The sequence below is a fragment of the Haliotis cracherodii genome, unplaced genomic scaffold (assembly GCF_022045235.1).
Source record: "Haliotis cracherodii isolate W230 unplaced genomic scaffold, xgHalCrac1.p SCAF_10, whole genome shotgun sequence".
Classification (NCBI taxonomy): domain Eukaryota; kingdom Metazoa; phylum Mollusca; class Gastropoda; order Lepetellida; family Haliotidae; genus Haliotis; species Haliotis cracherodii.
Window position 1 is genome coordinate 27969456 of NW_027266265.1, and position 114423 is coordinate 28083878.

The following is a 114423-nucleotide window of genomic DNA, read 5'->3' on the forward strand; positions in this document are numbered from 1 at the left end:
ATGTATGTATGTATGTATGTGCCCCTCAAATATCATCTTCCCGAGGCAAGCGTGTCCACTAGCCTTTATCAGTCAACAGCCATAGCTCACATAATGCGTTGTGTTAGTACATAAGAATTCAAGTATTGCTCACAACTATGTCCCTATAAATAATCAATACACACAGTCCACCTATATCATTTACTGGTATGGCTACAACACAATGATAATATATTAAATTAGAACAGTACCAACATCCACATTTTGTATGCATATACGACAAGGATACAAGCATTAGTGGTCAATTACTTCTATTGTCTTTCCATCCAATCTTTCCGTAACATTAACCTTAAACATATATATATATATATATATATGCCCCCAATTTCCACGCTTCAACCTCACTGTTACACATAAAGAGCCCTATGAAGGCCTAGTTCTACGAAACTAGGTTTTATATATCATGATATATAGGCCAATGGACTCTTGCCCCGTAAGATGCTAAAATATGCTCCCTGTGACTATGTTCACGTTATTCGCAACATCACTTAACACCCATGCAAAAAAATCGAAACAATATTTCTTTGGTTGACAAATGATTTTAATGTCATTCCTCATTCGTACTGTCTGATGTCTGCCTATCGGCATGTCTGACACATGGGAGGGGAGCGATGGTAGTGTTAGAGTCCGTTCCATATATCGACGGGTACACATCTACACAAGGAACTCCGACGATAGTTGTTAATAACTTTACAAGACTGTGTGCTTTATATTGAGGAATACGTCATCAATTGTGACGTCACAGATGACATACACACACACGTCACGTAGCTAAATGAGTTCTTACTTAGAAACCCGCGCGACAATCACCGGTGTTGAAGTCGCCCGGCGCCGAAGTGCCGCTGTCCCGGGTAGTTGACGGCGCGATGGCGGTGCCGGAGAAGGCTAGATATCTGCATCAGGATGCTTTCAAGCGTTTCAGTTCTGGGAATAGGTATGGTAGATATTTTGAATCATCATTTATAAACCTTCGAGTAACTAACTGTTCAATGTAGACCCTTATTATGTGAGTACCTTTAAAGCTAGTAGTAGCTCTATGCAAAACAGCTACGAAAATTGTAGCTATATACTGAACCGCTTAAATTACTGTCCGACAGCCACTGATCGCAAACACATAAATAATGGAAACCAGTGAATGCCGAAAAGTTAAAGCGGAGCCATACATGGCTAGGATCTTCGCAGCTGGTTCCAAAATGTGTGGTATTTGAAAGGTACACTAAACAGTAAGTCTACGACAATATCGTTATCAAAATTAGAGACGTTGTTACAATCGATATTCTATATTATATATATGCATTCATGGCTGTTTGAAGCCATTTGCTAAATATTCTATAACGGTACACAGTTGAGCCGTCTTTAACAGGAGACATAACGGTAAGCTGAGTACGGTTACATATGATTTACAGGGATCCGAGCATACCATTTGTGTGCAAACTAATCCCTTCATCGGGGTAATAACATGTCACGTGCTTTGAGCCTCTGTCCTGTGCGCTGGAGTATTGCGTGATGGAGGCGGCCTATTAAAGACATATTCACAGCGGATATGAGTCTGTGTTCATGAGCTATGATGTAAATGTGCACTTTGTCATGTCATACCAATTGCGTGGATTGATGCTCATCATCATGGTCTCTGGATTGTCTGGACCAGACTCGATTATTTACAGACCGCCCTCGCATAGCTGGAATATCTTTAAGTGCGGCGTTAAACAACATACACACAAAACAAACAACTACTACTACTACTGAAACTACTACCGATGCAACTACTTCTACGGCTGCAACTACTACTACTACTACTACTACTACTACTACTACTACTACTACCACAGCAACGTCTACTACTACTTGGGCGGTGGGGTAGCCTAGTGGTTAAAGCGTTCGTTCGTCAAGCCTAAGGCTCGGGTTCGATTTCCCACAAGAACACATTGTGAGAAGCCCATTTCTGGTGTCCCCCGTCGTGATATTGCTGGAATATTGCTAAAAGCGGCGTAAAACCACTCATTCAACTACTACTACTACAACTACTATTAATACGAGACCGCCCCCGTAGTCTAGTGGTAGAGCGTCTGCCCAGAGCGGAAGGTCCGGGGCTCGAGCCCAGGCCGCGTCATACCAAAATACCAAATCAGTATACTGTGTCGAAGTGGGGTATTCCTGTTAAACTGCGGCATGGTATCTCCGTGGGCCAGCACTATAAAATCGGCATATGTCCGGACTGGTGAGAGCTGCCACTCACGTCGCTATATGAGTGCAATAATCTTGGACGCGACGTTAAACCCCATTTCACCTCATCTCACCTACTACAACGACTGCAATTTCTTCTACTGCTGCAATTACTACTACTACTACTGTAATTACTACTACTACTCCACTACTACTACCGCAACTACTTCTACCACTACTACTGCAGCAACTATTTTTAGATCACTCAATCCAGTGATTGACATCATGAACATCAATCAATGCAATTGGGACACGATGACCAGCAATCAACCAAGTCAACGAGCCTGACCACCCGATCCATTTAGTTGCCTCCCACAACAATACATCGATTGCTGGGGATTATTTTACCCCGGGAGTCCATGATTCAAGCTGGTTATTTCGTTTAGTACTCATTATCTCGCTCTCAAAAAAGAAGAAAATTAAATTTGATTTTATGGGTAATATCGCACTTGTTGCACCAGTTTCTTCCCCAAACAATTTTCAGCTGAATTGAGTGTAAAAATATGGCAGAAAGAAATACGGCTAACATCGCAGCCTGTAGTACAGTTGAGACAAGTGTCGCTTGTTGACAGCTTCCTTTTCCATTCACTGCGTATTATTCTTACCCGGAATCACCAACTGCTGCTGCAGCGTGCTCGCTCCTCACGCCACACCCCAACAGTCAATTCCCAAAATGGTAACAATTTGCGATGGGCGTGATTGCGCAGCGCTATATACGACTCCGCCGACACTTTGTCTTGTTTCATGGCTATTGCTCTAATATTCTCGTGCTTACGCCGAAGGTCTCTGAAGTGCCTGTCGGAGTACATGGAGGAACGAGCTCGGGTTGAGATGAACTACTCCGTGGCTCTAGAACAACTGGCAGCCAGGTGGAACAGGAAACTCGCCGATACATTAGGTCGGTTTATGAAAGTGACAGCACAGCAGTAAATGATCACCTGATCGTAGGATTCTTGTCAAGGGATTATACCATCCATATTAACACAATTGAAACCTATGTAATTACTTTCAAATTTTAACCCTTGGCAAAAGGTCTGCTTATTTATATGAAGCAATTGTGTAGTTAGAACAAAATGGAAATTGGAAGTTGGAAGGCAAAAATACAAGTGCAGTCAGTTCCTTTGTCTCACGCTAACTACAGCAACGTACATGAATAAATGGTCACAAACGACGCACCTTGGAATCATATTCCTTGGAAATAATTCGATAAAATTACGAAAAAAGCCTCATGCTGCATTGCTATTTATATTTTTAAATCTTAAATCTGATATAAATAACCAAATTCAAGCTATTCACTATACTATATCGTATGTATAACATTTAATATTTACGACTATTAACCACATGCATAGTTTAAGTTGCTTGTTACATGCTGTTCATTTCTGTTAATAAGCATGTTTCAAAATTCGTAACGAGATTTAGGCCATTTTGAAGTGTGTCGCTTGCCTAATCCTTTGTCAAAACATGGCGGCAGCTACTGCTCTTATGTACTGTATTGTAAAAATAACGTCATACGACAGACTTTACTACTCAGAGAGAGGGCACTGACTACACACCTATAAAGTCTACCTGTTTAGAGGTGTCTTCTTTAAGCCTTTATCAGTAATGGAATAATGATAGCTGTATTATTCCATGGGGCTTATTCACAGACTTCGAGTACCACGAGTTCCGCAACGTGTTAAGAGAGACATTCAATGAACCGACTGACAAGGCGCCTCTACACAACAAAGTTGCCAACAGGATATTGAACGAGGCGACCATGCTGAAAAAGTGAGCAAGCCAGACTCGTGACTGAGTTTGTTTGCAGTTTGAATACCACGAGACAGACATTGCTATACATGTAGCTATTATAGCGTATGTAGTTGTATGTGAGTGAGTTGGGGTTAACGCCGCTATGAACAGTATTTCAGTTATATCACGGCGTGTCAGCTTGATGTGGGAAGAAACTGATGCAGGTCTTTTGCACACGTTTACCACCTCAGTGAAACCCAAGAGCACGAAACAATCAGGGCGAAACGGGATTCTAACCCACGATCACAGGATTCTGGCACGCCTAAGGGACGCAACTCTGCACAGCGAATTGCGATGCCATAGACGACTGGGCCGCCCGTGCTCACGTGTATGTAAGTACATATATGCTGATGCTTGTCTCGGTGAAAAATGTCCGTATCTGAATGTTTTTTTTATTGATGCGAAGAATGTCTATCGCCACCATAGAGATAGCCATCGAGCGCTCATTCCAAGCGATGCGTCATCCCACAACCTTGCCTAATCCTCCTAAGTTTTCTACTTCGAAGACTTCTATAGCTTCCTTTAAGTTTATATCCTTGATTATATTTTCATAAACCTTTACACTACGTTTTTTATTGTCCAGTAAGAAACATATTCAGATGACTTGATGTTTGATTTGGACCAATTTGCCCTTACTACAACAAATTTAAGTAAGTTTACTTTTTGTTCAAACCAGTTTTATTATAACTACACTCGTCTGCATGTCTAAGACGAGATATAAGATATGGAAGTTACCCGAGTTCAGTTACTGGTTTTGTGTGTATTCACCTCTGGATCTATGAGACGGTTCTTACTTAATGTAGTTGAATGTCTTGCATGAGGTAATAATTCTACCGATGGTAAAAACGAGTGTGTTCATACGTCTTTAGGCATTACAAAGACACCTTTAAGCGCGAGGCTCAATCCGCTACAATGGCGAAGTATGCCGAGGCGACGGAGAAACAGATGAAGTTAGAGGAGAGAGTTCGGAAAGCTAAGAAGGTAAGGATAGCCTGTTCATATCTAGTGAGTAAGTGAGTATGGTTTTACGCCGCTTTTAGCAATATTCCAGCAATATAACGACAAGGCCGCCTGGTTCTTCTTTTGTACCCAAATGAGCATAATGACAAAGCCGCCTGGTTCTTCTTTTGTACCCAAATGAGCATAATGACAAGGCCGCCTGGTTCTTCTTTTGTACCCAAATGAGCATAATGACAAGGCCGCCTGGTTCTTCTTTTGTACCCAAATGAGCATAATGACAAGGCCGCCTGGTTCTTCTTTTGTACCCAAATGAGCATAATGACAAGGTCGCCTGGTTCTTCTTTTGTACCCAAATGTGCATAACGACAAGGCCGCCTGGTTCTTCTTTTGTACCCAAATGTGCATAACGACAAGGCCGCCTGGTTCTTCTTTTGTACCCAAATGATCATAATGACAAGGTCGCCTGGTTCTTCTTTTGTACCCAAATGTGCATAACGACAAGGCCGCCTGGTTCTTCTTTTGTACCCAAATGAGCATAATGACAAGGCCGCCTGGTTCTTCTTTTGTACCCAAATGAGCATAATGACAAGGTCGCCTGGTTCTTCTTTTGTACCCAAATGTGCATAACGACAAGGCCGCCTGGTTCTTCTTTTGTACCCAAATGTGCATAACGACAAGGCCGCCTGGTTCTTCTTTTGTACCCAAATGTGCATAACGACAAGGCCGCCTGGTTCTTCTTTTGTACCCAAATGACAAAGGTACATTAGACAAACTACAGTATCTTCACGTTAACGCACACACATTATGTACGGGTAAACGAGTATTGAGTGAACGGCACATTTGACTTCCTGTGTAGAATCCTCTACCCTTATGAAGCAGATAGTACCATGGTTGGTAACGATGAAGATGATTCTGTACGGGGACCCTCTTTTTCAGGAGAACTTATTTAATATGGAATAGGGTTTACACAATAAATTATCTACAAATATTTTGCATTTTTGCGAATACCAGCAACCCAAACACATCACATGAGCCTGATATGAGTAAGCGAGTTTAGTTTAACTCCGCTTTGAACAGTATTTCAGTTAAATCACATTATGTCAGGAAAACTCCAAGTGATGTGCTCGTCAATAAAATGTCAAAACAATAACTCGAGATATATTTGTGAAGAGCTTGTATAGTTTGTTCGTACCTTCGGTTAATGTTATTCATGACACTCTTCGTTGCTATATAACGACAGCTTTAGTGCGTGTTTAAACAGTTTTACATACAAAAACACACTGGGAATATATGTGGTCACAACGAAGAATGCACCATATTCATTTAGAATCTTATTGATACGATCCATCACAATATCGTTTCGGGACAAGTATCCGCGTGATAGCTAACCTCAACTTGATAATGGGGGAGCACTCTACTTACAATCTTGACAAGTTCCTCCGTGCAGCGCCCTCTCATGATTCTCATTCCTCAGCTCCACCACAGAGCCGTCAAGTAGAGCTCGCATCTCACTAGGGACTGTTGCCAGACGGCATTGCAAATAAATTAGCCTCACAACGCCACGAACACCATTGTAATACTATGGTACATGGGCTGTGCAAGGTTGCGTCCCTTAGCCGTACCAGGGTCCGATGATCATGGGTTCGAATCCCACATTCGCCTGGATTGTTTTGTTATTGTGTGGAAGCCAGTATTGTAACATATGTTATATTTGGGATAACACTTTCTTAGTAAAGTACAGATTCTCGTACTTTTTGGGGTTGAGTCCCGTCCGTCCCTTCCCAGAGTGAGGCACCTTATCGCCGGCACACAAAGTCAGCGATCTAACCCACTCAGCCATCGAGGCTTCCACAAAAATGAAAGTCCGACAACTGGTAGTCTAGATCACGTACTTTGAGTACCCCTCTGACAAGTGTCGAATCCCGGACGTCACTCAACCCAAAAAAGTACGAGAATCTATACTTTACTAAGAAAGTGTTATCCCAAATATAACATATGTTACATTTGACCACTTTCTAAATGGCATTGTGTATTCATAGCCAGTATTGGCCAATAAATCAGACTATATTGTGATATATACTCATGCTAAAAGTGACACGTTCATGGGCATGGCTTTGTAACTTACGATAACTTTTAATTAAGCAGCAAAGGTGAACATAAAATTCTGACACATCTTGCATTCGATTTAAAAAAAAACCTGGCCAACCCTGGTGAACCAATGTTGACCAAGGTAAACCCCAAGCTAAACCGGATTATGTATGGTTTCGGGTTAACACTGGTCACTGGTCATCTCAGGTTGAATCTACTCAAACCTGGTTGCCAGAAAAGTGGTAACATCGGTTGACTCAGGTCACTCAAATTGTAATAATCGAACGCACGTGCTCAGAAATACCACCGGAAGAAACAGGCCCTGGAGCACGTGCAGAAGGCCATAGCAGAGTTCCCGTTCCGGAGTGAATCCTCTTCAAAATACCAGGACTTGGAGGAAAAGCGTGAGGAGCTGTCCCGCCAGGCCACCGACACCTACCTCCGGTACGAGAGTCGTCTCAGAGTAGACACCATGAACAGACAGGAGTTCATTCGCGTGAGTTGAAGGAACTTAAAACAAGGATGAACGATTTGTATATGTTAGGCAAATTCGAATTAATATTTTGCTCTTCATATGTATTTGGATGGAGGGATGAAACGAGATGAGACGGAGATTAATAGATAATATACTTTTTAAAAAATGTCAGATATTGATGTAGACGTATATTATTTCATATTTCGTGCCGTTTTCCTTATATGGATCCACATCAGACACGCACTTCAGGTAAAGCCGTTGAATGTAGGGGGCACAGTTGTCTGCAGTGCCGCAATTACATCATCTTCCCGAGGCAAGGGAGTGAACAGACTGTAAATGTCCAGTATCCACCCTTGCCGAACTTGGCTGTAATGTCGTGGCTCGATCGAAGCACCACCAGTTGCGATTACGAGTTGTGTCACCTTTAACGTCCTCCTATTGACCATCAGATTTCACCTCTCATATCACTTGCGTTTGCTTCAAACAAAATGGCGGCGCCCAGTCACAACGATAATCTAATCGATAATTAAGATCTTCTTTGTGATAAAATGGGTTTTACCTCGCGAAGTACATCCAATCACTTGAGCACCTTGATTAAAAGCAAGAACAGATTTGAAAAAAAGAATCTGTCGACGCCCAGTTGACGGTACACATGCTCTGCAAATCTGAACGGCAGTCGCCATGTTGTTTACAAACCGAATGATTTCGTTACGAGATTTTGATTGGACTATGCATAGACTCGTTAGTTCAGCCAAAGTATAACTCCATAATTGCAGCCCAGTTCGGCAACGGTGGAAACTGGACTTTTATAGTCAGCTCGGAACGATGCAATTACATATGCGGAGTTATGTCCCCTAGCTGTCAGTATGCGCTGCGTGTTCGAATTCCACATTCGACCCGATTATGATCCATACCCATATAACCATGATCTTCCAATTCCTCTCAGATCTGATTCGACAGAATCCGTGGTCTAGTGGTAGAGCGTATGCAAAGTGATGGTACAAGATGGTACTTGTTCTTACCGTGCCTGGCGCTCGGCATTAAGGGGCTAAAATAAAGACTGGCCGGCTCGGAGTCCGTATACTGTCTCTAAGTAGGGTATTCACGTGGGTAACAGCGGCATGGTATCTCAGGGGCTAGCACTATAAATCGTCATCAGTCCAGACTAGTACAAGCACGGCCACACAAACACGTGCATGCACGTCGCGATAAAAGTGCAATAATCTTGGACGCGACGTTAAACCCCATTCCACCTCAGCTCACCTGATCTGATCGAAATACCTTCACTTCACGCTGGTTCCCCTGTAGGACATGAGAGAGTGCGAGGGGGCCTACAACGACCACGAGCTACAGCGTCTGCTCGCTGTGTGTGACAGGATCAGAGACATGCTCAAGGATCTGGCAATGTTGGATGGAAGCGAGAGGTAAACCTGTCGTCAATGTGTACTGAATCAAAGAACACGTTTGTAGAGGAGTCTGGTGATAACATGTATTTTCGAACAGTGTCTTGTTTGACAACAAATGATAAAGTTACCGACAAGATAGACGACACTAGACCTACTGTTAGCTGCCGTAACCATATACTAGTATCTTTGCTGCTCCCAATAAACGATTTTATATTGTCTTGTCGCTACACACTGTATCAAAAGTGTTTATGGGAGCTGCACAGAGGTAAGGTTAACGCATCCAGATCTACCGTAAGACGGACTGCACTCGATCTACTGTAGAAACTTTTCCAAGACTCGAATTCGTCAAAACGATACATAATCGTTTATAAATGTTTCACTGACGATGGAATTAGATTGTTTATTACCACGAAGCTCTGAGTATAACTGTGTTTCCCACAACCTTCACTGCCAGAGACCCGAGCAAGGAGAGACTCGCCAAGCTGCAGAGCATGGTGCAGGGGTTTTCAGTGACGGACGCTGTGAACAAGTACACTGATCTGTTCGTGAAGGAACACACGTTCCCTAAGTTCGAGGTACGTCAGCAACGCTATTACCGACTTCGTTATATCCGTAGTTTGCTGTATTGTTAACCAGGATGGACACATAATCAGTTCTGTAACAAGGACGCAGAAATAAACATTCCAATTGCATGAAAATTGTTTACCGGGTCATCAACCACCATTCATTCCTTTTCTTCATGTACTGACAGAATGTATTGTGAACTCCGCGGCGGCCTGTACACGATGTGTTCAGAGAATAAACTATTAACCACGAGGAATTTCTTGTACGGGAACAGAGACCATATGCATATAATTATATCATATGTTTTCTGACGGGAATTTATTTTGTAAACTTCACACTACCCCACGAAGGACAGAAAAACACTAATTCCGAGTTTCGAGTATGTTATTCTTTATAATACCCACAGTCTTTTTGTCTGAGAAGTAGAAATATGTGGGTTTCCTGATCTCAAGCAGAAATTGTATTTCATTAGTCTGTTGTTGGAAATAGACAACCAGTCTCGGAAACAGATTCAATTGGACAAAATAGCGTGAAAATTAAATGAATGGATCATTCACTGAAAGGCAAGCGCGCCACGAATAAGCAATTTAATCGCTCACCCCCGGGTCTCGAACAGCTCGATGCGCTTGCGCACTTTTCCAAAACGGCGGCGCAACTACCGCTTGGTTGCCTTGTCCTAACGAAGACATGTCCATTTCCCAGTTGATCCAGTCAAGAATTTCTTCTTCTGCTGTCGAACTCAGCTGCCATTTTGGTTTGAGAACGAGAAAGCGACTTCAGCCAGCGATTGGTGCGATTGCAAGCGGCTAAAAGTTAGCGTTGCAAAATTTCGCAAAACGGCAATCGCTAAAAGCAATGTGCAGCGATTCGCCTTACGTAGCGTTGCGCTAACTTTCAGCCGCTTGCAATCGCACCACTTCGTTCTCATACCAAAATGGCGGCTGATCGAAATTTGAATTTGACAGAGGAACAAGAAATGGGCAAATGCAGCTAAAGTCCCGGCATCCCCAATCTGCTCCACATCGTCAAAGTACCCAACAACAGTCACAAATTCATCGGCTTGTCATCGAACTTCTTCTATTACGTTCTTTATTTGGGCAAGGCAAACAGGCGGTAGTCGCGGCGCCATTTTGGAAGAGTGCGCAAGCGCTTCGAGCTGTTGCAGGTGATGAGCGATTATTTGCTTACTCTAAGCGATACGTGGCTTGCAACGCGCTTTAGGTGTTCCACGTGACATAAAATCATCTGTGACCAGATGAACAATGTATGACATGATCTACAACTTATAATTTATTTGCAACAATGCGTTCATATGACGCCACGTTGCTATGGCCTCTTCGTAAACAATGAAAACAAGGGGAAATTGGCACTAGCCAATCAACATTTAGCAAACATTATAATGCGCAATGACAATATGTAAGTGCCTCTATGGGTAATATTGTCCACTGTGCTTTGAAGGACTACCGGTCACACGGCGAGGTGGACAACAAGGCCAGTCAGGCCACAGTGGACGACACCAGTGATGTTGACCTGGCTGCACCAGACAGCAGGGAGTTGTGAGTGGCGTGTAGACAGAGAATTAGTGAGGGAGTGAGGTTTTACGTGTTTTCGCAATCTTCCAGCAATAATACGGCGGAGAACACCAGAAATGGGCTATGTATGTGTTTTGTTTTCGAATTTTTGTCCAACTGGCTTTGATGAGTTGGTTGTTTTGCGCCAATGTCAGCATATTTGCAGGTGTATCACGACTGGCACCTGGGATAGGCGAACGTGTGGTTGATAATATGAGTAACTATCGGTGTGAGTGGGTACTCCCCTTTGAACAGTATTTCAGTTGTATCAGCTTGATGTGGGAGCAAAGCCCGAGATGAAGCAGGTTGTTTTACACTTTAGTGAAACCAGTGAGTACGTATGATGGGGACAAACCTAGAAGCGATATCAGCGCGATTTTAACCCAAAATTAAGGGTAACTCGGGTACCCGAGTCGGGTGGGCACTGAGTAGGACCCGGGTACCTACAAGACTACCCAGACCCGTGGTTAGTCATGTGATATATAGTTTAATGACAAAAATTATTTGGAACTCTTACACTACAAGTCACTAATGTTCGCATTTCTTTCTGACTATGCACCCATTCCTTCTGACTTTTCATATGGTTGAATAAAGATATAACTTAAGTCAACTTCGTCACGATATAGCTGAAATATTGCCGATGTGATCGTTTAATACATGTATCTAAATACGTTTTGCAAGTGCTGTGGTAAAATAAATTCCCAATCGGACATTTTGTATCTTTTGAGACCTACCGTGGGTACCCGGGTAGGGTCGGGTAATAGGGGGATGGGTACCCGGGTAGTAAATTTGGACTCGTCCCAGCCTTACCCAAAATCGTAGGCTTCAGGGACGCCATGCGGCGTAACAGGGTACTGCTAATTGCGGGGCCTCGGATGACTGGGCCCTCCGCGCGTTAGGGATAAGATGACACTCAAGATCCGCTAGGTCCATCTTGTAATCATTTGAGTCCACGTGTGCAAATTCTTCCCCGGAATTGGCATGGTTGTTGTGCAGTCCAAATAGTGACCGTGTTTGTAGTTTGTTTGTTTGTTGTTTAACGTCGCACTCCGCAATATTCCAACTATATGACGGCGGTCTGTAAATATTGAGTCTGGACCAGATATACCAGTGACATCATGAGCATCGATCCACGCAATTGGGATATGGTGACATGTATCAAACAAAGTCAGCTAGCCTGGCCACCCGATCCCGTTAGTCACCTCTTACGGCAAGTATAGTCACCTCTTACGGCAAGCATAGTCGCCTGTTACGGCAAGCATGGGTTGCTGAAGACCTATTCGAACCCTGGGATCTTCATGGTTTGTGACCATCATTTGGTGCCACTGGGTACAATTAATACTTTGCATCGCCATAACGAACAGACATTTAATGCTTGAGGTCCCTTGTACATGTTTGGTCGCTATGTTCTTTTCACCCTGCTTTTGAGGGATAAATCTAGCACCACCCAGAACAATGTTTCATTAAGAGACAATACAAGTATTATTTTCTATTTCAGAGTCTTGTCAACTGCTCGGACTCAGAGAGGTAGGTTTCAATTTGTACAAAATCCAACTGTTCCGAGAAATCTTTGAGAAATTAACTGTATCAAAGCCATTTTATCTTTACTTATAACCTATCAAATAATTTCCCTTGGTCTATCGGCGCACCACGCCGGTGCTGGTGAGTTTCAGTAAACTGGTTTCACGGCCTACGACCGGTACCGTGTTTTTCTGTTCTCCCATAATAAGCGGACACGCCGTGACATTAATGAAGTATGTTCAAAGTGGCGTAAACCAAACTCATTCACTGTGTCTATGAACAAAAAAAGTCATGGTTAGTATATGAATGAACCATTCGTAAAAACATGGAGGCGACTATGCTTGTCGTAAGAGGCGACCATAACGGGATCGGGTGGCCTGTGTTGCTGACTTGGTTGATGCATGTCATCGTATCCCAATTGCGTGGATCGATGCTCATGATGGCTCGATTATTTACAGACCGCCGTCATATAGCTGGAATATTGCTGAGTGCGGCATTAAACAACAAACAAATAAACATGCATGGATGTCACCTAAGGCCACAACATAGCAGATGCTCTTATGCTTTTATATGCTACTCAAAAGTTAAGGACCACCAGATTCTTTCATATTTCTATAGTTAATCGGTCATGTCATGACATTAACTAAAGTAATATGAAAGTATCGGGTGGTCCTTAACTTCTTTTGAGTATATTATTTATCATCCAAAACTGGCTCCCACAGGAGATATCGCTTGGATAATTTTTTGATTTGAAGTTTACACGATACATGTATACGGCTTTTCCATTGGACGAGAGGTCGGTCACATGACCGCGAAATTGACGTTCATAAGTGTATGAACGACACAATTTGACGTTCATACGTTTTCACGAGACCGTGTTCTTGAAATAACGTAACACTGACGGACTACTTCCACATTCCTGGGGAAACCCTTGGGAATTCCCTACCACGAAAACATACATAAGCGTTCTTTCTGATCATTTAGAACCTTTATTCTTGGTCTCAGCGTTTCAGTATACGTTGAGAAATGTCAGAGAGCGTGACTGCATGATTGTTCACGAATATCCTCGCTACGGTCTATCCTAATGAACAAACGAAGAAATGCACATCTAAACTATCGTAGTATCGACTCGATCCGTGTCTAGGCTGACATTGACCGTCTCAAGCAATCTATGAATTTACCTTAGTGTCTGTTTGACGCATCTTTATTCACCTTTCAATGATCGGCCAGTTGATCAATGATGACTAACACATGTAACCGCCACAGGTTCATTAACAACTTCGGAAATCTCTCCCGTCACGTTTATCGTGTCGGCCATTTTGACGTCTTGTACTTGATGTAAATGTATTACGACGCGCTGTCATTGTGACTGACTTACTGAGGTAGTTCTTTACAGACCTTTCTCATCTAATGAGGATATGATTTGAATACATGTGCTGCGTAAGATGTTTCTGAAGAGCATGTTGTACATCCATACTCCCATGTCACCTCTCTTTTTGAGGAACTATTTTACTCCGCGATGTAGCTGGTTGTTGTATGGCTGTCAGTGTAAACATGACGTCACACGCACTAAATAAAATTGTGTTTAGATCTTGGCCTACATCCTTTGGGGTAAGAAATTGTGATAAAAAATTATAAGAATTGACCTTCACTTTGTGTGAGTTCATTGGAGTATGAACCTTCATAGAGTGAGGGCCAAACATTGAATGAACGTCGTCGCAAGCTCCGACGTTCATACAGTTTGGCCCTCACTCTATGAAGGTTCATACTCCAATGGACTCACAAAGTGAAGGTCAATGTCTTAAATGAGATCAAGCGATATCTACACTGTATATATCGCTACAATGAAATTGCATCAGAATGCTTTGCAGACCATTGTGACGTCACTGGTTACCATGAAGTCACAATCAAATGACATCACTAATGGCTCTGCTACTAAGCTGTTAGCAGTACGTTTTTACACTGAAAAGACACTGCTAATCACTGTCTACAAACTGAAAAAGTTTGAAGAATGATGTTTGATGATAAATAAAATCTCACACTCGATAAAAGTGGCAAAAATCCTCGGCAAACCTCGGAATTTCTCCACTTTTATCAACTCGTGTTGATATATTTGATATCAAAAGACACTCAGGTGAGATTCTCTATATCTACATTGTGAATACACTGGAATCTTTGTGGGGTCAGGCGAGGTGTCCTTTCTAACAGTCTGTGTCTGTGATATTCTAATTGCTTTACTGTCCATTGTCGACAGGTTCATATACAGGTTTAAATACAGTTTAAACTATAAATGTATTTATTATTAATGAATAACTTGTTCTAGTCACTGTATGGCTGAAACATCGCCGACGTGACTTTAAATTTTCACTCGCTCACTCACTCTTTGGGGTCATACATGTATCATCTTCGTTAGATTCGGATACCCACCTGCAACGTCCCACGACTTCCCCGACCCCCGTTATGGCCTGGGAGCCCCCGGGGTCGGACGAAGGGTCAGAGGAGGAGGACAGAGGACTCCTGCGTCACGGGGACACTGACAGGGAGGTGCTGACGACGAGTACAGTCGACGTCACCAGGCTCAGTGACGTCAGAGTTGTAGCCATCCGCGCTCACTGGTCGCGGCAGTTAACTGAACTGTCGTATGAAATTGGTGAGCTGATGATTCTTTGTGGGGAATTATTTCATGCTTGTGATCTTTATGAACGTTTTATATATCCATAAGAATATTTTCCATAAATCCATTTAAGGCTCTGTAGGTCGTATTTTTGCAACAGACCGCCACCGTGGCCTAGTGGTAGAGCGTCCGCTCGCGTCATACCAAAGTACGTTAAGAGATGGCACTTGTTGTTACCCTGCCAGGCGCACAGCATAAAGGACCGGTCGGCTCGGAGTCAGTATAATCATCAGTCTGTCTGAGTCGGGTGTTCATGTTAAACTGGGGCATGGTATCTCAGTGGGCTAGCAATAACCTTGAGCGCAAAGTTAAACTTCATTTCACCTCACCTATTGTAGCAACAATATCAATCAAATACTAATTAATTTGAATTTTGAAAAACTTAAACAGGTGAGGTGAAAGGGTGTTTATGGTCGCCTTAAAGATATATAGCATTATGCAATGTCTACTAGATCACAGCGCGATTAATAAACAAACAAAAAAACAAGTTGACATTAAACACAACTCTTCCATGCTTAAATCATCCTTGATAATCCAGTGTTACGTGTATCGTATATTTATGACAAATATCCTGGAGCTAATTGCTACCATAGCTACAGAAGTGATATCATTATCAGCAACTTCACAAAAAATCTCTCTTGATCCCTAATTTGTTTTCTTCGGTATATATGTTGGCTTTGACTTCTCCCTGCCATCGCCAGGCAAATGAAGATGCACCAATTATTGTAGTGCCGTGGTCCTGCAGGTATCTCTTCTAAACACTGGGGTGTTAAGGAAATGGAGGGGTTACAGCTTGTAGCATTACTGAAAGTCCAATTCAAACATTGGTAAAAACCAGACTTCCATTCTTGGTCTTTCCCATGCTGTAGTAGGGCTAAATGTTGTGCACCATCAAACACTCACTCACCTTGGGACATGCATTAACTATGCAGGATGGATTATTTCAGCGTATCAATCTCTAATTTGTATGTTTAACAAATCCTTGATGATTTACCCTCTTGCTGGTCACCCTTTAATGTCAGCGTTTTGAAACAATTCGAACATTCCAGGTCAGGTCATCAAGCAGAAGCTTCCAGCTAACGAGGAGGGCATGGCCTATGGTTGGATCCGACCCAACAACTACAGCAAGCGTCGCTATGGATCCTATCCCGCCAACTCGGTCCGACTCATGGCCAAGAAACAGAAGAAGCAGCAGTAACTTGTCTTACAGTCTACCTTGGCCATAAACCAAGACGACCCATAGAGTTGCAGGGGACAATTCAACTTTTCAGGGTTGGAATCAACAGATATGCTTTTCAATATCACATCTAAAAGCAGCTGGCGGTACTGATTTACATATTGTTTGTTGCATCCGTATCTTGTTATTGATGTGAACATTCTGTGTAACAGGGTAGCAGCTATTTGGTTTATAGAGATGTACAAGTCTTTACAGGAATCACTATGTACAACCTGTTGTCTTCATTGCCTGTTGTATGATTTGCATACCCTCTATCATTGTCCTGATATTGCTAGGAATTTGTTTCCAGATCAATAAACATGTTAACCATAAAAACATAATTATTTCCATTTAGTTACATATCCTACAATTCCTTATCAGTACTCTCGTGTGGGGATCCCAGCAACCAATGCTGGATGATAGGAGTCATCATATCAATCACAGTATTGTCTGGTTCAGACTCCATTATTTACGGTCCATTGACATGGTTGGGACATGTTGGGGGGGGGGGGGGGGGGGGGGTGCAGCATCAAACAACACACAGGCAAGCAGGCACGCACACGTACACTATCACTTCTAAGATAGAATTATCAAACAATATTTTTTAATATGTGAGACAAGGTTGAGCCATATAAAAATATATCACCAAAAAACATTTGAATGTTGGAGAACAAGACGAAAACTATTTGGAAAACAAACTTTTATTGTCAACAGACATAAATATATAGACACAGTATGTACAGGCATTTGAAAATAAATACGTATACAAGTTTGTAAACAGGGCATGGAGATGATCAGTTTGTAGGGTAGCACCAGGTCGTAAGATCTAACAAACTGGACCTTTGTTCTCTAAAGACTGTCACCCAGTCTCTTACACAGACCAGACACCACCTGACAAAACCAGTCATAAAGCTAAACAGTTCAAATTATATTTTGAGATGTACATGATGTATCCTATGATTATTTTCATAGGAATAGTTACCAGTAACAGATGTGGTTGACAGTAGTTCTTAGCAACCACAAACCAACTTCCTGCAAATCCTGTCATCATTGTATTCTCATGTTAGGTCGTGAATTGGCCAACACAAATAGTTTCACATTGTAATCTATTTACAGTTGAGCAGACTGATTCTCCATTAACTGCTTGTTGTCTGTATAGGTAAATAACAGCATACAAGGCCCTCAGCTAAACACTTCCAACAAACCTGTAAACTACCACGCATGCAATGAAATAATACCATCACTCTTTCACACTCTATATCACTAGTCACGAAAGATGCTCTGCCAAAACATACTATCATACTTTCTGTATTGTGCATGTGATCCAAAGGAAACGAGCGCATGTTTCCCATAATGCATCTCTTTCCAAGAAATCATTTATACATGGGACTGTATATAACAGTTAAACACAACGACACATTGCTATCAGGTAAGAAGAGTTACCTCCCTTGATCAATATTAATGGTTTCCAAATGTACAGCATGTACCTTCAAGTATGCAAAATTGCAAACCAGATGAAAAGAAACAGAAAAGAGGCCAGATTGACATCATGCTGCCCAGACTTAAAGCAAAGTTGTCTTGGAATGTTCAGAGCTTAACAAAACAGAAATTCTGAAAATATTAAAAACCTTCAACCATACACACAAGATCATGCTGATAACCACACTATGAGAAATGATATCATGGAAGCACAAGATGACACATTCAGAACATGAACTGTCCAGGATATACAAATAAAAGGCGATGTTAAAGGTAATAAATAATACATCATATACACAAACAAACCTGGTTGGTAAAGACCCTACTCCAGACTAGGGAAATGTTGTTCAACAGTGAGTGAGTTAAACAGTACTCCAGATATTTCACAGCCATGGCATCCAGGTCTTAGATTTTACCACTTTGGTAAAACCCACAAGCATAAGTATAGTGCTGACAAATGAAGGAGCATAATTTGGGCAAATCTGAATATTTAATATTCAAATCACAGGTCACAGGATCCAGACAGACAAAAGGGACATAACTCTGCACAGATAATTGCAGCACCATAGACCATGGATTATTGTAGTGTCATTCCTCTGGTCTGGGTGTATGTGTATGTGTATATTCTCATACAGGTCTATCTGGAATAGAAAGAGCATGGGTGGCCACAGGTGCTACCATTCCCATGTCATGGCAGCAGCACCTGGTCATGGGGCTTCAAAACACAAATTCACGCCAACACTCATCCTTGTTTCTTGTTAAACAACTATGATAAGTGGAAAACAACACTTGGTGATATCACTGAAGTACTGCCCAAGTCAGCATTAAACCCAACACACTCCTCTTGAAGCAAATTGTCGTGTATGGCACAGCCAGACGTACACAGCCATGCTTCCAGTTCCCAGAGGCTATCATTATGCAGAAAGGCAAGACTAATACAGATCAAGTTAACACATATCACATCTCTCAACCTTAAGGCCTTCTGATACTAAACCAACACTGCGACAGCGCCATGCAGCTCATCGCGTCGGTGCGTAATTATTTAACCCATATTTGGACAGATCTTCAATGCAGTAAACATTGTCATTTACCAAATAAAGATGAAATTTGAATAGACATAATCTTTCAGATCTTAAATGTGCAAAGGGATTTGATTTCAATTAATTAAACTGACAAACTTTGCTGATGGCTGTCCAAGAATTATTTGCAATTTCGACATCTTTTGTAATGGGATACAGACACAGATGTTTCCTTTCTTCAAGAATCAATAATGCGATGATTTATTTGTGATTTTGTGATTTTGGCATTGTTATTTCTTCAAGAAAGACTTATTTGTCAAACCATGTGTTTCATTATCACCTGGAAATGACATCATAAAAAGGGGACTTCCCAAAGCGTCAGGGCCGCAAGCAGCAAAAATTGCTTTTTTTGCAATTTAAAAAATATACCACTGTCGCTGCGCTGCATTAAAGGGCAAGTTCACACGGAAATGAACCTTTTTTTCTTGTACTTTTTCCATATTAAAAGTGTTAACATAGAAGTGTCATAGACAAAAATATAAAAACATCATATTTAATTAACATATTTTTTGCACTAAAACGATTTATATTTTTCACATTTACCAAGTGTTCTATTTCCATAACAAAAACACCATGGCTTATGTCCCTTGCAATATGACGTCATTGGTGCCAATTGATAAACATTATGACGTCATCATGCTTTGTTAGAGCCGCTTCACGTGGTGTAGGTACAGTTTTGTGATTCTAGCATCTCAGATGCCAGCCAGAATTGTGTTATGCTGAGTCACCACTACGCCGGAGTGTGTCGTAGACCATGTTGTTTTACCGCAAACTGGTCCTTGATATCTTTTGCGTTGAGAATAGACAGGGACCCAGTTGAATTGGCACCAATTACGTCATAATCTAAGGGGGATAACTCAGGCCTATTTCGCTCGTAAAACGAAGGCCTCATAACGGCATATCACTTTCACACTATTGTGAGCTTCCTACTTTCACTGTGAAAAAAAATGAGTGTATATTTTCAAACACAGATACTAACTAATTCTAAAATTGCGTTTTGTTTAGAAAAAGAAAGAAAGTGATTTTTGCGTGTACACTTCCCCTTTAATGTAGGTTGCTTATCTTAAAACGAGTGCGTTATGTTTTGCTATTGACACGCTGCGCTGCCAACAAATGGGTTTAGTGTGGGACACGTAAGTGTCGGCATCAAGGAATATCACACGGGGAACTGCCAAATTAGAGAAGTATACAAAGTACCAATTACAAATGAGTGACAAACAAAATCTCTTACTAGATGTTAAAAAGAAAAACAGGCAAAGCTAATTGTGAAATAAGTGAAGCATATTGCACTGTCAGTTTGTATCAAGACTTAGAATAAAATCTTAGAACATGATCAAAAACATTTTTGCTTTACAAAGTACATATATATCAGCAACAATACTAACAAAGTTTACAATAAACCCTATCTACATGAATGTAGACAGGTCTACCTGATTCTCACTAAACCTGCTGGCAACCAAGGTACTACCTGGAATATCACAGAAAAACACCAAGCACTAGGTGACAATGCCCAGAAAACCAAGTGCATCACACCATATTGTTTCCTTGACAACTTTATTTCCTCAGAATGGACCCAGCTTCCCCATGTCTCGAAATAAAATAATAATACAGAAATAATAAACTGTGAATGTATACATAAATTTAAAAACTTAATTGATTTTGTTATGAATAAATCCTGACAATACATGGCATCTATGAAAGCTGTACCCAATCTCATCAAAATAGGATGTTATACTCCTATGTGATACCTCTCTGCTCTTGAGCCAATGAGGTGTCAGCTTTCGATAAAGAATTAGCTTCATTTCTTCACCTCAATTCGGAAAGTTTAATTTTACCAAAAGAGTGAGTGAGTGAGTGAGTGAGTGAGTTGGGTTTAACGCTGCTTTTAACAGTATTCCAGTTATATCGCGGCGGGTCAGCTTAATGTGGGAGGAAAGCCCAAAGTGATGCAGGTCTCAGACGTTTACCACTTCGGTGAAACCCACGAGCACGGGTATGGTGCTGACAAACCTAGAAACATAATCGGGGCAAAAAGGGATTCGAACCCACAATCATAGGTTTCTGGCGTGCCCAAGGGACGCAACTCTGCACAGCGAATCACGGCGCCTTAGACGACTGAGCCACCCGTGCCCCCCTTACCAAAAGAGAAATACCACAGAACACAAATATACCCTCAATAGTACACACTTCTGGGTGTAGATGGCATGACGCGCAGAATAGACAGAAACACAAAATATCCACCACATAATGCTGCTTTTATGTTTATGCATTTTGAACTCACTGATGATATTCATTTTCGAGATACAGAAATAAGACACGCTTGTCTGAATACTTCGCTCACTCATACCAAGAATATAGAAGCCTGGACACTTATTGGCTGATTAAGCAGTTGACCTGGCAACAAACGTCTTTACACAGAGGGATATAGTATCAGAGTAAAACATCTCACTTTAATGAAACCGAGCTACAGCCAGTGTGTACCTAAGTTCCCCTGTCCCTTGCACCCGTTAACACAAGGATCTAATTATAAAATGGCAAGGTGTTACATGTGCAGTGTTTTCTTCCAAACTTATGAGCTAACATATTTGAAGGCAAAGATCACACTTTTCAAGGCAAAAAGTAAGACCAAAGAGTTCTTCCAATTATGATTTTCCAAACATGATTGAGGACAATTGTACTTCATTGTCAGATTACTCATCCAATTACACTGTAAAATATTCAAGACCATCAAGTCACACACTCAACTTTTGTGACACATTTACATTAGAAGACAGTAGCGATAACCGCTGTCACTACATGTGAGGCATGTCGAGGCATTTTATTGACTTTAAAGGCAGCGTTAGAAATTGGCACTAGTCCTGTAGTCGTTACCAAACTGCCCAATAGTAAAGGTATCCTAAGGACTAGTAGAAATTGGCCCATTTTAAGGGTTTTGCTATATGTTATCATTATAAGGACTAGTGAACAAAAACTGTTAGTTTCTAAGCCTGAAAGGCCTGCTTCAAGCCTGTGAGAACCTAGGTAAGTTACTGGGATTGGTATGTGGATTGGAAGGAAACTTCAGTTCTTCTTAAAACAGAATTTGAGGAACACTGTCCAAGACCTGTGTTTTGATCAGATAGATCAGATAGACCATGTGTTTTGATCAGATAGATCAGATAGACAATGTGTTTTGATCGTTTTAGATACACCTTACAATCCCCATAATTAACTACATGTATATCCATAGCTATGGCTGACTAGTGATACTAATAGGTGTTGTAAAGGTGTTGCTAAAGTGGGGCAACTAAAAAGGTTTTGCTAAAGTTTGGCAACTAAGTTAGTGGACAGTTCTGTAAGGAGAAGTCTACCAATCCTCTATCAAGGTGCAGATTTCAGGGCAAAGAAATAGTTCTTATTACTACCAGACATATACTGGTCATATTCTATTACAGTTAATGCATGGACTTGGTCAAATCATGCCCCGAAGATGTCCAGTAGATTGAGTAAGTGTCACGTCAGCTGAGTGTGGTTGGAAGTCTAACAACCACTTCACATGGCATCAAAGTGAAACTTGTGGGCTTCCTGAAGTTTCTCTTTCTTATCTTCAGCCTGAAAACACAACAGTGAATGAGTGAGTGAGTTGGGCTTAACACCACTTTTAACAGTATTGCAGTTATATCGCAGCGTGTCAGCGTAATGTGGGGGGAAAGCCCGAAGTGATGCAGGTCCCAGAAGTTTACCACTTCGGTGAAACCCACGAGCACGGGTATGGTGCTGACAAAGCATAATCATAATCAAGAAACATAATCGGGGTGAACCAGGATTCGAACCCATAATCATAGGATTCTGGCATGCCCAAGGGACACAACTCTGCACAGCGAATCGCAGCGCCTTAGACGACTGGGCCACCTGTGCCCCAAGAAACACAGTGAGTGAAGGAATCTTGCACTGCTGTCAGAAACAGTTGAATGATTCAACAAGCCTGCCTGTGTAATTTGAGACAAACCAGCGGTTGATGTCTCAAATAATGTCTCCACACCAGGATTACAGAAATCTCACTAAAACCATAACTTAGTTCCCACAACCGCTAAACAAAGACCTGAGGACATCCCATTACGGGTCATGTCAGAACGACCTTTCCTCCAACCAATAAGAGCCTTACTTACAAGAATGGGAAAGTGACAGTCGGAATGTGATTTTCGAATCATGTAACCTTTGGAAAGGTTAACACTGGGTATTCCAAACGACAGTTCCAGGCTGTATGACTGATTCCATGCTGCTTCAGTTAGATAAACATTTAAAACGGAAGACACTTTCCATAGCCCATGGGAAGTACAGCCACACAATCTCGACCATCTATTAGACATTCAAGAATTTTCTTTTGTTCAGTTTTCAAATTTGCAAATTGAGAACTTTGTCAAAAAAGATTTCTTTTGAAGCGTAATCACCAGTTTAAACATAGTTAATTTCTGATTGGCTATTGGCCTCTTCTAAATTGTCATTTCATTGGTCGGTCAAAGTTTGTGAAAGGTCGTTCTGACATGACCTGAAATAGGGTGTCCTCAGATCTTTGTTTAGCTAAGAACTAAGATCGGACTTTAATGAGATTGGGATTACCGGGCAGCTATGTCCCCAGTACACCAAGCCTGCTGCATGTGCTATGTGCTATGTGCAGTGAGGGCCACGTGGCCGCAATGTGAGCCCTGGCCAAGTGTGGATGGCATTGGTTTATGTTATTGATCACTATTTTGCCAGGACCAGATTCAGTGTTTTAACATAGCTGGAATACTGCTGACTTCTGAGAGGTTGAATGAAAGTAATCTCTTATCACAAGGCCATGGTTCATAGTTGCTTTGTCCAGGGCGTAATCTATACATAACTGCATTTGCTGACTGACATGTTTCATAAGCATGAGTAGTATGCACCCTCAAATGTACGTAAGGTACAAATGGCTTGAACTTAACGTTCGTACTTACCTTTCAGAGGAGGGATGCAGGAGGTGCACACACACACATATCCTTTTTTCAGACACTTAATATGCCAGCCTATCAATCATGTCATTTGTTCACTTCAAGACTAGGGTATAGCATACACACAAATGAATGACAAATAAATCAAAAAGAGAGCACAAGTCCAATACCAAGACTGGCTCAGGAATTTCCCAAAAGCTCTCTGCAAATATATTATCATCATTTGACAAACTATTTTCTCAGCAAGACTTACCCTTTCTCTCCAGTGTAAAATACCCACAATTCCTGCTATAAAGCCACAGGTTCCCAACAGGGCTGCCCCTGTCAGCAGCACCAGGCGACTTGGGGTCATGAACAGGATGTTCACCCACCTGCAGAAACACAAGGGTCAACTGTTAATTACCAAACATTATGTATTACAGCAAACACTGTATTATGAAGTCTTTTAATCAAAATTAAGGAAATTAGTACACTTTTATTATGTACCAGTCTATCAAATATTAAATCTTAAAATGTTCATGTCATTTTTAATATCTCAGAAAGAAAGAAATTCTGTGCTCCACATGCTAAGTTTGTTTGTTGTTTTACGCCGCACTCAGCCATATTCCAGCTATATGATGCCTGTCTGTAAATAATCGAGTCTGAGTATATAATACAGCAACTGACATCATGAGCACTTATCAAGGCAATTGGGATATGATGACATGCATCAACCAAGTCAGCGAGCATGACCACCTGATTGCCTTTGTTGTCTCTTATGGCAAGCACGATCGCCTCTTATGACAAGAATGGGTTGCTGAAGACCCATTTTACCCCTCATCTTCAAGGGTGATAAGAAAGATTGAGATGATGACGTTACTTCTGAAACGAAGCTTTTATGACAAATAGGTCTAGGGTATGCATCATAATAGAATGGAGACATAATACAGGGACTAATCCTTGTGTCTGCGAGAGCTACTTACGATGACGGGTCATCTGGTGGATGAGGAATTATAACCAGCTGTGAGTTGGGAATGAGCTGGGTCCACTCCTTGTGACGCGGAGGCTGGAAACATGTGGTCATACATCAGATGTGTCATTGCATGGGAGATACAGTTTGGCATCAGTGTAAACGCACTATGCAGCTCAACTGTACTGACAATTACTGGTGCTCACTGCATTTCATGAATTCGAAAATAGAACTAGTTAGCAATGTACACTATATACGTCACCATCAAAATAACTAACCTTTCCCTCTAATTTAGTTTATCTAAAGATTAACCCCACTAAAGATGACGATTAATTTAAGATAAAGGTTACATAAATAAAGTTCAAAACTATTTCTGGTGTCTCTACACAATTCACACTAAGACCTTTTGAAGACAGTAAGTATTTGTACCTTGTTCTTGGGATGTTGTATACCCACTTCCAACTTATCAACAAAGTTCGGCATCTGTCCAAGACCAAAATGTATGAACGGAAGCTGGAGGGAAAAGTAGGCGGTCTGGGTGAGCTGGGAGGCTGTGGAAGATAAGGGGAGATAACTCATGATAAGGACACAAGCTCTAGGTTCCACTACACCAAATCAAGATCAGTCATTCAACCAGCAATTTTTTAAGAGAGCCTTCAGTGCAGACTGAATCATCTAGCAGCTGTGACTGGATGATTTTGTGTATGATTTGTATGTCTTTTAGATGTACATGTACATCCATCTAGTAATTAAACCTGACCATGTTTTTCTATATTTAGTGCTGTATTTTTTAACATGATGACTTGTGACCACAGATATTTTCAAGCAAGTGACATTTTGTACTGAGCTTGGTTGGTATGTGTTCAGCTTCCTGTACTCAAAAAAAGGAACTGGCTAAGATAGTCAATTTGTTTGTTTTTATAGCTGCTTTAAGGCCAGACTTTGCACACACATATACATGAAATAGCTGTTGAATGCTCAGTTATTTTAAAAATAAATATAACATTACTATAGAAGTGTATGGGAAAACATTTGGTTGAGTGTAACCTATAAGCCTTATTATTTAGTCTACAAGGCCATAGATGTCTTACTGCTATCAACTTTGAAGTTGACCCCTCTGACTTTGTCATAATATAATCAATATCATAGGTTCTGCATTGTGTGGCAACAGTGAGTAACTGTTATTTTAAAGCCAGCAAAATCCAGTGATAATCTGACCCATACAAGACCCGGTTTGGATTGGTCTTCAGCAACCCATGCTGGTCGTAAGAGGAGAATAGCGGGATCGGGTGGTCAGGCTCGCTTGGTTGATGCATGTTATCCTATCCCAATTGCATTTATGATGTCAAAGACTGGACTGTCTGGACCAGACTTGATTATTTAGAGACCACCGTCATATAGCTGGAATATTGCTGAGTGCGTCATTAAACAACAAACAAAGAACACCAATAATCCACGGTGTCGTGTAAATAATTGCGGCTGTGCCAGGAAAAACAGTAGTTAATAGCATGAGCAAAAACAATCCATGCTGTCTGGGTCAGTGACACAAAATCATCAGAGGTCACACACTGTCACCCCCTTGTCCTCAGTCAGTGACAACAAGGAAGACATATTAAGTTTCATTTTATAAGAAATACAATTTCTGGTAAGAAGAACCCTAAGGACTATATAATTTTACATAATTTTGAGTGTACTTGCATGATTTTTATGAAATGTATAACCGCTAACACTGAACATGCCCCTTTAATGAATGAGTGTGACTGCTTGCTCGGCACAAACACAGAACAAGACATGAACTGATGCCTCACCCACTCCAATCTGTGTGTCCCCATCAGCTCTTGTGGTGGTGAATCGGACGACTGGCCCCACTTGATTCACGCCATAGGGCTGCACACAACAAACACAGGTTTACTCCCAGTGCAACACTGGACACATACAGCTAGCAGTAACTCCATCGGTACACCTACAACACTGGACACATACAGCTAGCAGTAACTCCATCGGTACACCTACAACACTGGACACATACGGCTAGTAGTAACTCCATCGGTACACCTACAACACTGGACACATACAGCTAGCAGTAACTCCATCGGTACACCTACAACACTGGACACATACGGCTAGCAGTAACTCCATCGGTACACCTACAACACTGGATTTCTATCATAAACACAATCACTTTTGAATAACAGTAGTCAAAAACTAAATGACCAATTTTAATAGAAAAACTGAGCAGGTTTATATAGCTACAAGTTTGCAGCCAACTTTCATCTATCTCCTACCATGACCTCCCTCATGGTGGCGACTCTGTGAGTTCTGCTACAGTGACTAGCTAATGGACAATACCAGGAGCATGGTCAGGGGTTACAAAACATTTCATACATTAGCTGAACCAAAGTAATCTGACTTTTCAGTTGCCCAATGTTTACATTCTCTTGCCCAAAGTTCATGATATAAACATTTCTTCAACAACCATACTGACACATATTGAAAGCACATAATCAGGTTTTCAAACTAAAGACATGATGTGTTTCTGTGCTCAAGTCCATCTCAAACCTGAATGACGACATTGTTGTGTTTGACTACCTTACCTCATGTCTAAGAACACAGGAAGACTTAGCATGATTATTACTACAGTAAGTAACTTTATTTAATTATTTCATATTATATAAGCACTATTTTTTTTCATCCTTACAAAACGACAGGATTTGAATTATGACTTTTCATTACATGACTTCATTGAATGGACACTGGTGATTATCTAACCTACCTTGTGGCCACCGGGACATTCCTCATTGCAAAGTCCACTGACAACTGAAACATAACACAGGCATATAGGTGGCTTCACTCTCCAGTTGCCAGATGCCTCCATCATTCCTAACAGACTCAGCAGACAGCTCTCATCAATACTGAAGAGCAATTGCAGCTCTGATCACTTAGGTGGAGGATAGCACAAAGCTATCTTTTGTTTAGAACCGAGAGAAAGAAAGAAAAACGTTTAACTTTATGGATAACAACTTCTGGTTTATTGCATGTAACGACATTTCAAAGTAGATTCTTACACTGTTATCAAGCTATTAAGTTGTATATTTGTCTTACTTATTTACCAACTTCTGGAATGCCAATCTAACAGTTACTGGCCAAAGAATTACAGCTAACAAAAGGATTAAGCCGGTACCATTATTTATTCCGATCGATGTTTTCCTTATTCTGTCCCAGTGTTCTATTTACTGTTGTTACCTAAATGGCATTACACATTTACTGATGACCACAACTGTGAACTAAGTGGAGGATGGTAACCTGCTCACCTGCTAAATCCTTTGGGCAGTTGGCCAATGTTTGACAGTGATTAACTAAAGTGTATGACCTCAGTGATAGTGAATATCACTCTCCTTATGATCTTGAGACGACCCACCTGGTATTACAACTCAGAAACATATGTCCTACTCACCCATCACCTTCAGGAAACAAGCATCTTCAGAGAAAGTCTGTCTGAGAGCCGTGATGTGTGCATCCTTGGAACTGATGGTGTTAATCAAGATGTCCAACACTCCCTGGAAACCAGGACAAAATATCCATGTGACAGATATAAATCATACTCCAGTCATACGTAATCCTAGTATTTAACCATGATAAACTGCACTGTGGCAATTTGTAGCTACTACCTCATCTTCCTGAGGCAAGGGATTTAACTGACTGTTAAAGTCCAGCTTCCACCCTTACCGAACTAGGCTGGAATTTCTGGGCTCAATTGTAGTGCCACCAGAGGCTATTACTAGTTATGTCTCTTCTATGTCCCTCCTATTGTCCAATTGGATTCCACCTCTCATATCACTTGCATTTGCTTCAAACAAAATGGCGTCACCGTGAAGACAATCTGATCGATAATCTATATTGTAACGAAACGGGTCTCACTTCGCGAAGAGTCTCAAATTACGTGACCACCTAGATTAAAAACACAAAAAGATTTGGAAAATATCTGTTGACGCTAAGTTGTCGGTACACATGCCCAGCAAATCCTACAATCAACCGAAACCTGCACGGCAGTTAGCGAACCGGATGTCGATTTTGTTACACGATTTTGATTGGAATGTGCATAGATTCGTTAGTCCAGCAGAACTCCATAAATCCAGTCTAGTTTGGCAAGGGTGGAAACTGGACGTATGTAGTCAGTTAACTCCCTTGCCTGGGGAAGATGCTACCTGCTTGACCTTCATTCATCTTTTACTGAGAAGTATCCACACTTAAATTCAATCTGTCTGACCTGGATAGGCCAGCTGCCCGGAGAGTGGAAGTTTGGTGGTTTCATCCCCCAAAAGACATTACAGTGGTACTTGCTATTACCCTCAGCACTAAGGCCCTCGTCTGCCTGTGTCTGAGTTGGGCATCCATGTTCAACTGTGGCATGGTATCTCAGTGGTTTATAACTATAATTAGGCAAAAGTCCTGACTAGTGCAAGCAGCCACATACACAAGTGCATGTGTGTCGCTATATGAGTGAAATAAACTTGAAAAGTTGAATGCCACATTAAACCCATTTCACATCATATCACATCACATTACTTTCTCCACTGGGCTCCCCATCCACACGCCAGTCTAAGGGAAGTAACTCTAACCTCCACAGGATTAAACAGCAGTCATTTCATGCTATATAGTACATCCATGGAAGTATGTGTACTGTACGATCTGACAACTGCGACGTGTAGTGCAGAGTGCTGCGTACTCACGTCATCCTGCAGGTCGAAGAAGGACACCTGCTGCATGTCAGGCCCCAAGGCTTGTAGTGGAGCATTGAAGGCAACACGGTAGGTCTGGGAGAAGTCATCACACGCAGAGGAACACGCAACGTTCTCCAGGAAAAATGCTCCATATGTCTTGTTACTGGAACAAAAATGAACATCAAATGCACATTCTGAGCTGTTGGTGTCTGTTCTACTAAAGCTGGACATTACAAGTCCTAGATGGAGACAATAATGGTACTTTGTTACACGTCTCTGTGACACCTAGGACTGCCAGGACACATCATGCTACTACACCGTGACAGAACCATGGCACTTTGTTACACTTCTCTGTGTCACCTAGGACTGCCAGGACACATCATGCTACTACCATGGCACTTTGTTACACGTCTCTGTGACACCTAGGACTGCCAGGACACATCATGCTACTACCATGGCACTTTGTTACAGTTCTCTGTGTCACCTAGGACTGCCAGGACACATCATGCTACTACCATGGCACTTTGTTACAGTTCTCTGTGTCACCTAGGACTGCCAGGACACATCATGCTACTACACCGTGACAGAACCATGGCACTTTGTTACAGTTCTCTGTGACACCTAGGACTGCCAGGACACATCATGCTACTACACCGTGACAGAACCATGGCACTTTGTTACAGTTCTCTGTGACACCTGGGACTGCCAGGACACATCATGCTACTACACCATGACAGAACCATGGCACTTTGTTACACTTCTCTGTGACACCTAGGACTGCCAGGACACATCATGCTACTACACCGTGACAGAACCATGGCACTTTGTTACACGTCTCTGTGACACCTAGGACTGCCAGGGCACATCATGCTACTGCACCGTGACAGAACCATGGCACTTTGTTACACTTCTCTGTGTCACCTAGGACTGCCAGGACACATCATGCTACTACACCATGACAGAACCATGGCACTTTGTTACACGTCTCTGTGACACCTAGGACTGCCAGGACACATCATGCTACTACACCGTGACAGAACCATGGCACTTTGTTACACGTCTCTGTGACACCTAGGACTGCCAGGGCACATCATGCTACTACACCATGACAGAACCATGGCACTTTGTTACACTTCTCTGTGTCACCTAGGACTGCCAGGACACATCATGCTACTACACCATGACAGAACCATGGCACTTTGTTACACGTCTCTGTGACACCTAGGACTGCCAGGACACATCATGCTACTACACCATGACAGAACCATGGCATTGAGATACACTGTGTAACATCCGATACATCATCAGATCATCCTCCTTGATCACCGAGTGTATCACATCCCAATTCTATTATGATATAGCCCCATTTGCCACCATAGCTTTATTTTGAGTCTGATGCAAATCTAAAAACAGCCTGATCCAACTGGGCCTTCCCCCCCGTCTTAATATTCAATCTTCTGGTTCAATAAAAATATCGAGGGCTTGGATGTAAGATGAATTTCTAGCTATGTTGGACTCACGGTTCCCTCTTGGTTGCTGATTTCAAGCTTAAGAGAGACACAAATTGTGTGCATAGTTGTGATAAGAGACCTGGAGATGTTGACATTCCTTCCTTAATGAAGCTATGGTGGTGAATATCATCATATAAAGGCAAGACAATACGGTGGATAATGGAGGATGTCAGATCGATTCCGGAAACATAAATTGTTCTTTAACTCACCCATTAGAGTTTGTTGCAAGGACAGTGACAGCATCGGGGTAGGAGTTGAGATTAAAGTCCCCTGCGCGTAGCATCGGGGGAATACGCACTTGAGGAGGTTGATTTGCCATGGGCACAAAGTTCCATGTTCTGCCATTTGATTCTTTGAAGTTAACGCCCATTTTGTGCCACTGGATAAACAGAGATACATCTGTGAGACACTGACAATGAAATTAAATTAAAGATTTAAGTCAGATGACATTAAGAAAACAAAATTTTATGATTCAGAAAAACCTAAAATGGTACATGGCACCTGCACAGCTACTACATAATGAGCTATTTATATCAAGAATAATGCTGAAATAACAGCTACATTCAATAAAAATAATTCTTAGAGGTCTTTCATCATTGAACAGTGGAGTTGTCTACCTTGTGCCGAGACCAAACAAAGATCATACTGGAAGAACATGTGGCGTCCGTGCATGCTGGTAGCACAATGTTTATGCGGTGATCACTATCTGCAACAATTATAGAATATCAAACACATCAAACTTCAACAATTTCTGCAATATGTATTCATAATTTCTTTTTAATATCGAAGTGAAAATTCATTTTATTTCTGTTACTTGTTAATCATGCTAATCACTGTTGCAGAACAAATGTAAGTACGGTTGCAGTTGGATTTGTTAAAAATCATTAAAAGGGATACATCTTCTGGATATTTCACAACCTCTGCTGAGGTGAAATTGGGTTTAACATCGCGTCCAGATTATTGCACTTAAATAGTGACGTTTCACCACCTCTGAACATGTTAAGTACTACATACTTTGGCCCAAATAGGAGTGAATGAGGTCTTTGTTAAACAATGGTTGCAGTATTTCAGATAACAAGTTATATTCAACATGCCATCTTGATATAAGAGGAAAGGGCTGCAGGTCTTTTACCTCATTGCTCATAAACCTAGAAACATAATCACAGTGACTTGAACCCACAATCAGAGGTTTCTGGGCCTAAGGAACACAACTCTCAAATATATGAAGAAGGCCTTGCAGGATGCTATGAATCAGCAACAAGGTACTTACTCATGTCAACAAATGTTGGATGTCCCGTTTCTATGGCTTCCTCAGGGAGAGGAATTGTTTGGTTCCAAATGAACTCTCCATTCTGAAGACACAAAATTCTTTCATCAGGTACCAATGGATTTATAGTTTATTATTAGACATGGAATGTTGCAATCATGTTAACTTTGCTTGTTCTTTGCTTGTTTGCTAACACTGCACTCAGTCACAATATTCCAGCTAAATAACGGCGGTCTGCAAATAATCGAGTCTTGACCAGACAATCCAGTGATTGATCTACGCAATTGGGATACAATGACATGCATCAGCCAAGACACCTGGCCTGACACCGGTCCCGTTAGTTGCCTCTTACTCATGTTTTTTTAAAAACAGACATTGAACATTTCACAACTTGATACTTTTGATTGAGTGTCATGTATGACAGAGATATCCAATCACAAAGCGCAGGGCAAACTCACTGTATTATTCCAGATCTCAAACTGTTTCTTCATCTGGGAGTCAACAGACATCACGATCAAATCTGAACAGAGAAAAGGCCTGAATTAGTCTAGAAACACAATCCTGTCATTGAAGCTTCCTCATCCAGCTGAGTTGGCGGCCTCGGAACCAGCTTCTATGATGGGTGTTTCCAAGAGGGACCAGGAATCAGTAGGGCACCCACTATAAGGTACCCGCTGTAGGGCACCTGCTATAAGATACTCGTTGTAGGGCACCTGCTGTAGGGCACCCGCTATAAGATACTCGTTGTAGGGCACCTGCTGTAGGGCACCTGCTATAAGATACTCGTTGTAGGGCACCTGCTGTAGGGCACCCGCTATAAGATACTCGTTGTAGGGCACCCGCTGTAGGGCACCTGCTATAAGATACTCGTTGTAGGGCACCCGCTGTAGGGCACCTGCTATAAGATACTCGTTGTAGGGCACCTGCTGTAGGGCACCCGCTATAAGATACTCGTTGTAGGGCACCTGCTGTAGGGCACCCGCTATAAGATACTCGTTGTAGGGCACCTGCTATAAGATACTCGTTGTAGGGCACCTGCTGTAGGGCACCCGCTATAAGATACTCGTTGTAGGGCACCCGCTGTAGGGCACCTGCTATAAGATACTCGTTGTAGGGCACCTGATGTAGGGCACCCGCTATAAGATACTCGTTGTAGGGCACCCGCTGTAGGGCACCTGCTATAAGATACTCGTTGTAGGGCACCCGCTATAAGATACTCGTTGTAGGGCACCCGCTGTAGGGCACCTGCTATAAGATACTCGTTGTAGGGCACCTGCTGTAGGGCACCCGCTATAAGATACTCGTTGTAGGGCACCTGCTGTAGGGCACCTGCTATAAGATACTCGTTGTAGGGCACCTGCTGTAAGGCACCCGCTGTAGGTGTCAAGAGTTGAGTACAGAATCTCTGATTGGGAATTGTTTAACCCCTGCCCTGGCAAAAACTATTTAGATACATGTATCAAATGATCTGATCACGTATACACTGAAGTTGTCAGACGCTTTATCCTTACTCAAACATATAAACGTCAGAATGAATGCTTGCATAGTCATAAAGAAATGTGAACATTTGCTATTCTTGTAGTGTAACCATGGAGTTTTACTGTTAATGTCATTCTGGGTAGAGCAATGGGTACCGAGGTCCTGCTCAGGACCCACCTGACCACCTGACCCACCTGACCCACCTGACCAACCTGACCCACCTGACCCACCTGACCCCAGTACCCGAGTTACCTGTTCCAGCCATACGAATAGTATTGTGCTCAAGGGGGTGGAGTCTGCAAACCCTCAGAATTAGGATACATTATTGTCAAAGGCAAACAAACATAATAAATGATGTATTTTCCAATAGATATTTATACAGTATCTATGTTATTAGGCCATTCACAAAGGACGGTATGGAGAATTACTACTCTTATTTACATCAAAACAACATTTCAATGCAAGGAACAGCATTTTGAAAAAGGGTAGATGGTAACCTTGTAGCTCATGCAACACACCAATATTAACAAGAGTTTGCCACTAAAATGGCTATATCCCCCACTCCTGTTGCAGAATTTATGATATAATTAAATCTAAACAAACCATAACCTTTTTTAACCGAGGTGGAACTTGTTGTTATGGAAATTTTAAAAAAAAGAAGATTTTGCCACTAACGTTGCCAAGTCTCCTGCCAAGCAAATGAAGTGTATATTATGTCAACAATAGTGAAATTTGATCACACAAACACATACATTTGAAAATATTCAAAATTTTGTAAGGAAGGGAGCATCTACTTGATGTAAATGCAAAATATCCTGGAGAAACAAAATTTAATGGTGCAAAACACAACTATGAAGAAAAAAATGAAACCTTCTCCACAAAAACATGATGGAAGTACAAACTGACAAAACCAGTTACTACATTTACTGCTGAATTCATTAGGGTGGGAGAAAGAAAAAACATTACAGGTTACATTTTGACTCGTAATAATATCTACATGGAATATTTGTTAAGAAACATAAATAGTATTAGTCTGTGATATGTGATTATGGTCATTACCATTTCAAACCCAAGATGTTGCTTTGGACATAGTAGATTAAATGAAAAGTATTAAGATTTGAAAAGTTCAGTTCATTACCACATTGATTAACATACAAAGAAATAATAATGATCGTCACTTGTACCTGACAGACCTGCAAAGTTTTAACGGTTTATGATTTATGCTCCGGAAACGAACCCTAGCCTCACAGAACCTAAGTCTATCTTGTTGCCATGGAAACGTAAAAAATAAAAATTTCCATAATTTCTAAATAGCAAAAGGCACCAGTTCAGCATGTACCTGACAGACATGCAAAGTTTCATGAAAAAATATTTAACGGTTTCTGAGTTATGCTCTGGAAATGAAATGTGACAGACGGACGGACGGACGGCTGGACGGACCGACGTACGGACTTCGTTGGGCGGGGGATAAAAAAACCAGAATAACCGTTCTTTACTCATTATATAAATTTGTCTAACTATTTGGTAAGAAAAACGTTGACTTGTCAAACAGTGCTTAAGTTTACCCACCACAGAATGTATCTCTGTCTCCTCAAGAAACAAAGATGTGGATGATAGCATGAACAATCCCCATTTTTGGTGAGTATTACGAATTTGGCAGACTTACTCTGCCTGACATAGAACAGGGAGACGTGAGAAAATGGTTGCTGCTGCTACCTGGTGTCATGTCGTGGTTGATGTCAAGGAATCCCGATGCCTGTGGGATGTACAGGTCCGGCAGTTGGGTAGAGGTGTCGTTGTGAACGTACTTGACTGTGTAGTTCTTGTGCTCACTGCAACACAGGACAGAATGGGTCATACAGGAGAGTGGGTCATACAGGAGAGTGGGTCATACAGGACAGAGTGGGTCATACAGGAGAGTGGGTCATACAGGAGAGTGGGTCATACTGGACAGAGTGGGTCATACAGGACAGAGTGGGTCATACAGGAGAGTGGGTCATACAGGACAGAGTGGGTCATACAGGACAGAGTGGGTCATACAGGAGAGTGGGTCATACAGGATAGTGGGTCATACAGGACAGAGTGGGTCATACTGGACAGAGTGGGTCATACAGGACAGAGTTGGTCATACAGGAGAGTGGGTCATACAGGAGAGTGGGTCATACTGGACAGAGTGGGTCATACAGGACAGACTGGGTCATACAGGAGAGTGGGTCATACAGGAGAGTGGGTCATACAGGACAGAGTGGGTCATACAGGACAGAGTAGGTCATACAGGAGAGTGGGTCATACAGGACAGAGTGGGTCATACAGGACAGAGTGGGTCATACAGGACAGAGTAGGTCATACAGGAGAGTGGGTCATACAGGACAGAGTGGGTCATACAGGAGAGTGGGTCATACAGGACAGAGTGGGTCATACAGGACAGAGTGGGTCATACAGGACAGAGTGGGTCATACAGGAGAGTGGGTCATACTGGACAGAGTGGGTCATACAGGAGAGTGGGTCATACAGGACAGAGTGGGTCATACAGGACAGAGTAGGTCATACAGGAGAGTGGGTCATACTGGACAGAGTGGGTCATACAGGAGAGTGGGTCATACAGGAGAGTGGGTCATACTGGACAGAGTGGGTCATACAGGACAGAGTAGGTCATACAGGAGAGTGGGCCATACAGGAGAGTGGGTCATACTGGACAGAGTGGGTCATACTGGACAGAGTGGGTCATACAGGAGAGTGGGTCATACTGGACAGAGTGGGTCATACAGGACAGACTGGGTCATACAGGAGAGTGGGTCATACAGGAGAGTGGGTCATACAGGACAGAGTGGGTCATACAGGACAGAGTAGGTCATACAGGAGAGTGGGTCATACAGGACAGAGTGGGTCATACAGGAGAGTGGGTCATACAGGACAGAGTGGGTCATACAGGAGAGTGGGTCATACAGGACAGAGTGGGTCATACAGGAGAGTGGGTCATACATGAGAGTGGGTCATACAGGACAGAGTGGGTCATACAGGAGAGTGGGTCATACAGGACAGAGTGGGTCATACAGGACAGAGTTGGTCATACAGGAGAGTGGGTCATACAGGAGAGTGGGTCATACAGGATAGAGTGGGTCATACAGGACAGAGTGGGTCATACAGGAGAGTGGGTCATACAGGACAGAGTGGGTCATACAGGACAGAGTGGGTCATACAGGACAGTGTGGGTCATACAGGACATAGTGGGTCATACAGGAGAGTGGGTCATACAGGACAGAGTGGGTCATACAGGAGAGTGGGTCATACAGGACAGAGTGGGTCATACAGGAGAGTGGGTCATACAGGACAGAGTAGGTCATACAGGACAGAGTTGGTCATACAGGATAGAGTGGGTCATACAGGATAGAGTGGGTCATACAGGAGAGTGGGTCATACAGGACAGAGTAGGTCATACAGGACAGAGTAGGTCATACAGGACAGAGTTGGTCATACAGGAGAGTGGGTCATACAGGATAGAGTGGGTCATACAGGACAGAGTTGGTCATACAGGAGAGTGGGTCATACAGGATAGAGTGGGTCATACAGGACAGAGTGGGTCATACAGGAGAGTGGGTCATACAGGACAGAGTGGGTCATACAGGACAGAGTGGGTCATACAGGACAGTGTGGGTCATACAGGACAGAGTGGGTCATACAGGACAGAGTAGGTCATACAGGAGAGTGGGTCATACAGGACAGAGTGGGTCATACAGGAGAGTGGGTCATACAGGACAGAGTGGGTCATACAGGAGAGTGGGTCATACAGGACAGAGTAGGTCATACAGGACAGTGTTGGTCATACAGGACAGAGTGGGTCATACAGGAGAGTGGGTCATACAGGACAGAGTAGGTCATACAGGACAGTTGGTCATACAGGAGAGTGGGTCATACAGGACAGAGTAGGTCATACAGGACAGAGTAGGTCATACAGGACAGAGTTGGTCATACAGGAGAGTGGGTCATACAGGACAGAGTAGGTCATACAGGACAGTTGGTCATACAGGACAGAGTTGGTCAAACAGGACAGAGTGGGTCATACAGGACAGAGTGGGTCATACAGGAGAGAGTTGGTCATACAGGAGAGTGGGTCATACAGGACAGAGTAGGTCATATAGGACAGAGTTGGTCATACAGGACAGAGTGGGTCATACAGGAGAGTGGGTCATACAGGACAGAGTGGGTCATACAGGACAGAGTTGGTCATACAGGAGAGTGGGTCATACGAGACAGAGTAGGTCATACAGGACAGAGTAGGTCATACAGTACAGAGTGGGTCATACAGGAGAGTGGGTCATACAGGACAGAGTGGGTCATACAGGAGAGTGGGTCATACAGGACAGAGTGGGTCATACAGGACAGAGTGGGTCATACAGGAGAGTGGGTCATACAGGACAGTGGGTCATACAGGACAGAATGGGTCATACAGGAGAGTGGGTCATACAGGACAGTGGGTCATACAGGAGAGTGGGTCATACAGGAGAGTGGGTCATACAGGAGAGTGGGTCATACAGGACAGAGTGGGTCATACAGGAGAGTGGGTCATACAGGACAGTGGGTCATACAGGAGAGTGGGTCATACAGGACAGAGTGGGTCATACAGGACAGTGGGTCATACAGGACAGACTGGGTCATACAGGAGAGTGGGTCAGACAGGATAGAGTGAGTCATACAGGACAGTGGGTCATACAGGACAGTGGGTCATGCAGGAGAGTGGGTCAGACAGGACAGAGTGAGTCATACAGGACAGTGGGTCATACAGGACAGAGTGGGTCATACAGGACAGTGGGTCATACAGGAGAGTGGGTCATACAGGACAGTGGGTCATACAGGAGAGTGGGTCATACAGGACAGTGGGTCATACAGGACAGAGTTGGTCATACAGGACAGAGTGGGTCATACAGGACAGAGTTGGTCATACAGGAGAGTGGGTCATACAGGAGAGTGGGTCATACAGGACAGAGTTGGTCATACAGGACAGAGTGGGTCATACAGGACAGAGTTGGTCATACAGGAGAGTGGGTCATACAGGACAGTGGGTCATACAGGAGAGTGGGTCATACAGGACAGAGTGGGTCATACAGGAGAGTGGGTCATACAGGACAGTGGGTCATACAGGAGAGTGGGTCATACAGGACAGAGTGGGTCATACAGGACAGTGGGTCATACAGGACAGACTGGGTCATACAGGAGAGTGGGTCAGACAGGACAGAGTGAGTCATACAGGACAGTGGGTCATACAGGACAGTGGGTCATGCAGGAGAGTGGGTCAGACAGGACAGAGTGAGTCATACAGGACAGTAGGTCATACAGGACAGAGTGGGTCATACAGGACAGTGGGTCATACAGGAGAGTGGGTCATACAGGACAGTGGGTCATACAGGAGAGTGGGTCATACAGGACAGAGTGGGTCATACAGGACAGAGTGGGTCATACAGGACAGAGTTGGTCATACAGGACAGAGTTGGTCATACAGGACAGACTGGGTCATACAGGAGAGTGGGTCATACAGGACAGTGGGTCATACAGGACAGAGTGGGTCATACAGGACAGAGTGGGTCATACAGGACAGAGTAGGTCATACAGGACAGAGTGAGTCATACAGGACAGAGTGGGTCATACAGGAGAGTAGGTCATACAGGACAGTGGGTCATACAGAAGAGTGGGTCATACAGGACAGACTGGGTCATACAGGACAGAGTAGGTCATACAGGACAGAGTGAGTCATACAGGACAGAGTGGGTCATACAGGAGAGTGGGTCATACAGGACAGTGTGGGTCATACAGGAGAGTAGGTCATACAGGAGACAGGAGGCAAGGGATGATGGCTCCAGCTGTCATGGATTGAGGCTTAACGACAAAATGTAAGTCAATCTATCGCCGAAGTGGAGTGGTGATACCTTGGATCAAATACAAGAAAAGATAATCTACTAGGTCTAGCAGTTCTCCATGATTGACATTTACAATCAGCATTAGGGACTGGGGTTCTTTTTTGACAAAGTTCCCATAATAAAGTTTACCTGAATATCCAAAAAGCCCGAGACTTGTTTGTGAACTCCGCAAGCAAATCAGGGATCATGTCACCATTAGCACTGGAAAGTCAAGATACACACTCTCAGTCAAGTTAATATTTGAAATTTTCTGGAACATGATATCAGATCAGAAAGAACTTACAAGGTAAAGAAAAATAAGTAAAGAAATAGCAGAAGTTTCTAAGCAACTGACATCCTCACAGCCTACTGATTAAACTATACATTAATGCATTCATAACTGGCTATATAGGAAGCCAAACTTACATTATGATTCCCAAGGTCTTATCGGCAGCCACCATGGCAGATGAAGGTAAAATGAGTATGGTCAAAACGCAAAGGCAATTCTTCTTATAATATTTGCAAAAACTGCAACTTACATGTACTCAGTTATTGCATTTTTAAAAAAATAAAAAACTAGCCATGTATTGGTTTTTCAATATGGAAGCTGTGGCAGCCATATTGAAAACCTGTTGAACAGATTCAGGGGTATTCATTGGTCCACTAGAGGTGAGCTAAAACGTCATGAAGCTTACTCAAGAACTGTTGGTTGATCCCTTAATGTGTCTTCCAGGTTCAGAGGGGATGCTGAAATACAACATATTAATTAATCTTAGATAACACACAAAATACACAAGTTTTGAGATTATAAATTTATAAAACATATATTTTAAACCAATGAGCTTTGTTAGCTAGGTGAAAATGAAAATAACTGTGTGTATATATCACTTGGTTGTTTGGTCCGGTTGGTATAGTGGGGAAAAACAAATGCTCATTCTACTGAAGTGGAGCAGGTGCTATTATTTCCGCAACATGTATACATGGTATATATACACTTAGTTTGGTACAAGAAGAATTTGTTCATTTAATATTCTTGTCTGCACTGGCCAGAGACTACATACAATGCATTTGACCAATTATTACCTTAAAGAGTCAGTTACTTCTTAGGTACTTTTGTAGTATTATCTTTCTATTTTTCAAATCCATCGAAGAGCAAACTGACATAAAAAATGAATGCATCTACTGCTTGTTCTTGACAGTGAGAAAGAGCTGTGTGAAGTCTTGCTGAAGAAGTTGTTTCAACTAGCTGTGAGGCCAACCCTGTCACACAGCTCCCAGGTGACAACGGAAGTGATGACGTCATGGATTAGCACATAACTGCTCAAAACCAGAACATCTGAAGGTATCGTGGTGAGGCAGCTCTGCAACGGATGGGTCCATTTAGACGCAGTAAGGCTGGATAAGAATACAAATATTAAAAACCTCTAGGATTTTTTAACTTATCCTGCATTACTCCTTAATGCATCTGAATCTGACGGATCTGGCCACCACTAAAGGGCTAAAGCTGTGCATGCCTTGCACATTTTCTAAGGCGACATCTCACAGATAGTGACTGGCAAACACGGTGTCGGAACACCTGAAACAACCTTCCATATATTCGCGTGTGTGGAGCAGTTGCTGTGAAGCTCCATGGTGGAGGCAACCGCCCGGATCTAGTGCGGGTTGCTGACTGTTAGAGGATCCAGACCCGCCGACTCGTAGGCCTGGATAATGATGGCCCAAAGTTAGAGGGCGATGGTGTTGTGGCCGAGTACCGCCTGCGATGTTGCTGACACCGGAATGAAGAGACGACAGTGTTGTTTACGGCGATCCTTGGATCGGAGGATGAAACATGGTAGCTCTCTCGCCGGACACAGTAGGAGTTCTTGTTTGTCCTCCGCTCCCACTATCGATGATAGAAGTGGGGTGAGGACTACGTTCAGATCCCAAGCTGGAGGTCTAAACTCACCCAATCTGAAAAGAGCGAGGCAAGGCTTGGAGTGATGGAAACTTTATCATTTTCCGATTTTCTGGAACGTACCTGATGGGCCACAAGATACGTCGGGATGGTGCTTCCCTTCAGATGATGCTTGTGGCGCAGGAAAAAAAGGAACTCGGTCAGGAATTGAGGAGACAAAGAGGTGGGATTCTAATGTTTTTCCTTGCAAAAACTTTCAAAGGAGAGCCACTTGATGTTATACAGACTTCTGGTAGACGGTCGATGTGCCAATGTAATGGCCTTCGCCGCTCTGGCTGAGTAACTCCTGGCACTTAGGGCTCTTTGAAGATGGACCAAACGTGTAGTTGTAACCTGTCTGGTGTGGTCATTTACTGTGTGGATGAATCAGAAGATTCAGCCAGTCTGGAAGTTGGAGAGGGTCAGTGGTGGCTATCTCTCTGAGATCAACGATCCTACCCCTCGCTGGCCACCAGGGCGTGATCAAAGTCAGATCGAGGCTCTGTGTTGACCTGATCTTCAAATGACCCTGGGAAGAGTACAGGTGTTGGACATGGAATCGGAGCCCAATTTGATAGACCAGATTGAAGATCCAGGACATTTGCTGAAGGAGCGATTGGGAGTTGGTGATGTTGTCCATCGAGATGGTTCGAGGTTGTTGATATGCCATTGCTGTTGAGCGGCAGACTTCAGCCCTGAGGCGACTTGCCCTTCCTGGTGTGCTCCCCATCCATGAAGAGAGGAGTTGACGAATAGGTGTAAGCTGTCAAAGAGATGTTGTCTAAGACGTTTGATTCCACCGTTCACCATAGGAGATGAGGCCTGAGATGGTCCTGGAGGACGATGGACCCCGACAGGTCTTGGTGCCTGTATGGGGCCAGGAATGTATCAGTGCAGTTGGAGCCTTCCTCTGGAGGTCAGATCCTGTGCTGATGTTAGGAGATCTAAGAGCGCTTGCCAGTGGCGTAGAGTGTGTTATTGATGGATTGTCGGGAGCAAGTGGAGTTTGATTCGGTCCCACCTGTCTTGGTCGGTTTGAAAGAAGCCCCTGATGAATTGAAGATGGAATGAAGGCGTGAGCGCTGACTTCCATAGATTGATCATCCATTCCAGATGAAGGAGGAGATTGCGTCAAGTCCCTGTTACGAGTGTGGCCGTATCCTGGTGGTTCAGGAGGCAATTGTCTATATATGCCTCGAATTGGACATTCCTCATGTGAAGGAAGGAGGCTATTCGGAATTGGTCAGCATAGTCTCCTACAGGAGTCTCGACACATTGAACGACTGGGGGTAGAGATGCCTGCGAAGACGCCAGGAGGGCAGCTGTAATGGCGCTTGTAGAGATGCTGTAGAGGCGCTTGTAGGGACACCGGTAGGGACGGCTGTGAAGACGTCAGGGGAGGCGGCTGTAGGAGCAGGGGTAGCCGAGACTATGGCGGAAGCCTAGGGACGCCGGGAACTGAGGCAGTAGCTGTAACTAGTGGAGCCACAGAGAGTCCATATACGGTGTCTTTACCAGACACTTGAAAACATTTGCCAAAAGCTGTGGGGGAACGCAGGAGGCAGTCTTTACATTTTGGAGACTGCGAGCATGGAGATGTACAATTTAGGCACTGAGGGATCCCACGCCGATTTATTACGTCGGCACTTGTTACAAGATGGCATGTTATCTGAAGCAGACAGTAATCACAATTTGTTCCGGTCTGATTATGTATGCCATAATCTTTTTTCCCAGCCATGTGAGTTTATGAAAAACAAGTTTACATGAACACATAAAACAACACCACTTTAATAAACAATATAATTGCAAGAATATTTCAATAAATAAGTACCTGGTGAAAAACGCACCACCAGGTGTCCAATTATTATGCTATGGCATGAATCATATGAAATATATGAAAATACAAACCAGGGGCACAATATAGTCACAAGATAAATCACTAAAGATATCAAACATACGGGTATTGCATCAGTTTTCAAAACACAGGTCTTGCTTCTGTGAGTGACAGCAGTAATGTGCTCATCTGTGACGTCATCACTTCAGTGGTCACGTGGGAGCTGTGTGATGGGCTAAACCACACAACTAGTTGGAACAACTTCTTCAGCAATACTTCACACACCTATTTCTCACTGTCAAGAACAAGCAGGAGATGCATTATATGCAGGATAAGTTAAAAAAATCATATTTTCTGAATACGTGTTTTCTTCAGGTCAGTCAATAAACTGAAAATTAAAAGAGTGTCATCTGAGGTCCAAGGTCTGATACTGGCTTAATTACAAATCCAAACTAGTCAGACGAACTGATGTCTTCAGACAGAGACATTTTCTTGTCTATGTTTTCCACCTTACCTCTATCAACGTTTAGTCCATTTCCCCAGTAAATCCGGACACTCAAGGATTTGCTGGTCTGGCCTTTATCCTGAAGTGTTAACATGACATCCATCATGGAGTCCCCGTTGAAGTCTGCTGGCACCACGCTGGTGATAGACAGAGGGGCTATATCGGTGCTGTCGAGAATAGTGCGATTCAGGAAAGGAATGTCTGTCACAGTTGGTGTCAGGTCAGCATGACCCAGAAGCAAACACAGATTTTTTCCTAGAAAAGCAAATCAGAAAATTTGATTAACTGAGTATCATCTAGCAGAATCTGTAAAAACAATGAGACAACTTTTGGCCTTGAACAAGCTGGCCGGATTTTATCTCTTTGTAGAGTAGCTAAAGAGTGAGTGAGTTGGATTTTATGCTGCTTTTAGCAATATTCTAGCAATATCATAGTGGGGGGCACCAGAAATTGACTCCTCACATTGTACCCATGAGGGGAATTGAACCCAGGCCGTTGGCATCACAAGTGACTGCTTTGACCACACGCCTGCCCCTCCACTCTGAACAGCTAAAGAGGCCTAAATGGGGTTGAGTCCACTAGGCTGCCCCACCAACCTGAACAGCTAATGAGGCCTAAGTGGGGTTGAGTCCACTAGGCTGCCCCACCATCCTGAACAGCTAATGAGGCCAAAATGGGGTTGAGTCCACTAGGCTGCCCCACCACCCCGAACAGCTAAAGAGGCCTAAATGGGGTTGAGTCCACTAGGCTGCCCCACCACCCCGAACAGCTAATGAGGCCAAAATGGGGTTGAGTCCACTAGGCTGCCCCACCACCCCGAACAGCTAAAGAGGCCTAAGTGGGGTTGAGTCCAGGACTTTCAGGCATTGGTAAAACAATGAAGGGATTGTAAAATTCCAATCATGTTTTGTGAATAGAAAGTATTCCTTTAACATGTTTAGGAATAAATACCGACATTTAATCACAAACAAAACAATAGTACTCTGCATACATGTTTAACATAACTCGTGAGAACAAGTGGGAAATGTCCGGAATCTCTAATCAAGTCTGGCTTCTTTAATCATGTTAATGATTCAATAGCCATTGCTGACAAAACCAAAAAGGGTACCCCATACACATTATTCATAGCGAGAAGATTCCTAAAGCTGCACATGTGCAGTAATTAACTTCCCTGGATACTGAGGAACCTACCACTGGAAACCACATAAAGATTGGAGTTTTCGATGCTAAGTTCTGACATATATAAGTAAGTCAAATACTGACCTGGATTTCAAAGGAAAATAATGGACTGCTAGTTAAAACAACATATTTGATATCAATACATTAAATTTGTCTCAGGATAAACTTGATTTTGTATTTTGAGCATTGGACTAATAATGGGCTGGTTGATATCATGGATTTCTGGGTCAGGATCACTTTCGTTGGAATGTCTCTAAAACTAATACAACTTCCAGTGTAAAGATCATGTTCTATGGTTAGTCTCTATGTTTTCAGTCAAGCTACCGGGTATATATAAAAATAATGCAAGTTATTTCAGATCCAGCAAAATGATTTTATATTACATGATGTTGAGGGTTTGCACACCTGATTACATACATATGTATATTTGAATGATTTATAAATAATTTATAGTCGTTGCATTGCCTATAAAAATAAAACGTAATTTACTGAGTTTTTTATTTCGAGTCTTATGCATGCCTGTGCGTGTGTGTACATGTGTGTGCGTGTGTATGCGTGTGAGTGAGGAAAGTAACCACTGTTCCATGCAGGGTTGTTCAGGTTGCCAGTTTTGCTTGGAGTTAGTTCAGAGTCAATCTATAGCTGATTTCCAAAGTCATACAAACTTAGATTTCTCTCTGCGTCCCCAAAGTAACACTAGACGGCTAGACCACCAGACCAGCATTTATGCAGCTTTTCTGGTCCTTAAAGGACAAATATAGTCAACATAGCATTAGCAACTTTCATCTTCAGGGTGGCAAATGGGACTTTTATAGTCAGTTAACTCCCTTGCCTCGGGAAGATGGGCAACTTTGCAGATTTTAATACCTTAGGGCATACTCAATCACAAATGCCTGACCACAATTATATTTGAAAACCAGAAAAAGCGTAAAACAGACAATTAAAAAAAGTGACAGGCAAATCATCACCACAACGAACCATTCCTCAACAGCATGGAATCCCCCTACTGGAGGTTCAAATGTGTTCCTGGTGTTTGATGCGCTGCACAAATTCAACACTCATGATAATTGGGCCAACGCCTGCTTCTGCCTCGGGTTTTGCAATACACATGTCCTATAACTGTCTGCCTATCTATTTGATTAGTGTGTCCACAACTTATGTCACCTTAGTAACAACACCAAAGATGCCTTCAACTGTTTACTCAGGGGATAAATCCCTGACAAGCAGTTATTGAGGGGATTAGGGCTGAGGACAGCTGTTTTTTTGTTACCCAAACAGGATGATAGTAATTCAACTCTAGTTACCGATTATTAATTGTTATCTTAATTGTTCACAATGTCAAGATCAAGGGTCATTACACACATTTAACAATTTATACATGCAATGTTGATAATATTTACAGGATTAACAGAAATAGCAGAAACAGTATATGTATATCGGCTGAGAATCATAAGATAGATAAACGTGGCAAACGTAACGGCCAGTGAAAACAATTTTAACTGTAGCTTTTGGCCATCCCCCTAAATAGGTTGGTTTTGGAAGCCTGATTATGGAGCGTGTGATTGCAGCATTTTCACTAAGACATTCAAATACCTTCTACAAATATTAATAATTTTTCTCTTTCTGAAATTGACTTAACATTTCTCAAAAAATTTATATTCACAAAAAGATTGCAATCATTTTTTTCACTTAAATTGCACTTTAACAGTAGAGGACGTAACGTGTGAGAGGGGTCACTCGTATGCGTGACGGCCTGTCAGTGGACCATGGATTTCTGCATGTTGCACAAAAATGTCTCTACAAGCGTTATTTGTGAAAATAATAAAACAAAATTAAGTACAGTTATTGATCATTCTACTAGTTATCGAATGACATGAAAAAAATGTCATAAGAAAAATAATAAACGGTCAAATTTGGAGAAAAATGTGCAAAAATCGAGCAAAAAGGTTCTGTTTTTTACAGCGATTTTCGCCTATGTACATACTATTCAGAAACTAACACGTAGTATTTTCTAAACGCTTGTTTAAGAAAATATACACACCTGTGGACCAGTGTTAGTGTCAAACACTGGCTGTGCGTGTGTCTATGCGTGTCTACCCTGTTTACCATGTGTTTGTGTGTAAGTGCCTGCTGTGTGTGTTCACCATGATTCTAAAGACATTACTTCTTTCTTTTTCTATCTCTTGAGCTCCATTTGACATATACATGTACAATCAGTACACGTTTTGACCAGCAGACCAACACTGTATAGTACGTAACACTGAATCCCTGGAACAGAGGTATGGCAGAAATTTATGGGCGGCCATGAATGTTTCAGTTGACTGACAGACCACACAGACCTTCAAGGGCTGCTTAGCATACACAAGAAAGGTCCATGTAACACTACTATCATAGTCATTGTATTAAGCGTCTAGCTCTAATAAGTGGTCCCTTACAAATTTGTTTTCTTATAAATTGTGGACTTCAAAGGCATATTCTGTATGTTGTCATTGCAATTTATTTAATTTAAACATAAGGGTTACAACAACTTGTTATATCTAGCAATGTGATCACTCCTGTCCTGATGCATACACTTGCTATGAGAATGTTTACAAGACATTGGATATAAACATTCCTCGAAGGGACATCAGCATCAGCTTTTATTTTTATCATTGCAGAAAATTGCTAAATTTTAATGATAAACATTATTTGATTATGCTGGAGACAAATGACATTGGGATATTTTAATATTTTATCAACTTTAGAGAAACCTAATAAACAAGTTTTAACATTTTGAATGACAATCAGTCAGTGTCTGAGAAAACGAAACGATATGAAACCGTGTCTCATATCTGGAATCGTTAATCTAAATCTTAATCCGTCTTAGAACACATAACATCAAGATATGAGTCAGAGTCAGGTAGTCAAATCATGCTTGTATATTACCATCATTTGACACGACAAACATATCCGTTGATTTATCAGCATCAAAGTCGCCAAAGGCAGCAACAATCCCCCTTGAAGAATCGCCAAACACCAGAGATGTCACATCGGACAATGACGCCATACATTGAAGTGAAAGACATTCTAAAATAATCAAAACTAATGTCAATTTGAGAAACATATTCGCATCTTCAGAGTCAGCACCAACTCAAATGTCGTAAATGTCGCAAACCATACCGTTTCCGCTTATAACATAGTATTATCCTAAACACGAATATCGTAATAGCGCATTCTCCGGATTTGTCGTGGACGTAGACAACATTGATCAGCAAGTATTTTATATGATTACCACAAGTCATATAGCCAATACAGTAGGCATTTCTCACGAGTTAAGAACATTTACACTGACATTTAGGCCCACGAATAAAGTTATATTATTTAGTCAAAGTGTAAAATGGCTGAATTTTTCAAAAAGGCAATTTATAAAATGCCCAAATGTCAATGTACAATTATTTTTGTCAGATTGTCTAAAAGTTATTAAGAAGTTCAAAAGGGTTAAAAAAAACCCATCACAATAGACTAGTTGTGGTAGGATTAGAAGCCAAAATTGTTACTTTCGCTTAATTCTTTTAATCCTATCATTCTCACTCAGTCACTGGGTGATGAAATAGAGCATACAAAATTATGAGAATTCTTCATCATAAAATAAATGTAAAAATAATTGTCAAATGACTGAAATATATTGGTGTTTGGGGGGTAAATTGCCCTGGTGTAAAATTCATTCTTACATATCTACAAAAAAAATGGAGCCCAGGACAATATTTAGTCATGAGACAATCTATACTTGCCAAATCATTCTAGACTTGAGTTGGCCTCCTTTTTTAATTTATTCTCTTGGGTCTGTGCAGAGACGTACCTGGTATGGGAGACACACTAGAGAAAATTCTGAGGACTGAATTTGGCATGACAAAGGTTTCACATTGGCTTCCAGGGCCTGACATCTGATTGCTGACCACAAACGCTCCAGGTTCGTCTTTTCTCGTGAGAATATACGTCGTTTTGAAAAACATCCGCTGAACAACTATGGTTGGGTCTTGGGTTCACCGTTAGTGGAAACACCTGACGCCACCTCTCCGAAGAAGACAAAGACTGTTCCATCAGCTGGCAAGGTGATGGCTTCGGTTTTCTGGAGCCCCAAAGGAATTCTACTGCTTGACTACCTCCTGAAAAGTCAGACCATAAATGACCAATATATTATGCAAATACTCTTTGGCAACTGCGTGAGAATATCAAGGGTTAATGTCAAGGGGAAAAGCGTACTCTTCCACCAGGACAATGCACATTTGCATAAGTCTTGTATATATGTTTGAAGTTGAAAGCGGCATTTACTTTGTCAAGACATAAATTGTTTATAAACACGTCAGAGTTGGAGATATTTTTCGCCTCGTGGTAGAAGCGACGCGAATATTTCCCTACCTTCTAGTTATCTAGATTATACATTTATACAGTTTATACATGGGAGACCCGTGTTTCCCATTTGACATTAATAACTGTTATTTTCAAAAGAAAATGCCAATTCAATAAGCAGATAGGCCAGAGTTTCTCCAAATTACCTGGGGCCATTTTTTGACGTGACCGTTTTCTCTATAACCCTTGACTTGTACCATATATGTTCCCGTGTTTTATTCTGCTTAACAAATGGCACCAGTGGGACAGGGTACGCTCACCTTTTCGCAAACACCTGGTATCATCACTATTTGATACTGATGCATAAACATATGCTCATGATATAGTCAGAATGAGAGAATGGACTCTGCTTTTAGCAGAGATGTGTGATTGTGGAAAGGATTTTGTCGCTTTATTTCAAAAGATGATCTGATCATTTAGAACGCGTGTGTGGATAGGTAATGTTATTAAATAGGTGAACTTCACGACAATATATCAATCCTATTATTGAATAAAACATTTAACGATGCAGGCGATATTTTATAATTATTTCTGTTGCTCTATATGTAAGTTTATTATTTGTACTTATTGTTATTGGTTAATAAGTTGGAGTGGACATATTACTATCGAATATAAGGTATATCCACAATTATTCCTCTTCTGTAAAGGTGTACGTGACGATATTGAATTATGAGAGTAATACTATCCTGAAAATGGCTGAAGTCGAACATCAAAGTCAAAAGTCAAAATTAGTTTATTTGTGTGTATGTGTTTGGCCCATATACAAGAAATGCAGTGCCAAAAATACAATGTGAAGCACATTACATAGATTTTACGATTTCATGTCTTTGTTTATACGCATAATATACATAATATTGCAGATGTTTTAATAACTCATCCTGAGTTGTACACAATAATCTTTTGAATTTATATATAGTTGGAAACTTCCAATACAATTCTGGCAAATAAACTTTACGCAGCTCAGTATAGTGTTTACAGATCAATACGAAATGATATTCATCTTCAACAGACATATTGCAAACAGGACACATATGTAAACATGATTCAATAGATTGTCATCTACCCTCGTTCTGCCGTAAAGGAAAAACGTTACATCTTAATTTAATAAAAACACTGCGTACATGTTTGCCATTGTAAATGCTCAAATATCTTTCAGGTTCAAACAGTGTTTTATATTCTTTATACATCATATATCGGGTACTACTGTTGAGTGTTGACATCCAGTTTTGACGATATTGTTATGCTAAAATATGTTTGATATGTTTCTCTTCGTTATGGAAGAAATAACAACTTACCCACTCTGAAGTCGAAAATTATGACACACAGAGACTAATATAGACAAACATCTATAGCCTCAGAAATGAACAGTTACAAAAACAGCCAACTGTTAAATGATAGTTATAAAATATAATAAAAAGGATCCCAGATACTTTTTTCATTTTCAGACCTGATACTGTAGTAATCATTATTGGATATATATAAAAGTGATTTCATCAGGTGTATAAGGTTTATACATATATATAATGTTTCAGGGTCTGTGTGTCAGACGAGGGCCAATACTGACACGTGTGCCTGTCCGTTTCATGCCGTCAGAAGTCCGTGCACGTGTCAATGTCACCTTCTGATTGACAGCTGCATGAGGCTACCACTGTGACAACCGTTTATGTTTAGTCTTTATAATATCGATATCCCCCAGCCTGAATTTTCAAAGTTATCCAGCGATGTTAATGATTTATTTCTTAGAAATATTAGAGATGCACAACAGTTTGAAAACGAATAAAAACGTCATAGAGCACGATCTCATTCAAATAAGATCTTAGTTCTAAATACATGCCACTTTGTGGATAACAATTTTGTTATTTTATGTACCACGTTTTCAGGGCCACTTCTTGCCCCTTATCATTAAAAATAAATAATACCACATAATCGTTTTTATCTTTATTATAAATATGAGGTGCCGTAGCCAGTAGCCAAAATCGGTGACGTTTTGCTGAGTTGCCATTTTAGCCTGCCACCCGATGAATCCTACCCTGTGTGGACATATCAGCACTTATATATATATATATTGCCTCAGGACGCTTACTCGGAATACGCCCGAGGAAGGGACACCAAGTGGCCCTGAAACGAAAAATGTTGTCAGTAAAAATGCTATTTGTAGTTGTATGTTTGCTGTTAACGCCGCACTCAGCAATATTCCAGGTGTATGGCGGTGATCTCTAAATAATATGAACCGGTCCCAATCCTTCTGGGCTATATATATAACTGGGTGCTAACCCTTATGGGTTATATATAAACCAGTGCCAATGTTTGCATCTTCCATGTATTTTAGTGATTACGCGCATCATATGAACATCGATCTACGAAAAATTGGGATGCGATGACATGCATCAACCAAGTCAGGGAGCCTGACCACCCGATCCCGTTAGTCGCCTCTTACGACAGCATAGTCGCATTTTTCGGCAAGCATGCAACGCTATTTTATGTGGAGTCAGCCTTTGCTTATTCACGAATTCAGTAGAAGCGCGCACACGAACTCCTCTTGTGAATAAGTTGTAAGGAAAGTCATTTTACGACTGAAATTCAATCGCTTGTCATATTTACGACAATAATTCATGTCAAATTTGTGATTATGTCACCTTGACTTAGCTTGTGTGAGGACACAGTGGCCGTTTGCAACCATCCAAGCGACGCAAAAATGCGCGACCTACAGCTATAACAATTTAACTTTTGACCCCTCAACTTGTTTACCTCATTATAATATTCATAAGGACTGGACCTATCAGCAGACATGAACAACGTGCGCTTGAACCTAAGGTTAGACAACCGCCTTGACATTAAGAGGGTCGCAATGGAGGAAGCGGAGAGTAATCACGACCAAATGGTCAAAAAACTGGATGACTATTACACAATGAGTAAGTCTTATTGACATTAAAACACAGCCTTCTCACATACACCTTTTGCTAATTAAAATGCTACATTATTTGGAGAATATTATTAAGGACATCGATATGACCATGACGTACGTCCATGACCTTGTTTTGACAGATCATCTGGTGTGTATGACACACGTGCAAATCGTGTCGCTCTTGTGGGATTAGGAAATGAGGACACTTTCACGTTTTACACGTTTGGAGAATATAAAGTCGAAACATAAAAATGTAATTTGTTAAAACTTGTTGTTAAACTGACAGAGAATGGCAATTGACAATCAGCTGATAGTGCTGTTTCTGTGATTAAAACTAAGAGAAATTAAGTTTTGGATACATGGAAATTGGAGGTCACAGCAATGTTTATTCAAGTATTGAAGATGAACCTCTTTGCATTTCTTCTATGTTTTGTAAATTGTATCGATCTAAGGTTATATACTTTCATTACATAGTGACAATGTCTCATGTTCACACATTTGCTACACATTACTGTGTCAAGGCCAATTAGAACTGAGAACAGACCAAGGAGCATAGTCTGTCTTGAAAATAATGGTTGAAATCATTTAGATCTAGCATGACTAGTGGTATGATGTTGGGCACAATTTATGGATAACAACTTCTTTGTTGTAAGGGCGATGTTTCGATATAGATCCTTATGCCGTTGTCAAGCAATACAACATTAATCATCCATGTTTAAACGCATCATCCCATGCAGCGTTAAAAACTAACAGATTTAGTCCACTAGTCCTTATGATGAACACATGTAGTAAAGCCCCCCAAAAGGTCAAATTTCTCCTAGTCCTTATGATACCTTAACTATTGGGTAGTTTGGCAAGGAATACAGGACTACTGCCATTTTCTAATGCTGCCATGGACTGTACTGAGGCCGCCTGACTATCAGTTTGATAAGCATTTAGCATGAACTGCAACTTGACCCCATGCTCTGGGAGGCTACCTCCCTGGGTTTGCAAGACGTTGATATGTCCACTGTTTGTGTTGTTTCAGTGAAGCGTCAGATTCTGCAGTATCAGAGTTGTCCCCTCGGTCTGTTCCCAACCATTGGATCCAAGGATAACCAGTCTCGTGCCGCCAACGTCCGAGACAGCATCTACTGCGCTGTCGCTGCATGGTCACTATCACAGGCTTACAGGTTGGGAGAAACTACCTATTGCTACTTACTGTTGATTTCAATTCCAAGAAATTGTTAGGAGGAGTATTTTCATTAACACTGTTTATGCTGACTTAACTACGGGTCATATGGACTTGCAGTAATTAAGAATACCAGTCCTGGCTAATTTGCACCAGTTTTCAGAACATGATATGCTGAGGCAGTTATATTTTCTTTGTTGGATCACGGATCTGCAACCCTATTTTCTTCACAAACTGAGTAAAAAATTATCAAATTTACACTATTTTTTTTTATTATTCTTTTTAAAGAAAATAATAAATCTAGTTATTATCCTTGTCACACTGGATTTGCCAATAAAATAATCCCCTTTATCTTCCAAGATAAAGCTACAAAAGACAAATCTTCCAGCTGACAATGGTCCTACACAAAATGAATTTGACCTAAGCATCGGTGACTGACCCAGTTAACATGGCATGATTTAAAAAAAAAGGTTACCTCTTCTGACTTCAGATTTTGATCCCCAAAATCTGTGATTCAACAAATAAAAAAACAATGGCCTGAATAGAAAACATTTAACACATGCCTTTTTATATCCCCAGCATATGATAATTAAGGAAGGGCTGAAGCGGTGCCTTTTGCTATTTAGGAATTTTTCAAAAAGTTTCCCTTTTTCCATGGAAACAAGTTAGACTTTGACTCTGTTCTTAGTGGTGTGTACATGACATAGAAATACAAAGTTCCGAATCCCGATTCCATGGTATCGTTTTTATAGCTCAATAACTACAGACAGATTAGATAGAAATTTTCTCATCAAGTTGGACTTAAGGTAACAGTCAGATTTGTTCCTTTGAAATTGTAGGGGCCAGGGGGATTTGTCATCTTCTGATGACTCTTGTTTATTATGATTGCCACTTGCAAATTTCTCCCCTGTTGTGACAAAAGGAAGAGTGACATCTGCATGGATATCCTCAATATTATTTACATATGTGCAATGTTTTGTTCTGAAACAAGTTTGTCTTTCAACTAAATTGCTTCAAGAGTATATTTGCTAGTAACAAAAACCTTTGCATTTCAGTGTGGGACGAGTAAGTTATAAATCGATACAGGAAGTACCTCTCATGGTTTGTAAGGAAAACAAAAAGAAACGTGAAATTTATGCTTTTGACATAGTTTTCTCCCAGCATAATTTGATGAGAATGCTCAGTTACTTGTAATCCTGATTAGAGCTCAACAATAATTTTTCGGTCCCAATGAAGTTCCTGATGCAAGTAAAATTTTACTGGTCAAAAACTGGTATTTGCTGGCCTAGTTGTCTCCTCCTTGATTATCCTGTGTTGTATATCTCCATTTTTCTATGATAAATATGCTAGACCTATTCACCTTCAAAGCTTCGTTCGAGATATAGTACTCGAGGATGATACTTTCACTCCTGTTGATGTTGTGTTGTTTTAGACGCATTGATGACGACAAGGGCAAGACACATGAACTCGGCCAGATTGCTGTCAAGTGTATGCGAGGCATTCTCTTCTGCTGGATACGACAGGCAGACAAGGTACGTGAATCAGATTGAGACTCAAAGTAGCAGCTATTTGGAAACCAATATTTCCCCTGAAATCACCAAATGGCTACCACACGTAAATACGTAGTGGCAGAGACAATGAATTAATGATATGCCCTGGGCCACGCAGGATTCTATGATCCTGGGTTTGAATCTCATATTCACAGCAAATATGATCCTACATACACTTTCTCATGCTGTAAAGTTGCTGTTGTGGCTTTCCTCCCACCTTCTGTGAGATACTGTTCAAACCTGTGTTAAACCAAACTCACTCACTCACGACTCTTCCATAACAACTTGTTTGTTTGGTGTTTACTGCCGCACTCAGCAATATTCCAGCTATATGACGGTGGTCGACTGGAGATCGACATCATGAGCATCGATCCACGCAGTTTGGATACAATCAAATGCCTCAACCAAATCAGCAAGCCTGACCACCTGATCGCGATAGTCACCTCTGCTACTGCTACTACTACTGAAACTACTACTGAAACTACTACTACTGCTGCTGCTACTACTACTGATGTTGCTACTGCTGCTGCTTCTACTTCTACTGCTGCTGCTACTACTACTGCTGTTGCTACTGCTGCTGCTTCTACTTCTACTGCTGCTACTACTTCTACTTCTGCTACTACTGCTGCTACTACTAATACTATTACTGCTACTACTGCTGCTGCTGCTACTACTTATGCACTACTACTACTACTGCTGCTGCTGCTGCTGCTGCTGCTGCTGCTGCTGCTGCTACTACTACTACCATTACTGCGCAACTACTACTACTACTACTACTAAAACTACTACTAGAAGTACTCCAGTACTACTTCACCTGCTATGATACTCTCACTGTTACTACAATGTAACTGCTACTCCTGCTGTTTCTACACTGCCACAACAACTGCCACTGCTACTATATTCTCGTGTTTTTTTTCCACAGGTAGAGAAGTTCAAATCTAACCAGAACCCAGTCTTTGCCCTACATTCCATATTTGACATCATCACAGGCGATCCAATCTACCCTGATGATGATTATGAACATCTACAGGTAAGTTTACATATTGAACCTACATGAGAACATTGTATGTGCACAGTCATATCTGCAACTGGAGTGGGAATTATCAAACTGTTGCACAAGTAAAACATAACCAGTACTATACCAAAGTGCTACCCGAATGATTATTTTCAGGGCTTGATTTAAGGAACCTTAAATCATACACTGAATACAATCTGAGAGCTGATAATTTTCGATTCACCATGAGTGGACTGTTACACCCCTACTTGCCACAAACTTCCAAGCTAGAACTTCTCTTATTGGGAATGATGATCCGCACTGCTCAGGAACCTATCGGCTCAGTTAGTTTGATAGTCCAACAGTGATGCCGGTTATGTTACTAGACTCTGGCTTTGGGCTGGTGGGTAGGACAAGACCACTAGCATCGTACACCCACAGTACTATTTCATTTCAAAATCAGGGATGGTGACATGACAGCTTCTGGGTGATGGTCATTAGAAGATACAAATCTGGAGAGAGTTTTTAAAATAATAGACTGTATTTATGATATTTAACTCAGCATAACAATTATGCATTGGTTATCATGATTATATCAAGTTGTATCCCACTGATAATGTGTACGGGGACATAGCTTATTAGTTGTGTTGCAGTACATGATGAAATGTATGATGAAAGATTGCATTGTTTTTAGATAGATGCCGTGGCTCTGTATCTCATCTTCCTGATTCAGATGGTCTCGTCAGGCTGCCAGGTAGGTGATACTGATACTACAGGGTACTGTATGATACTGCAGGGTACTGTGTGATACTGATACTACAGGATACTGTATGATACTGCAGGGTACTGTGTGATACTGATACTACAGGCTACTGTGATATTGCAGGGTACTGTGTGATAATGATATTGCAGGGTACTGTGTGATACTACAGTATACTGTGATACTACAGGGTTCTGTGTGATACTGAAGGGTTCTGTGTGATACTGTAGGGTACTGTTTGATACTACAGGATTCTGTGTGATACTGTAGGGTACTGTAGGGTACTGTGTGATACTACAGGGCACTGTGATACTGAAGGATACTGTTTGATACTACAGGATTCTGTGTGATACTGTAGGGTACCGTGTGATACTGAAGGGTTCTGTGTGATACTGAAGGGTACTGTTTGATACTACAGGGTTCTGTGTGATACTGTAGGGTACTGTGTGATACTACAGGGTTCTGTGTGATACTGTAGGGTTCTGTGTGATACTGTAGGGTACTGTGTGATACTACAGGGTTTTGTGTGATACTGTAGGGTACTGTGTGATACTACTGGGTTCTGTGTGATACTGAAGGGTACTGTGTGATACCACAGGGTTCTGTGTGATACTGTAGGTTACTGTGTGATACTACAGGGTTCTGTGTGATACTGTAGGGTTCTCTGTGATACTGTATGGTACTGTGTGATACTACAGGGTTTTGTGTGATACTGAAGGGTACTGTTTGATACTACAGGGTTCTGTGTGATACTGTAGGGTACTGTGTGATACTACAGGGTTCTGTGTGATACTGTAGGTTACTGTGTGATACTACAGGGTTCTGTGTGATACTGTAGGGTTCTCTGTGATACTGTATGGTACTGTGTGATACTACAGGGTTTTGTGTGATACTGAAGGGTACTGTTTGATACTACAGGGTTCTGTGTGATACTGTAGGGTACTGTGTGATACTGTAGGGTTCTGTGTGATACTGTAGGGTACTGTTTGATACTACAGGGTTCTGTGTGATACTGTAGGATACTGTGTGATACTACAGGGTTCTGTGTGATACTGAAGGGTACTGTTTGATACTACAGGGTTCTGTGTGATACTGTAGGGTACTGTGTGATACTACAGGGCATTGTGTGATACTGAAGGGTACTGTTTGATACTACAGGGTTCTGTGTGATACTGTAGGTTACTGTGTGATACTGTAGGGTACTGTGTAATACTACAGGGCATTGTGTGATACTGAAGGGTACTGTGTGATACTACAGGGTTCTGTGTGATACTACAGGGCATTGTGTGATACTGAAGGGTACTGTGTGATACTACAGGGCACTGTGTGATACTGAAGGGTACAGTGTGATACTACAGGGCACTGTGTCATACTGAAGGGTACTGTGTGATACTGATACTGTAGGAAATAATAGACTGTTTCTGTTTCATAACTCCACAAATTGTCATCTTGTTTTAGCTAATATTCACAACGGACGAGGTGAACTTTGTACAGAACCTGGTGTTCTACGTAGAGAGAGCGTACAGGACCCCGGACTACGGCATGTGGGAGAGAGGCAGCAAATACAACAACGGCTCCACGGAAATACATGCAAGGTAAATACAACAACGGCTCCACAGAAATACATGCAAGGTAAATACAACAATGGCTCCAGCAAATACATGCAAGGTAAATACAACAATGGCTCCAGCAAATACATGCAAGGTAAATACAACAATGGCTCCAGCAAATACATGCAAGGTAAATACAACAACGGCTCCACGGAAATACATGCAAGGTAAATACAACAGTGGCCCCAGCAAATACATGCAAGGTAAATACAACAGTGGCCCCAGCAAATACATGTAAGGTAAATACAACAATGACTCTGTGGAAGTACGTGCAAGATCAACGCAATGGCCCCAGGGAAGTACACGGTAACTTGAAGACTTAATGTTGATACCATGACTCTCCAGCCATCCCATGTCTCATTGCTCCCCTTCCAGCTCAATTGGCATGGCGAAGGCAGCACTTGAAGCTGTGAATGGAAACAATGTGTATGGGGAACAGGGTGCAGCGTGGTCCGTCATCTATGTGGACATCGACGCCCACAACAGAAACAGGACAATCTTTGAGACTATTCTTCCACGAGAATCTAACTCGAAGGTAAGAAACGGGATGTTTCTCAATGATTATGATGAGAATACCACAAATGACCAACACAAAGGTTACTTCCCTTGTTGACTCTTTTTGAAGCAAAATTGGCCACCTGCAATGATAATTGCTATGAAAAGAGGCTTTTGAGCTAGGTATAGTTGCTTCTTTGTTTATTGCCACACTCAGTAATATTCCAACTAAATGATGAAAGTATGTAAATAATCAACAATCCTGTGATGGACATCATGAGCATCGATCTACACAATTAGGATACGATGACATGCATCATCCCAATTTTAACTCAGATTCACAGTGTTCAGATAGGTATAACCAACCGTTATGATGATGCTGGTCATTAAACACAGGACTGTCTACTGATTCATCATAAGATTTATTTTGTGTGACGCAGAGCAGTTCAATTACGAGATGATAAGGAAAGAGGATATCTTCATTCTAGTCCTTAGTTTTGTTGCATCACTACTCCATACTTGATGCAAACTGAGTTAATCTGGACGAAATTTAAACATTTTGGGGCAGGCATGGGTGGCCCATTGTCTAAGCTGCTGTAATTCGCTGTGGAGTTCCATCCCTTTTGTTTGACAGGATCCTATGATTGTCTCTCATCCCAGATCTGTCTTGACTACGATCCGTTCCGGTCTTGGTTTTTCATCAGTGGTAAACAGTGAATACATCACGTTGGGCTTTCCTCCCACATTGAAAGGACCCTTTGTGAGATAACTGAATTACTGTTGGCACTTTATCAAACATCTGAACCAAAACCTGCTTTGAAAAAATAAAAAAGTGTAATCCTTAAGTCAACCTTGTTTTCATTTTGAGCCCCTGTAATAAGTTATTTCTCTGTTTATTCAGAACACTGATGCCTCCCTCCTGCCTACCATTTGTTGGCCGGCGTTCGCCATACATGAGGAACCCGTGAAGCGCCAGGCCGTCAACAAGGTGATCCGCAAACTGAAGGGCAATTACGGCATCAAGCGTTTCTTCCGGGACGGATACATGACAGAGTTGGAGGACAAGAACAGGAAGTACTACAGGCCGGCCGAAATAAAAGTGAGTCACCAGTGTTGAATATCAGTTAAAATACCTATCTGCTCTTTGTGGTGGAGGTAAATCTCAAGTTTGTTTCAGCTCTCAGGAATACCCTGCGTTACATTGTTTGGCTGTAGAACATCTTGGACTACTGTATCCAAGCAAAGGAGGGGGGAGACATGTTTTTATTTGTAAAAAGTTCAAACTGTTTTACTTTGTGTTCTTCAACCTTCCCCATGTTCACATACCTCCATCTTCCTCCTCTGAAATGTTTGGGTTTATGAAGCTGAAATTATGTTCATGATCCGGACAATTGTCTTTCAAAACTGCTAAAAGAATTCTGATAAAATTCTATTCATTGCAGCTACATTGAAAGTTCAGTGAATGTCCATTTCTCAAAAGTTATATCATCACATGTATGTTGTTGTTTTTTCCCTTTTTTCCCCCGTGACCTTGCTATTCACGCTGTTGTGTAGTTACTGCAGTCATTTGTGCACCTGATAGCAGAAAGTTATATGAGAGCTGTCTAAGCACAGTCAATATTTAGAGGAATGAGAAACAGTGTATGTATGTTATATTTTCTTGTTTACTCTTTTTTATGACCTTTGAAACTAACGTTCAGAATAAATCAGGTGAGATACAGAGCCGTGTGTCTTTCATTGGTGCCTTGTTAAATGTATTCACTAACTGTTTATTGACACATGACAAAAACAAGACTGAAATATCTAAACTATTATATTTATTTCACAGAATTTTGATGGCATTGAGAGTGAATGGCCAATCTTTTACCTGTTCATCATGATTGACTGTAAGTATATAGTATGTTCATGAGGCAGTAGAAGTATGTGCAACTATAGCCAACCTTTGTCTCGGTAGTGATTCAGATAGATGCTGTATCGGCGTACTGTACGGATAAAAATTTGTCAAATACGGACGGATTGCAAATTACAACTTATTAAATACGCTGGCAAACATGATTAATTGTTACTGAACAGTGTTTAACTTCTGTTCACCATATCTGACATTACCTTCTGCTTTCAACAAAATACGTCATTTCATGTCAGCAGCAAATGTATCTCCTCCTAATCCTGCTTTGTCATTGGCTAATAGTATTGAGGCTGGCACTCAAATTCCCTTGTCTCAGTTTTGGCACCAAAATCCGAATGTACAACACAAGGTCTTTGAATGATCCTGGCACAATACCATAACAGTCCTTTTTACATTCTGGAAACGAGCAGTACATTACTCATTGGTTTAAAATATATCTCTGGAACCTGTCCGTTCTGATAATGACCAGTACTGTACTCCTGTGGTTGATAAATTATGTGGAGAACTGTCTAGGGACATGTTCATGTCATCAGCTATTTAATGATGCCTTCATTGCTTGAAGGGCTGTTCATGCCATCAGCTATTTAATAATGCCTTCATTGCTTGAAGGGCTGTTCTTGCCATCAGGTATTTAATAATGCCTTCATTGCTTGAAGGGCTGTTCATGCCATCAGGTATTTAATAATGCCTTCATTGCTTGAAGGGCTGTTCATGCCATCAGGTATTTAATAATGCCTTCATTGCTTGAAGGGCTGTCACAGAGTGGATGACAATCATGACATTATTATTGTTGTTATGGGAGGAGAGAATGAACCACATTGTGTGTTGGAGGAATTTGTTACACTTCTGCCTGAATTTGGGAATTATTGTAGTGTTTGCAAATCCTACTGGAGGTGTTTCCATGACGTGTGTGATGCTTCCCAGGTATCTTCCACGGAGACAAGGAGGGGGCGGAGAAGTACCAGAAGCTGCTGAAGCCGCTGCTAGTGGAGAGTCCTGATGGTGAGAGCAGCCACTGCTGTTGTTGCTATGTGATACGTTCATGGGGGGACCTCTTTAGTTTCCTGGGGTGAATCTTAAGATAATCAGTAATTAGTTACGAATACTACTCCATTATGTCCATAGACAAGTGACTACCACTCAAACATGCATTTTGCGTGAATGTACGGGGAAGATGTGAAAAAACACTAGCTTTCTGATCATTTGCCATTAAATGGTTGGAAAATTTCTACTTTGCAAGGATACCTTTTGCAAAGATGCCAGCCATTACAATTGTGGCATAATAGTTACAATCATGAGACTAAAATTAAGCTTGTCCTTCCCCTCAAAACGAGGTTGTTAATTTTTTTTACGAATTAATTTCATGCATTAAACATCATAGAGAGCAAATTGTAATGTATTGGTGACATTAAGCATTCCACAGGGAAACAATCCTGACCAATGAGAGCCATGCTTTCAACTGACATTGTGTTAAGATATCTGTTACTCAGTCATATTAGGTCTCTGATTGGTTGTTTTGTTGAGACACGCTTGAGTCATTTTATTGCTCGATCTTTGTGGGTGAAGACAAGGTACTAATTGCATGTAAACAGATAGTATTTCAGAACTCGAAACACCACATTGTAATTCTGAAAAACAGTTAATTTTTTGTTGCATGATGAATTTTATGAAGGTGTGGAGCTTTGACCATGTGTCTCACTTACAAAAATGTCAAGGTGAAATCCTGCATAACATTACTCTTGTCCTTATGAAATTATGCCCCAACCCCCCACGTGACATGCGTCTGTAGTACAACACACACACACCCAGGGTAATAAGCTACTGTTGGGACCCTCCCAGGGTAATACGCTACTGTTGTGACCCTCCCAGGGTAATACGCTACTGTTGTAACCCTCCCAGGGTAATAAGCTACTGTTGTGACCCTCCCAGGGTAATAAGCTACTGTTGTGACCCTCCCAGGGTAATTTGCTACTGTTGTAACCCTCCCAGGGTAATAAGCTGCTGTTGTGACCCTCCCAGTGTAATAAGCTACTGTAGTAACCCTCCCAGGGATATAAGTTAATGTTGTAACCCTCCCAGGGTAATACGCTACTGTTGTGACGCTCCCAGTGTAATAAGCTACTGTTGTAACCCTCCCAGGGTAATATGCTACTGTTGTAACCCTCCCTGGGTAATAAGCTACTGTAGTAACCCTCCCAGGGTAATAAGCTGCTGTTGTGACCCTCGCAGGGTAATAAGCTACTGTTGTGACGCTCCCAGGGGTAATTTGCTACTGTTGTGACCCTCCCAGGGTAATAAGCTACTGTAGTAACCATCCCAGGGTAATTTGCTACTGTTGTAACCCTCCCAGGGTAATAAGCTACTGTTGTAACCCTCCCAGGGTAATTTGCTAATGTTGTAACCCTCCCAGTGTAATAAGCTACTGTTGTAACCCTCTCAGGGCTGCTGATCCCACAGTACTACTACGTCCCGGCAGACAAGATTGACCTTGAGAAGAGCAAACCCGGAAGTCAGAAGAGGTTGGCCAGCCCGGTGGGGTCAACTGACGGCATCTTTATGTGGGGACAGGCTGTCTACCTCATCTCACAGCTACTCAGTAGGTTCTGCAGATGTACCTACCTGTCAGTAGGATGTAAACCAATGAGAAACTGTCACTGGTCCATGTGTAAAATCTAGGCTAAGGGCTTGTAAGCAAGTAGTGTCAAATGTGATGAAACTATATAATTCCTTTCAAATACCCTACGTCTGTTAGCCATAAATTCCTGTTTAGGCTGTCGATCACACTATTAAAGGTCGATAGATAGGATTTGGTGAGATAGGCTGAGCATGTGACGGGTGACGCCTCTGGGGCTGCCTCTACCCCTACCTCTGCGATGTTGTGAGAAAGGCTGCTCATTCTCAGAGAAAGGCCTTGGGACGTGAAGATCTATCCTTCCAGGATTGGGAAGGAAAATAATCACGCCCTGACGTCAAATGTCTTCTCTTGGGAGGATCTCGCTGACACTGGAAATGTGCCAGACACTTCTGAATTCTGAATTTTTGACACCATGTCGATGGTAGATGGAACCTCTAGTTGGTTTCTATGGTGACCTCCACCTTGATCTTATTTAGTCTGCCGTTGAAGACCTGTGGGGCTGTAATAGGCTACAACAACATGCTTTTCTTTGGCTCCATGAGAATACAACCTGCTGTACCTGCTGTAGAAGATGGTACTGTTGAACGAGCAAGAGTTGTGGCGACACCTGCGCTGACTGGAATGAGGCACACATCTGGAAGGAGACGTGCAGGTGCTCTTCTTACATGACCTGCATCTAGGGTGTGCATCACTGGCGACTTGATTGTTGCTGCTCCCAGAAAACACCAGTCATCCACAATACATTTTACTAACTACCTGCTTACTTGTCTGTCTTGTCTATCAGATGATATCAGTGAAGTTTACAGTGTGAAACAGCCAACCAAACGTGTCTAGATGTGATCAACAAATTTTGACACACAGGAAAGAAGTGGTTGTTTCCCACCCCTGCATATGCAGTTGCAATTCCTTAGCAGGATAAAGTTTTCCTCGCAACTATTAGATATGTTGGCAGTGAAGAGGACATCTATTACAAATAGTGTGTGATTGACAACCTAAACAGGAATTTAGATTATGATGTAATAGAGGTATTCTTACAATTATACACAATAACGATTGTTTGATTTTTAAGTTCTACTATTTTTAATTTTAAAATGGATTTTATTGACAGAAAATAGAGTTGTAACTTATTATTTATAAGTTTTATTGACCACTTTTCTTTTATATAACTTGGCCTCATATGTTCATTTCAGGTGATGGCCTGTTGAATGTCAATGAGTTGGATCCAGTCAGGAGATACCTGCCAGCTCTAGAAAGGCCGAAGTTTAGTGCAAGGTACTCCAAATTTCAGGTGAGATAGTTGAAATTTATGTCACTTGTGAAGTTGTGGAAATGACATGGAAAGATGTTATCTATAATTATCCAAGCAAACTGGGCCCTGTTAAACAAATAACTTACTGTTAGTTTTTTTATGTGGTTGCCTTCTAGGGGACGCCACCAGACTTGATTATCCAGATTGTTCTGATCGCGGAGAGCACCCGGCTGCAGCAGTTGCTGGCCACGTACGGCATCCAGACGCAGACGCCGCATCAGATAGAGCCCATCCAAATCTGGTCCCCAAAAGAACTGACCAAAGCCTACGAGTACCTGGGCGTCAATAAGAAGCTGGGCCTGACAGGCAGGCCATCGCGGCCGTTCGGTGTTCTCAGCACATCCAAGGTATGAAGCCCTGTGGCATGGTGCACTCACTAGCTTCTGTCTTGAATTTGTTTTAAATTGGTCACAGCACTACACAATTCTCTGTGCAGTGTTCACGACAGACATGCGCTGATCCAGCTGATATACTGTTCTAATTACTGTTAAACCCTACTTAGTCACTCACTTGAATCCTCATCATAAGGGTTCATGAGGAAGGTGTGATGTTTGTGGACGACAACTTGGTCATTATGTCTCCACAAAGATTTTCCTGATGTCTGAAACACCTAAATAGCTTCATCCATCAAGTTTGTCTGGATTCCTCCAACCTCAATAGGTGTATTAAGCCAGATGTAGAATAGTGTAATAGTTGAAAAGGGACAAAGAAAAAACAATTCAATTTGTAAGAGAATGGTTCTTGAATTGTTTCTGTAACTCTTTCAAAGCGTAAAATGATTGGTATTATTCAACCAAATTTTGTTAGTAATTTGTGACAAAAAAATGAACATTTTGTCAGAACTTATGCAAGTGTTGTTTGTTATGATGAATGTATTCCAGATTTACCGAGCTTGTAGCAAGACCATCCTCTGCTACCCACTCCTGTTCGAGCTGTCCGACTTCTACCTGGCTCAAGACATCTCCCTGGTCATGGATGACTGCAAGGTAGGTTCACCAAGGCTGGCAACAAGGGGAGTAACTCTCACCTGATACCCAGATTCATGTGTCCCCAGTACCTTAATGCTGGATGCATGAGCCAACTAAAGTGTGTGGTGACAATGTGTGACTTCACTGATTGTTTACTTTATGCTATCAACCACTGGATTACCTGGCCAAGACGCTGTTATGTACAGGCCCAAGTAATATAGTTGGAATATTGCTGTCTGTGGTAAAAACACTTTATGAAACACTCACTTCACTCTGAAATGTCTGGGTTTAACGACTGAATCCATACAATCTAGACCATCTATTATCCATTCCAGAATGTTCTTTTGTTCAGATTTAAAATTTGTAATCGAGAATTTGTCAAAATATGTTTTGAAGTGTAGTCGCCAATTTGAAATTAGTTCCGTTAAGCATGAGAAAGCTGTCTCCTGATTGGTCATTCCATTGGTCGGTCAAAGTTCGCGCAAGGTTGGTCTGACGTGACCCGTAATGGGATGTCCTCAGATCTTCGTTTAGTTGTAGCGAGAACTAAGATCTGATTTTAATGAGATTGACACATCAGTCAATAAAATTTCCTGGCAAACAAGATGAGCATAACTCATAAACCTTTCAATAGTCCTTCATGTTATTATATAATAACAACCTTGTATAATTATGTCCTTATATACCCACATCATATACTCCAGTTTATTATGTTGTTTATTGATATATTGTACTCTGGCCATGAGGGCGTCAATACTGATTTGTCTTTTGTATTTGTATCTTGTAGTGTTTTAACTAGACTTTAAGAGCCAATTAATGAAATGGAAGAAATGTCATGGCTTTCTTTCCGTCCACAGAATGATCTAGCATTCTTGTCGAAGCGGTGGAAGTTGTCGGGCCGACCCACATGGTGTATGGTCATCAGGGAGAACTCAATCAGGTAAGACTTCATACTCAGCACCATAGTGGATGTTTCTTCAGCCAGGAGCAGGAGGTCACTTTATCATTTTCCACAGTAAAATAGCATTAAGGTAACTCCTCCTCCACAACATGTGTAACTCTCCAGTACTCTGCTCAGATCAAGGAGCTACAATGTCTCGATATGTCAAGTTAAATTTATGTTACAATGTCTTGATATGTCAAGTTACATGTATGTTACAGCATTTTTGTGTGATTTTATTCTCCATTCTTTTCTGAATTATTCTCCCACTCAAAGATAAGAAAAAATGTTTCCTGTGTCTAGCTATTTGCCTGTTTGAATACATATCATCTCGCCCTGGACAAATTATAGTAACAAATGTTCTGTGTCATGTAAAAGAAACATGATGGATAATCGAAGAAGGGAAGTAACTCTGACTATTGATTTGTTTTGGTAGCACAATAACAAATTGTGACCTATTTTTATTCCCAACTTTAATAACATAATTACATGACTCTGGATATGGATAACAACTTGACTCTTCAACATGTAAACAAGTAACCCTGATAGGTTGTTCCACAGAAAAAGGAGGTGGTTTCCATAATATATATTTACTCTAGCCTGAGCAGGGAGATGTGAGACACCCAATGTTAGTGCTGTCCTCACAGGGATTGGAGTTAAGAAGGTTTCACTGTATGTGTAAAACATCCTCACAGAGCATTTCAGTACCAATCTCATTAAAGTCAAGACCCATGAAGATCCAGGGTGGAATAGGTCTTCAGCAATCCATGTTTGCCGCAAAAGGCGACTATGCTTGTCGTAAAAGGCGACTAATGGGATCGGGTGGTCTGACTCGCTGACTTGGTTGATGCATGTCATCGATCCCAAATGCATGGATCGATGCTCATGATATCAATCACTGGATTGTCTGGTCCAGACTTGATTATTTACAGACCACTGTCATATAGCTGGAATATTGCTGAGTACGACGTTAAACAACAAACCAACCATTAAAGTCAGATCTTAGTCCTTGCTGCTGCTAAATTAAGATCTGAGGACGTCCTATTATATTATGGTCATGTAAGAATGACCTTTCAATCGACCAATCAGAGTGTCAGGAAAGTGACTATTAGAATGTTTTTCCTATTTATGCAACCTTGAAAGGTTAACAGAGATATTCCGAAGAACAGTTACAGGTACGACTGAATCCATCAAAATCATTGTCTCTCTCTTGCGTCTCTGGGATAAATATTTGAATGGAAGAGACTTGGCATGGACTGTGGGACGTACTGCCATACAATCTCAGCCATCAATTAAACTTTCTAGAATTGTCTTTGTGCAGTTTTCAAATTTTGAATCATAGACCTTGTCCGAAAAGTTTTCAAAGTGTAGTCTGGGATGGAAGTAACCAGTTTGAACTAGTGCCGTGTACTTTGAGAAAACTGCTTTCTGGTTAGCTAATGTTGACTTCTTGTTAGTCATTTCATTGGTCGATCAAAGTTCTAAAAATGTCTTTGTTTTGCGGGAGTGAGAATTAAGATCTGATTTTGATAACATCGTTTCAGTACTTCCAGTGTACAAAAGTATATTGTATGTATCATTAAGACATCTTAAAGTCACAAAGTGAATTATGTAGAATCATAGTTTTTCCTTCACAGAATACAAACTTGTCCATCAAAGCTGTAATATATATATCCTGCCGATAGTGTATCTATATTCTAACTATGATGTTCTCTTTGTTAGTAAGCTGCAAAGGTTGGTAATATCCTTCACAGCTTGACTTGCTTCCAGTAGCTTTGTGTCTTCTCCCCCTAACTTGTATAGGGTCCTATGACATGCTTGCATGGATAGTCTCACCTGACTGCATCGGCTGTCCCAGTGTATCGCCACTTACTCATGTAACACTGTCAGGACATCAGCTTGTGTAAGGTTGAGAATGAATAAGGATGAGTCCAAATGTACTACCCGGTACTCATTTATTACCTGACCCCACCTGGGTAACCGCTGTTGGTGTCAAGAGGTACAAAATGTCCGATTGGGAATAGTTTGACCTTATATCCCCTTAGGTCCAGCTATAGGGTGGAATACAGTGGTTATGTCACAGTGTTGAATGTACCTGATACCTTATATCCCCTGAGGTCCAGCTATAGGGTGGAATACAGTGGCTATGTCACAGTGTTGAATGTACCTGATACCTTATATCCCATGAGGTCCAGCTATAGGGTGGAATACAGTGGTTATGTCACAGTGTTGAATGTACCTGATACCTTATATCCCCTGAGGTCCAGCTATAGGGTGGAATACAGTGGTTATGTCACAGTGTTGAATGTACCTGATACCTTATATCCCATGAGGTCCAGCTATAGGGTGGAATACAGTGGTTATGTCACAGTGTTGAATGTACCTGATACCTTATATCCCCTGAGGTCCAGCTATACTGTGGAATACAGTGGTTATGTCACAGTGTTGAATGTACCTGATACCTTATATCCCCTGAGGTCCAGCTATACTGTGGAATACAGTGGTTATGTCACAGTGTTGAATGTACCTGATACCTTGTATCCCCTTATGTCCAGCTAAAGGGTGGAATACAGTGGTTATGTCACAGTGTTGAATGTACCTGATACCTTATATCCCATGAGGTCCAGCTATAGGGTGGAATACAGTGGCTATGGCACAGTGTTGAATGTACCTGATACCTTATATCCCCTGAGGTCCAGCTATACTGTGGAATACAGTGGTTATGTCACAGTGTTGAATGTACCTGATACCTTATATCCCCTGAGGTCCAGCTATAGGGTGGAATACAGTGGTTATGTCACAGTGTTGAATGTACCTGATACCTTATATCCCATGAGGTCTAGCTATAGGATGGAATACAGTGGTTATGTCACAGTGTTGAATGTACCTGATACCTTATATCCCCTGAGGTCCAGCTATAGGGTGGAATACAGTGGTTATGTCACAGTGTTGAATGTACCTGATACCTTATATCACCTGAGGTCCAGCTATAGGGTGGAATACAGTGGTTATGTCACAGTGTTGAATGTACCTGATACCTTATATCCCATGAGGTCCAGCTATAGGGTGGAATACAGTGGTTATGTCAGTGTTGAATGTACCTGATACCTTATATCCCCTGAGGTCCAGCTATACTGTGGAATACAGTGGTTATGTCACAGTGTTGATTGTCCCTGATACCTTATATCCCCTGAGGTCCAGCTATAGGGTGGAATACAGTGGTTATGTCACAGTGTTGAATGTACCTGATACCTTATATCCCCTGAGGTCAAGCTATACTGTGGAATACAGTGGTTATGTCACAGTGTTGAATGTACCTGATACCTTATATCCCCTGAGGTCCAGCTATACTGTGGAATACAGTGGTTATGTCACAGTGTTGAATGTACCTGATACCTTATATCCCCTGAGGTCCAGCTATAGGGTGGAATACAGTGGTTATGTCACAGTGTTGAATGTACCTGATACCTTATATCCCCTGAGGTCCAGCTATACTGTGGAATACAGTGGTTATGTCACAGTGTTGAATGTACCTGATACCTTATATCCCCTGAGGTCCAGCTATAGGGTGGAATACAGTGGTTATGTCACAGTGTTGAATGTACCTGATACCTTATATCCCATGAGGTCCAGCTATAGGGTGGAATACAGTGGTTATGTCACAGTGTTGAATGTACCTGATACCTTATATCCCCTGAGGTCCAGCTATACTGTGGAATACAGTGGTTATGTCACAGTGTTGAATGTACCTGATACCTTATATTCCCTGAGGTCCAGCTGTTTCTGTTTGGTTCATGTTCTCGTTCCATTGATGCCTTCTATGTTATACAAATGCCCTAGAGCTGACATCTTTTCTTTGAGAACACATATCTCAAGCATCTGTCATATTTCGTTGCCTGAGTATATCTATATCTCTTGCTTACTTTTTAAGCTTTTTTTTCTTCCCAATCATTAAGCATGTTATATGCTGATTCCTTACTAAGCTTGGGATCACAGAGCATCAAGTGAGACAGACCTTTTATCAACATAACCAATCTTAGTGTTTTGCTCTTTCTTTCTACATGTGTATATATCAACTTCCTCCAAGGGAACATAGACGATCCTCTTGACAATGCCTTGAACATAGACGATCCTCTTGACAATGCCTTGAACATAGAGGATCCTCTTGACAATGCCTTGAACATAGACGATCCTCTTGACAATGCCTTGAACACAGAAGATCCTCTTGACAATCCCTTGAACACAGAGGATCATCTTGACAATGCCTTGAACACAGAGGATCCTCTTTACAATGCCTTGAACATAGAGGATCATATTGACAATGCCTTGAACATAAAGGATCCTCTTGACAATGCCTTAAACTTTGAGGATCATCTTGACAAGGCCTTGAACTTCGAAGATCATCTGGACAATGCCTTGAACATAAAGGATCCTCTTGACAATGCCTTGAACATAGAGGATCCTCTTGACAATGCCTTAAACTTTGAGGATCATCTTGACAATGCCTTGAACTTCGAAGATCATCTGGACAATGCCTTGAACTAAATTGTTCACCTTGACAATGCCTTTAAGTTGAAAATGTATCTTGAGGTTGATCTTGACAATTACTTGAGTTGGGAGGTTCATCTTGACAATATATTAACACAGAAGTTCATTTTGAAAAAATTCTTGTACATAGAGGTTGACATTTCCTTGAACCTATACATCAATTCCTTGAAGTAGACAGGTTAGATGGAGGTTCATTTTGACTGTCCTTGGAACTTAGAGATTCATCTTAGTTCCTTCAGCTCATGTATACCAGTTAAGCACAGATTCACAAAGATTTGTTTGCCAGAATGTGGACTTCATAATACTGTCCTAAGAAGCCTTGACAGAGGTCATATAGGTTTGTTTGCCAAAGACTACATGGACCCTGTTTAAATTAGGAATTGGACCATTTGATAGTGGCATGCTTGTGCCAATCCATATTGATGTGTAAGTATGGCACTATCTCACCACAAACACACTGTATCTGATCATGGTAACAGCACAGGTTTGTTCTGCCAGTATCAATCCATACTAACTCATCTTGTGAAAGGATTAGCGATGTGTCTATGCACAATGTAAAGCTAATGTTCAGTGACGGGCACATTACATTGTTTACATTGTCTGCCTGCATAGTGCAGGAAACGAGATATTCAGTAGAACTGTGTCGATAAGAGAAGTATTTATACCTGAAATGTGGTCCTTAGTAGACTTATTTTGCTGCTTTAGTTTGTGTTTAGTCATTGTGTAGTGAGGAGTGTTATGACTCACCTTTTCCTTGTCCAGGAAATATTTTCGAAATCTGTATCATGAGTTGATCTGCAGCTAAGGCCAATAGCATTGGTATAGAATTTCCAGTCTTGGTAATGATATATCAGATGTAATACATTTTTCACCAAATTAGTAGTAAAGACTTGTATCCCTGTCAATGTGTGAATACCTTTTGCCAAAGTTCAAGGTCAAGGTCACATGTAAAGTCACTTTACAAAACTAATTTGACCTTTCCAGGTTGGGCCTGGAAGTAATTACTCTAAGGATTTCTTTTAGGATATTGTCTAACTTTTATTGTTGGCAGTGTGGCTGTTAGTAGATGAGTGGGTAGTGCTTAAAATAGACTTATTTCGCTTCAGTGGCTTACACATGTACCAGCTCTTTATGTTAGGGTCTATAGTTTCTCCTCGCTTTCTTCAAAATTTTGATAGTCCTGCAATGGAAAATATCCAAGATAAATACTTTGTAATACCTATACTACTGTTCCATACGACATGTTTCTTGATCTCTTGGCCCAACACCATTTAATTGAAAGCCATTAGATAGGATATGGTGGGTCATCTATTGAATACTAACCAACCCATGTACCACGTGGCACAAAAAGCATATGCTTACATTTTAAAATTGTTACAAAAATAAATAAAATGTAAGAATTAAAAAACAACAACTTTAGTGTGTTCTTCTTTCAGTCGTTTGTTATAGTTACATGATCTTTTGTTAATTTACAGGTTGACCCGCCCACCTGTGTCACAATTGTTGTTGATGAGCTGTTCGATGTTGTTGTTGTTTGCTTGTTACACCTGGTGTCATCACTCATTTCAGTGGTCCATTCAAATAATTTTCACAGCTATTTTGACCTTTACGCCAATTGGAATCTGTTTTGATGGATAATCTAGAGTGGTTATTCTCTTGCATTTACAATATTTTATTTGGATACCTGGGTTTGATCACAATAATCAAACTGTTTTATACTTAAAATGAAATTTTGTATCTAAAAAATGGCGACAGGGCTGTGAATTTGTTTACGTTTTTATTTTGAGGTGAATCAGATTTGAAGAAAAGTAAAAGAAACTAAACAGCTAGCACAAAACAGTGACAATTATCCACTAGTGAAAGAACTTGTAGGACAACATTCTCGCAAGCACTGATTTAAAGTTTCTGGTAGATATACAAGACTGGTCACCAGATGTTAGGATGTATTCTATCATATTGTAAGCATATGATATTTTCAATCTCATTAAAATCAGATCCTTTACTCTGATGTGATACCTCTCTACGTGAAGATCTAAGAATGGCAGGTTGCGTCAGGTGAACCAGGAGTGACCTTTGACCTCCCAGTCAAAATGAGGGACATGTGAGTTCATGAGCCAATCAAATGACAGCTTCCTAAATGATTCGACTGTGTGTCTTCACTGCCATGGTTCGGAATTTTTTATTTGAGCTAAAATAAACCCTCCAAAGTACACCTTTCTGGGTGAAAATGCCATGACACTCAAAACAACAGCGTTTGTCAAATAAAGTATTGTTTTGCACTCTGGAAACATCGATCATCTTTGTTTTCAAGATACAGAATACAGACATGTTTGTCTGAATGCTTCGCTCACTTGTGTCGAGAATATGGAAGCTTCGATACTGATTGGCTGATTAGAAAGATCACCTGACACAACCTTCTATAGGGGTAGCATCAGATCTTTGTACAGAAAGATGAGGGAGTAAAAGATCTGATTTTAATGAGATGGTTGATCTTTTTAGAACAAATTAGCACCATGTAACCCCCATAATGATAACCTGTATCTATTTGTTTTGTAAATATAATTCATGATGTTAACTAACCAGCCAATGTTTGTCTGGGAGTATTATGTTTATTTATTTGTGCATATTCCTGTGGCAAGTCCTTTGCCACAATGACACCAATTACTAGGGAAAAAACAGATACAAGTAAGTCTAGATAATTTGAAGAAAGTATGCTTCAAAAGATTATTATTCTTTGTATTTCAAAATATTGATGTCAGAAAAGATAGTTTATATGGAGGCTGCCATGTTTTGAAAACTTTGAATGACATTATCTTATCTTATTTGATTGGTCAAAAGGTTATCCTTGCTGAGTCCTTCCTTATTTCATTGGCTGGTTATTTAGAGACATGAGTATCATCTCCAAACAAATGTGACCAATAAGATCCGGCTTAGAGTTTATCTTCAGCAACCCATGCTTGTCATAAGAGGCGACTAATGGGATCGGGTGGTCAACTCGCTGACTAGATTGATTCATGTCATCGCATCCCAAATGCATAGATTGATGCTCATGATATCAATCACTGGTTTGTCTGGTCCATGTACAGACCACCATACATGGAGGATCCAAACATTGGCACTGGTTTATATATAACCCATAAGAGATAGCACCTGTTTATATATACAGCCCAGATGGATTAGGACTAGTTTACTTATATATGTCCATCCATCCTTCTATCTGTCCGTATGTCAACCATCCATTTTCAGATTCCCGAGCTGAACTCCTAAACCATTGCTATATAAGTCAGTCTAGTGGTGAACTTGTGCCTTTTGATGATTTGGGATCTTCAGTTTATTTTTTTTAGTGCTCGTTTCTGGAGCAGATTCCAATACCATTGAATATTTCCAGATGAAACTTGCTATGCATATCAGTCTACTCGAGAACTGGTGCCTTTTGATGAGTTGTTTTTTATTGTTATTATTATTTAATCCCCTGGCATGTAATATGGAGGGATATAGACGACCTCTCATCTGTCCGTCTGTCCGTAACCTTTTCATTCCCGGAGGACAACTCAAAAACCAATCAATAGTTTTAACAAAATTGGACTTAGTCTCAAAAGTTATCTTGTCATTTGTTAGCTGGAAATGTCATTATCTCTAGGATTCATTTATTTGCTTTTTTTTCTTTAGTCCACTCCTTATAAAATGCTTCGTTATATTTTAGAAATGGTGCAGCCACATACATTTTTTATATTAATGAATGTAATAAGCTATTTACAACCTCATAATGTGTGATTTTTAGAGATGAGCTTATTCTTGTCAGACACTAGTGTAATATATACTATGTGCCTTGAGCTTGTTATACCAAAGAGATTCATGTAGTTAAACTATCTGAGGAAAGAACCACTTGTGGAACAGCACATGGCAGATTGGTAGGATGCTTGGCCTCAAATTGTGGTTTGTGTATTCCAGAGGCCATAACTTTGGAGAGTTTCTAGACCTGCTGTCTCAGTTCAAGAAGGGAAGTGTGGACGGCATCCGCGTCAGTCTTGGCCGACTGCAGGTGCGTACACCAGGCCAGACGTATTTCACATGAAGTTCTCTGGTCACACTAAAGGTTTTCAAGTTTCAATGATCATATATGACTTTGCTTTAATGAAGTTATACTTGTGAACGCACCAGTACAATATAAAAAGACTTAGTCGAGAAGGTAACGTCTATGTATAATCTTGATAAGAAGACTTGAAACTTAATGTCAAAACATGTTGCTGATGTTTAATTTAGCAGGGTGCTTATATGTCAGATATGGTGTGTCAATTGAGCTCAGTATGAATGAGCATTACTGTTGCTTCTTGTCAAGTAGGTGTATTGTTATAGCAAAATACACTGGAACTTGTAGCAGGATCACGAGGGGTACGTGGGGTTTTATGCGTACCGCGTTGGGTTTTATACCATGAACTGGAGGCAAGTGGTATAAAACCTAACCAGGGACACAGAAACCCCCATGTACCCCAAGTAATCCTGCTACAACAAATTTATCTTCCCGACATGTTTTGATATGACATTGTAAAAGAATTAAAGACAAATCCAAAATTGATAGAAAACAGCTGTTTGATTGAGTGGAGGTTAGCTTGTGCTATGCCATGTGACTTTCATTCGGAAAAAACTTTTTGTGTCGAAGGAGGATGTCAGGGATTTATTCTGCCTCTCCGAGAAACTTATTTCCCTCCAAATGGAATACATAGTGGATCACTGGTCCAATCAGATCTAATCATTCTGACATGGAGGTATGATTATAGAAATTGTTGTAGTGATACCATGTATATTGACACCATGGTGATATGCCTGCCTGGTTGTTCAGTCCTTCATCTCGTCGGCTTGTATCGAGCACCTCGACTTCCTCCATACGCTCATCGACCCAGGGATATTCACCAAGTTTGAGGAGAAGGCTGTGGGCTCTAACTTCAAGAGTCTGACCGACATTCCAAGCCTCATAGACATTGTGGAAGACGGCCATGTCAATAAGAAGGTCAGTTCCTCCACTGTCTTTGGAGAAGCAACTTTTAAGTAAACTAGAAGTGTGATAGGTAGATTCAGGTAGATGCAATATTATTTATGTGAAACTGAAATTTTATTAATTGCTCTGTGCAAATTCAACGAATTGCTAAAAATATCTTATTTATAGACAGTGACAAAGTGTTATGGATAATATAAATCCCAGTAGTAAGATATTGGTGTAAACTGCACATTGTTTTAAGGAGTGCATTTATCACAAGAGGAAAAAATGCAATCCTTTTCCCAAATATGATAATAAGTATCAATTTGATGTCATTACTGCCTTGGAAAAACACATTTTAGAAAATGTTACGTCATATTTGGTCTAGTAGGTCCAAGAACTGCAGAATGAGATGTACTGATATGATGGCATGACCTGACAAATGTTGATCCTTTGACAGGACCTGCTGCCCCGTTCGACCTATGACCTGTGCCAGATGCTGCGGTCAGTGAGTGGGTTGACGATCCAGAGCCAGATCCTGGAGATACTGTATGAGCGCGAGGGTCCGCTGTACCGCACGGAGGGTCAGACCGTGGAAGAGAGGCTGGAGAGACTGGTGCAGAAGGCAGGGGCTCATAAACACTGGTCAGTGGTCCGTCTCTGCTCTGCCCTCCTGGGCAAACTGGTGGACAGTCTGGCGCCGTCGGTCACCTCCGTGCTGGTCAGAGGGAAACAGGTGAGACAGGCCTCTTGGTCAGTGAAGGAACATTATCGGAATGTAGTAGTTTATTGCCTTTTAAAGTTTCTGACTTTCTGTCAGATGTTACATGTATATTTTGTTTTCAAAACAGTTGAGTTTCAAAGTTTCATATTTGACAGAGAAGTTAAGGGTTCTCAGAATATGTGGGCCTATTTTAGGTTTTGGGTTGAGTGGACAGTGTCTGTAAGAATTCCATGTCCCTGTTCTCTATGATTTTAAAAACAAGAGTGAATTGGTAATGTACAGTAAATGAGAAGGTGACAATTGGAAACAAGTTCTAACACTTCCATCACCTTCAACAAGTTAACAAGGCCTGTCAGTGAGTTTGTCCATCAAAACTGACACGTTTCATGGAACAATCCAAGCCTATGTTAGTGTCAATGACTGTCCTCTAGCTAATGCTGTAATAAAGGGGAAACCTGTCCTTCTCCCTGTGTGAAGATCACAGTGGGCGTGTTTGGCCATGAGGAGGAGGTGTTGGACAAACCGGTGGGCCCGAATGAGATCAAGACAATCATCTACGGCAAGTGCCTGCCCTACGACATCCGCCAGGCAGTGCTGCAGCAGGAGCTCATCCTGTGTCTGGGGAAGATCATCGCCACATCCTCCGAGTTGTTTGACGGTATCCTCAAGATCCGGATTGGGTGAGACTTTCCTTCAGTCCTTGTTATCCCCCTGGTTTGAAAAACAGGGATTGAGTGATGAGCATGTCCGTCCGTCTGTCCTCTGTTTTCTGTTTCGAGAGAAGAACACCTAAACTGTTGAGTATTTCTTGTTGAATCTCACTATACAGATAGTCAAGTGGTGAACTGGTGCCTTTTGATTATTTTTAATTCTTATTTTTTTAATTTGACCAATACTGAAAATGAGGGTAATGCTCGTTTCTGGAGCAGAACTCCAAACCCATTTGATATTACATTTTCTAGATGAAACTTGCTATACAAATCAGTCAAGTGGTGAACTGGTGCCTTTTGATGATTTGTAATTTATGTGTTATTCATTTTAATCCACCCTGCATTTAATGCGTAATCAGTAATCATTTCGTTCCCAGAGCGCAACTCGAAAACCGTTCAATATTTTTCAACCAAAATTGGCAGATATATCAAATAAATCCTGAAGTGGTGCCTTTTCTTATTTACAGATTTTGGCATTATTATTTTTGTAGGTCGTTTCCGGAACACAACCTGAAATCTGTGAAAGACTTTTCATACAAACCTGGAACATGAATGTAGTGCTTTTTGCTATTTAGGGATTTTTTGCAGGAGAGGGAGAGACAGGCCTTTAGTTTTGGCTTATTCATCTTCAGGAGAAAGTGAGACTGGTGTTCAGGTCTTGTTTATTGATTATCAGGAGAATGTGAAAATTGAAAATGAGCCTTGAAGACAATGATGTGCTAGTAAACAAGCATAGTCACTCTATATGATCGAAAAGATGTTAATGTCAGTTACATATGGGTAATGACATTTTCTATGCAAAGCCAGCCTTACATTCTACACATTCTGTGCAGATGGAACTAAATGTTTCAACAAGCAATATCTTTGTTTGCATGTGAATGTTGTGACTATTTGAAGGTGGTTTGTGCGAGCCATCGAGGTAGAGATGGAGCAAGAACAAGGCAGCGCGTTCGACATCCATGCCATCTCCCCGCATCACGTGAAGGAGATGATGCTCACTGTCCTCACCCGCAACACCTACGAGGCCGACATCAGGTACGGGAGACAACTCGCTCTGGAACATGATCAAAAATAGAAAATGGCCTGTGAAGAAACACTAAATTACATGAGGCGTACATTATATTTACTTATATACAATGCATCTTCATGCAGTTCAGAAGGCAATACCTGATATTTTTGGTTCCTTCCAGAACGCCATTCCAGAAACGACAGTTAGATGGAGCGTTGAACCGTGTGCCCAAAGACTTCTACGACCGAGTGTGGGAGATTCTGGAGCGGACCCCTGGAGGGATCAAAGTGGCTGGGTATCTGCTGCCACAGGTCAGTCTTTTATTGCTTATGTGTATCACAATATAGCTGAAATAGTGTCAATGTGACGTTTAAATTTAACTCACTCACTTGTATATGTATAGGAGAAAACATGACTAAATGTAAATGCGAGGGATTTCCCTCGCCAGAGTTTAAACACAAGGAATTTCCCTCCTACTTGTGTTTACAGTCAGGATTTCCCTCTTCTGAGTGTTTACAGTCAGGATTTCCCTCTTCCGAGTGTAAACATGAGGGATTTCCCTCTCCCGAGTGTTTCCATTTTAAACCACAAACGAGGAGAAGTATTTGCTCTTACTTATAAACCGACATCTTCTTAGTTTGATACATGCATCAGTCAAATATGTTTATTTATTTCATACCTATACCCCTGTTTAAAATGGACTCGTCTAATGCTCATTGATATCCGAGTATAGTGAACAAACGGCATGGCATATGCACCAAACCGGTGGGCGACGCACGCTGTCACAAACCATGTTTACATACCCCCCTGCCCCATAGCTCAGTGGGTGTGTCACAACATGGAGTAATAACACAACCCATGTAGGACTAAGAATGAATTTAAATAAAGTAAAGAATTATACAGATAATGACTTAACAACCTATGTACTCACACCCATTCAACTCGTTTCACTAACTATCACCCTTCACACTCACTCTGTCACTCTAACATACACTTTCCAAATACTTAAGCTTACTCCACCCTACTAACAAATACACTAATATTGCACTAATACTAATCTCCTGAATCCCTACTAATACATCAATACATGTATATCAATAAATCATTACATCAACATCAGAACATTATTACAGTAACGACCACGCTTATAACAAACTGACTGATATAACGAACTTCTTTTTACTCCAGGCCATTTGTTGTATATATGCTTATAACGAACTATGGTTATTATAAACTAAAATTAGTGGTCCCTTTGAGTTAGTTTCAACTGTAGTCATACCTTAATGTATCAATACTTCAACACTTCAATACATGCATGTCAACAATCAATTCTGTCACATTACACATTATTATGTGCACAATATGTACAAAGTCATTTTCTCAAGGGGCTGTCGGGTAACCAAGTGGTTAAAGCCGCCACTGGTCACGCCGAAGACATGGGTACAATGTGTGAAGCCCATTCTGGTGTCCCCTGTCGTGATATTGCTGGAATATTGCTTAAAGCGACGTAGAACCATACTCACGCTCCTCCCCCATCATCGCACTGTGCACTGTACACGAGCCTCACACAGGCCTCATCCAGTCCAGATATAATCATACGCTTGGCCATCTGTCACCCTGGGGTCAGGCTTCATACAACGAATGTCCCTGCCTCCTCATATTCCATGCAGGTGCCCCTCTGGGTCCCCGGACACTACACAACAAATATATACACGTAAGTTTATATACAAGTGACCATTCACCTTACATCAAGTATTATATACTCAGAATGGTTCACATAGTTATGCAACATACAGATGAGCATGGGAGCATGCTCAGAATAACTACAGACGCTTATTCAACATACATCAAGCCTGTACAATACTCAGAATAACTGAAAAAAAGCATAGTTATTCAACATGCATTTAACAAGTACTACACAGAATAACATATTTCAGTGTCAAAAGTAAATGTACCTAAATTAATGAGACCTTTTGAATAGTTTATAGCTTATATTCGACGAAAATCATTAAATTTTCGCTTCATTGGTCCTAAATCTGGACGTTATGAAGGTTTTAGCTTACATTATTTTTATTTAAAATGAACTTTAAATGAAGTTTGTTAATGAATTATGTATATAATGTAAGACACGTAACTTTCATATTTATAAACAATAGGATTAATTAGGCCTTTCAAATAGTGTATGGCCAAACATGTAGTAGCAAAGATGTTTTACAAGCAAATAATTTCCTTGATAAATGTTGGCTTCATCTATCACGCAAGAGTCTCTGGGAACTTGGTGTCACAGCAGTAATCTTCTGGTTGGCTTGTGTTGAAAGAGTTTAACGTCTCCCATGTTGCCAAAATAGCAGTGTCTTTCATACATTTCCACCCATGACATGAATATTGTTATATTGCAATTTGTGCACAAGCTGAGTGCCAGGGATATGATGAAATGTTCCTGAAAAATTGAGTTGTTTTAATTTTGTTACTCCCAAATATTTATATACCTAACTTTTTAGGACAAAATTCAAGTGAAAAAAATCTCTGAGGCTTTTTTGTAAAATTGGCCTACCTACCCAAGAAATAAAAAAATGTTGCCTTACAAGCATAAACAATAGTAAAATAGAATGCAGCTTACGCCACGAGATTGGAAAAACACACCAAAACCAAAACTGTCCAACCAAGGTCAGAATTCTCAAAATACCAATTCAATCATACAGCCCATACAACTAAAGACTTTCACTTCTGACCCAAGCAATGTTACATAACATCTTTAGAGCTCACAGCTTACATACACAGACCTGTCAACCCCTCATCATGACAAAGTGGGAGATTTGACTTCAAAATAGGGGAGATTTGCCTCCAAAGGGGAGATTTTTAAAATAGTGAAGATAAGATAATTTCCAACTCTTATTTTATTAATGTTATTAAGAAAACCAGATATTTTAAAATAACTTCTTATACGTACAGCTTGCTTAATTTCTGTTTGCATTTTCCTCCTCCAAGAATAAATGCATGGCAGGTCATACCAGAAACAATCTACCCATATCACTTTCGTTCAAAGATCATCTCAGATAAACGCAAACAGATATTGAAACTTAACGATCGGTAGCTTGACCAGTTAAGGACGTGTTCAATCCGACCAGTTGTCAGACCTCGTTATGATGCAGGTTTTCTTAGTATTTGGCACGATTTTGGTTACAAAATACGCCAAAGAAATATCAAGTGCATATATCCTGACGCAACATGATCGCCCCTAATTTCAATAAGATATAATGTTTTTTTCTTTCGTGTTGGAAGCCTGATCGTGTAAAACATTGTTAATTCCACTACTGAATCAACTTCAATGCAGGTCTTTCTTGAAAGAAGAAAAACCGCATGGCAGGTCATACCAGAAAGAAGTGAAACTTCAATTACTGGTATGAACTGTATTGAACAGTGGGAGGATGTCACTGCAGGCTTATAAGATGGTGAAAACTGATGAAGCTACACAAAGAGTTATGGAGGAACCGGCTGTTAAACTGATACATGGGGATGAGATGATGCAACATGATCTTTGGAAACGGAATGTGTCCGGCACAATAGCCATTCTTTGTATGTTCCTGTAGTGTTAAGGTTTTACTTTCTGTATACAGAGGTAGTTTCATTAGATTCCAGCTTCCAGGGTGGTATTGTACGAAGTCTATGTTAAGGTATGGGAGTTACAACCACCTTAGCGCTAAGATCGCTTTGTACAACGGCACCCTGGTGTGACGACATTGAATGCTTCTCTTTCTCAATGGTAGTATTTTGCTTTCCAGCAACCCACGCTGTCGGATATGACGATGTATGAACTCAACTTCTCTCTGCTGGTGGAGCAGATGCTGTCCAAGATAGTGGACCCTTCCTACAGGCAGATCATGGTGGAGGTTCGTATCTGTTTACTGCTGAAGGAACTAGTCGTCTTTGGGGTTCGACTCATTAGTAAACTTGATATACAGTAATGTTTGGTTGTGTTGTTATAATTTCACAGGTATTCGACATCATAAGCACCCTGCTCTTATAAGCTCCCACAGCGATATTTGCTAATATATCGGCTAGTGAACAATCCCATATAGCACCCCTTCTGATTGATCAATGTACACAAGACTTAGTTATTCGTCTATAATACGCACTTGTGTGTTATTTGCACTCTTTATTATGGGCAGTGAAATTCTGGAAAATATATGTGGTGTATAATACGCACAGAATTTTATATCATTTCAGGCTGTCAGCATTAACCACGAAATTTACAATCTTTCAACTCTTTTTTCTCACCAAAATTATGTTCTAATAACAGCCCCCTATTTCTAATTTTGAGAGCGCCCTGGGCGCTATTTACGTCAAATACAGTATATTGTTATCATGGAGCAGTTTCATGTTTTACTGTTGTGTTATCATACAGCAGTTTCTTGTTATGATCTGTTGTAGTGGACAAGTTTCATATTATGTTGCTTCAAGACGAGTTTCACGTTATATTGCTGTGTCAGAACAGTTTTAGAGTTGTAGAGCAGTTTCATGATTTTTAATGTTGTGTTACTGTGCTCTGTGTTGCAGGCATTCATGGTGGTGTCCATCATCCTGGAGAGGAACCCGGAGCTCATGTTTCAGCAGGCCGTCAACATGGACAAGGTCACAACAATATCTCTTTGTTCATAGATTTTACAACCCTGTGAAGATCTGAGTTAGAATCTTTAGCAACCCATGCTTGTCATAAGAGGCGACTAATGGGATTGGATGGTCAGACTCGCTGCCATGGTTGTTACATGTCATTGTAGCCCAATTGTGTAGATCGATGCTTGTGATGTCAGTCACTGGATTGTCTGGTCCAGACATTGCTGAGTGCTGTGTTAAACAAACAAATCATAGATTTTGCCCTCAATTTCTTTGATTTTTTTCATATTATTTTTTTTTTAAATTACTGGTATTAAAAAGAGGGACACAGAACACAACAATATCAAAGTGAATAAACAATATCCCCCTTCTGTATATACTTGTGACTTGCTTCAAGTTGAGCATTGCCAGTATCAACTATTCACTGTAATATTTCCCCATGTTCCAGATCATCCAGGAGGCTTACGATGAGTTTCAGCGGGACTTGAACAAGTCTGAAGGCCGTGAGAAGCAGGATGACATGCGCTGTTTTTTCAACACAGCACCCAACGTGAAGCACGGCACAACGGGGTATATCGGCAAGACCGTGATGAGGACCTTGCTGGACGGAGATCTGCGAGTCACCATGGACGACATGTGCTGTGTGTCCTAGTCAGGCCAGTACATGGACCTTCCTGTCCTGCACAAACCTGCCCCAGCCCCGGAGAACAGCAGCGGGGAGACAGACATGTAGGGTGGTGCCCCTTCCACTCCCTCCTCCAACTTGCCCAATGTGATGCACATGTTCAAGGACTGCACAGGTTCATATGTTCCCAGAATCCCCATCATGAACTGTTGTGTTTCACATGTTTACAGAATCCGCAGTTTCAGATGTTCATTGACAGCAGAGGTTCATGTGTTCACATAATCCTGTTCATGAACTGGTGTGTTTCACATTTTTATGAAATCCTCTGTCTGGCATGGTGAGGGATTGCTGAGGTGAATAACACTATTTTAGCAGATCCACACCCAGACAAGCAAGTTGTTCACCTCCACACCAAAAAGATTCTTCCACACCTGCAGGAAGCACCACATCTTCCAGACATACAGCTGTATAGGTGGACAAGAACCATGATACACGACCATCCGTGTTCTGAATCCCACGGAAGCTGGCTGCAACTCCGGCCTGAGGCTAAGGCTGTTCTTGCTCTCTCATTGCCAAGTGTTGGTCACAGATAGGGATCCACTGGGCATTCCAGTGGAGCATGTGACCAGTGTGGATGTTCTCTCTGTGTGTCTTCCTTGCTGGGGGAACTCGTGCCTGTGAAATATGTATGTGATACTTGTGCAGCGAGTCGTCAGTTTGTTATCAAAAGCTGAGCGGTCAGCAGCGCTGTTGATATGTCAGTGGTTACTGGTACCAGCAGATGGACCTGTAAGTAGAATATGCAGTCTCCCTGAAACAATTGGATTAAATATGTTATTGATGCATGGAATAACAAAATGACAAATCTGTGTGTATGAATGAGTGTTTTAACGTGGAGTATTTGAGAATATTTTCATATCCCTACTTAGAGTATATGATCACCTCTCCCGGAAAGGGGCCCAGGTGGCCCAGGTGTCTAAGGCACCACAATTGTGCAGGGTTGCATCCCTTAGGCATGCCAGAAACCTATGATCATTGGTTCACCTATGATCAGTGGTTGCCCTGATTGTGTTTCTAGTTTTGTCAGCACCATACTCATTCTAGTGGGGTTCTCCAAAATGACAGATGATGGTGGTTGGGTAATCTCATATAATTAGATCTCATGTAATCTCACATTATTATATTCTGAACAAAAAATCACAACATGCTTTGTATACTCATGTTAATGAAATAGGCAATCTTATTCAAACCAGATCTGTTAATCTGATACAATACCACTCCGCATGAAGATCGGAGGGCACCTCCACGGCAGATCACATCAGGTCAACTTATCTGCCAATCAATGATTCTCAGTATAAGTGAGAGAAGCATTCTCAAAAGCGTATCTGAATAGGATGGGGGAGTTCCATATGCAGAACAATAAAGATGTGCTATAGTGTTGTTGTGGATATTTTATCATGTTCATACATCATGTTGTTTTTTAGCACATCTAAACCCAAAAGGGTGCACTCTCGAAGGTTAGTTTGCATTCATGTTGGTGAGACTGAAATTTTCAAATCAAGGTGGTAAGGAGATGAAGCCAAATTGTTTGTATCTCATTGTCTTAAGAACTCGAGCAACATTCATTTAGATTGTGCGTTCAAAGTTTTCACATGGTTCACCTGGAGGTGTCGTCAGATCTTGACGTAGAGCTCTAGGTATCATATTGGAAGATGGTAGATTGAACTGTAATGAGCTGATGAAAGAAGGGAAAAATTCAAAATGTATCTTAAACATTTTGTGTTGGCCATGTTGCCAATGTATGTAGCTGTTTTCAGTGTTAAAGTTTCCTTGAGCGATAAAGATAACTGTGATACTTCCCAATGTTTGTGTCCGTTTGATCAGCAAACTGTGTTTATAACCAAAGGTTTTCTGATAACTGACATGTGATTTTGTTGTTAAGTAGATATGAACTCTCTGATGTTACTCTGATAGTTTACTGAGAACTGAGCTAATTGTGTCAGTTTCGTTACAGTTTTATGAATCGTAGATGTAGATAATTTCTCAAATATCCTGATAATTGTTCCTGTTTCAGTGACAGTTTAATGAACTGACCAGGTAACATGAACCATAAGTTGAGATATGATATAACTTGTGTTTTCACCAGATTGTCTCGGCTTGCAGAGTAAACCCATCAACTTATGTATGATACATTATACAGATAATTACTCTTTATGAGGTCAGTATGCAAACAAGGGACCCGAGGACCCAACAGACTGCTGAAGGAGTCGAGTTCGAGGTTCCTTGATTTCGCATATTTACCTCATCAAGAGTAGTCATTTGTTTTGATACCCTGAAATTCGCTTTCTCACTTTGAAGTCTTTAAACCATCCTCTGTTTCACTACAGTAACTTAGCTGTGAACCGTTAAAGGTTCATACCAGAAGCCATCTTGTTTTCTAGCAGACAAGTCAATATTCATCATGTGACAGGTCAATACTAATCATGTGACGAGTCAATATTCGAGGTCAGTGTCAGTCACATGATTCCAGATTCTACAATGAAATGTATTGTTTTATCATGTGGTATGGATTAACCAATGGAATTGCAAGATTCTTGATAGATGTATAACAATCAAATGTGAATCATGAAGATCTGAAAGCAAGAAGATTGGGATGTTTCATAAAGCACCTCTTAAGACCTGCTTTCTCCAACCTTAGGAGAGAGCCGACAGAGATTATGTACCTACTCTCCAGTAGCTGCACAAGCACTAGTTGGCCATAATCAGCAGTGGGGGCACGGGTGGCTCAGTCGTCTAAGGCGCCACGATTTGCTGTGCAGAGTTGCGTCCCTTGGGCACGCCAGAAACCTATGAATGTTGGTTTAAATCCTGGTTCGCCCCGATTATGTTTCTAGGTTTGTCAGCACCATACCCGTGCTCGTGGGTTTCACCGAAGTGGTAAACGTCTGAGACCTGCATCACTTCGGGCTTTCCTCCCACATTAAGCTGACACGCTTTGATATAACTGGAATAATGTTAAAAGTGGTGTTAAAACCCCAACTCACTCACTCACTCATAATCAGCAGTATTACGGCTGTCTGTATGATTGGTACTTGTTGAATGTATATTCAGGATTATTTTCATCAATGTACATATGCTAGGGATTGAATGTGTTGCCATATTTAATATTGCTATTTATTACAGTTGATCCTGTTGTGGTTAGAGATTTATGTAACTGGTCTGGAACCTGTTGTATATGGCTGTGGTCAGTTAATGTTGGACTCTCTGCAATGGACTGTTATGCGTGTTCATGCCACGACATTTGTAATACAAATACTTTTTGCTGAACTCTTTTGTCTTTATTTTCTGTGTGTATCTCACCTTGTTCCTGATAGACCCACGAGGAGGCGAAAAGGTGTTGAATGTCACAATAGCTATGTGCATGTATGTGTATGTGTGTGTGTATGTGTGTGTGTATGTGTGTGGCTGCTTGTACCGGGCCTGACTCTTTCTGGTTTTATGGTACTAGCCAACTTACATAGCATGCTGCAGTTTAACATAGATGCCCAACTCAAACACAATATCTACAAGTCATTTCAAGTTATTTACTGATAGGAATAATGATAATCTTCTCTCTCCATGTAGTTAATGGCATACATGTAGTGAAGGTTTCAGGCAAGAGAAGCTGTGTCAAATGTTGTTCTGATTATTTCTTACATATTGAATATCAGTAGCTGACATATTGATGGCCAGTCAGATTGGTATTCTGTGACCATTTTGAGTATAAAATTTGTGCACATAAGCCTAAGAAGATAGTATAAAATATAACCCATATAGTGACTTTTCTTTGAACAATATATCATTACTATTACAGCTGGCTAACCCAGATATAAAGACATCCAAACTCATGTATATGCTGACAGGAAACTAGTATTGCACAATTTCCACCTGACAAGTTTCATTCCAAATAAATTACCTCTTTATAGGCACAACAATGTAAGTTCATCGTTGCAGCCATATTGATGAGGCAACCAATTTACAATTTACAGCCTGCTCAAAGAGGGAAATGGTTGCATTTAAGAAAACACACCATAAATTGGTCATGATCGAATGGAGTCAACAACATCAACAATGCACGAATATTGAATTTGATGGTGGCTGTGACCATGCACCAAGAGCATCAAGAAACTTTCACTTTGTTCCTCTGTGGTAACATTGTTCATCTGGATGAGTTTCTCAGATTGATTACTCGTGTCGATCATTTAACAATCCATCATCTAAAGGATTGCCATGGTAATCTGATCAATTATTCAAACACAACATCATTGTGAAGGGCATGCTCAGTTAACCAGTAGATTACATCTACATTGTAAGATGAATGGGAGAGCATGCTGCAGTCGGTTTGGCTAAAACATGTTAATGGGATTTGAAACCCAGAAATTTCCTGACTTTGCTGCCATTGAATACTTTCCATAAGTTACATATATATCCATGTGGCATTAGGAATGGTAACAAAATATTGGATCCAATCTTTATTGCTTTTGATTAATACTAATCATAAAAAAATATTTGATTTAGTAAATTTGTCCTCGTATTCTGCAAACAAGGCAGACTCCATTTTCATGGAAGCATACAGTCAATCAAAATATCATGTAAGCATGCGAGACTGCAACGGAAAAGTGCCGATATCTTTTTGTATCTTCAATGTCGATAAGCATCGGTTTCAAATTTGTGTGTTAAGATGTTTTCCTGAGTCCTAAGGCAGGACAGGAAAGGGCTAATGCTATAAGATGTTCCAGTATTTTGACAACTATTGAGTTGGTATCCACTCTTTTTTTCAATCAACTTGATTGGACATCTATTTCTGGCATTCTTTCATTGAAATCAGACTCAAACCAATAGTACAGTGGTGAACGGGCCCAGGTTGTGTATCATAATAAAATTAGGAGAAAAACATTATGTGTTTTGAGCTTCATGGGTGCATCTTCCCAAGGCAAGGGAGTTAACTGACTATAAAAGTCCAGTTTCCACAGGTAGCAGGCGATGTCAACTGTGGCCAGGGAAAATACTGTAATAGAAAGGACATACTGGATACTGTGTGCAAAGCCACAAACACAATTCCTCATAGGTGTTACTCTCTCATTCTTACATTCACTGCTATAAATGCAACAGAGACCGAGTTTAACTTGGAAAGAAGAAGTTTATTACTGTTTTTGTAAACCTGCATCACACAACTATTCAGACACATACATTCTTGCCTCTCTGCAGATCATTCACGGAAGGAATAACAACATACACAGTATGATAGTTTTGAATAAATACAAATTGCATTAATGTCCTCATCAACATGTTCAGCTTACAGCAAAATTAATAGCCTGTGATATAATACAGAATCCTCTAATAAAAAAACCACATGCTCTTAACAGACTGAATAAAGCTGCCTTTCAGTTTCATATAATTCATATTGAGCCATAACATCAGTATGATACATGGAGGCTATGTACAGCTGTCACTGGGTGACGCGGGCAGGATAAGACTTCAACAGTGACACGCTGGCTCTATGTCAACAGCAGCACAGTAAACAGATCATGCCTGTAGATTGGGTGGGCTTGCCACACAAGTGACAACAGCATGGGCCAGGCTTAGCATCACTGGCATGTAAATTCATATTTCATATATCTCGGGTGATCATTAGCCATGGTGTATCTTTACATGAGACATGGTTTCATTGGTTATGTGGGAAACCCTTTACGTTAAATTAAACCTCAAAATTCAAGTACTTTTAAATTAAAATGCACAAAAACAAATTGAAAAAAACAAAACTTATGGGAACACATTAAAGTACTCAACATTAGAAAAAGAAGAATATTTTATAGACGTTATCTCTGAAAATCTACCAGTCATTGCTAGTGGAAACAGAAGATATCCAGACCTACTGACCAAGTAATAAGGGAGGTTTGTTTTGGCTAATGAAGTTCTTTCCCCTTCATTGAACATCAGTTACAAACTCACTTCTTACAGCAAAGTAGATAAATCATGAAAAGCTAAAACAAAGGGGGACTGTTGGCCACTTCAGATCTGTTGGGAGGTAGTTTGCGATGAAGATATTTGCAAAATCTTCTCATCACCATGTCCTCAACATGAGGAGGCTAAAGTGGTATTTTCAAACAGGAAAGAAAATCTCTTCTCCAAGTTTGATGAAATATATTAATAATGCTGTAATCCAAACTATTAAAAATGACCCTAACAGTCTGAAATGTCATTTCTTATGTATGTATTGAAAACTCTGCTTGTTCTTGTTGTAAGTACACCTGCATATTTTCTGGGAGTGATGCAGTGTTATTTTTTTTGTTTTTATCATCTATGTATTTTACTACATGATACAGACTAAGGCTAGAAAACAACAGGACATACAACAGCACTTGGAGCAAAGCTATCTGCAGACAGCTGCATGCATGTGACCACATAAAACCAAATAGGTCAATGGATACTTTAAAGCATTGACACCTGCAATAGGTCTAAACCATAACCAATTCCACTTGTTAGAAAAATAAAGAATATTTTTTTTAAACGTTAGATTTTACACGAACATTTTACTTCTAATTAGGTGGAAAATACTGAATAATATCAGTATGCTTTTGATATATTTTCTAAATTAAGACTGGATAGATATAGACATTTTCATATTTGGTAAGAACATACGTATACATCATTTTTTGGCAGGCAATTTAATATTTAATAAAATGTTATATTTTCATTCTAAAATTAGAACTGATGTACAAATAAACAAGAGGTAGTATCTCAAGTTTAATCCCCAATTTTTACATGCAGTGTCAAGTCAAATGCTTATCAGTCAAAGGCAACAAATGTCAAATACAAACATGTCACGAGAGCTGAACATATCAGCAGGACATTTACTTCCACACTAGAACATGGTAACAAGGAAGTCATTATACCTAGTCAGTTTAACAATATGTCTTCAAGTAAGTAACACAGGACGGAGACTGCAAAAGTAAAGACAGAGTATTGCAATCACATAAGGTTGTATGGGTGGACAAGAGAGGGCTGTGCGCAGGTCGCAAGTGAGTGGGCCGTGTGCCTAGATGACTTAGCACCAGTTTTGTCTGCAGTGATGATGTACCTTGTAGTATATTACAAGTATGTACACACATTGGCTGATGATGGCAGTAATACTCAATGTTCTATGTACAACTTGACAAGCAGTGGTCAATCATAAGCACCTTGGTAATCAGAAGAGCATTTATAAGCTGATCACTAAAACATGATTGGTTAGGCTGTATCAGACATGATATTCTGTTTGATTGTTCATAAATTCATGTATTTCAGTTTGGCATAAACTGTTAAATGCTTGATGAAATGACACATCAAATTCAATGACTTGACTGCTGTGTCCAAGACTAATAGCAATGCCGATTCTGTCTGATGTCTGGGTAATCACATTATGCTTGTGGTTGCTCCCTTTCTCCAGCAACAAGCAGTTATTCGATGACATTTGCGTCTCTGTCAATCTGTCGGGGGGACAATCATTCTTCGGGTTTTCATTATTTTATTCAAAGCCAGTAAATCTCTGGTCTACCCATGCAGCTAAAATAATTCATTAGTAAGGATAGACAGCTAGGCTTAATTGTCAAACTTAGACAAAAATATAACTACAAATTTGAATATATGTAAAACATTAAATACTCCCATAATAAATATGAAACATAGAAATATCCTGTAAAATCTTAATCTTTAAATCTTGCATTAACATGATAATAATACAATATAACCCTTAAGAAATTTCAAGTAGAAAAACTCTAAAAATTACATGCTATTTCCTTGATCAACATTGAGACTGCAATAATAACAATTCTAGTAGATAATGAACGTTAAAAATGACCCTATGAACCACATCAACAAATTAACAAGGGGGTCAGAAGTGACAGATGTTTCAACTTCTGAACACCATGACTGTGAATTGGGAATTTGCCAACTATATACATAATACACTGCATATATGCCATTGTTTTGACACGCAGAACCATTTTAACTTGACAGTAACATACACAAGAAAAACAAACAATACAACAGAAACTGGAGCCTCATAAAAGTTATTTTTTTGTGAGTTTTTGTTTTGCTGTTTTTTTTCCCCATGGCAGTTCCCACATTTTAAACATATACACAAGTGTTAGATACCATCACTCTCAACTTAAACTGCAGCAAAGGACATTAACTTTCAACCTGAACAATGACTATTATTTTCCATATTATTCATCTCAATATACATAAAATACAAACATGATAAAGGTGTATAAATAACAATATTGATAATTACAAATTCTAATATACATAAACTCCTGGGGATATTGAATCTCTAAACAAAGGCGGGGAGATGTTTCACCGGTAGGGCATGGACTTTAGAATTTCCTCTGGCCGATGCGGCCATTCATACAACCAGATGGACGAAGGGTACGGTTGCGCTGGCTCTGTCGTTTACCCAGAGACTGATACTCCTTCACCTTGTTAGATCTCTCTATGTTCTTCTTGCTCATATGCTTACAGTTCTGCAACCGCTGTTTTCGTTGAGCGAACTTAACATTTTGAACATGTGCAAGCATCCCTGCACGTGCAGCTATGGCATGTGGCCTGCGTGGAGCTTGGTGTACCATCTGATTGCGAGTCCTATGAGCAACACTTTCGTCTTCCATGTCTACATCACTGGAAGATTCTGATTGGTTGCTAAGTTCACCGGTACTGTCACCACCGTAAGAATTATATACAGACATACTTGGGTGTTCAATTAGTAAGTTTTCCATGGGGCTATCAGCTACTCCTGTGTTTCTTTTTCTCCTCCCTGTAAAACAAGGTGGTGGTGTTAGAACCCAACTTTCTACACGTATACTGTTTCTATTACATAAAACAACATCACTGGAGTGAGATGAGGGACTACAGCAGCCAGGGCTACAGGGATTTTGCGAGCTGGTACTCTCGGGGTCGGACGGACAGCTGCTGTCCCCCTCAGGGATCTCCACAGGTACCCTTAGTTCACAGTGGTGAGGGGGAGGCGGGCACTCACCCCCCTGTTGCTGCTGCTGCTGCCTGTTTTCACCTTCATCTGGAAAAGGTCAGATAAAGTCTAACAGTAACAGATACAAGCTCCACATCTTCCATGTGCACTTATCTTCCAAACACTTAGTTCATATCTTTTTAATACTACTGTTTTCTTTGTCTCACAGTATGAATTTAAGTTAAAGATATTGACATTACTCTCCATTTCATCTTCGTTACTGAAGATTATTTTCACAAAAAGTCTGTTCATTTTGTATAATCAATTTTGCAATTAAGAATTATGTAGCTAATGTTTATTTGTTAGAATCTTACATAAATTTCAGCATGTTAACTATCACATCACCAAACACCAAACATTATAAGTTAGTTCTAGTTAAACCACTGATAAACATACATTTGTCCCACTAAAATATACAAAAAATGTGACAACAATGAATGTTCTATGACAGTCAGAAAACAACTACACTTTTCAGTACACAGGATGAAAAACAAAAAGAGTGAAAAAATGTTTGTAGTTATCTAAAACTGTGAGAAAACAAGCTAAACACTAGTACAAAGAGATATGTAGAAATGACCAGATGTGAACAAGTGCACAATTTGAATAGGGATGTGACACGGGAGACAAGCAGCAGCAGCAGCAGCAGCAGCAGCAACAGCAAGCTAAATGGGGGAAATACTAAGGATAAATTAGGTTGATCATCCAGGTCAATACATTGCGTACATCAGATCCACACCTTTTTATAAGTATTGTACAAATAGCCAACTAGTCTGAAGCAAGAGTAAAATTTCTTCTGGTCTAGTAAGATCAGCTTATACACGTATCAAAATCTACTGAAATTAGTGAAAATACTGCCAAAATACAAGTTCGGGTTAGTAGACTAAAATGTTTTTGGCACAAACTGACTATAACAGTGACTAAACATCTCTATGAACGACCAAATACTGGCCAAAGTTTTGAGAGAAAAATATGCTTGAAATGATTTTGAAAAATCACTTTTTCTTTTCTGTGTTTGAATGAATTTCTTTAAAATTTCTGTTACTTCTTTGTAATTTATAAAACTAAAAGTATATATATTTCTCCTTTATAGATGAATTATGTTTATGAAATATCTATATGTGTAGATCAGATGTGCACACTACAATCACACAAAAAACATATCCTACAGTGCAATATCTGTAGATCATTATTGGTTAATGTCTGATATTTTTGTCTCACAAAATGACATAGTGCATCAATGAAATAAGCAGGACAAGTGAGTCCACGGAGACTGAGTGTTACTTTTGACAATCAGTCATACTCTACATAGAAGGATCAACTTACAGATAATATTATGCTGCACTGCAGGATTCATGTTCTTGGTATGAAATTACAATCTGGGAGTGTCCAGGTCATACAGAATCATTTAATGTTTAAAAAACGGAAGTATTTCACTTTCCTGATTTTTGATGTAGTGAATGTCATGATCATAGTGAAACTCATATTCACACATGAATACCAAGAAGGAAGCTACAGTCATTTCTTCTAATATAGAGACGTTTTTTTTCCTGAATATGATTAAGAGTTCCATTCTTTCATGAAAATACTGTTACAAATTTGAAATATTCCTTACAAAATATGATGTAGGGAGATTAATACCAAGAAAAGACATGTTAATTGTTGTAAAATGCACCTTTAACATTATGCTTTTAAGACGTTTGTAAAACAAAGGTAGGAATTAAGATTCTATTTGACCTGAAGCCCATCTAGAGAAATGTGAGGTGTGGCTACCATGGCAATTCTAGAAGCAGAAAGCAGGAACAGAGGACAATTTCCCAGCCACCTTCAACCATGTAGTCTCTACTTACTGGAGGACTTTTCTGAGGATGGGAGATCCACGACTACCCAGCCTAATTCAGCATCACGCGTTGGGACATCAACTTCCTTCACTTCAGTTTCGGGCTCAGTGGAGGAGCTCCCAAAAAGTAGGCTGGCGACACCGCTGAACATCTTTCCTGCAAGTGACGATCACAAAATAAATATCAAAACTGTTTCAGCAGTGACGGTTACAGTCTTGTTTTAACTTCGGACTGATGTAATAATAACACTCAGCAATAGAAATTGGCACTGGTCCTAAAGTCCTTGCCAAACTGTCCAATAGTTAAGGAATAAGGACGAGTAGAAATTTGCCATGTTTAAGGGTTTTGCTGTATGCTTACATAATAAGGACTAGTGGACTGAAATAATAATCTTATTGCCATTAGAACCTGTCTCATTAGTCTGTCTGACAGACCCTGATACAAATACAATGTATATCAAATACAATGTATATCAAATACAGCCCATGCAAGTCTATAATGTTTGGCAAGTCTAGATTACTGCAGTATCTGAAAATGAAGAGAGTCTCTGGGCTACTTTTTATTAAATTTTTATTAAGTTAATTTAACAAAAAAAAAATTCTGTACGATATGTTCATTTCAGAGATTAGATGTTAGTCTACTGTCTCAGCATTGCTCAATGAATACAATACATGTAAATCCCCCCCCCCCCCCCATCTTTGTATGAAATTATAGTTTGACCTTGGTAAAAGTCACAAAGTAGCCAATATGATGTGTTCAGTTGAAGATATGTTTACATTGATCCCTTTATAAGTCATGACATTTTCGTCAAAAACAATGAAGCTAAAAGGGTGATTTATTTCACGATAAAACATGGTTCTATCATCATGATTAATGTGCAAAATATAAAAAATAAGTTAAATACCACCTTATGTAGCTGCGCGATAAATCACAAAAAACAATGAAGAACAAGCACTGTTTATTTCACAATAAAACATTGTTCTATCATGACGTCGTTACTGAAGATTTGAACATGCCCTAGCAACTTGATGATGTCAAATATTGGACGACATTATTTTGACAGGGAAGTGAAAGGGCAATATAGATAAACGCAATGCTCCAATGATGGCATCCAAAGTGGAAGAGATATGATTGGTATTGAGGAAAAGGGTACAGATATGGAAAAAGAGGTGAAAATTATGAGAATATCCAAGAAATACCAAACTTAAACCCCCCCCTGTTCATAAAATGAACTTGTCTGACATTGCTGAGGTTGTATCGTATTCAGGGAGTCACTGTTGTTTAAACACGGGTAAATATTTTTAGAGCTTGTGCATTTTTTTAACATCCCTCTAAGACGATGTACAGGGTGAAATCTCATTTGAACATCCCCTTGAATATTATAATGCCAAATTTCATTATGCCATGTAACAGCATACATTTCTTATACAGTTGAACCATGGAATTGAAGAGGTTCATAATGAGGACAATCAATGAAATCATATTATTTCCCTGCTTTCCTCAATGAAACCAGAATTATCTTCTTGAAGGTTATTTTTCAGAAATTATACTGAATTCAGTGATAGACCAGGAATAATCTTTTTGAATAAGCAAATCCATATAACACACATACTCCTCTAAATATTACAACAGAACCAAATAAAGAGTTAATCAAAAGTTAGAGCACTAAGTATTAATAATTTAGTAATATACTACCTGTGAAATATTTCCTCTCTTGCTTCTGTCAGCTCATTTACACAATAGAACTTTTCCCCCCACAATATACACTAGACATTCTGCAACATTGACAGGTGGTTGTGTAATACGGTAACGGGAAAGAGTTATTTCCCTTGCATCGCCAACTTGGTGTCCGTGTAAACAATGAAGGAAAAACAAAACTGCCAAAATAAATCCCATTGTCTTGGTGATGTGCTATCGGTGTGTGTATCCCAATGAGTTGGAATACTAACACACAACTGAGTCGTGTATTTCAATGACGAGAATATTGACAGAATTGGTTATGACAAATGATTACACGTACTGGGAGGCAATTTGAAGCCAAGCCCAACTGTCAACCACAAGAGGCGGTTTAGGCACTGTGCAGTGCCTTTTGTCTCGTCGGCATGCATACATTTCCTCCCGCATTACAACTATTTACTTCGGTTTGTCCATAAACCAGATCGTGGTTGCATGGCGTGTACGTATTATTTAAAATATGACGAATTGCGGACTTACGAACTCGAGGCATGATTATGAATGTTGATAGTTCAGCACGAAGAGGGACCGCTTCCACATAATGACCTTTGACCTGCTAGTGCTTATCGCGCGCGCCGTTCATTATTGTCCATGTATTTTAAATCCCAAACAACTTCTCGTTAGACCTTAAATATTCTGATGAAAAGAGTCTGGGATAACTACCCGGATATCTTAAAATTAACATGAATGTTGATTCATATCAAGATTTGATCGTAAATTTGTGTTTAAATTCCCGAAAATATACCTGCCATCCCAGTCATTTCTTTCTAAATGTTATGCGACGAGTAATTAACAGAATAACTAAAATTTTAGAGCAAAGCAAATAACCTACTGGGTCTCTTGGTGAATACTGCACACAATAAATGGTGAAACTGTTCGATGTTAATTTGTCGAAAAGGAGAACGAATAAGCCTTTAATACTGGGAATATTTGGACTGTCGATATCGGATAGCCTAATATCGATATATCTACCACAGGATTTCTGTTTGCAAATCAGAAATAGGTATTTCGTCCGGCTGAATACGACTTAATTTGGCTACATAACTAAAATATATTTGTATGTAGGGCGAGATCAATCATCTATGACGGCTGTCATACTGTCAAACGAACTGTGGGAGTGGCACCTGCGATATTTTCAAAAACATCCCAGAATGGTTGAAAGTAAGATGGATTTTCCTGAACAGAAAACCACATTTGGACCTGATAACAATTAATTCATACTAATATCAATCTTGAACGGCTGCCAATAAGCACAACCAGAGGAATATTGCTGTCCACATTTGACTATTTCAGATTGCTGACCTTGAGTCCTGAGAACTCACCTTGGCTCTCCGAATTATTCACTTGAACCTTCAGTTTTCACAACATCAATACACTTCTTAACAGATTAGAAACTAAGCTCAACGATATGCATTAACAATTTCGCACAAATATCTTTCTCAAACGGATATACCCTTCGGACAAACTGACGCGGAGAAACGAATAATGGAGGAAGGCCGTCCGCTTGGTAGCTGTGAACAAAGAAATTTTGGGAAATGATGACTGTGCGTCAAGTAAATGTACACTTACCTTGTGTGTAAGCTCTTTTTTTATCGATGCTTCAATATAAGTTTCAATCTAAGCCTCAGGAGAAGTTTGTGTAATGTATTTTGGTGTTAATGTCGCTCTCTGTCAAAAACAGCTGATCGCGTCTAAGCAGAGCAGTCGCGAATCTGTGTCGTCATCTTCTGTTTACGTTGAGCTTGGCAGATTCTGATTGGCTGTTGCGTAGGGATCACCTGTCAAATATGGACATCTTATGAATATTAATGAGGACAACGTTCCCTATAAGGCAATATCAGCGCGTGGTAATGTTTATATCACGTGCGAATTGGCTGATATTTTGACAGTTGTGGCTAATACCCGGATGGCTGACCCAGCGGTCACTAATGCTTGACGATGTGATTCGGCAGTCATGTTTACTAACACAGGCTATTTTTATAGCTTGCATGTCAGCAATATCTAAGCTGGCTTTTTGCGTATTATACAAGCAGGGTGACCGACGCAACTAGTGTCATTTTGACAGTGTTTTTTTTCAGATTAACATTAATGTATATGGTTCAACCATCCTGACCTCGATGTGCTGATAAATATGCACCTGGGCGGGGCCCAATGTTTCGCTGTTGTTGGAATTTTCTTTTGCATTTTGGTAAGAACCGACTTATTGTTCAGTGTTACTATAGTCTAGGTGAAAAAATACGTTATTCTGCATTGGGACAAAGAAATGTTACCCGTTTGCCGAAAATTACATCTATTAATATCAACACAAGCCAACGCACTGGCTATTTTAAGCATTTAGCTGGCTCAGCGAAACGGCTGTGTCGACCTATTTCAGCCAATCTATATTATATTTTAAAGACACGCGAGTGCGGGGGCTATACAATCAGCATATGGGTCAAATCCCTTTATGTGGGTCGGGAAGCTGACAGATCAATAATAAATTCTACAGGAAGATTTCACCGTCAACTGTTGCACGTAGCGCAGCCAGTTAGGTATTTCAACATATAGGTCATTCAATACATAATATATATATAGTTTTGTGACCATTATGTGATTGCGAGCTTGGGTGTCCGTGACGGCTAAAGTCCAGTCCAAGTGTCACGTACACCTACGTAGGGGAAAGGGGCACCTTACATAAAAAATGACATTTATAAAAAATGTCATGTCATTTTGCAACGTAGGTTGGTGGTGTCCGTGTTGATTTGAACTATATTCAGTGCTGACATTTTGTGTACAATAAAAGGTTATACGGGCTTCTTGGTAGAGGCTTGTTTTATTTCACAACGTTCTCAGGGCTCGCAGTACACATTCTCCTATCAATATTAACAGTAACACCTTCGTATGCCCCACTCTCACTCTTACTTCATAAAAAAGAGTATTTTAGTATAAAAAAAATGTTATGATTGTCTGTTATTACTGATGAATGGAATAAAATAGTTTTATATTGCAATTGTATAAGACGTTTCGATGTAGACCTCGAGAAGATAAGTTGTTTTAATTACAGTATTAGAAGCTACTTAAAATGTCGCTATACAGTTGTAAAACATAAGTTGATCATTCATATACTATATATCATGTCATTACTAAACATATCCATTTTTTAAACGCCAGTCGAAGATAATGTTGTCACATGTCACAATGTCATATGTTGTTATTTAAATCCATTAAAACTACACTGTGTTTGTATATCCGTCTTGAGCCTAAGACTTGACCCGCATCTCGACCTCCCTTGATAAATGGCAGGTCATTTGGGTTCAAAGAGCAACAATCTGATATAATTGTTTGCATTTAATAATGTCGATATAAAAGTGAGATTTCCAACCAACTCTAACATGTCTGAAGAGACCACCATTTAATGTCAGGGAGGGTGTATATTTCGCTCGCAGATTCAACTATTTTCGCACAAAATCCAGTATGTCGAGCGAAAAAATGTTGTTTTTTTCAATAAGATCCAAGGACACACAAGCAGTCTGACATGTCAAGAATGACACAGTTGACACACGTGTTTCCTCAACTACATGACGGTAACGTTTCAAACAACCCTGAAGATAAGAACTGTTTGTAACACCCCGTGTCAGTTTCATTTCCCCAAAACAGTTGTTAAGAACAAATTGTCCAAAAACAATGGCTGTCAATTCAATTGAACTTCATCTGGTGTCAATTAAACGCTATACATGCTGAACAAAGAGATGTGCATATAGCTAGTTAGCTAATAGCAAGATCATTTTCAAATTTCACATCACCAAACAACCCATGCATATCTTTCCACGTCACCAAAGCATGCATGCACATTTAATCCACACCACCTAACAGATACCTGGTACATTTTGTTAACATACAACAGGACATGAAGCGGGTGGACACGGATACGTCTGCTATGGTTACATCTCCGTTGTTTGTCAAGATTGAGTCTTCGATATACCACGCAAACGAACTTACAAAACATCCTATTTTTCATATCAAATGTCATGTCATGACAAAATAACTATATATAGTCATATGAAACAATCGGATGTTCTTCGATATCTTTTGGATTAATTCATATAATCAATAACTATTGAACATGTTTAAACATTTAATTGTCTTTAATTTATTTCGTGTATCAGTTAGTTTTTGAATATGATTATGGTTGTTTTACATTAGTTCACAAGTTCCTTAGATCTAGTGAACATAATAAAGGCAATACAGCTGACGCTACTCCTTACCGTGCTGGTGCTTGGTGCTGTAATGTTCCGAAATACCTGGAGAGTTGCACCCAGTACAGTCCGCCACGAATGGACCTGACCGGCAGCAGTATTTATAGTATATAGTCAGTGTCGACTCTCGACGGCCTTGCTGACGTATATGTTTTTATCGTTACCTTGATATAACGATCTGACGACAGCTCTAGCTGGACGGGGTATAATTGTCAGCACAACATTGTCTATAGACGCGAATGAGAGTGTTTATGTAACAATATAAAGACATCATAAACCAGACCGTGTGCACACACACACATTCTATCAAGAGATATTTTCAAATAAAGAACTGTGTGATTGGAGAAACAACTAACATTTGTGTTACATGCACAACAATATAACGTAGCTGAAGTCAGTGTTGTCTGTGGCTAGGGTTGTGAGTAGGCTGTAGATGCGTGTGTTTCAGAGGATAGACGGTATTGTCCTGATAGCATGTGTGATATAGTGTCGAGATATAGTGTATACCGCCTTGCCTCGGATGTCGACATAGTTCTTGGCATTGTTTGGTTTGCTATGATGTATGTGGACCTGGTGCTTTGGTGACAGGCTTCACTTTTGAGAGAGAGAGTTTGAACAACTATGTACATTTGGCTGGCTTGTCCCAGCTTATGGAATCTGCATGGTCTCTGGGATTTATAATAGACGCAGTGTCTCTGTATTCTGTAAAATAATCATCAACATTATACGTTATTAATCGATGTTACCTACGACTATTGTAACTACCATACTTAAAAATAGACATTTCTCTGGTCGTCCTATAGCGAGCGTATATTTTATTATAACATGCAAACCATCGCTTTGTGGACCGCGGCCCTAGAATACAGGGCAGTCGTTGTTGATTTCGAATGGCTGCGAGGAGCACGGTGGCCATATGGTCTAATTTAGCTGCACTTCACTGTACAGAGTTGCGTCCCCTCAGCCATGCAAGGATCTGCTGATCATGGCTTTGAATACCAGATTCGCAGCGAAGATGGTCTTTAGGGCCATACTCGTGATCATGGGTTAGACCAAAGCAGGGATAGGCCTTCCTGCATCACTCAAGGCTGTTTCCCAACACGTATACATATATACGTTATGTTTTGTTTCAGGTAGAGCCACGCATGAAGGTAGGTTTGTGTAGCAGGAAACCATATTTCAGCTATGTCACCCCGGGAAAGTCCAGGAGGAACTAGTTGTGTTCCCCCCAAATCTATTTATTTAGGTAGCCATTAGTTCGAGAATAGCTGCATGCAGGCTGGTTGGTGTCTACCCATGTCAACACGTGTCAGCTAGACTTGCATAGGTAGACAGCTAGACAGCGAGACTTGTAATAATTATTGGTTGAAATAAGAACAAGTTGTCCCTTCCCCTCCTAAAAATAAGAAGACCTGCGTCCTTAGATGTACTGTCCGCTCACGTATATATAGACTTGGCTATTATAAGGATACAATTACTATACATCCAAGGACATATCTTTAAGTATAGCCTTGGTGCAAGGCTACGCGTCACCTTGATGTGTGAGGAAATTTTCGCCCGACGGTGATGAAGCTCTTATATACGTTTACTGGAAATACGAGCCTGGATGCTGACGTACCAAGAAACATTATCACAACGACTCTGGGGTTCGATAGGACGAGTGGCTATCCGAATATGAAGTAAAGCAGTTCATGCCACGGAGTAATTCAGGTTTACAGCTTTTCTTTATTACTCAGTTAAGCTGGAAAAGAAGGTTAGGAAAACAGTATTCTAAACTGGCGGGACAAACAATGTATACACCCATGACGGTGGCTGCAAAATAACACAAACAAGAAGTGGTTATTCGATGGAGATGTGTTTGATACGGGTATCATAGTTGTGTTTAGAAACTTAAAACTGCATTGTTACTGTTTTCAGCCTATTAACGTTTTGTAGGGGTAGCGAGCAGTAAGATCTGAGTTGAATGTTTGTTGTTTAACGCCGCACTCAGCAATATTCCGGCTATATGACGGCGGTCTGTAAATAACCGATCCAATTAGTCGTCTCTTACGACAAGCATAGTCGCCTTTTAGGGCAAGCGTGGGCTGCTGAAGACCTATTTTACCCCGGATGCTAGCCCACTGAGATACCATGCCGCAGTATACAGTATATCCATACAGTGTACTGACTCCGAGCCGACCAGGCCTTGTTTTATCCCCTTAATGTCGGGCGCCAGGCAGGGAAGCAACAAGTACCATCGTTTCAAGTCTTTTGGTATGACGCGGCGGGCATCGAACCCCTGACCTTCCGCTCTCACGAAGTGCGGATGTAGAAACAGACAATCCCATTTAGACTCCTGCATAAATTAACCGTTGTTCCGCATTCGTATGGATTTTATTCATTCTCTCTCATGTCAACATGCCTATAATAATATGATATACCTGGTTCACTAATAAATACATTCAGTTTGTATATAGAGGTGTGTGATATATTAAAAGCCTTTCTTTCATTGTCAACTCTCCAAATCTCTGTTCGAGCTCAGGAAATTGTCTTAAACAACCTTCAGTAGTTCATTGGTCTCTCACCAACTGTAACTATTCTATTGACGTCGTACGAATGACCCGAAAGCCATTCTCCTATGTATCCACTGACGAAATAGGTTAAATGCACACTGGAATAGGTTATGTAACGGATGTTGGTAGAATGCCAGGTGACCCGGGCAGAATGTTACCCTGCCTCTCGTGCATGATGGGAATCGCGTATAATAGACGTGCTGCTCCATCACTTTTGTTTGTTTGTTGTTTGACGCCACACCTAGCAATCAGTTCCAGGTGTATGATGGCGGTCTGTAACTAATCCAGTCTGGACCAGACAATCCAGTGATTGGGATACGATGACATGCATCAAGTCAGCGAGTCTGATCCCGTTAGTCGCCTCTCACGACAAGCATTGGACTGCTGTAGACCACGATCTTCACGGGTTGGCTCTAACAGGATGTAAATATACCAAAAAATATAGGTCACTACAAATGTATTTCATGTTTTTTGGAATCTCATACTATATCTTTAGTTTTTTAAGTTAAAGACGGTAAGCTGCTGAGCAATATTTTCTAATTTTTTTACAAGACTTGAATTATACAACTTAAACTTCATCCAGTGAGAAGGATTGTCATTAAAGGTAACTTCATGTGTCACCTTTCCGCATGGAAGCTGCCGTTATGTTGGATATTTCTTTGTTGAGAATGGAATCAGAATATTTGTTACATATTACATCACGAAAGAAAGTGTGTTTGTTACAAGTTCTGTAGATATAACCCCACTGTAGGGAAATCCGTCCACCTTCCTGGTCTCGAGGTGCACCGGTCTGAACCTATTGTATACATTCAGATTCACATTCGTAGTTCCGTTCAGCCGTCAAAGTCATTCTATACATTTAAGTCATGTACAAAAATATTTCCGTCTTTATAGGGGGGATGTTTATGTTATGAATTAACAAAGAAACAATTTGTCCGTAACCACACTTTAGTCCCTTCCCCCAGAGACCAGAGACATATATATGGTCTGTGGTTCCTCATAGGCGTTTTATCGTAGAAACATACATGCGTACCAATTAATCACGTATCTATAGTAGACTGACATATAGTCCCAGAATTAATCTCTACAAAATAACTTTTTTTAAAATATCCAAATGGAGCCCAGTACAGTCCTAGAGCGGATGCAATCTAGACTTGGCAAATCATTCTAACATGAGTTTGACTCTTTTTTTATTTTTCTCTCGTGTCTGGGAGACATACTGTAGTATCTACATATACGTGTTTCATCATCTTTTCCGCCCAAGAAAATTCTACAAAATGATCGTTTTTAGAAAGACGCATACCTAGCCTGATTAAGAACGTCACACATCCATTCCCTATTTATTGATTTTTCTGCTGACCAACGCCTTTGTTGGGGTCAGTGGAGGCTATTGTCATACATTATGAATGATTCTATTCCATGCACCTGAAAGTCCAGCGGGCTTATGGGTCATTATCCCCTTGTATTAGCCCGACAGCGGGAGGGGGTGGACGCCATTGTTTTACACAAATAACACGGCTACAGTGGTGTTAAAGGAAAGCCCCAGAAACGAAAATGTTTTGAAAGGAAATAATAAAATGTCTTTTGTTAATTTATTTCAGTATTTAACCTCGCATTGATATCTACCAGAGCCAAAATAGGACTAAAAGGACAAATCGTTAACTACATCCAGGACTTCCTAAATAACCGAAAAATCACAGTGGGTATAGACCAGGTTCTATCGGACCAGTGTCCCCTAGAAAACGGCACTCCCCAGGGCAGCATTCTTAGCCCAACACTCTTTAACATAATGATCAATGACCTCTTCGAGGGCCTATCCCCTAAAATTAAAACATCCAAATTCGCAGATGACGGAGCCCTCTGGATCCGCACAAAAAGTATGTCAACTTCCCAAAATCTACTCCAAAAATCCCTAAATAAAATACAGCAATGGGCAGACAAGTGGGGCTTCTCCCTAAACTCCGAAAAAACTACAGGAATAGTCTTCAAACACCGAAAAATGAAACACACCACCCCAAATCTTAAATTAAACAATAAACCAATTAAGTTCCAAAAACAAACCAAATTCCTAGGGCTAATCTTCGATCAACACCTAACATGGGAGGCCCACGTTAAAAACTTAACAACTAAATGCAGCAAAGATCTAAACGCACTAAGATGCCTCACCGGCTCCAACTGGGGGGCCTCCAAAGATACTCTACTCTCTCTCTACACATCACTAATTAGGTCTAAATTAGATTACGGATGTGCGATCTATGATACGCTTAGCAATAACCTAACCAAAAAACTAGACTCAATCCAATACCAAGCTCTTAAAATAGTCACACGTTCCCAACATGGCACCTCTCTCACTTCACTTCAGGCCTTAACAGGAGAAATGCCACTAAACCTACGTAGGCAACACTTAACCCTTAATTTCTGGGCCTCGTCCCAATCAAACCCTCTCATCCAAAACCTCATAAACGAAAATATCCGCCCTCGTAACCAGGCTCTAACTAGGAAGCACCCTTTACTTACTCCAATATCTCAACGAATTTTCAACTACCTAAACGAAAACCAAATAGATAACCTCCAACAAAACTGCAAACCATCAAATATATTTACCCCAAAACTAAAAATCCCCCAAATAGACACATCTCTGGCAAACTCAATAAACAAACAAACCGATCCAAACATAGCTAAATCCACCACACTAGCTTACATACACGAAAACTGGCCAAATTGGTGCCACATCTACACAGACGGATCTTCCGATCCGATCACAAATCGCACTGGTTTTGGAGTCCACATAGCACAACCAAATAGGAACACTCAATCTTATCGACTCCCAAACAACCAATCCATCTTCACTGCAGAGTTAATGGGCATAGCATCCGCCCTCCATAACCAACATGCTAAAAAACATAAAAAAATCCTAATACTCACAGACTCACTAAGTGGACTACAGGCCCTCCAAAATAAAAACACCAAAAACCGCCCTAAACTCATTAACCAAATACTCAAAAGCGCAAATAACTTAACAGAGGCAGGCAAACAAATAGCATTTATCTGGATCCCAGCCCACGTAGGAATATATGGAAACGAAAACGCCGATCAAGCCGCCAAAAAATCCCTCAAAATTCCTGAAATAAGCCTTAATCTACCAATGTCTAAAGCAGAGATCAAAAGCATTAACAAACGTAAAATCACCCAAAGATGGCATAAGACATACCTAAAAACAAACACACAGATAATCAAAATCCTCAAAAAACCTCTAACCAAACCTAAAATCCTCCATCCATCCAAGAAAATTGATAGAATAATCACCAAACTCCAAACAGGTCACACTAAACTAAACAGTCAACTCCTAAAAATGAAAAAGCACGCAACCGGAAAATGCCCACACTGCCCACACCTGGAAACAATAGAACATGCACTCTTACACTGCACGCACTACCAAACCCACCGAGCAACACTCCAAACAAATCTAAAAGTAGATAAAGCCATAACCCTAGAATCAATCCTAAATCCACATAACAATATAGAAAAATTTAAAGCACTAGGCGTATACTTAACTAAAACCAATCTAATGATCCGCATCTAAAAACACTCAACCACGCCACATAAACAAACAAACACACACCAACACACTCCCTTGGTACACTACCACACCCCTAGGCATGCATTCCAAATTTCAAAATCTCCAAAACTTATATAAGCAACCACTAAAACCCCCCTCTGGTTGCAACACCTTTATTTTCCCTTCAAAACCACGCTAAATGGCCCGACCGGGCCCGTGTGCGAAATACGCTCCAGTCGGAAAGCGCACGTTAAATCTCCAAACGTAAGTAAGTAAGTAATCTACCAGAGCCGGATTCCCTTCCGAGCGGATTTACATTACACTTGATTGTGCGTCACGGAAAGGAAAATATTTGCAGTGGATAATATGTACGCCTTACAAATGTGTTAGCACACCAAGACAGACTTGCGTTGAAAAGAGAACTTCCTTTATACCACGTCCGTTGTTGACCTACGTATGAATATTGTACCGTTGAGAAACATAGATTCGCTGATTATGTCAACCCAATATATTAAGACTTATTCAAAGCGGTTTTATAGGATTAAAATCTCCCTATATTTACTGCCCACCAAATACATATTTCTTTTATTCCTCACGTCTCTAGTACAAATTTTGGAAAAAAATCACCAGAGTTTAGAAATCAAACAGGGACTAAGGTAGATGGTCTTACATGCGATCCCGTGAAGATCCAGGTAGAGAATAAGTCATCAGCAATTGTATCCCAATTTAATTGCGTAGATCGAAACTCATGATGTCAATCAGTGGATTGTTTGGTCCAGACCCGATTATTTACAGACCGCCGTCATATAGCTGGAATATTTATATAACAAGCAAGCAAGTCTAACATGCCTTTATCCAGAAATGCTAAAGAGCGGTAAAACGTTATTCACTCACTCATTCAATCAGGTCTGGTCGTCGTAATTATATTATAAGTCGGTAAGTAAGAAAACGTACAACCTCTGGTTTGTTTGATAGGCTTTACTTAGAAGTTGACGGATGACAAAGTAGACACAGTTAATGGATAACAACTTCTTTATTTACTGTAAAGGCGATGTTTCGACCTTTACAGTAAATAAAGAAATACGTTGTGTCTACTTTGTCAACTTCTGGTTTATTGCATATAGCGACGTTTCGATGTAGATTCTTATACATCGCTGGAGTGACAACAACCAAGTGATGAGAGGTATATATGCCCGACATGTTGTGATGAGGATTATTTCCTGTTATAATCCCCATAAACAGTTGTTATTTCCCTTTCATTCATCGTCGGGCACGCCAGAAACCTATGATTATGTTTCTAGGTTTGTCAACACCATACCCGTGCTCGTGGGTTTCACCGAAGTGGTAAACGTCTGAGACCAGCATCACTTCGGGCTTTCCTCCCACATTATGCTGACACGCCGTGATATAACTGGAACACTGTTAAAAGCGGCGTTAAACCCAACTCACTCACTCACTCATTCGTCGTCTCAAAATGGTAGCAATAGATAACGTGTGTGATGTGCCCGTGCAGACATTACCAGTAAACCACACATTCATGTCGACGACAGGTATATCAATGTGCGGCAAGTTTTATTATTGACAAAGTGCGTGCGTCATGTATTCATTTTCAGATCAGTCCAATACTTGAACAATGGATGTCCTACATGTATTATTATGAATAGAATAGTCGTACGATAACTTTGCATCAGTGTATGAAGCATGGTGTATTGTTAAAACCATGTGTGCATGGGTATGTTTTAGTGAAGGCAGATGTATATAGTGCTTGTTACTTGTACTGTATTCCGCGCAGATCCTGATGGTATATATACGAGCCGTGGATCGGGTGGTCACAATGACGACGGAGTATGGATAGTTGTACCTGAGTGATGAACTATTTCGGGAGACCTATACTCCATGTGACATGGCCTAACCTGATTACAATCGGAGTAAAAGAGTGAGTGAGTGAGTGTAGTTTTCCGCCGTGTGTGTGGGGCTGCTAGTACTAGTTCTTAATGCCGATTTTATAGTGCTAGCCCACTGAGATACCATGCCGCAGTTTAACATGAATACCCTACTCAAGTCCACTATTCAAAAAAAGAAACGCACAGGTAGACTTGTAGTAAATCTATTGTACCTTATAAAGTCGTTATATTAAATTTTATATCATAGATACAAATATGAAATTTTGGAGCTCGATAGTCACATGTTGTCGTTGTACAAAGGTATTGAAAATTGTTCATGGTCATGTCACCTAAGGTTGCGCTGAACTCGTGCGTATATCGTGTGACCGCCCCGGCTCATCTTCCCGAGGCAAGAGAGTTAACTGACTATAAAAGTCCAGTTTCCAGCCTTGCCGAATTAGGCTGGTATTATGAAATTACATTTTGGCTGGACTAACGAGTCTATGCATAGTCCACTCAAAATAGCGCACCGAAATCGAAATCCGGTTCATAAACTGTCGTGCAGATTTCGGTCGATTGCAGGATTTGCAAAGTATGTGCACCGCCAACTCGTTGTCAGCAGATATTTTCCAAATCTTTTCATGCTTTTAATCAAGGTGCTCACGTGATTTGATGCATTTCGCGATGTAAGACCCGTTTTTTCACAATATAGATCTTGATTATCGATCAGATCGTCTTGACTGGGCGCCACCATTTTGTGTGAAGCAAACGCAAGTGATACGAGAGGTGGAATCTGATTGGTCCATAGGAGAGGCTTAGAAGGGACATAATTGGTAATAGCCACTGGTGGCGGTACGATCGAGCCCAGTAATTCCAGCCTAGTTCGGCAAGGGTGGAAATTGTACTTATAATGTCAGTTAACTCTCTTGCCTCGGGAAGATGGCCCCGGCTCTGCATCTGCTCAGCACTGACTGGATAAGTGTACGAATTCTTCGCCTGTCTGCTTGTAACGCGTTGACCAGTTGTGGGAGTGTCTGATGCGTTTTCTGAGCGTGTTCATACCAGAGTTGTTCGATTGGGTTGAGATCTGGATATCTCGACGGCCAGGGCAAAACGTTGATGTTGGCATTATGGAGGTAGTCTACCGTGACACGAGCCGTGTGCGATGGAGCGTTGTCCTGTTGAAACAGCTCCCTCTGGCGGTCAATACTTGGAAGAAGGTGAGGTTGAAGAATGTAGCGATTTGCTGTCAAATTTCCCTGAACCACAACTAAGTCAAATATCCTGGTGTAGGATATGGCCCCACACACCATGGCACTACCGCCACCGAAATTGTCGAATTCACGTATACAATGTGGGGCAAAACGCTCATTTCGACGACGATAAACACGTAGTCTTCCGTCTCTCCGGTGAAGAAGAAATCGTGAATCATCGCTTAACCACGCTCGTCTCCAGTTTCTCAAATTCCAAGGCTGTAAGGTATGTCACCAACGCAAGCGTCGCTGTTGATGGATCTGCAAAACAGGGACAATATCTGGTCTTCTGGGTCGGATACCAGCCTCGCGTAGATGGTTCCTGACAGTCTGGTCCGATTTCCCCCTCAAACCAGGGATGCGTCCTGCAGTCTTCGCATAGCTGTGGCATTGCGATGACGTAGGTGGAATAGTCGAATGTAGGATCCTTTGTATGGGTGGTAACTCTTGGTCGGCCGGTTCTCGGACGGTCTGCAGTGGAAATGAACTGTGTGTATCGGTCACAATGGCGGCATATGGTGCTGTGGTGGACGTTGAAGTGGCGTGCAACAGAAGACTGCGATTCCCCTCGTTGGATACGTCCTATGGCGATGTTCCGATCGGCAGCGCTGAGTCTCGGCATTTTCGAACTTGTGAAATGTTGACAACTGAATGACAAATTATTGGCGTATGTTTGCCTTTTTTTATAGCCACTACCACGATTTACGACTGCCATAACTTGCACGTGCATTCTGCTTTACTGTTTACCTCTATGACATTTTTTTAACAAGTTTGAAAACAATGCCGTTTAAGAATCGACAATGGCTGCGTTTTGAAGCACCGTTTGTCGAATATCAGGCCACAAACATTTTCCAATAACATATATCAAATTTATGTACCAGATTTGTTTGTTTGTGTAGTACTAAATACTACCTGTGCGTCACCCGCAAGTTCTTTTTTTGAAGAGTGTATATACTGACTCCGAGCCGACCAGTCCTTGCTTTAGCCATTAATGCCGGGTGCCAGGCAGGGTAACAACAAGTACCATCTTTTAACTACATTTCTAACGGCTCTGACCTATATTAAACAACAAAATCAATGTTAAAATTTCATAATCTTTTCAGATTCATAGACATGCAGGCACTTAAATGTGTCTCCTCGAATCACCCTATGTTCATTGACACTTTAGAACTTTTCAAAGATCCGGCGGTCTGTAAATAATCGAGTCTGGACCAGACAATCCAGTGATTGATATCATAAGCATCGATCCACGCAATTGGGATCGATGACATACTTCAAACCAAGTCAGCGAGCCTGGCCACCCGATCCCGTTAGTCGCCTCTTGCGACAAGCATATTTGCCTTTTACGGCAAGCATGGGTTGCTTGAAGACCTATTCTGACCCGGATCTTCACGGGTCTAACCGTCGTTAGAGATATATGTTGCGTAAGTGGTGAACTAAAAATATATACCGGCTTCGATAAAGCATAGAAGTGACAGCCACATCATAAGGAAGGTGTATGTTTTTTTTTAAAATCAATGTATTCATTCGCAGAAAGTGGTGGCTGTCGACATCCCACTTCAATACAAAATGTCAGCCATTTCTTTTTTTTATACGTGTGATAATGTTCACATTAAACGTGATGTAATGGCCAATGTTAATATTCACGAGAACAAAACTATACGTTATCAAACGATGCAAAAATACATAAACTTTCGATGTGTACAGCGTACATGAGTGATACAGCACATAGCATGCAGTGAAACAGACATGTCACCGCGGTGTCAAGCGCGCACCTGCTGTTGAGCGTGCCAGGAGATCGCCTGGAGACGGGGTCAAAGGTCAAACATGCTGCGTTGGAGCCAGATGTGTTCCCAAAACGGAATTGTCATCTTTGCAAGGCGTGGGTGATTCCATTCACTGGTAATTATAGTCGTTATGTCAGCGACACATAACGTGACTATATCATGAATAGGTTTGTGTCAACTTTGTGGCAGTTTGGACTGACTTTTCCCTACCAGTAGAGTGTTAACGCTGAAACAAGAAAGATAGATGCATGGTCTTGTTTGTTCAAAGACTCAATGTCTCTGTAATCTGTAAAATAATCATCAACATTATACGTTATTAATCGACGTAATCTACGACTGTTGTAACTACCATACTTTAGCATAAAAATTTCTCCGGTCGTCCTATATCGAGCGCAACATGCAAACCATGGCTTTGTGGACCGCGGCCCTATGTTTCAGGGCAGTCGTTGATTTCGAATGGCTGCGAGGAGCACGGTGGCCATATGGTCTAATTAAGCTGCACTTCACTGTACAGAGTTGCGTCCCCTCAGCCATACAAGGAACCGCTGATCATGGGTTTGAATACCAGATTCGCCGCGATGGTGATCTTTAGTGTCATACCCGTGATCATGGGTTACACCAAATCAGGGATAGGCCTTCACTCAAGGCTGTTTTCCAACACGCATACATATATAAGTTCTACTTTGATTAAGTACCGTTGTAGAGGCATTAACATATATGTATGTCAAAAACAGATATATTTGCTAAAATATTCTGGATTGATATTTAAAAAAAAGGGTTTATGAAGTGTGGTTATGGATTTAACAAGTGTCGTTCAGACCGAATGGACTTCATCCGTCTTTCATAGTCAAACTAGTCAAATAGAATTAATGTTTCAATTATTGAGATAGGTAATGGACCCGTTTTCACCAGTCTACACAATAGTTTCAGAACACTAAACAATTATAGTACAGGCAACTTAATGCTTCGGTCACTCTAGTGCAGACTGTTGTCCCGTGGAGGCTTCAGACAACGATAATATAGGGTCGTCTCCATCATCTCCATGGCGACTGCCTCCATGATGATAACGAGCTCTAATTAGGGTCACGTCATTAAGGAGATGTCAGCTATTGTTGAGATGGTACAAACATTCCTCACTTATTCACGGAAACAACAGTCGCAACTGAGAAGGGAAATAACAGAGTGGTATTTTACCTATTTACCGACCCCGAATCCCCAAATCCCGGGACAGAAAATATACACATTAACTTGCCGCCATGCTAAAATATCAAAAGCGTCCTTCTCGAATCCGTATTGACCAGATTGAAGAAGTTTCAAGATATGTGCTTGCGGACAGATAATTTGTTGGATGGATGACGAAATAAATTAGACAAAGGCTGATAGGCAGGAATGACCCCATCAAATAGCATGCACTTTCTGCCCACATCTGATGGCCGTGGTATTTACTCGTTACTATATTGTCATGGTTACCAACGGTGTCGGTGTTTCTTGTTACCATAGAAACTCGTCTATTCACCTTAGCATAACAATATAGATTGGAGGTATACAGTATTCAGTGTTCTCGTTACCATCGAAGAGGTCGAATGTAAGAAGAAACAGAATATTTCGTACATAGATCACTCTTCTAAATCGATTGCATATATGAAACACAGTTCTGGTATGTAGATTAATCAGTCAATGTTCTGGATATACTGTACTTTCTGTATTAGTCGGAAAGAACGGCCCGCAGTGGTCCATGCAGTGGTCACCTCAGAAAGGTCATCGACTGTATATAATCGCACAACCACCTAAAGGTCAGGCTCTGACACGCAACACTGGTCAGCCAGACCCCACGTCACACAGGAGTCAGACTTTGACCGCGCGCGTATATACTTACACATCGATACTAAGCCGGATAAGGCATATACATATATACATGCAGGCTCTGGCAATAAACCACAAGAAAACGTGTGACGTAAATCTTCAAAGAGTCAATTAGTGCCTCAAAATCGCATAAGCATTTTGCAAAAATATAGCCGTGTTTCTTCATAATTAAATATGTAATAAAGATATGGTACCAGAGTGTTTGCGGTTCCAACACGAATGTATCTGCAAATTTCGTCCATGATACTTTTTGTTCTTTACCTGTCGGGAGAGATGAATAATTTAATGGCACTTATCACGAAGTTCAATATCTTTGGTCTTAACTTTTTTATCATTGGTCTATTCAAAACGCAGCAACATGATATACAAAAACGTTAGGGATCACCCGATTCTTTCATATGAATCTAGTTAGTTTGCTTGGTTGTTGTTTAACGCCACATTCAGCAATATTCCCTCTATATGACGGCGTTCTGTAAATAATCGAGTCTGGACCACACAATCCAGTGAATTACATTATGAACATCGATCT

At 40.8% G+C, this 114423-nt stretch overlaps 4 protein-coding genes across 7 annotated transcripts; 2 read left to right on the top strand and 2 right to left on the bottom strand.

The window, feature by feature from the left end:
• The first annotated feature begins 905 nt into the window (after window positions 1–905).
• LOC139448491 (protein kinase C and casein kinase substrate in neurons protein 2-like) lies at window positions 906–16628 on the top strand. The gene is made up of 11 exons (XM_071230041.1): window positions 906–973; window positions 3045–3160; window positions 3912–4032; window positions 4923–5034; window positions 7400–7597; window positions 8885–9000; window positions 9437–9557; window positions 11005–11102; window positions 12616–12644; window positions 15052–15288; window positions 16362–16628. The coding sequence occupies exons 1-11, from the start codon at window positions 906–908 to the stop codon at window positions 16508–16510; spliced, it is 1365 nt and encodes a 454-aa protein (XP_071086142.1). The 3' UTR covers window positions 16511–16628.
• Window positions 16629–21659: 5031 nt separating this feature from the next.
• LOC139454233 (T-cell immunomodulatory protein-like) lies at window positions 21660–48444 on the bottom strand. Its single transcript, XM_071235835.1, has 17 exons — window positions 48236–48444; window positions 44141–44386; window positions 40552–40603; window positions 40007–40078; window positions 35682–35797; window positions 32945–33006; window positions 32490–32571; window positions 31837–31925; window positions 31429–31598; window positions 29718–29871; window positions 28442–28544; window positions 27761–27804; window positions 26796–26874; window positions 25417–25538; window positions 25001–25083; window positions 24292–24409; window positions 21660–22677 (listed from the first exon to the last, which is right to left on the bottom strand). The coding sequence occupies exons 1-17, from the start codon at window positions 48411–48413 to the stop codon at window positions 22618–22620; spliced, it is 1830 nt and encodes a 609-aa protein (XP_071091936.1). The 5' UTR covers window positions 48414–48444; the 3' UTR covers window positions 21660–22617.
• A 3875-nt stretch (window positions 48445–52319) lies between these two features.
• Window positions 52320–84573, top strand: LOC139454235 (phosphorylase b kinase regulatory subunit beta-like). Of its 2 annotated transcripts, XM_071235836.1 has the most exons (24): window positions 52320–52611; window positions 53632–53776; window positions 55208–55307; window positions 56248–56355; window positions 57014–57073; window positions 58538–58674; window positions 59065–59224; window positions 60086–60283; window positions 61013–61070; window positions 62015–62092; window positions 63531–63686; window positions 64916–65013; window positions 65151–65381; window positions 65916–66020; window positions 66860–66942; window positions 75442–75532; window positions 76331–76498; window positions 76926–77201; window positions 77667–77869; window positions 78797–78934; window positions 79090–79219; window positions 82691–82798; window positions 83466–83540; window positions 83971–84573. In XM_071235836.1, the coding sequence occupies exons 1-24, from the start codon at window positions 52488–52490 to the stop codon at window positions 84172–84174; spliced, it is 3234 nt and encodes a 1077-aa protein (XP_071091937.1). In that variant the 5' UTR covers window positions 52320–52487; the 3' UTR covers window positions 84175–84573. The 2 variants fall into 2 exon arrangements, with proteins under 2 accessions (XP_071091937.1, XP_071091938.1); XM_071235837.1 differs by lacking the exons at window positions 52320–52611; window positions 53632–53776; window positions 55208–55307; ... (1 more) ...; window positions 57014–57073; window positions 58538–58674 and adding an exon at window positions 58829–58856.
• Window positions 84574–89320: 4747 nt separating this feature from the next.
• On the bottom strand, window positions 89321–101068 carry LOC139454236 (tumor protein p53-inducible nuclear protein 2-like). Of its 3 annotated transcripts, none has more exons than XM_071235840.1 (4): window positions 101010–101068; window positions 98335–98543; window positions 95041–95187; window positions 89321–92980 (listed from the first exon to the last, which is right to left on the bottom strand). In XM_071235840.1, the coding sequence occupies exons 3-4, from the start codon at window positions 95180–95182 to the stop codon at window positions 92544–92546; spliced, it is 579 nt and encodes a 192-aa protein (XP_071091941.1). In that variant the 5' UTR covers window positions 95183–95187; window positions 98335–98543; window positions 101010–101068; the 3' UTR covers window positions 89321–92543. The 3 variants fall into 3 exon arrangements, with proteins under 3 accessions (XP_071091941.1, XP_071091939.1, XP_071091940.1); XM_071235838.1 differs by having other exon boundaries at window positions 89321–93241; XM_071235839.1 differs by lacking the exons at window positions 98335–98543; window positions 101010–101068 and adding an exon at window positions 96727–96799 and having other exon boundaries at window positions 89321–93241.
• Between the last annotated feature and the right edge of the window lie 13355 nt (window positions 101069–114423).

Bases quoted from the DNA above. Each gene is read 5' to 3' on its own strand.
- LOC139454236 (XM_071235838.1), bottom strand. From the start codon at position 95,182: ATGTTCAGCGGTGTCGCCAGCCTACTTTTTGGGAGCTCCTCCACTGAG. The intron at 93,242-95,040 runs GTAAGTAGAGAC...GACCTTTTCCAG, and splicing joins ATCCTCAGAAAAGTCCTCCA to ATGAAGGTGAAAACAGGCAG.
- LOC139454235 (XM_071235836.1), top strand. From the start codon at position 52,488: ATGAACAACGTGCGCTTGAACCTAAGGTTAGACAACCGCCTTGACATT. The intron at 62,093-63,530 runs GTGAGAGCAGCC...TAACCCTCTCAG, and splicing joins GCTAGTGGAGAGTCCTGATG to GGCTGCTGATCCCACAGTAC. The intron at 66,021-66,859 runs GTAGGTTCACCA...TTCCGTCCACAG, and splicing joins TGGTCATGGATGACTGCAAG to AATGATCTAGCATTCTTGTC.
- LOC139448491 (XM_071230041.1), top strand. From the start codon at position 906: ATGGCGGTGCCGGAGAAGGCTAGATATCTGCATCAGGATGCTTTCAAG. The intron at 4,033-4,922 runs GTGAGCAAGCCA...ATACGTCTTTAG, and splicing joins GAGGCGACCATGCTGAAAAA to GCATTACAAAGACACCTTTA. The intron at 7,598-8,884 runs GTGAGTTGAAGG...GTTCCCCTGTAG, and splicing joins ACAGACAGGAGTTCATTCGC to GACATGAGAGAGTGCGAGGG.
- LOC139454233 (XM_071235835.1), bottom strand. From the start codon at position 48,413: ATGTTTCTCAAATTGACATTAGTTTTGATTATTTTAGAATGTCTTTCA. The intron at 31,926-32,489 runs GTAAGTACCTTG...TAATTGTTGCAG, and splicing joins TCCAACATTTGTTGACATGA to ATAGTGATCACCGCATAAAC. The intron at 25,539-26,795 runs GTGAGGCATCAG...TATCTTCCACAG, and splicing joins GGACACACAGATTGGAGTGG to CCTCCCAGCTCACCCAGACC.